Source organism: Podarcis vaucheri, assembly GCF_965113315.1.
Source record: "Podarcis vaucheri genome assembly, chromosome: 7".
Lineage (NCBI taxonomy): Eukaryota > Metazoa > Chordata > Lepidosauria > Squamata > Lacertidae > Podarcis > Podarcis vaucheri.
The window spans coordinates 7,060,063-7,204,241 of NC_138765.1; the positions used below are offsets into that span (position 1 = coordinate 7,060,063).

The 144,179-nt window shown below is 47.5% G+C and overlaps 1 protein-coding gene across 1 annotated transcript; it reads right to left on the bottom strand.

Moving 5' to 3' along the window:
* Window positions 1-22,734: 22,734 nt before the first annotated feature.
* MEIS3 (Meis homeobox 3) lies at window positions 22,735-104,283 on the bottom strand. The gene is made up of 13 exons (XM_082231272.1): window positions 102,873-104,283; window positions 99,495-99,697; window positions 88,748-88,895; window positions 83,240-83,290; window positions 77,730-77,780; window positions 70,428-70,577; window positions 58,414-58,525; window positions 42,790-42,935; window positions 34,077-34,153; window positions 30,928-30,986; window positions 28,833-28,919; window positions 26,793-26,876; window positions 22,735-23,713 (listed from the first exon to the last, which is right to left on the bottom strand). The coding sequence occupies exons 1-12, from the start codon at window positions 102,882-102,884 to the stop codon at window positions 26,827-26,829; spliced, it is 1,146 nt and encodes a 381-aa protein (XP_082087398.1). The 5' UTR covers window positions 102,885-104,283; the 3' UTR covers window positions 22,735-23,713; window positions 26,793-26,826.
* Window positions 104,284-144,179: the final 39,896 nt, after the last annotated feature.

Below are 144,179 nucleotides of genomic sequence, written 5' to 3' on the forward strand. Positions count from 1 at the left end.
TGGGGGAGAGAAGCTGTGCACTGCCAGCCATGGGGGGGTGCAACTCTCCCCAATGTTGCTGCAGGAGAGCTGTGGTGCCTTACCCAAGGGCCCTGATCCTTTAATAGCTAGATTCTCACGCCTTTGAACACTTCAACTAAGTGGGGTCGGTCTCTAACTAGAGGTAGTGGTATTGTGGATTAATTGAAGGGGTGTGTTCCATGGTGAAAGGTGCCCATTTGGACTGGTAATGCTGGAGGTCAACAGTAGGTGGCGACGCAGCCAATGGCAGGCAGAGCCATGTAGTGCTGGTTTTGTTGCCATCCTCCTCCCTGCTTCCCCCAAATAATCCTGATGGTTGCAGAAGCTGCAAGTTGCAAGGAGACAGACCCCCCCCCCCATATTCCCCTCACAGAGCTACTATTCCCAGAGTTGCCTTTGAAGAGGAATTGATTGCAAAATCACTCTAAGAACTCTAGCTCCAGGAAGGGAATAGGAGGTTTCCTAAAAAAACTCACCACAGCCTGGGGAAACTACAGTTCCCAGAATTCTCCGGGGGAAGACTTGACTGTTTAAAGTGGCATGATACTGCTTTAAACGTGTGGTGTGGATGGGGCCTAAGGAGGAGGAAGCTGACGAAGAGTGCCACCTTGTGGGCTGGCTGGTAAATGAGCAGGTCGGCAGGTGGGGGCTGGCTGAGGGGAGGTGGAGGTTGGTGGGGCAGGGGCCCCCTTCATTTTAATGGATCGTCACAGATGCGAAGGTTAGGGTGGCCAAAATTGTGGGAATGTTCAAGGATGCAGGAGAGGATATACTGTGCGATTATAGCCTTTCCAACTTGTGTAAACAAGTTCACAATTTAGCAGAGTAACATTCTCCCTTTTAAACTCACAGCCGATGCGTTAGCTCAGGCTCGCTAAAGCCTCTATAATAACTGTTCTGGTATTTTCCCCTTCTCCCCTCATAAAAGATAAGACATGACACAGTCTTCTATAAAAGTATAAAAAAGAGTTTACTCACATTCTGTTCACAATCGGATCCCAGAAGGCAGACTTAGCTTAGAAGAGGAACATACACCTGGAAACTATCTCATAAGGAGACAGTCCCTCTGTCCTCACTCGGCTGGAGGCCAAGAGAGCATCTTTGGCTAAGCAGATGTTGCTTCTTCGATGCATGTAGTCAAAGAGAGAGAGATGGCTGCCCTGCCCTGTGCTTTTGTCCTTACCTGCACAGGTGAGGCCACGCCCACCTCTAGCCACATGCAGAGGAAGTCTGTCCCAGCCCAGAAGGACACAGGAAGTTGACCTGCTGGCTGGACAAACATTCCTCCCCATGTGTAAACATGTTCACTCTAGGAATTTTATGCTTGACTGCTCTTGTGTTTCACATCCCACAAAAATGATCAAGAGGGGCAGAAATGACTGGCAGAATCCGAGACCAGGGAGAAGAGTTGGTGAAAGAAGACTGGAAGAAATTTAAAGACTATTTACAGAAATATTGTAAAATTAAAGAATGTTAGAAGGATGTTGGATAGAAACTAAGGGGTTTCCAGCTGTAATGCTTTAGGAGATACGAAAAAAAAGGTTTATAAATGGGTAAAAGCTTAATGGTAAGGATTTGCTGAACTAACAAACTGAAGTGGAATACAAAGAAGGGAGGTATGAGGAGGTCTGGGGAAATAAGCGTAAGGAAGATACGTTATGGAAAATTATTTGTTTTTTAACTGTTTTTATGTTGTATTTTGTATTTTGTTTCTTTTTATTTTATTTTTTTCATTGTTATATTTTAAAAAAACTTTAATAAATATCTTTTAAAAAAATGATCAAGAGGATGCTGTGTTTGGGACTTTTTAGATTAGAGAACAGGCGGGCGAGAGGCGACATGGTAGAAGTTTATAACTCACTTCCCCAGGAGGCAGGGAGGTCCGACTTGGGTGGCTTTAAAAGAGAATTGGACAAATTCATGGAGAAGGAGAGATGGCTCTGACTCCACAGCTGGGGGCAGCAAAAAACAACAACAAACTCGCTTTCCACAAGAGGGGAGAGTTGCTCTTGTGCTCAAAATCTTCTTGTGGGTTTCCTACAGACATCTGGTTGGCCACTGTGAGAACAGGATGCTGGACAAGACAAACCATTGGCCTGATCCACTGGGATCTTTTTCTGTTGTCCTTTATCTTCAGGCAGGTACAGTTTGCCCCGCAGTGGTGTAGCGGGTTGCCCACTTTTGACACCTCCCCTCCAATTTCTGCACATCGGATTTCTGTTAATGGCACAGGAACTGTCTAGGCAGGTTTTGTCTGACCCGTTGGCAATCTTAGGAGAGGAGGGAAAGGTAAAGGACCCCTGGACAGTTACATCCATTCAAAGGCGACTATGGGTTTGTGGCGCTCATCTCGCTTTCAGGCCGAGGGAGCCAGCGTTTGTCCACAGACAGCTTTCCGGGTCATGTGGCCAGCAGGACTAAACCGCTTCGGGCACAACGGAACACCGTGACGGAAACAAGAGCGCACATGGAAACGCCATTTACCTTCCCACCGCAGGGGTACCTATTTATCTGCTTGTACTGGTGTGCTTTCGAACTGCTAGGTTGGCAGGAGCTGGGACAGAGCAATGAGAGCACACTCCGTCGTGGGGATTCAAATTGCCGACCTTCCAATCGGCAAACCCAAGAGGTTCAGTGGTTTAAACCACAGCGCCACCCGCATCCCTACCTAGGAGAGGAAAGGATTTCCTGACACCATAATTGCTTCTTCTGCCCGACGTGATGAGTACAGGAACCGTGGTTTGCATATTCTGATAATTTCCATGTTTGATCTTCATGGAACGACCCCATTGAGATCTAGTATTATGAGAGAGGGGGGGAGAGAGAGAGAGAGGAGAGAGAGAGAGAGAGAGAGAGAGAGAGAGAGAGAGAGAGAGAACAATCTTCATTAGGCTTTCACTTATGATTGCCTTGACAAGGGACGCGGGTGGTGCTGTGGGTTAAACCACAGAGCCTAGGACTTGCTGATCAGAAGGTCGGCGGTTTGAATCCCCGCGACGGGGTGAGCTCCCGTTGCTCGGTCCCTGCTCCTGCCGACCTAGCAGTTCGAAAGCACGTCAAAGTGCAAGTAGATAAATAGGTACCACTCCTGCGGGAAGGTAAACGGCGTTTCTGTGTGCTGCTCTGGTTCGCCAGAAACGGCTTAGTCATGCTGGCCACATGACCCGGAAGCTGTATGCCAGCTCCCTTGGCCAATAAAGCGAGATGAGCGCCGCAACCCCAGAGTTGGCCGCGAATGGACCTAATGGTCAGGGGTCCCTTTACTTTTACCTTTGATTGCCTTGGTCTAAACAGCACCCTTGTATCATATGAAGTGCTATGCATATACTTCCACTCACCCCCTTTCCTTCTTTGCATTCATTGCAGGTTCCCTTCCACACACACCCCGGCCGTCCATGACACAAACGCACATTAATATCAAAGTCTATTCATCATGTTGTCTAAGAACTTCCTGTGTCTTTTTAATTTAATTTTGTGTTCTTGAAAAATGTGCCGCAATCAAGTTGGGTATTCCGTCTAATCGAGGTGGCATAACTATTTTGCCTTCCCTCCCGTCCAAGTTCTAGATAAAGAATGGATATGCGGCTTGATAGATTCGAAGAGAGGATATTTATGACTTCTCGGCGATGAGACATGATTTCAACCAAGGAGGGAGGAATGTTGTTGCAAAGGTGGACATCGCCTGGTTTTTCCTGTTTTGTGTTTTCATCCACAAGGCGATACAGCCGTAGGTCTGGTTGCCATGTTTTCCCCCTCCCGCCTCCTCTGCCCCCAATCCTCTGGCATTAAGAGATGCAGAAAGCAAAGCAGAATACTGTATTTTTCGCTCTATAAAATGCACCAAACCATAAGATGCACCTAGTTTTTGGAGGAAGAAAACAAGAAAAAAAAAATCTGAATCTCATAAGCCAGAACAGCAAGAGGGATTGCTGCGCAGTGAAAGCAGCAATCCCTCTCGCTGTTCTGGCTTCTGGGATAGCTATGCAGCCTGCATTCACTCCATAAGACGCACACACATTTCTCCTTACTTTTTAGGAGGAAAAAAGTGAGTCTTATAGAGCAAAAAATGTGGTATTTCCTGCTTGGCATAGAGATAAAGTGATCGTGGAGAAAACACTGCTTCTTTCATTCTTCTGTGTTCAGGTGCTGTCAAATTTGGCTCCTCTCAGTTCCTCACCTTCCTGGTCTTCAGTATTTCGATCATCACTTTGCAATATTTTTTTTGAAGTCCTCGTGAAAATTCACCAGCATTTTAGTTTGAATTCTCTCCCCCCCCCATTGCTCCCCTCTTTCTATAATATATATTTTCCTCTTCCCTCCTCTTCCCTTTTCCCTTGTGTGTTGTGTGCTTTTCAGACTGTAAGCCTGCCTTGTTTTGATTGCATGTAAGATGCTCCGGGAGCCTTTTTCGGCTGGAGAACTGGGTGCCAAATGCTCCAAATTAATAAACAAACATACATACGATTGTTTATGCAATTTTGCCTAACGTATGTGTCAGAGTTGCTCCCCGATCCTAGCTCACAGAGGATCACGCTAGCCAGCGATCATTTAGTAAAAGTCTTTATTGAGTTACAGTTCCCATTCTCAAGCTGCTGCGTGCAACTCTACTTCTTATGGTTAGATCGGCGAAGCTCTGTCTGGGTCCCCGCCTCCTGTACACCAACTTAATATCCTAGCCTTACTCCACCTTTTCCACCTGACTGTTCTTCTCTGGGTCCCTCTGCCCCCCGGGGTCTCTTCCTTCCGGGACTCTTCTGACGCTGACCCCCCGGACCCTTCTGTCTCCTTGCGCCGGGCTTTAGGACCTGGCTCCCTTTCCGGGCTGCTTACTGCGCCACCTTCCTGTGCATTTGAACTTGGCGCGCGCGCCCAACCTTCCACTTTCCGTCTGACCGTTTCTTCGCTCCCTGATGGAGGTGTGGCCACTCCTGACTCGTGCCCTCCCTCCTGTTGTGAGCTGCCAGCGCTTGATACCTGACTCCCTTCCTCTCCCCTGCTCTCTGTTGGTGACGCTGGTCCCGATTTCCAACTGCTCCCCTCTGAGCTCCCTCTGGCCCTTTCCTCCTGGGGTGTCCCCCTAGGCTCCCCCCTTGCCCTGGCCACTGGTGCTCCTTTCTGTGAATCTTCCGATTCACTGGAAAGACTCGGAGATCTCGGGTCGTCGTCATCACTCATCCTTTCTTCTGCCTCCTCCCCCTCGCTCTCTGTTTCCTCCCTTGCCCTTGCCTCTGCTCCTGAACCCCTGACAGTATGCATTTCCCTGCCAAAGCAATCTCTCTTAGTACAATGAAAATATGCTATTTTCATGAACAAATGCATTCATATGCACGCTTTATTTTATTTTATTCATACAAATATTTATTTACTGCTGTGTCGTGTATGTAAGTATCTAATTGGTTTATAGCAATAAAACATAAAACCATATGACAAAAAACATACTTTAACAGTTTAAAAAACAGACATCAATGCTCTAGTTATCTCCCGCTTGGACTACTGCAACGTGCTCTACGCGGGGCTACCTTTGAAGGTAACCTGGAAACTACATCTAATCCAGAATGTGGCATCTAGACTGGTGACTGGGAGCGGCCGCCGAGACCACATAACACTTGTCTTGAAAGACCTACATTGGCTCCCAGTACGTTTCCGAGCACAATTCAAAGTGTTGGTGCTGACCTTTAAAGCCCTCAAAGGCCTTGGCCCAGTATACCTGAAGGAGCATCTCCAGCCCCATCGTTCAGCCCGGACACTGAGATCCAGCGCTGAGGGCCTTCTGGAGGTTCCCTCCCTAAGAGAAGTGAGGTTGCAGGGAACCAGGCAGAGGGCCTTCTCGGTGGTGGCGCCCGCCCTGTGGAACGCCCTCCCATCAGATGTCAAAGAGATAAACAACTACCTGACGTTTAGAAGACATCTGAAGGCAGCCCTGTTTAGGGAAGCTTTTAATGACTAATGTTTTAATGTATTTTTAATCCCTGTTGGAAGCTGTCCAGACTGGCGAACAAATGGGTGGGGTACAAATAATAAATTTAGTAGTAGTAGTAGTAGTAGTAGTAGTAGTAGTAGTAGTATCATAACCATTGTGGAAGGCTGTGGTCTTTATTGCCTGCATAGATCGGGCAGAATAGAAAGGTTTTCAGCAGGTGTTTAGAAGTCAGCACAGAAGGGGCCTGCTGGGTTTTTCATGAGGCAGGGAGTTCCACAGCACTGGGCCGGTGACACTAAAAGCCTTGGTTTCTTATTGTGGCCAAATGAGCCTCACCTACTCAGGGAATGACCAGCGACACACCTGCAGGTGATCCGTTTGTCCAGCATATGCATTTCTTGTACACATGACTTTGCTGGAGAACTGCATTGTAAAATTCAGGGGGGAAGTGCACACTTTCAAGTGCACATGTGCAGCTCACAGACTTGTTTTGAAAGTGCAGGTTCGGTCTGTTAACCTTAGAATGTGGACGGAATTTGAATTTCACCCTCAACTATAAGTGAAATCTCAGGAACAGACCCTGGGGCAGAGGGGGGAGGTGGCAACCTTTTGATAACATGAGATCTACCTCCAAAACTGAAGAGGCAGTGTTGTCTAGTGGGTAGGGATTCCTTGTCTGTCCAGACTGAATGATTTCACAATTATTGGGGTTTTTGGGTGGGGCACTGAGACTCCCCAGTTTCCCCTTTGGTCCTGCTTCTCCTGGGCTTTAAATAGCAGCCTGCATGGACACATCATTTGGGAAGTTTAAAACACCCCAAACATTCCCCAGGGTTTGGGGGATGCCAGGAAAAATCTCATTTTGCTGCTCTTCTGCATATCAGCTTGCTGTTAAAGAGTGGGGGTAGTAAAAAAAAAGTGAGCAACCCAAACTCTAGGGATAAGGGTAGAAGTCCAATTTTGTTTGCAATTTGTGAGAAATGACGTAAAATTTGCACTTCCAAAACCAGTACAGAAACTAAAAAGAACCTTTGAACTTCTCCGAATATTTGCAATGCAGTTCTCAACCAAACCATGGTTACAAAACTGCGTACGTTCACCGAATGTGTACCTAGAGGTGGAAATCTTAGTGAGGACAACATGCAGAAATGCACCGTATTAAAGGAAACAGCTTGCAGAGATGGCTGCGTACAAAGCAATTAGCGTTTCTTAGGAGAAAGTCAGCATCTTAAAAAGCAGAGACATCACCTTGCCGACAAAGGTCCGTATAGTTAAAGCTATGGTTTTCTCAGTAGTGAGGTAGGGAAGTGAGAGCTGGACCATCAAGAAGGCTGATTGCTGAAGAATGGATGCTTTTGAATTATGGTGCTGGAGGAGACTCTTGAGAGTCCCATGGACTGCAAGAAGATCAAACCTATCCATTCTGAAGGAAATCAGCCCTGAGTGCTCACTGGAAGGACAGATCCTGAAGCTGAGGCTCCAATACTTTGGCCACCTCAAGGGAAGAGAAGACTCCCTGGAAAAGACCCTGATGTTGGGAAAGATGGAGGGCACAAGGAGAAGGGGATGACAGAGGACGAGATGGTTGGATAGTGTTCTCGAAGCTACCAAGATGAGTTTGACCAAACTGCGGGAGGCAGTGGAAGACGGAAGTGCCTGGCGTGCTCTGGTCTATGGGGTCACAAAGAATCGGACATGACTAAACGACTAAACAACAACAAATGAGAAAGTCACGCTAAGATGCTGGCGAATTTTCACGAGGATTTTCAAAGCACGTGCACGCGCTGCAAATGGTTGCAGAAACCCAGAGAACTAAAATTAAAGATTTGGGGGAAAAGAGAAACCAGCAGGACTGAAATGGGCTGAGCCATCCATCCATCCTCACCTAACACAAATTACTCCACTCGCATGTCCCAGTGACTTCCAGGGGCAACCCTGGTTTATTTCTGAAAGCCCAACTGCTCCTCTTTTTTTGCTTATTGTTGCTTCCGCCTGCCCTTGCTTACAGTTTGGTTAACTGCTAGGTGATGGGATGCTTCAGCAATTGGCAGAGACTTCTACGCCTGGAGGCCAGAGCAGGGAATTTGAGTCGGGTGCCCCCCTTTTTTATCTAGACACAAAACTCCCCGTGAGTTTAGCCCCTTTACACCCCCCCTGCCCAGTTCACCCCTCCCCCTCCTGATCCGGGGTCCTCTCTGTTTTGCTTCCTATTGTCTCCCTGGGATTTGTTTTTGCCTGGGGGGCCCCTCCGAGCTCCGATGCCTCCAGCCTCATTCAGCGCGCCCTGAGCCATTGTTCCCAGCCTGACAGGTGTATAATTGGATGATTAATGTGGCTTCATTAGCCTGTGATTGAACCAGAGATGGGCACGCATGGCGTTTAAGCCTTCCCAGGGACCACGGCGGGGAGAGCGGAGGCAGAGATCAGGGAGCGCAAGGAGTCGCGCTACACCCATCTGTTTAAACCTTTTGTCATCGCGGCAACGGAAACCTTCCCAAGCCGATGTTCCAAAGCGCTGGTCATCCTTGCCCAGGGTGCGAGGTCTGAGCAAGGATCAAATGGTCCTGGGATGTGGCTTTGGCCTCGAGGGGCATGGGAATTCACAAGGTTGCCAACTGCTCTGTGGGGGGAAACTAGCCCAACTCGCTCCTGTGCCTTTTCCAGCAGCTGAGAAGAAGAGCCCCGCATTGGGCCAAATCAGAGGGTCATTGAGTCCGTGGCTCGCCTGCTTTGCCTGCAGAAATTCGCAGGTTCGAATCCTGGGATCTCCAGGTACATCCGGGGGAGACCTTTGCCCGAAAGCCCAGAGAGCTACTGCTGGCCAGTGTTGGCAATGCTAAGCCAGACAGGCCAGTAGTGTGTACAAGGCAGCTTCCTGTTTCCCTGTATTGCACTGGGGCCAACCAGATGCCCTCAGGAGACCCACAAGCAGGGCATGGGGGCAACACCCCCTTCTTCCCCACAACTGGCATTCTGACTCTTGAGCCAGACTTGGCCAACTAGCTACCAACAGGTGAAAAGCGCTGTGCTCTGAAAAGCACAGGAGCCGATGAAAGAAGAAGTTGGCAGCCTCATCAGATGAGAAAGCATCAGGGCAACCCAGATCATGTTCAGCATATGCTCAGTGGGTCATATGCATGTCACTCAATGCACCAAACTGGCTCTCAGTGTTGGCTGGGGAAGCCATGAAAAGAATTTTTCAGCTTTATAAGTACAGTGGTGCCTCGCAAGACAAAAAGAATCTGTTCTGTGATTCTCTTCGTCTAGCGGTTTTTTCGTCTTGCGAAGCAAGCCCATTGACGGATTAGCGGATTAGCGCTATTAGCGGCTTTTAGCGGCTTATCTGCTGATCGGATCAGCTGATAAGCGGCTTAGCGGCTTAGAAAAAGGGGGGGAGGAAAAAAAAACAGCAGGAACTCGCAAGACATTGTCGTCTTGTGAAGCAAGCCCATAGGAAATTCGTTTTGCGAAGCACCTCCAAAACGGAAAACTCTTTCGTCTAGCGAGTTTTCCGTCTTGCGAGGCATTCGTCTTGCGGGGCACCACTGTAGCAATCTTCCTGGATCCAATGCATGTGTTCACACTTGTCTTCTTTCTCTCTGGCACTCCGTGGTTTTCCTCTCCTTCCTGACTCATTCAACACCCTGATTTCTCCCTTTGGTCATTCTTTCTCTCCCCCACCCATCTTTCAGCCTCCTCCCTTTCCCTTCCCCTCAGTCTCCCCACTGTCTGCTCAGCTGCTCCAAAGCCAATCTGAGCACTGGAAAAGCACATTGAGCGGTAAGAGGAAGTAGGAAAGAGTGTCTCTCTTCCAACTTCCTCCTTCAGCTCTATGTACTCTTCAGGGGAGGAAGGTAACTCATGATAAAGGGGATGTTCACAAGGCTGCCAAGACACCCACATGCCCTGTGTTGGCAACCCTACATCTAGCCCAACTGACTGGTTGTCTCCTCTAACTGGCAGCAGCTGTGACCAATAATAATAATAATAATAATAATAATAATAATAATAATAATAATTCATATTTCAAAGAAATGTGTAGTTTGCAAGACCCTAGAAATATCACAAATAAAAGTACAAACACAAAAAATGCAGTTTAAAACCCCACATTTTTAGTGGCATGGAGACGAAAATGTCCTCTTAAACTTCAATACAGTGAGTGGTACCTCGGGATGCGAACGGGATCCGTTCCGGAGCCCCGTTCGCATCCCGAACAGAATGTAAGACGTGACAGCGCATCTGCGTGTGCGCGGGTTGCGTTTCGCCGCTCCCGCTCCCGCGTGCGATGTCATTTTGACCATCTGTGCATGCACGAGCGGTGAAACCCGGAAGTAACCCGGCCCGTTACTTCCGGGTCGCCACGGAGCGCAACCCGAAAGTGCTCAACCTGAAGCGTATTTATCCTGGGATTGTTGTTGTTTAGTCGTTTAGTCGTGTCCTACTCTTTGTGACCCCATGGACCAGAGCACGCCAGGCACTCCTGTCTTCCCCTGCCTCCCGCAGTTTGGTCAAACTCATGCTGGTGGCTTCGAGAACACTGTCCAGCCATCTTGTCCTCTGCTGTCCCCTTCTCCTTGTGCCCTTCATCTTTCCCAACATCAGGGTCATTTCCAGGGAGTCTTCTCTTCTCATGAGGTGGCCAAAGTCTTGGAGCCTCAGCTTCAGGATCTGTCCTTTCAGTGAGCACTCAGGGCTGATTTCCTTGAGAATGGAGAGGTTTGATCTTCTTGCAGTCCATGGGATGTCTCTGCTTTTTAAGATGAATAACTCAGAGAAGCTATGAACTATGCCATGCAGGGCCACCCAAGATGGACAGGTCATAGTGGAGAGTTTTGACCAAACGTGATCCACCTGGAGGAGGAACCGGCAAGCCACTCCAGTATCCCTGCCAAGAAAACTCCATGGACAAAGACAACAGGCATTATTATTATTATTATTATTATTATTATTATTATTATGGAATAGGACATCCCTCTTTTCATCAGATAAATGCTGGAGGGTATGCTCCTGGGAGATAGTAGACCATAGCTGTCAACTTTTCCCTTTTCTTGCGAGGAATCCTATTCGGAATAAGGGAATTTTCCTTAAAAAAGGGGAAATGTTGACCGCTATGTAGTAGACTCCCCCAAAACCCAGGTACCTTGTGGCATACTGCAGGGAGGAGATGGACAGCCCCTGCCCCTGTTCCCACAATGAAGTAATTTCTCCTCTGTATAGGACCACAAACTCGGTGCTCTTTCGGGTGAGGCAAATGTAGGCCGGAGCACGTAGAAATGAGCTATGGGTCTCTTTCCCCAGCCCCCCTTTTATAAAAAGCTCTTATATGGAACCACTGATAGCATAACCCTTGGTCACATTTGGCAAGCCGAAAGAAGGGGGTTCCCCACTCCTTATTCCCCACCCGCGCCCGTTCCACTAGAGAGCGACAACAGTGCTTAAAAACCAGCAGCACAGAAACATGCGCTCAGTCCGACTCGCTCCCCCCCTTGCTGCCCCCCTCTCCTCCCCCCGCCCTGCTCCCCAGAGATCGGCAGCTTGACTGGCGAGCCTCGCCCGGTGATAAATGACTTTATTATGATTCTTATTTCCCCAGCTCCCACCCCTTCCTATTTTTTCTCCTGGAAAGCCAGGGTCCTCGACACCTAATTCTACCTCTTTGGCACGGCCCATCCATCATTCCTCCCCCCTCTCTCTCCCCCCCTCTTCTCTCCCCCCCCCACAACCGCGGTGGCATCAAACCTCTCAGTGACATTACCCACCAATTGCCGCGCCTGCTGGCATGAATCACGCTGCCAGAGACGGGATGCAGATACCCCGTAAATTAGCATGGCCTAGATCGGAACCCGGCCCCCTTGTTTGCTGTTAATCTGTCTGTGGCAAAGAACTGGAAATGGCTGGCTGTTTGTTGTGGGCCTTGTGTGTGTGTGTGTGTGTGTGTGTGTGAAAGAGGGTGTATATGTGCGAAAGAGGGTGTATATGCGCCTGTAATCTTCACGGAAACGAGAAAGGGGTAAGATTATGGCTTCCGAAAGCCTGGAGGATAGGCATGGGCCAAAAGAGGGGGAGACTTGTCCAGTTCGATTTCCCTTCAATTGAGCTCCTAATTCGCATTTCCGGAAATACGCAAACCAGCTCTCTTTTGAAATTCGCTTTTCACCGAACGCAGTTTGCAAGAATGTCTGTGTTCGGCTAAATTGCACGCAGAAACGTCTGCATCAGGAGAAAGCAGCATGGAGGCGCTGGCGAATTTTCGCCATGGCTTCTTCTTCTTTTTTAAATTGCACCCTGATGTGGAAATTTGATGAGCTGAAGTTGAGACTGGAGAAAAGGAGATAGGGAGGAGAGACAAAGCTGAAAGATTCATCCGTCCTGAATTTCTGGGTGCATCTCTGGGTGATTTGCCGTAGGTCAGGGCACGTTTCTGATTCCCCATTGTCTAGCAACAGCGACAACCGAAAAAGCTGTTTGCTCAGACACCCCTAAATTAAGTTATTGGGGGGGGATGCATTGAGGTGTGTTTGGGGAACAAAAGTGCGTTGGGTCTGGAGGAACTTGCACGCTTGGTTCTGATCCTGATCACAAACCCCCATGCATGGCAGACGCTCAAAAAGCACCCTGTTCCCTAATTGTTGGCGTACCGGTATGTCAGCCTGCCTGAGCCACTGAAAAGCAGATCACACAAACCTTGTGATAGGAATTTTATGGTCTTAAATATATGGTAATGTTCATAAGTGTACCAACCAAGCACGTACATAGATCAGCACAGGAAGGGCAACCTGGAACCATTTTGATTCCTAAACTGAGCAAATGTTTTCTCTGCAAGGTCAAACTGGAAAAGCCTCCCCACTGTCTTTTCCTTCACAAATCCTGTCTTAAGGGTATGTCTGTGTTTGAATAGACTGGAAAGAGAAGCTGCTGAATTGCAACTCATTACCAAACTTAAAACCATGGAGAGACCTGGTCTGAACAAAGACATTGGATTCTTATCTCATTATACATGACTAAGCCATCTTTCACCTCCTCACCCCTTGCCTTTTCCTGTAAGACCTATTTCAGTCGTTAAGAGTCATCAACAGGCTCATCTCAGCTATCTGCCAATCTCCCATTCCCACCACCCTCCTGAGTAATACCCCTCCCCACCTTCTCACTATATAGAAGGATCTGGCAACTTCTGTTTCAGTGTATCTGAAGAAGTGTGCATGCACACGAAAGCTCATACCAAGAACTAACTTAGTTGGTCTTTAAGGTGCTACTGGAAGGAATTTTTTTATTTTGAATAGGCTGTGAGCCTGTGATCTGGCCCAGGAACTAAGTATTTATCACTACAAAAGAATGGCCAGGCTCCCCAGGCAATCCAATCAAGTAACCTGCCAGACAGGAGATAAACAACAACAGGAGAAAAATAACATTCAAATTTCTGTTTTAGACCGCCTTTTCTGTGATGTAGGTATGATGTATCTGACAGGTGGTCTTAGGTGACACCCCTTCTGTGATGTATGTATGATGTTTCTGGTGGTGGTCTTGATCTACAGGGTGGCAATTTCAAAAGTCTTAAAAGGCCTTGCACGCCATTTTTCTGGGTCCCTCCTCTCTCCTGCAGGTGAGGGGAGCACCCTGTTGCAACAGATCAATAAAGGCCAAGCTGCTGTTTTGCTCCAAGTAATCCTGGTTGGTGTCTTTGTTTTTGTCCAAGGGAGCCCTCGGATTTTTCCATTAACAATCTGAAGCTGGCTCACTCTTAACGCAGGAAAACAACAGACGTTCCACATTGCACAGGTCTCGGCGCACATCTGTACAACACGCGGTGATCTCGATTTAAGAACGAAACGAAAGGTCGGTCCAGCTCAGCGTTCTGCTTTGTATCAGCTCTGATCCAGGTGCCTCTAGGAGGTGGCCTCACCCTGTTCTTTGTCTCCAGCGTGCAGGGTAGACTGCTTTGGTACATGGAAGCTCCACTCATGGCTGTTAACGGACTGGTCCTCTCCCGCCAATGTGTCTGCTATCCAAACCAGATATTTAAGGAGCTTAAATATTTTTCTCCTTTCCCCTCCTGTAATGGAACTCCTATTTGGGGACTTCCCTGGCTTTTTTCTGGCCCATGTAGGACCAGTCTGGATAGTTGGCCATGGTGAAGACTTGACGTTTTCATCCCCCCTAAAGTTTTTGATTTGAGTTTCCATTGAAATGAGGCTGTACAGTGGTGCCTCGCAAGACGAAATTAACCCGTTCCGCGAGTCTCTTCGTCTAGCGGTTTTTTAGTCTTGCGAAGCAACCCTATTAGCAGCTTAGCGGATTAGCGCTATTAGCGGTTTAGCGGCTATTAAAGGCTTAGCGGCTATTAAAGGCTTAGCGGATTAGCGGCTAAAAGGCTATTAGCTGCTTAGTGGCTTAGAAAAAGGGGGGGAGCAAAAAAAAAATCAGAACACTTGCAAGACGTTTTCGTCTTGCAAAGCAAGCCCATAGGGAAAATCGTCTTGCGAAGCAGCTCAAAAACGGAAAACCCTTTCGTCTTGCGGGTTTTCCGTCTTGCGAGGCATTCGTCTTGCGGGGCACCACTGTATTTTAATGTTTTAATGTTGTATTTTAATTTTGTTTTTAAGTTGTATTTCAATCAATTTGTTTTTGTATTGGGTGTTAGCCACCCTGAGCCTGGTCTTGGCTGGGGAGGGCAAGGTATAAATAAAATGTGTTGTTGTTATCATCATCATCAACAACAACAACATCATCATAGACCCAGGGTCACATACCTTCTTAGGGGCCCACATGACAGCAGTGGTGAGAGGCAAAGGGTGGCGGGGTGTGTGTGTGCAGAGCAAATGGTGCAACTCTTACCCCACTGCCTTGTGGGACATCTCTGGAAGAAGAAAAGGCTCATGGGTAAACTCTACACAAATCCAGAGCGGAGTCTCTAAGGTGGTTGGATGGCGCCTGGTACGCCTCCTTCCCGCAACTCCTGCAGCCAAACGTCTTGCTCTCCTTTCCTTTGGACCCCGTCAGTGAGACCAAGGGGACGGGGTCTTGTCATTTGGGCAGTCCAGGACCTCCAGAAGAAGAAGAAGAGGAGTTTGGATTTGATATCCCGCTTTATCACTACCCGAAGGAGTCTCAAAGCGGCTAACATTCTCCTTTCCCTTCCTGCCCCACAACAAACACTCTGTGAGGTGAGTGGGGCTGAGAGACTTCACAGAAGTGTGACTGGCCCAAGGTCACCCAGCAGCTGCATGTGGAGGAGCGGAGACGCGAACCCGGTTCACCAGATTACGAGTCTACCACTCTTAACCACTACACCACACTGGCTCTCCAGGCACACTGCACAGGACTGCGCCCCAGGGAGGTCACTTTTAGGCTGCTAACGCAGCAAAAACAATGCAGAAGAAGGCAGGAGCTAAGAGTTGCAATCTCAACCTGATGCTTGTAAGGCAGAGCATTCCAAACCGTGTGTCGGTCGTGACAGCTGCAGTGTGTAGGTGCGTTTTGCCACGTTCCTCCCGGGGCTGGAAAGGGGTTAGTTCAACCTCCGGTTTCCTAGTAAAACCGAATTACTGGGTTGCAAAATGTTGCATGTCTAAAAAGTGCATCACTGACGTGTAAAGTTTGAACAAAAATAAATAAAAATTCCTTCCAGTAGCACCTTAGAGACCAACTAAGTTTATTCTTGGTATGAGCTTTTGTGTGCATGCACTTCTAATAGGTGTGGTAAACCTGTTGATGACAATCATAGAATCCTAGAATCCTAGAGTTGGAAGAGACCACAAGGGCCATCGAGTCCAACCCCCTGCCAAGCAGGAAACACCATCAGAGCACTCCTGACATATGGTTGTCAAGCCTCTGCTTAAAGACCTCCAAAGAAGGAGACTCTGCCACACTGCTTGGCAGCAAATTCCACTGTCAAACAGCTCTTACTGTCAACTGCTGCCCTGCTAGCTCTGATAAGCTCCTCCCACAGCTAATCACCTGCCTCAACAGAAACCCTGCCCCCTCTGACCTTTGCACAGGGAGAACAGCTAATCAGCCACAAAGAAACACACACACACACAAGAAAACCCTTTTTGCTCCTTCTTCAACTGCTGCCCTGCTAGCTCTCAATCACGCATTCCCACCACCCTTCTGAGTAATACCCCTCCCCATCCTCTCACTATATGTAAGGGCCTGGTGACTTCTATTTCAGTGTATCTGAAGAAGCGTGCATGAACACGAAAGCTCATACCAAGAACAAACTTAGTTGGTCTCTAAGGTGCTACTGGAAGGAATTTTTATTTATTTTTTTGTTTCAACTATGGCAGACCAACACCTACCTGTAATGAAAATTTTGGAAAGCTCTGGTGTGAGGTATGGGTATTACAGGTTGCCTTAATTAGCCCCACCATGTGGGAATCTCTTGCAGATGACTGCAGCACTTAGAGACAGCCAGGTTGTGCATCCACAGCTGTGATCAGAGGAGGAATGACCTCAGGAAGGAGAGCAGAGAGAAGCAGCGCAACCGGACGCCTTCCTCTCCCCCAGCTGCAACAAAACATGTCTCTCTCGTATCGGTCTCTACAGCCACAGCAGGCGCTGTAACTCTTCACCCCCAGCAGCACACTCCGCCTTTGGCTCCTGAGACAGACAGATGCCAGCGACGACAACAACTTGTGTACAGAGGGACACATTCCAGCTCTGCAAATGCCACATCTAGGAACCCACATCTCTGCGTTCTGCATCCAGCATTGTCTCAGTTCAAAGACACGTTCCTGCTAAGCAAAAATGCTCAAGGCTGCTGAAGGGTGTAGTGTGGGGAGGGTCTCGAGGGCCAGATGGAAAGGTCTTGAGGGCCACATTTAACCCCTTGGCCAAGCCACCCCAGAACCCATGGCCTTTGGCCACATTGCTGCCGTCAATTCCGAAAGCGCACTTCCCTTTTTTCAGATTTGCACTTATTTAAGCAAACCCAAGGGATGTGGGTGGTGCTAGGGATGTGGGTGGTGCTGTGGGTTAAACCACAGAGCCTAGGGCTTGCCGATCAGAAGGTCGGCGGTTCGAATCCCCGCAACGGGGTGAGCACCCATTGCTCGGTCCTTGTTCCTGCCAACCTAGCAGTTCAAAAGCACGTCAACGTGCAAGTAGATAAATAGGTACCAATTCGGCGGGAAGGTAAATGGCATTTCCATGCGCTGCTCTGGTTCGCCAGAAGCGGCTTAGTCATGCTGGCCACATGACCCGGAAGCTGTACGCCGGCTCCCTCGGCCAATAAAGCGAGATGAGCGCCGCAACCCCAGAGTCAGCCACAACTGGACCTAATGGTCAGGGGTCCCTTTACCTTTACCTTTTAAGTTCTAGTATCCCGAGAGAAGGGACGCGGGTGGCGCTGTGAGTAAAACCTCAGTGCCTAGGACTTGCCGATCGCATGGTCGGCAGTTCGAATCCCCACGGCGGGGTGAGCTCCTGTCTTTCGGTCCCACCTCCTGCCCACCTAGCAGTTCGAAAGCACCCTTAAGTGCAAGTAGATAAATAGGTACCGCTTTATAGCGGGAAGGTAAACGGCATTCCCGTGTGCTGCGCTGGTGCTGGCTCACCAGAACAGCTTCGTCACGCTGGCCACGTGACCCGGAAGTGTCTCCGGACAGCGCTGGCCCCTGGCCTCTTAAGTGAGATGGGTGCACAACCCTAGAGTCGGACACGACTGGCCCGTACGGGCAGGGGTACCTTTACCTTTACCTTATCCCGAGAGAAGCAGGCGAGCTGAGTGTGAGGGGAGATTATAATCTCTCTCCGCACATTGCGCCATTTTGTAAACCTTTCTCTAAACAAAAGCACTGGGTCTTTTAGGTTTGGCCTTTCCACCCAGAAAAAGCGGGGAAACCGAGGCATTAATATCCCAGGACAAAGGTGGAGTGTGCAGCCCGAGTCGGCCAACGCTGATGGATCTTAGATCTGCTCTCCGTCTTCCAGCTTGCTTTAATCCCCCTCCAGACCACCGGGCCATCCATCAGGTTGTCCACCGCAGGCCCGGCGAGGCCCATTATCCCCTTTCCCTAATCAAGAGGTTGTCGCACAGTGAGATATTGCCGCCAGCTGCCTCCCCATCACCTCGGCCGCATCGATTCTCCTTGGCGCGCTGGCATCAGGTGAGGTGGTGCAGAGTTGCGTCGCTGTGCGGAAACGGGACTCGCACCTTTCAAATTTGGCACTGTCAGCGTTTGGGCTGCCACCGCCAAGTAGGTTTTCTCTAATAATAATAAATAAATAATAAATTTTTATTTATATCCCGTCTTCCACAGCCGAAGCCGGGCTCAGGGTGGCTAACAACAATAAAATAAGACAACATTTTAAAATCATTTCATTAAAAAATTGCTTCGAATCAAATTGATGGCAGCCATTGGGTAGAGTTCTGTGAAGATTGCCAAAGGAGGGAGGCAGGCTGTGCCCTGGCCAAAGGCCTGGTGGAACAGCTCTGTCTTGCAGGCCCTGCGGAAAGATGTCAAGTCCCGCAGGGCCCTAGTCTCTTGTGGCAGAGCGTTCCACCAGATCGGGGCCACAGCTGAAAAAACCCTGGCTCTGGTTGAGACCAGCCTAACCTCCCTGTGGCCCGGGACCTCCAAGATGTTTTTGTTTGAAGACCGTAAGTTCCTCTGTGGGACATACCAGGAGAGGCGGTCCCGTAGGTATGAGGGTCCTAGGCCGTATAGGGCTTTGAAGGTTAAAACCAGCACCTTGAACCTGATCCTGTACTCCACCGGGAGCCAGTGCAGCTGGTTTTGCACTGGGTGAATGTGATCCTGCGGCGAGGACCCCGTGAGGAGTCTTGCTGCAGCATTCTGCACCTGCTGGAGTTTCTGGGTCAGTCTCAAGGGCAGCCCCACGTAGAGCGAGTTACAATAATCCAGTCTGGAGGTGACCGTTGCGTGGATCACAGTTCTCTAGACCTTTTGCAACCCGGGGGGGGGCACATTCCCACCTGAACAGTCTTCCGGGGCCACATCAATGATGGATACAGCGAAGAGCCAAGTGGGAGGAGCAATTAATATCAGTTTTACCTTTGTGCACTAGGCTAGTTTCTTTAGGCACATGAATGAGAGATAAGGTTTCCTTCGACATGAAATTGAGATTGATCTGGCAAGAATCAATATTTTGAGCGTAATTGACCCTGTATAGGAAGGCACTGTTCAGCTCAGACAAATATTGGAGGTGTAAGACAGAAAATGCCTCGTTGAGTTGTACGAGGTGGGCTTTTCGGTCCGAAGTTGTTATTCACATCAGTTTTGTATTGGCAATATCCCTGATATTTCCAGGTGTTTGTGTACTTTCATATCATCTTCCTGCGGCACGGCGATTAACAGCAGGGCAGCAAAAGTGGATTTTGCAAGCACGTATGGTTGCTAAGAGACTTCGAGCCTGGAAGGATAAATGCCCACTGTCTACTACGCAACGGTCTGAGGACCTCTCTGCCCTGACAACATTGAAAAAAAATATTTTATATGGACATCAGTTCCATGTGGACATTTTGAACACCTGGAGGGCTTACATTAATTTTAAGATGCATATTCTGATGACTGTATCCATAATATGAACTGATGGTGTGTGTGTTTTTGTTAGCAACATTCATATATTATTCCTTTTGCTTTATTTTATCTTAGTGTCTCTTAAATTCCCCCTTCCTTTCCTTTGTTCAATTTCCAAATAAAACATTAATAAACACACACACACACACACACACACACACACCTTGTTGTCTGTCCAGACAAGCAGTAGAGATGGTCAGAATTCAAGGACAAATTTCAGCTGTGTTTGGGGTGCAAAGTGGGGCAATTGAGGGGGTGTGGCCTGTGAAGAAGGGGTGTGGCCAGCAGAGAGTTCATAGAAGGATGCACTCCTGGGCCTGAGAATACCCAACCTCACTATAGACATACCGTATTTTTCGCTCTATAAGACGCACCAGACCACAAGACGCAGCTAGTCGCACCTAGGAGGAAAACGGGGGGGGGGGGATTCTGAATCCCAGAAGCCAGAACAGCAAGAGGGATCGCTGCGCAGTGAAAGCAGCAATCCCTGTTGCTGTTCTGGCTTCTGGGATAGCTGCGCAGCCTGCATTCGCTCCATAAGACACACACACACATTTCTCCTTACTTTTTAGGAGGGAAAAAGTGAGTCTTATAGAGCAAAAAATACGGTATTTAGTAAACATAGTTCTGGGCTGTGCTTTCTTGGAATGGGAAGGGGATGAGGTGTCACACGACTGAATGCAAACCTTTTCCCCAAATCCTTGCACCTAGGTAGGTGAGGACAAGCCTAGGCTATAGAACCCTTCTCCCTGACAGGCTAGCATTCCAAGTGCGGGGATGTTTTTCAAAGTGGCCAATTGTGAATGAAGGCCACGTTCATTGATTTCTGTGTGGCGGGGTCTTCGCTTATTTCATACAAGGATGAACAAGGTGGCTATAAAGCTAACTATCAAATATAATCCATTCCAGGGGGAAAAAATATAGACTAATAAAAACTCGGGACGAAAACAACAGATAAAACAGACGCGTTAAATAAAGCAGATTGTCTGTCCAGTAAACCAGCTTTTGTTAACCAGGTGCCCTCTAGATGTTTTGAATATTTCCCATCTGCAGCTGAGGCTGATGGGAGTTATAGTTCAGAAGAACTGGAGGAAACCAGTTCTGTGACATGTTTTGTGGTTTCTTGTTTTTGGTTGTCATCATACGTACAAAAAATTATGGCTATTCATGAGGCTGTGTGCCTTGAATTTTTGTAGTGGGGTGTTACGGAAATTACGGGGGGGGCACATCTTTAAAGTTAAATATTACAAATATTATGCCTGAATGTATCCTTTCAACTTGACAGCTCAGGGAAGTTACCTAGCTTTAAAAATAATATTAAAATCATCTCCTTTCCCAGTTTCCTCCATTCCAAAGCTATTTTCCCCTTGAAAAAGGACTCCAGGAACTCCCCAGAGGTGACAATTGCTGGGCTCATTGTTAGCCAAAGGAAGCCAAATCTCATCACCTGGCTCGCCTCAGGCTCCAGACATGCAAAGGAACTTCTATTGTACTTTTGGGTGGTGGGTACTTAAGACATATTTGTCTATGCTAATCTTATATCTGAGTCTTGCCCTGCCATGTCTGCTTATGATAAACTTGTACCAAGGACTTGTCTGGACATGTTTGCCAAGGTTAACCCCTCCCCTTTTGTGACTTGTCAGTGATGTAGAAATGATGCTGTACAAACTGTATTCTGGGATATGGTGGGAAAGTTTTAAAAGTCTTTGTCACCTCATCCTTGAGGTTCAAATTTGCTCTTTGAACCTATTGCGCAATAAACTTTGGTCTACAGCTATTTACTCCGGTTGGCTGGACTCCTTCTTTTATTCCGCAGGGACCCGCGGGCTCTGCCCGACGAGCTGGGGGACTGAGCAGCCTTGCACCTAGATTTTTCCATAATGGGGCAACCACTGGATCTATTACTTTTGCTGTGCTTTTTACCACTGTAATCATAAACGGGATGGTGGTCGTGGGCGAGCCTGTAAAATCATGCAAATCCATGAGGATCCATTTCAGTTTTCCGCCCAACCCTGTGGAACGAAAGACAATGCGTGCTTTGTCTGTCTGTGATTGGGAGCGAACGGGGAAGAGACTGACCAGTGGAAGGTGGGGAGAAAAGCAACTCGTTGGTGGTGCCTATAACACCCCCTTAAAATTCCAGATGTGCCAGCAGTCGTCCAGCATAAGAATCAAAAGATCAGGTTGAGATATGAAATGACTGGGCTGGAACAAACTAATGGAACACAGCACATCTCGATTCTATTCGTTTTGGTCTGAAAACAGACAGCAGTTTCTGGTCTTATTTCCACCATGTCAAACTACAACTCCCAAGATCCTTTGGAGGAAGCCATGACAGTTAAATTTGTATAAAATTGGCATCTGTAAAGGTCCGTATAGTTAAAGCCATGGTTTTCCCAGTAGTGATGTATGGAAGTGAGAGCTGGACCGTAGAGAAGGCTGATCGTTGAAGAATTGATGCTTTTGAATTCTGGTGCTGGAGGAGACTCTTGAGAGTCCCATGAACTGCAAGAAGATCCAACCTCTCCATTCTGAAGGAAATCAGCCCTGAGTGCTCACTGGAAGGACAGATCCTGAAGCTGAGGCTCCAAGACTTTGGCCACCTCATGAGAAGAGAAGACTCCCTGGAAAAGACCCTGATGCTGGGAAAGATGGAGGGCACAAGGAGAAGGGGACGGCAGAGGACGAGATGGTGGGACAGTGTCACAGAAGCTACCAGCATGAGTTTGACCAAACTGCGGGAGGCAGTGGAAGACAGGAGTGCCTGGCGTGCTCTGGTCCAGGGGGTTACGAAGAGTCGGACACGACTAAACAACTAAACAACAACAACAACAAGGTTGGAGATGACACAAGACTCATCCAGACCTTTCAGAGAACTCTAATTTTCCATTTTCCTAGGAGGATAAAATCACAGAATTGTAGAGTTGGAAGGGACAAGGGGGGGGGGGTCACCTAGTCCAACTGCTTGCAATACAGGACTCTTTTGCCCAATGCCCTGAGATTCAGATGAGTCCAAACAGTTAATCTGGATTAAAAATGTTTTAGTGTAGACACACCCTTAGACATTAGCACATTCAGGATCCTTAAATTCAGCCCGGCCGGAAAAGGCAGCTTTAAGGATTATTCCTCCTCCCACCCCCATCCCACCAGCCATTTCTTATAAAGAAAGGAAGAGGCGAACGTCATTTTGTCTTGATAACTCAGAACAGCAACAAACCAACCCGGCGAGAACAAACGAGACCAAGGCCGCAGGCGTAGTTCGTTTTGGTTTTTTTTTCTTTTCTCTTTTTCTTGAATTATTTCTCAGTTTAAAAAACAAAACGAAACAAAAAAAAGCACGTTAAAAACAAGAACCCTGGGAAAATAAGATAAAAAGGAAAATAAAATGTACAATTTAATTTACTTCCCCGTTCTGAGCATCGACATCAATAATTAATTAATAATTAAAACATCCAGAAGGAAGGAAGGGGGGGAGGGGGAAAGAAAGAAAGAAAGAAGGAAGGAAAAAGGAAAGGTTTTTGGAAAATGAAACAAAACACAAGCCTGCTTGGAACATTCTCTCCTTTGGAAAAGATGTCCGTGAAGAGGCCGCCGTGTCTGGAGCGGTGGCGGGGGGCAGGCGGGCGTGAGGTATGCGCGTGGCGAGAAAAATGATGGATCAGAGCCCAAGCAATGAAAAAGTTAATACATCGGCCTTCCCCACTCTCCACATCTTTGTTGAAAGACGGATTGCGCTCTCCACCTCTCCCTTGTTCTTTCTTTTTCCTTTTTTAAACGCTGGGAAGGGGGATCTGTTTCCATCAAAGTCCAGCTTGGTCTGGCTCCTAAACCCCGGGAGACGCGACGCCCGCAGGATATTTCGGAGCCTTGTCGTTTTGGCTACAGGTTGTCGGGAACGGTCCTTCTTTATTTGGCAAAAAGGAGTGAGGGAGAGAAGGAACTGGCGGAAGGGCAGGGAGAAGGAGGGCAGGGAAGGGGCGCTGTCCGTGCTCGGCCCGTCCCAAGTGGGGGGTTTGGGTGTGCTGGGGGTGTTTCGCTTCCTCTGGTCGGGGGTTGCAGTGCGGACAGTGGCCGTGCGTCGTGGCTGGAGGGGGAGAGGGAGAATGGTCTGTGGCACATTCTCGCGGAGCGCTGGGGAAGTTGTGGGCGCAGGAGGCCCTGATGTGCCGGGAGTCTGGTGCCCGTAAAACCTGCTAGGGTTCGTGTTGCTCGGCACACAGCCTAGTCTGGAAACCTGAAAAAAACCAAGAAGGAGCAGACAGTGAAAGCCAGCCATGCTTTCCTGACTCAGCCTGCACTTCAAATCTTCTTTTTCAGTTTGTTGTCGTATTTCTAGCTGATGAGCTCCAGGTTACGTACACAGCTCTTCCCCTCTGCCTCTTACCCACACAACAACCAGTGTGTGGTAGGGGAGGCTAGGAGATAGGGTCAAATGGGGATTTGAACCCTGCTATAAAGCTAAAGGGACGCAGGTGACGCTGTGGGTTAAACCACAGAGCCTAGGACTTGCTGATCAGAAGGTCGGTGGTTCAAATCCCCGCAACAGGGTGAGCTCCCGTTGCTCGGTCCCTGCTCCTGCCAACCTAGCAGTTCAAAAGCACACTAGTGCAAGTAGATAAATAGGTACCGCTCTGGCGGGAAGGTAAACGGCATTTCCATGCACTGCTCTGGTTCGCCAGAAGCGGCTCAGTCATGCTGGCCACATGACCCAGAAGCTGTACGCCGGCTCCCTCGGCCAGTAAAGCGAGATGAGTGCCGCAACCCCAGTTGGCCACGATTGGATCTAATGGTCAGGGATTCCTTTACCTTTACCTTTATAAAGGTAAAGGACCCCTGGATGGTTACGTCCAGTCAAAGGCGGCTATGGGGTGTGGCGCTCATCTTGCTTTCAGGCTGACGGAGCCGGCGTTTGTCCACAAACAGCTTTCCAGGTCATGTGGCAAGTAGGACTAGACCGCTTCTGGCACAACAAAATGCTGTGACAGAAACCAGAGCGCACCAAAACGCTGTTTACCTTCCCGCCGCTGTGATACCTATTTAGGTACTTGCACTGGCGTGCTTTCGAACTGCTAGGTTGGCAGGAGCTGGGGCAGAGCAACGGGAGCTCACCCTGTCGAGGGGATTCGAACTGCCAACCTTCTGATCGGCAAGCCTAAGAGGCTTAGTGGTTTAGACCACAGCACCAGCCATGCCCCTTTTGAACCCCAGATTACCGAATTGGGAGACTAAACGTGTGTTTAGGGCAGCAGCAAAGCAGACACTTAATTCCCACCTAAACCGGGGGTTGTCCTATTAAGGTAGATCAAAATGATGCAAAGAAATCAGATCATTTCACGTGTTATAATCAATTTGTTTTCTCACTATTAAAACATGGTTCAGTATGGTTTTTATTTTTAATTACTTAGTGGGGAAGGGCACCATAGTTTTCCCAGTGCTTAGGGCATCTAAAGTAGAGCTGCCATATGTCCAGGATTTCCTGAACATATCAGAAATAGCGTCTCTGCAGAATTTCCGGAAATTGGGCAAACCTGGGTGTACGGCAATCAATGTCTGAAGTGTAGATTTTATGCCAAATTTCCTTTAAAATAGTTCCCAAACCTTTGTTTTTGTTGTTGTTGAGATTTTTTTTTTGGGGGGAGCTCAACAATTTCACCCCCCCAAAAAAAAACAACTTTTGTGTCCCGATTTTCACTTTTTGAAATATGGCTCTGAACCGCGGTCTCCCTCATTCTAGTCTGACACTCCGGCCAATATCCCATGTTGAATGAGTGACCCAGAATCTGCCCAGAGAACCAGTTCTACGCTCACAAGGAACTCCCAGAATCTTTCATGCCGCTTGCAGGCAGAGAAACTGGGGCAACAATTTCACAGGATTTCTCCAGGGAAAAGAGAACTTCTCCAACAGTTTCCTGGGTGGCTTGTTGCTCAGCATCAGCAGCGGTTGCAGCAGCCCAGATTTGTTTGTTTCTCCTAAAAGGTTTAGCTTTTGTTAGTTTCCTCCTTTTCGTTTCACAGCAGCTATGTTGGCCCCCTGGCCTGCATTTTGCACACATACACCCCGAATGCCCCTTTGCACCATTCCAGGGTATTGCGGGGAGCGGGAATTGCAGCCGCCACAACAACAACAAAAGAATAATTTAAAATGGTGGGTACTATTTAGAGAAATTTAGCAGAGAGGAGAGGAAAAGGGATCTCGGGGTGTGTGTATGGAATATCTCCTGCAAAATATTAGCTCAGCACTATCGGCTGAAGTCCCTTCTCCCCCGCCCCACAAATGAGCCAGCCAGATGCTTGAGGCGCATCTCCCAAAATGCCCCAATCACAAAGCCTCAGTGAGAAATTCCCAGCAGTGGTTTGAAACAGGGCCGGCCCACCCATGAGGCAAGGTGAGGTAACCGCCTGGGGTGGCAGGATCCACGGGGACAGCAGATCCCGATGTAGATCTTTATCCCCACCCCCTTGTTCCTGTTATAGATCTTCACTCACACCCTTCTAACCTGGTGGGGACTAGGCGCCTTTTTGTGGTTTGCCTCAGGTGCCAAAATGTCTTGGGCCACTGTTATGTACTGAGTTGAATAGGATCCAAAAGGCAGCAGTCTGATTGGTCCTAGAATAATAGGATCCAAAATGCAGCAGTCTGATTGGTCCTAGAACAATAGGATCCAGAATGCAGCAGTCTGATTGGTCCGCAGGAGCCACCCAATCCAGCTCCAGGTGGAAGTGAATCCGCAACCTGATTGGCCTACAGGAGAATCCCGGAATTAGCCAATCACGTGGGGCCCATTGTGTAAATAATGTATATAAAGCAGACATTCTGGGGGGAACTTCCATTCCTCCTCACCACTATGAGCTGAATAAGGAGCATGAAATCCACTCTCGACTCTGAGTATATTTCAGCCACTCAACGGGGGGGGTGGGACACCCAGAGCCAGCGCCTGTGTGAGTGGGTCCTGTCAGCTGCCCAAGGGTGCAGAGCACGGATGCCACGCTTGGCTTCAACGAGCACCCATCATGCTACCGTATTTTTTGCTCTATAAGACGCACCCGACCATAAGACGCACCTAGTTCTAGAGGAGGAGAACAAGAAAAAAAATGTTCTGTCCGTCTCTGCTCAGCGCCTCTCCGAAGAAGCGAAGCCAGGAGAGCAAGAGAGATCGGTGCGCACCGATCCCTCTTGCTCTCCTGGCTTCAGCGAAAGCTGCGCAGGAGGGGGAAAGTGCGTCTTATAGAGCGAAAAATACGGTACTTCTGTTTCCTGGAGAACGAGGCCAGATGAACCCACCAGCTACCGCAAACTCCCATGAGATACTCACTTCCCCATCTTGTGTTGCCAGCGGGTTCAGGGCTTTACATGTAGTGCCATTGCCCCTCCATGCCCATTGCCATTCCCATTGGTCCTGGAAACAGAGGACAAAACAGAGTTTGTAAGTGTCCCAGCACCCCACTTCTATTTCACACAGGGTTGTAGCCAACTGAGTTTGTAGCCAACTAAGTAGACCCATTGAAATAACCGACTTAAATTAGGCTGCATTCACACAGCGGTTTAGGACGTTTCCCTAACTGTTGATTGCCAAGTTGTATTTGAGCTTTTCACACAACGTCAAAGCCGCTGCCGGAAATGGCGCTGTGGGCTAAAGCCTCAACACCTAGGGCTTGCCGATCGAAAGGTCGGCGGTTCGAATCCCGCGGCGGGGTGCGCTCCCGCTGCTCGGTCCCAGCGCCTGCCCACCTAGCAGTTCGAAAGCACCCCCGGGGGGCAAGTAGATAAATAGGTACCGCTTACCAGCGGGAAGGTAAACGGCGTTCCGTGTGCGGCTCTGGCTCGCCAGAGCAGCGATGTCACGCTGGCCACGTGACCCGGAAGTGTCCCCGGACAGCGCTGGCCCCCGGCCAATAGATGTGAGATGGGCGCACAAACCCCACAGTCTGTCAAGACTGGCCCGTTCGGGCAGGGGTACCTTTACCTTTACCTTTATACTGCAAATTTAGCTCCTCTTTTTCTTGTTGTTTGCAAACAGAAACGAGTGCGAAACTTGGGCTACATTCCGCTGTGTTTCCGGAAGTGTCGTTTATGTCATGTCAACACTCAAATATAATGCAGAAATTCACAGTTAGGGAAACATCGGGGGAAACAGAATAAACTACTGTGTGAATGCATTACTTAAAATGCATTACTTTCAAGGACTATACTTTGAGTAGAACTTGCACTGGAACTTGCACCCATTTATCAGGGCTAGGGGTGAATGAATCTGTCCCTTTCGGTTTCCCTCAGATTCTCATTTTCCAGCCTTAAGCTCAGTTCTCCAAATTTCTGTTAATGGTTTGTAAACCATTATTATTTCTAAAGTCCTCACAAAAAATTGTCAGCATTTTAGCGCAAATGTCTCTAAATGTGCACGTTTGTAGGCAATTTTGCCTGGAATGCACACTTTTGCAAGCAATATAAGACCCTTCATATGTCGTCTTTATCCGATGCAACGAATTTTTCTGCACACTTTCCCTGAATGCACGCATTCTCTGGTTGGAGAAGTGTGTCACAATATTCAGAGAAGTGCGAATTTCGAAGAATGCCTGCAATTCGGTTTCCCATATTGATTCAGAAAGTGTGGCTGACATAAAAAGGTAAAGGTAAAGGGACCCCTGGCCATTAGGTCCAGTCGTGGCCGACTCTGGGGTTGCGGCACTCATCTCACTTAATTGGCCGAGGGAGCCGGTGTACAGCTTCTGGGTCATATGGTCAGCATGACTAAGCCGCTTTTGGCGAACCAGAGCAGTGCACGGAAACACCGTTTACTTTTCCGCTGGAGTAGTACCTATTTATCTACTTGCACTGTGACGTGCTTTTGAACTGCTAGGTGGGCATGAGCAGGGACCGAGCAACGGGAGCTCACCCCGTCACGGGGATTCGAACTGCCGATCTTCTGATCGGCAAGTCCTAGGCTCTGTGGTTTAACCCACAGCGCCACCCGTGTCCCGTGACTGACATAGGCCCACGTTAAAAATCTGAACTGAAGCGGACTGAAGCCCTGGAAGCTCAGGTGTTGGAATCAGAGCCTGCTATAGTACTGAGAGGTCCCTCGGCTAAGTCTGGTGGCAGAGGTAAGCGATGGGCAGATCTGTCAATTTCAGTTTCTCCAGCCTTCGGTTAAGCTCTACCCTTTTCCACATCCGTTTGTGAGATTTTTAAAGTCCTCTCCTCTTGGAAACTTGCCAGCCTTTTAGCGCTGAGAAACTGAGCACATAGATGTGAAGCTGAGGAACCAAAATTGACAGATCTGCCAATCCCTCTGATCTCATAATCCCACTGTGCCCTCTCTGCTTCCCTTGTTGCCTTGAGTTCAGTCGCCACTTACCTGGGGGGCGAATCGTCATATGCTGCTGCCCATCCATGACGTAGCCTCCCATTGGCTGCCCATCAGGGCTGTACGGTGCCCCTTGACCTGATTGGACGAAAGGAACATCATCTCAAAAACGCACTCGCTTTCATGACCCATCAAGGATTTGTGCGAAAATCCGTTGGGAACTTTCTTAAAAGCCCTCATAGATTCTGCACCTGCTGACGCAAGGGACTGCGCATTCTAAATGCCATCAATAAATTCCATACCAACTGCAAAGTCCTCCCTATTTCATCTTTTAGGTAATATAACAGGGCTTTTAGTTTAGGGTTTCTAAGTATCTGATAATCCTGTCAACTGCTGATTCATTGCTATAATAATAATAATAATAATAATAATAATAATAATAATAATAATAATTTATTATTTATACCCCGCCCATCTGGCTGGGCTTCTCCAGCCAATCTCGGCGGCTTCCAACAAAATATTAAAATACAGTAATGCATCAAACATTAAAAGCTTCCCTAAACAGGGCTGCCTTCAGATGTCTTCTAAAAGTCTGGTAGTTGTTCTTTTTGACATCTGATGGGAGGGCGTTCCACAGGGCGGGCGCCACCACTGAGAAGGCCCTCTGCCTGGTTCCCTGTAACTTGGCTTCTCGCAGTGAGTAATATCATACCCATTGGGTAGAAGATCAGGTTGATAAAGGCTTACATCTTAGTCCCAGTTAGAGCAGAGAGGGTGTCATGGGACTGGTTTGAAGCGGTGGGAGGAACCAGCTGGGGAACCCCCATGGGAAGAAGGCTCAGAGCCAGGGGATTGGTGGTGGGACATTGATGAGTGGTTGGAGGGAGAAGACTAGGAAGAGGAGGTGTCCGAAGCTGAAGAGGCAACAGGGCTTAATGAGCAGGGAGAGTCTGTGGCAGAGAGCAGTCCAGAATCAGAGACAGAAGCTGAATCAAGCGAGTGGGAGGCGGGAGGCAGAGAGGCAGAGATGAGTCTGGTTGGTAAAGAGTCACTGGGGACCCCCGCTCCTGGAATCAGAAGAGGCATGAAAGGGGTGGAAGAGAGGTTGGCTGCAAGCAGGCAGCGTCTCAGATTGCTTGGGAAAAGCCCTGGAGAGGAGGTGATTTAGACAGCTGTGGGCGTTGGGATACTGCCGGGGAGGCAGGGGCATCAGGCAGGCCCCCAGCTGACTCCAGCCACCGGCCAGCAGCCGGTCTCCCTTGGAATAGCATCAATCAGCAACATGAGCCGCAGATATGTTTAGAGCCCCATGCACGCCCAATCAGCAGAGTGTGTAAATCTTCTCACAGCAGAAGAGGCGGACAGAGAAATGTGTAAGCATAATGTACAGCATAGTTCAGGAACAGAGGAAAACATGTCTGCTTCCCTTCGTCTCCAGCAAAAACAGCAGTAACACAAAAGCTATATACAAAAGGAAGTTCCCAGCAGACTGCTGGAAGTAAACAGGCATGTGACGCACAGCAGTCATGCCTGTACCCTTTTAAGGTGGAACGAAACTACAGTATTTTTCGCTCTATAAGACACACCAGACCACAAGACGCACCTAGTTTTTGGAGGAGGAAAACAAGAAAAAAAATATTCTGAATCCCAGAAGCCAGAACAGCAAGAGGGATCCCTGCGCAGTGAAAGCAGCAATCCCTCTTGCTGTTCTGGCTACAGCGATAGCTGCGCAGTCTGCATTCGCTCCATAAGACGCACACACATTTCCCCTTACTTTTTAGGAGGGAAAAAGTGAGCCTTATAGAGCAAAAAATACGGTATATCCTAACAGTAGGGAGATGGGGACTTTCAGCCTCAGCAACTGATTTCCACGGAATAAGACCACTGGGAATGAACTGCAACTTTGAACGGTGTGGTTACTGACTGGCATGCTCCTGTGACAGAGGGGGAACCTGCAGCTGCCCAGATGTTGCTGCACCACCCCTAGCCTTTGGCGTTGCTAGCTGGGACTGGTGGGAACAGTCGTTCGAAACATCTGGAGGGCCCCACATTGGAGGAGTTAAGCAAGTGCAGCCCCAGCATCCTGGATCACACAACCCAACAACCAAAAAACCCCACTTGCCCTCTCCCAGACGGAACCCCATACCTGTGCGATTTGATTGATCGATCATCGGTTGAACTATGCGCCGCCTGGCATTAATAAACCTGCAAGAGACAGAAGAAGCAGTGGAGGAGTCAGGCACCGACTGATAATAGGGTCAGAGTTTGGTCTGGGATTATGCTGCCTCTCTCCAAAACGCCGCTTGCTTATTGGCAGCCCAACTCTGGGTCACAGAGCCACACTGAGAGCTTAGGAAGTTGCATTGCACAGTGTCAGACCCTTGGTCCTTCTGGCACAGTACTGGAGGCGGTTGGAGGATGGATGGCGGCTAATGGATTGAGGTTGAATCCTGACAAGACAGAAGTACTGTTCTTGGGGGACAGGGGGCGGGCTGGTGTGGAGGACTCCCTGGTCCTGAATAGGGTAACTGTGCCCCTGAAGGACCAGGTGCGCAGCCTGGGAGTCATTCTGGACTCACAGCTCTCCATGGAGGCACAGGTCAATTCTGTGTCCCGGGCAGCTGTCTACCAGCTCCATCTGGTACGCAGGATGAGACCCTCCCTGCCCGCAGACTGTCTCACCAGAGTGGTGCATGCTCTAGTTATCTCCCGCTTGGACTACTGCAACGTGCTCTACGCGGGGCTACCTTTGAAGGTGACTCGGAAACTACAACTAATCCAGAATGCGGCAGCTAGACTGGTGACTGGGAGCAGCCGCTGAGACCATATAACACCGGTCTTGAAAGACCTGCATTGGCTCCCAGTACGTTTCCGAGCACAATTCAAAGTGCTGGTGTTGACCTTTAAAGCCCTAAACGGCCTCTGTCCAGTATATCAGAAGGAGCGTCTCCACCCCCATCGTTCTTCCCGGACGCTGAGGTCCAGCTCCGAGGGCCTTCTGGCGGTTGCATCACTGCGAGAAGCAAAGCTACAGGGAACCAGGCAGAGGGCCTTTTCGGTAGTGGTGCCCGCCCTGTGGAACGCCCTCCCATCAGATGTCAAAGCGGTAAACAACTACCTGACATTCAGAAGACATCTTAAGGCAGCCTCGGTCAGGGAATTTTTTTATGTGTGACATTTTAATGTATATTTAATCTTCGTTGGAAGCCATCCAGAGTGGCTGGGGAAACCCAGCCAGATGGGCAGGGTACAAATAAAAATTATTATTATTATTGTTATTATTATTATTATTATATGTGCTGGTCTTCAGCTGGTGAGTCAGGACCTTCTAGTAGGTCACGGCCTGCTCCAAGGCGGGCTGCAGCAGGAGCGTTACCACCGTGCAAATGGAAGGCACCTGTTTGGGGAAGTCTGACCAACACCAATTGGAAATGTTTCTCTGGGGTTTCGGATAAGGGAACCCTAGCTGGCGGTGTCAAAAATTGAACTAGAAGCCTTCTGTATTCAAAGCAGGTGCTCTCCCTCCGAGCCACAGTCCTGCTGCAATAATACCAGCACTCTGCCTCCAGCAGGGGACAGTCGGAGAGCTTTGGCTACACGTTTGCAAAGCATGGAGGCAATGGCAACCCCTGATGCCTGGTTCCCAAAATCAGGCACCCCTAGTAGACAGAAGTTCTATTTAGCCAAATGATGCTCTGGAACAGCAGTTTCCCCAAACAAATTGGGAGTTACCTTGGGAGAAAATGTTAAAAAAAATAATCTTTATAGCCAATTACATGTCATCGATTTTAAATTCAGACCGAAAAACAACCTGTTTCTAAGCAGGGTGAGCATGAGTGCAAGACTGTCTTCCTTCCTGGCCAAAGGTCCACCTTGCCCAACGTTCTGGTCCGGCCACATGACTCAGGAAAGTTCACATGCAAGGGATGAAACGATGGGCTCTCTCCCCCTGTTATCTGGCCCTGGCGCCTGAGATTCAAGCTGATATAGAGGATATATCTTCTATGGGTATATCTAACTGAGTTGCTGAGGCCAGCTCCCCTTTTTGTGGCACTGAGTTCCATGTGCTAAATTAATCATCGTATTAAAAAACACTTGACCCTCCTGTCGTTGGGTGAGCCTAAGTTTGAGTTGCTGGAATCACAAGTGGAGAGAGATCACTGTAACACTTCGGTCCTTTTTGATGGATTCCCATTGCAGCATCTGAGCGGCCACAGTAAGAAGAGGATAATGAACTAGAAGGGCCATTGGCCTGATCCAGGAAGCCCTCCTTCTGTCCTTAAAATGGCTTAACAACATATTTTCAAACATATTATTAATTAGTTTAAAGCCTTTATCATGTGCACCCACTACATCAGGGGTGTCCAAACTTTTTCCAAAGAGGGCCAGATTTGATGAAGTGAACATGCATAAGGGCTGACCAAAGGGCCGGACGACCAAGGTTGTTGAGCTTTTTTTCGGATTGAAGTTGTTGAGCTTTTTTTAAAACTGCCAAAGGGCTGAATGCATCCAGGGTCCTACTCAAATTACAGCCATTGAAATGACTGATCATTACAGTGGTACCTCTGGTTGTGAACAGGATCCATTCCAGAGGCCTGTTTGCAACATGAAAAGAGCGCAACCCGCAGCAGCATTGCGGGTTGCGATTCGCCGCTTCTGCGCATGCGCGTGACATCATTTTGCGCATCTGCGCATGCGCAAGTGGCGAAACCCGGAAGTACTTCCGGGTTGCTGCGGGATGTATCCTGAAAAAACATAACATGAGGTATGACTGTACTCACTTAGGTTCATAATTTTTAAATATGTCTACCACAAGCAGAAGAGGGACACTGGTGGCACTGTGGGTTAAACCACAGAGCCTAGGAATTGCCGAATCAGAAGGTCGGCAGTTCGAATCCCTGCGACGGGGTGAGCTCCCGTTGCTTGGTCCCAGCTCCTGCCAACCTAGCAGGAAAGCACGTCAAAGTGCAAGTAGATAAATAGGTACTGCTCTGGCAGGAAGGTAAACAGTGTTTCCGTGCGCTACTCTGGTTCGCCAGAAGCGGCTTAGTAATGCTGGCCACATGACCCAGAAGCTGTACGCCAGCTCCCTCGGCCAATAAAGCGAGATGAGCGCTGCAACCCCAGAGTCGGCCACGACTGGACCTAATGGTCAGGGGTCCCTTTACCTTTACCTTACCGCGAACAGAACCTAGTTGGCTGCAACCCACATCAGTGAAGAGAACCTCTGGACTGGGTGAAGAAATGGATCTAAAGGAGCTAAATTCCCCTCTGCCCCAGCGTTGAGATCCTTACCAGTTATTGACTTGCAAGATGGTCAGTCCCGTATCCTGAGCTAGCTGCTTCTTCTGTTCTTCCGAGGGATAGGGGTGCTGTTCAGGGGAAGAGAAGAGAAGAGAAGTTGGGGAGGGTGTTAGCGAAGCTGGCCCGATATTATCTGAAGGGTTTCGCGGAAGGCTTCTTAAACCACATTTGAGCTTGGCCCCCGTTCATAGCGATTACCCCATGTTAGCATCACAACCTTAGCCCCCAGCATAATTCAAGCACTGAACTATCCAGAGTGCTTTATAGACTTTGATGTGGACCAGAGCCTTATGGCCAAAGATTTAGCTAGGGTTGACATACGACTGGAATTCCCTGAATGTAGCTGGTATTCAGCCCTTGTAAACAGCGTCTGGGCAGAAATCTCTGAAATATCCGGGGAAATCCGGACTTATGGCAGCCCATGACGGAAGTGTCGATTTTGGCAAACTTCATTAAAAATAACTCAAAAGCTCGGGGGTTTTTTTTGAAGAAGAAACTCCTGGCCACATGCATTCCCTTCTCTCTGCTAAACCGTGGCCCAGTTTACTGTATTTTTTGCTCTGTAAGACTCACTTTTTCCCTCCTAAAAAGTAAGGGGAAATGTTCGCACATCTTATGGAGCGAATGCAGGCTGTGCAGCTATCCCAGAAGCCAGAACAGCAAGAGGGATTGCTGCTTTCACTGCACAGCGATCCCTCTTGCTGTTCTGGCTTCTGAGATTCAGAATATTTTTTTTCTTGTTTTCCTCCTCCAAAAACTAGGTGCGTCTCGTGGTCTGTTGCGTCTTATAGAGCGAAAAATACGGTATATGATGAGCAGAAATCTAGTGGCAAAGCTTTTTCGTGGACTGCACCACCTGAGGCTACAGGGGTGAGGGGTGGTCTGGAGTATTTGAATACTGGACCACAGGTAAAATTCCACGCAGGACCGGGATGTTTACCAAGTGGCTACGCACAGCAGTGGGCCTCAACGAGGACAACAGGGGCGCCCTGAGCATCCCCTACTGGGCCTGGCCCAGGCTTCCCCAACCGGTGCCCTTTAGGTGTCATTGAACCTCCACTTCCACCATCCTTGGCCTTGCTGTCTGAGGCTGACGGGAAAGCAGAGTTCCACAGAAGCTGGGTTGAAAAAGCCTGGTCTATTTTAACTTCCTGAAAAGGATATATCAAGAAGTCTGTATTAGACTTCTCTCTGGAGAAAACGCCAGAGAAACGCAAGAAAACTTGGATGCAATTATCTAAGACGCATGTCGAAAAAGAAACATAAAAGAACTAAATAATACAGACTTCTAACAGATTTACAGTCGTCAAAAAACTGAGCTGAAGAAGGCGTGTACTCCGAAACAGGGCCCTGTCGTACTTACACGTTGTGTTTAAATTTACTATTAGCTTCAAACTGTTATTCTTAGCAGAATACACACGTTTTTCATTTCTACTCTTGAGTAGGAATTATTCCTTATATTGAAACTTTTGGCCAGAGTTCTTGATATATCCTTTTCAGTGCTATTTTAACTTCCGACAGAGCCCTGGCATGATACTGAAATGGAGGCATTTTGTGGGAAATAGACCCAGCTCAAATAATTTTTTAAATTTTATTTTAAAGAGGACCCACCGTAGGCATCAGCAGTAAGCCCTGCCAGGACACAGGGGCCCTAGCAACTGATTAATGCTCCCATGTGCTAACGCCAGCCCCACCCGCAGAAGTGTTTTGTTGTTTTTTAAGTGGGGGGAGTGTACCAGGGGAATGTGAGACTGAGTCCTTCTTGAAGACCTGGTTTTCTACATGCGGGGAGATATGCTGGACCCTAAAGAAGGCTGATCGCCGAAGAATGGATGCTTTTGAATTCTGGTGCTGGAGGAGACTCTTGAGAGTCCCATGGGCTGCAAGAAGATCAAACCTCTCCATTCTGAAGGAAACCAGCCCTGAGTGCTCACTGGAAGGACAGATCCTGAAGCTGAGGCTCCAAGACTTTGGCCACCTGAGGAGAAGAGAAGACTCCCTGGAAAAGTCCCTGATGTTGGGAAAGATGGAGGGCACAAGGAGAAGGGGACGACAGAGGGCGAGATGGTGGGACAGTGTTCTCGAAGCTACTGCGGGAGGCAGTGGAAGACAGGAGTGCCTGGCGTGCTCTGGTCCAGGGGGTCACGAAGAGTCGGACATGACTAAACGATTAAACAACAACAACATGCTGCGTCTCTTCCCACCCCCAAGTGTGGAGTATCCAAACAAGCATGCAACCCCACCAGCACCCTCAAGAAGAGGTCTAGGGAAAAAGCTTCGCTGCTCAATTTTGCCAGCCCCGCAATGTCACAATCTTTGCTTTCTTTTCAGGCTCCTTTCTTTGGCCCCTGACTCTTTGCCTTATGTTCCCAACAAATATGGGAACAGATTCCGGTCCCCCGCTTTGGGGATCGCCTTCCTTTTCCATGCCCGTCAGAAAACCACGTCCCTTTCTTTTCCCCAATTCCCAGGCAGATGTTCCAAGACATGAAAGTTCCCCTGTACCCGGTATCGGGGGACTTGGCAACTGTCCACCCCCTCCCCCCTCCTGCCCTCCGCCTGCTCCAGCCTTTTAGCTGTCACTCCAAATGATGGATGAGTTGGGTCTTTGCCCACGAGTCGCAACCGGGCCTCCGTAGGGGCCCCGGCTCTGACAGCCAGGTGACAGATGACCGAAGGTCACCCAGGTCACACCCAGAATGGGGCAATGGCTATGGAGGCAACTGTGAAGGCTCTCTCAGGTTTTGAAACACAAGGTCACTACTTTGGGGCTTTCTTCTGGAGCATCGTGGAGATCAGAACTTCCACAGATGCTCCCAGTTTCCCTATTTACCAGGAGAGGATGGACTGTCTGATAATTCACGGTTCCTCCTTTCCTGTTTTTGGGACGCGGGTGGTGCTGTGGGTTAAACCACTGAGCCTAGGACTTGCTGATCAGAAGGTCGGCGGTTCGAATCCCCACAACGGGGTGAACTCGCAACGGGGACATCCCATTCTTTTTCCCCACGAGAGAATGGCAGACATTTTGGGTGCCATGATCTCGTGAGATTTCGCACCACATTTTTCCTTGGGAGAGGGGAGATAGATAGATAGATAATTTATTATGGTCGGAGAGCAGCTTATAAAACACACTTGGGGGTACAATCCCAGAGTGAAAACAAACATTTAAAACAATGTACAACAATAAATTTAAAATTTATAAATGCAATAAGCGTATAGACACTTAAACTTTAAGATAGGCTTCTGGTACCCATAAGGCTATTTCCCCCTTAACCTCACAAATTCCCCCTAACCTTTGGGTCTCATTCTTTCAATCTTTGTACGTGGACGCTGAACCTCTGTTACGGAATTATAATATAGAACAACTCGCTAAATGGCCGCCAGTTTCAGTAACTGAAGTGAAATCATATCACAATCTCACATAGCACCAGAAAATGCACATTTTAGGCCACCATGCCCCAAAGAAACACTTTTTTAAAAATTTCAGGGGGAAATCACAGCACAAAATTGTGTGAGATCACAGCGCCCAACATGGCCGCCGTTCTCTCGCAGGAAAAAACAGGAAGATGGCGGCCAAGAAGATGACGCCACGGTTTTCACCTTGGCGTTGGAGGGCATGTAAAGATCAGCAGTTAAGAACTGCCCTGAGATCTTTTAATGAAGGGCAGTATATAAATCTAATTAATAAAAATAAAGTAAATGAAAGAACTTGGTAGGACCACCACTATCAGAAGCTCTGTGTGTGAGAGACGCAGGAGAGGGCATTCTCTGGCGCAACTCCTAGGTTGTGCACTGTTATAGTGTATTTCTCTACTCTGGGCCTTGGTGTGTGTGTATGTGTGTGTGTGTGTGTGTGTGTGTATATATATATATATATATATATATATATATATATATATATATGCAGGTTTTGGTGTCTTCGGGTGACACCCGAAGACACCAAAACCTGCATTCCTGTACCCGTGAAAATCTACGAAAGCATATATATATATATATATATATATATATATATATATATATATATGCAGGTTTTGGTGTCTTCGGGTGTCTTCCCGTGTAAGAGTCGGGGTGTCTGGGCGACGTTTCGACGAGGTCTCACTCGTCATCTTCAGGCTGGTGCTTTCGGCTTCTTGTTCCAGTAACAAGAAGCCGAAAGCACCAGCCTGAGCTCTGTTCCAGTAACAAGAAGCCGAAAGCACCAGCCTGAAGATGACGAGTGAGACCTCGTCGAAACATCGCCCAGACACCCCGACTCTTACACGGGAAGACACCCGAAGACACCAAAACCTGCATTCCTGTACCCGTGAAAATCTACGAAAGCATATATATATATATATATATATATATGCAGGTTTTGGTGTCTTCGGGGTGTCTGGGCGACGTTTCGACGAGGTCTCACTCGTCATCTTCAGGCTGGTGCTTTCGGCTTCTTGTTCCAGTAACAAGAAGCCGAAAGCACCAGCCTGAGCTCTGTTCCAGTAACAAGAAGCCGAAAGCACCAGCCTGAAGATGACGAGTGAGACCTCGTCGAAACGTCGCACAGACACCCCGACTCTTACACGGGAAGACACCCGAAGACACCAAAACCTGCATTCCTATACCCGTGAAAATCTACGAAAGCATATATATATATATATATATAAGGATCCGTACTATTATATTGACTGTAAGCTGGTTCAACTACAGTGCTATCTCTGGTTGCAAATGGGATCCATTCCGGAGGCCCGTTGACAACCTAAAAGGATCGCAACTCGCGTCTACACATGCGTGGATCGCGATTCGCCACTTCTGCGCATGCACGTGATGTCGTTTTGTGCGTCTGCGCATGTGCGAATGGCGAAACCCAAAAGTAACCCTTTCCGGTACTTCCGGGTCACTGCGGGACGCGGGTCGCCTGAAAATGCTCAACCTTAAAAGCAAACGTAACATGAGGTATGGCTGTATTTTTAAATAGTACTTTAAACAATTGTAACCTGTTTGGGACTTTATGGTGAAGATGAGGCAAAATCATCATCATCCCATAACCTCCAACATTTCTCTGACAAAAATAGGGACGTCCCATTCCATAATGATAATTTTACTATGTCTACCCCACACATCTTAATGGGTTTTTCCCAGTCGCTGTGGGCAGCTTCCAACATATATAAAAACAGAATAAAACGTTAAACGTTTTAAAAATGTACAAGACTGGCTTCAGACGGCTTGGGGGGGGGGTCGGATAACCCCATACCCTCCAACATTTTTCCAATGAAAATAGGGGCATCCTAAGGAAAAATGGGATCAAATCAGAAACCAGGATGGCTTCTCTAAATCAGAGACGTCCCTGGAAAACAGGGACACTTGAAGGGTCCATCGTTCCTCTTTTACATTTGGACCCACTCTGATTTGGTCCTGACCCTGCCCAGCCCTGGTGTCCTCAAGCTGAAAAAGGCTCCCTGACCCAGGTGTAGTGGTTACAGCGTCAGATTAGGAGTTTGGAGGTCAGGCTTCAAGCCCGTACAGTGGTACCTCAGGTTACATACACTTCAGGTTACATACGCTTCAGGTTACAGACTCCGCTAACCCAGAAATAGTGCTTCAGGTTAAAAACTTTGCTTCAGGATGAGAACAGAAATCGCATGGCAGCAGCAGGAGGCCCCATTAGCTAAAGTGGTGCTTCAGGTTAAGAACAGTTTCAGGTTAAGTACGGACCTCCGGAACGAATTAAGTACTTAACCCGAGGTACCATTGTATTCTGTTCAGAGGGTCACCTTGGGCCAGTCACTATCTCACAGGTTGTGAGGATAAAGTGTGTGTTTGTGAGCCACATATGCTTCCACTCCTTGGGGCAAGGTTGGGCTTAAAATCTAAGCAGCAAATACGAAAACGAACTAGATAGCGCATGGTGAGGAAGACAAGGCGTCCCCCTGCCCCAATTCCAATTTGCTTGCTCCCTAGCCCACTAGAGCCAGGCTGGGCCCAGCTTAGCCATAGCCGCTTAGCCTTGGAAGCCCCCCCTCCCACCTCGCTCCCTGCCAATGCGTTCAGGGTAATTGGCTAGAATTGATTACCCTTCACCAGCCTCTAATAGCTTTATAGCTCCTTCAATTAGCCACTAATTGGCCAGCGCTCATTAACTCGCCTTTGTTTAACTAACCAGGGAGAGGCCCTGCCTAATTGCCTGGCAGCTTGGTGGCGAGCGAGGAGGAGAAGGGAAGGGAAGGGAGCATGGGTGGCGGGCATGGAAAGATGCCCACTGTTAGCTAGCAAGCCGCTCGCTTGCCAGTTCAAAAGGGGTCGCAAGCCGGGAGCCAGCAATTCCCCCAACTCAGCCTGCGTTGGCAGAAAATGGCACCGTGGGCAGAAATGATCAGCGGCATGGCTGAAACATCGTCCTTTATTAAGGCCAGCTTTGGGCCCATTCTAATAACGGGTGGTCCGCATGCCTTGTTGTTGAAGAAAACCCCTGGGTAAAGCACGTTGGCATGAGGGATGGGCTCTCACTGCAGGGCTGTCCCCAGAATTAATAGAGCTGCCTTTGCTCTTCCATACCCTCCAACATTTCTCCAACAAAAATAGGGATATCCTAAGGAAAAAGTCCCATGGACTGCAAGAAGATCAAACCTCTCCATTCTGAAGGAAATCAGCCCTGAGTGCTCACTGGAAGGACAGATCCTGAAGCTGAGGCTCCAAGACTTTGGCCACCTCCTGAGAAGAGAAGACTCCCAGGAAAAGACCCTGATGTTGGGAAAGATGGAGGGCACAAGGAGAAGGGGACGACGGAGGACGAGATGGTGGGACAGTGTTCTCGAAGCTACCAGCATGAGTCTGACCAAACTGCGGGAGGCAGTGGAAGACAGGAGTGCCTGGCGTGCTCTGGTCCAGGGGGTCACGAAGAGGCGGACACGACTAAACAACAACAACAAGGAAAAATGGGACGCGGGTGGCGCTGTTGGTAAACCACAGAGCCTAGGACATGCCAATTAGAAGGTCGGTGGTTCGAATCCCCGCGACGGGGTGAGCTTCCGTTGCTCGGTCCCTGCTCCTGCCAACCTAGCAAATGCCGTTTACCTTCCCACTGGAGCGGTACCTATTTATCTACTTGCACTTTGATGTGCTTTCGAACTGCTAGGTGGGCAGGAGCTGGGACCGAACAACGGGAGCTCACCCTGTCGTGGGGATTTGAACTGCCGACCTTCTGATCAGCAAGTCCTAGGCTCTGTGGTTTAACCCACAGCGCCACCCGTATTGCTATGTATGTATAAATAAATTTATTATTACTATTATTATTGCTATTATTATGACTATGACTATTACTATTGTTACTATTACTATTATATACCAGGCCGCCCTACTTGCAAACTGCCCTGTGGAAAGCATCCTGATGATATTGATATTGATCCTGATGATATACAATATTGTTTGTACCTTGATAATGCATATTGTGGTGTCTATGTGTGTGTGTGTGTTTGTTTAAATGTACTGTAGTTCAATCTCACTTGTGTAAGCCAACTTGGAAGGGTTTGTATCCTGAGGGGCAGGATATGAATAACTGCAATAAATAAATAAATGCTCTCGTGATAAAACCATTTAAAATACAAGCTCAACCCAGCTCTGGGAGGTGGGGGAGAGAAACAGCTAACCGCTGGGGAGACAGAGGTAGCGACAACAACCACACAGCCTCTGCTTCTCGTCCACTTCGAAGTCCTGCGTAAAGATCACCTGGGTCTTTGCTGCTGCTCACCAAAAAGACAAGGTCCTCTCTGAAGAGGGTGCTGCGAAAAATAGAAGCCTTGTGCTAGGACCTTTCTGTTAAACACTCCTTGCGGCTTCAGAAAACAAGTGTCCGTGATCCCTTGAGCCAACGGAAGGGTTTGAAACTGGGTTAATTTGGGAGAGGGGAAACTGGCCCTCCACATACTTGTTGGACTACGACTCCCATCATTTGTGACTGTTGGCCATGCTGGCTGATGGGATTTGGAGTCCATTTGGAGGGTCATGGGTTCCCCAGTCCTAGAGACAGAATACAGTGGTACCTCGGGTTAAGTACTTAATTCATTCTGGAAGTCCGTTCTTAACCTGAAACTGTTCTTAACCTGAAGCACCACTTTAGCTAATGGGGCCTCCCACTGCCGCTGCACGATTTCTGTTCTCATCCTGAAGCAAAGTTCTTAACCGAGGTAATATTTCTGGGTTAGCGGAGTCTGTAACCTGTACAGTGGTACCTCGGGTTACAGACGCTTCAGGTTACAGACTCCGCTAACACAGAAATGGTGCTTCAGGTTAAGAACTTTGCTTCAGGATGAGAACAGAAATTGTGCTCCGGCGGCACAGCGGCAGCAGGAGGCCCCATTAGCTAAAGTGGTGCTTAACCAGAGGTACCACTGTATGCTGTTTTTGCATATCTGACCTGTTCCTTACTCCAGGAAGCTTCAGGAAACTCCCATCAACCCTTGTTCAAATTGTCCGGCCCCCCATTCCCAATTCTTCCTTGCGTAGCTGAGAATGGGACGCAGAAACCCTTGTTTTTGAGGTTCCAGCCCCAGCTTTTCCAGGTAAAACTGGGAATATCCCCCTTGCACAAAATGCTGGAGAGACTCGGCCAGTAGGGGCACTGTTGAGCCAGATGGACTAATGGTTTGATTCCGCATAAGGCAGTTCTCTATGATCCTGGCGACTTCCCTTCTCTCCTACCCTTTCCCCCCACAAAGATCCAGGTCCTTACCGACAAGTGTTGGAATAGCCACGCACGCATAATGTTTGTGGCCACTTTGGGGAAGATCCCTCTTTTCTTGTTCCGTTTTTTGTCTCGGTCTAAGTCGTCGTCATCTCCCGTGCTGGGGGAGGCCACGCTGTTGTCTAGACAGTCCCCTGCGAGGAAAAAAGAAGCAGAAATGGAGAGAGAAAACCCTTTGAGAAAGATGGTCGGAGAAAGAGGCCCAGAAAGTTTGTACCTGGTGTGGGGACTAAATCTGCTGTGGTTCAGTTAGAAAGAGGTTTTGGAGTCATACCACATGTGGCCACTAGAGGGAGACATGGTATCAAGCGTCGAATGCTAGAGGCCCTCTAGAGGCTAGTGGTGGAATTTCACCCTTGGGAGGACTGTTGTAAACTGAAATCTGTGATGAAATCAGGGTCTTTAAGAATAGTGAGCCTCTAGATAGTTTCCCCTTCTCCCCCTACTCACTTTGACCCGCTCACGCGCATAGCTGGCTGAACATTACAGACCCAGCTGCTACATTGCAGCTGTAAGAGCAGGAAGGAGGTTATGGATATGAATTGCTTTGATGGATCCATATGGTTTAGAATACTGCTACACACAGCAACCAGACAGACACGATCAGGCATTCATGAACAGAATATAAAGGTAATATATGTCCTATATTTGTCCCTGCATCTGGAATGGAGGTCTTTTTAAATATCTTGGCATACAGTCTTTGATTTCTAAACCAGAAGCTAAAAGCAAATTGTGCCGGGAACACATCTGAACTAGCCCTGTGGGGACTGAGTGTGTTATTTGGGGGCAGGAACAGCCATCGTAAATTGATCATTTATCCTCCGTGAATTTGTCTAATCCCCTTTTGAAACTATTCACGTTGGTGGCCACCCTGGCTCTTGTGGGAGTGAGTTCCATAGTAGTTTAACTGTGAAAAGGACTACTCTCTTTTGTTTCCTGGTTAGCAGGTGTTCCTCGGATCTGGCCACCATAGATGACCGGCTAACCCTGTCCATTAGGCAGGCATTAGCAGTCATGGTGGAGGGACACAGGTGGCACTGTGGGTTAAACCACAGAGGCTAAGACTTGCCAATCAGAAGGTCGGCAGTTTGAATCCCCACGACAGGGTGAGCTCCCGTTGCTTGGTCCCTGCTCCTGCCAACCTAGCAGTTCAAAAGCACGCTAGTGCAAGTAGATAAATAGGTACCGCTCTGGCGGGAAGGTAAACGGCGTTTCCGTGCGCTGCTCTGGTTCGCCAGAAGTGGCTTAGTCATGCTGGCCACATGACCCGGAAGCTGCACGCCGGCTCCCTCGGCCAATAAAGCGAGATGAGCGCCGCAACCCCAGAGTTGGCCACGAATGGACCTAATGGTCAGGGGTCCCTTTACCTTTACCTTTGATTGCCTTGGTCTAAACAGCACCCTTGTATCATATGAAGTGCTATGCATATACTTCCACTCACCCCCTTTCCTTCTTTGCATTCATCGCAGGTTCCCTTCCACACACACCCCGGCCGTCCATGACACAAACACACATTAATATCAAAGTCTATTCATCATTTTGTCTAAGAACTTCCTGTGTCTTTTTAATTTAATTTTGTGTTCTTGAAAAATGTGCCGCTCCCTCGGCCAATAAAGCGAGATGAGCGTCGCAACCCCAGAGTCGGCCACGACTGGACCTAATGGTCCGGGGTCCCTTTACCCTTTACTTAGCAGTCATGGTAGAGAATGTGTCTTGCATGCAAAAAGTGGCTGGTTCAAGCTGTAGCCTCTCTAGATGTCAGCACTGGTCTGGTGAGCCCTCATCAGTCAGAGCAAACAGCAGCGAGTTAAGAGGGATAAAGCAGACAGACGATCCGTCAATTTAAGACGGGCTGCCTCCGTCCTTGAGGCAGAGCCGACTGTCACAGGGTGATCAGTCAGGGCCCGTAACACGTCCACTGGATCAACACAAAAGGAGAGAGAAATGGCGTACACGATCAAGGGTCTAGAAGCCTAGCCTTATGAGGAATGGTTGAAGCTGGGTATGTTTAGCCTCAAAAAGAGGAGATATGATGGCCATCTTCCAATAGCTAAAGGCTATCACATGGATGTATGGAAGTGAGAGCTGGACCATGAAGAAGGCTGATCGCCGAAGAATGGATGCTTTTGAATTCTGGTGCTGGAGGAGACTCTTGAGAGTCCCATGGACTGCAAGAAGATCAGGCCTATCCATTCTTCAGGAAACCAGCCCTGAGTGCTCACTGGAAGGACAGATCCTGAAGCTGAGGCTCCAATACTTTGGCCACCTCATGAGAACAGAAGACTCGCTGGAAAAGACCCTGATGTTGGGAAAGATGGAGGGCACAAGGAGAAGGGGACGACGGAGGATGAGATGGTTGGACAGTGTTCTCGAAGCTGACCAAACTGTGGGAGGCAGTGGAAGACAGGAGTGCCTGGCGTGCTCTGGTCCATGGGGTCACAAAGAGTCGGACACCACTAAACGACTAAATAACAACAAATCACATGGAAGATTCCAACTAAACACTAGGAAGTACTTTCTGACAGTAGGAGCTGTTGGACAGTGGGACGGACTATCTTGGAAGGTTGTGGACCCTCCTTCCTTAGAGGTTTTTAAGGTTTGGACAGACATCTGTCATGGATGCTTTAGCCAAGATTCCTGCATTGGAGGGGGCTGGACTGAATGACCCCCAGGGTCCCTACAACTCTACGATTCTATACTTGGCCACAGACATCTCCTCCGCTCGCAAGTAGACAAGACAGGGAACAGGCTCCTCCAGACATGGTTGGACTCCCAACCGCTCTAGCCAGCAAGGCTAGTGGTTAGCGATATTGGGAGCCTGTGGTCCAGCAATAACTGGGAGGCCAAAGATTAGCCATCAGATTCCACAGGGAGGCACCAGATAATGACCCATTCCAGATATCAGATAATTAACCAGCCTCAGAGGTGGTGAGAACCTATGGCACTTTGCTGATGCCGTTTTTTTATATATATATAAAATATTTATTAAAGTTTCAGAAAAAGGAATTACATAAAAAAAGGAATTACATAAAAAAGGAATTACATAAAAACAAAAAATACAAGAATAAAAGACAAAAATAAAAATACAAGAAAAATACAGAATAGGTACACTTACAGAAAAAAGAAAAAAAGGGAAAAAGGAAAAATCAACCTATCCATATCTTACATTCATATCCTTGTTTCCCTGACCTCCTCATACCTCCCTTTTTTGTATTCCAATTCAATTAAGTAATCCAGCAGTTTCTTTCCCTCCTTATTATCCTGATCTTTGATCTTAATATATTATAACATTAAATTTTTACCTATTTAGAAATCCAATTTTTCCATATTCTTTTATATCATGCTGTTGTATTTCTCATCACCCCTGACCATTAGGCATGCTGGCTGGTGCTGCTGGGAGATGGAGTCCAGCAACGCCACTCTTGCAGTGCTGGGGTGGGATGTTTGAGTTGGTTACTCTGGTGGTTGGATTCCGCACCCCTGATTGTTTCGTTTTATTCCATACTTTTTATGCTGTAACCCTGCTCTGGGATTTATCTTAGTGGAAAGAAAATTATGACGAATCGCCCTAAATCAACAGCAAACATCTTGGGGGAGGCACCTTTATTTGGGGCCGGGTGTGTGTGTGTGTGTGCCTTGTGTATTTCTTTCTTATGAACTGCGTGCGTTTCTCTGTACATCTGTTTGTTTGTTTGATTGATTCATAGAATTCATATCCCGTTGGACTGAAAAGTCCCAAAACTCTCAAAACAGTTTACAAGAAGAATAAATCAATGAAATTATCAATAAAAAACCAACATTTTAAAGCCTTTAAACAACAACAATAAGAAGAAGCTAAAATCCAGATTAAAACACATGCCAACGTCCTACATAGTTGCTTTATAATGTATGCTGTAATGTATGTTATAACTTATGCTTAAGTTTTTAAATAGGCTTGGAGACCTTTCTGTATAACATATACAGTGGTACCTCGGGTTAAGAACTTAATTCGCTCTGGAGGCCCGTTCTTAACCTGAAGCTGTTCTTAACTTGAGGTACCACTTTAGCTAATGGGGCCTCCTGCTGCTGCTGCCACTGCCGCGCAATTTCGGTTCTCATCCTGAAGCAAATTTCTTAACCCGAGGTACTATTTCTGGGTTAGCGGAGTCTGTAACCTGAAGCGTCTGTAACCCGAGGTACCATTGTACAGTCATACCTCATGTTATGTTTGCTTCATGTTACGTTCTTTCAGGATACATCCCACAGTGACCCGGAAGTACCGGAAAGGGTTACTTCCGGGTTTCACTGCTTGCGCATGCGCAGACGTGCATAATGACATCATGCGCATGCGCAGAAGCAACAAATCACAACCCACACATGTGCAGACGCGCCGCAGAACGGATCCCGTTCGCAACCAGAGGCACCACTGTAACAAGTTTTAATATCATGAGGAGGCAAAGGACTTGGAAGACCCACCCATTTTAAAGCCAATGCAATTCTGGGCTGCATCAGTAGGAGTATAGCATCTAGATCAAGGGAAGTAATAGTGCCACTGTATTCTGCTCTGGTCAGACCTCACCTGGAGTACTGTGTCCAGTTCTGGGCACCACAGTTCAAGAAGGACACTGACAAACTGGAACGTGTCCAGAGGAGGGCAACCAAAATGGTCAAAGGCCTGGAAACGATGCCTTATAAGGAACGGCTAAGGGAGCTGGGCATGTTTAGCCTGGAGAAGAGGAGGTTAAGGGGTGATATGATAGCCATGTTCAAATATATAAAAGGATGTCACATAGAGGAGGGAGAAAGGTGGTTTTCTGCTGCCCCAGAGAAGCGGACACGGAGCAATGGATCCAAACTACAAGAAAGAAGATTCCACCTAAACATTAGGAAGAACTTCCTGACAGTAAGAGCTGTTCAACAGTGGAATTTGCTGCCAAGGAGTGTGGTGGAGTCTCCTCCTTCTTTGGAGGTCTTTAAGCAGAGGCTTGGCAACCATATGTCAGGAGTGCTCTGATGGTGTTTCCTGCTTGGCAGGGGGTTGGACTCGATGGCCCTTGTGATCTCTTCCAACTCTATGATTCTCTGATTCTATGAAATCTCACCTCACTGAATGGGCTTAGGGAAGGCACTCTCAGTCTCTCTCTCTCTCTCTCAGGGATGGCGGATTACTAAGGAAGAACATGCTGTGCTGAGTTTATTTGAAATACATCCCATAATTCAGTGGCAGACTTTGGGCTCTGAAATTTCAGTGACGTAAAAATTCGGTGCCCCCTGCCTCTCACACTCCGTTCTACAGTATTGTTTCGGCGCTCCCTGCAGGGCGGCACCCGGTCGCACTTCCCTCAAACCACCTCTGCATAACCATGAAAGGTTCTGAAGATGAGGCAGTGTGGTTCAGTGGTTGGACTGTTGCTTTAGGACCAGGAAGAACCAGGCAGAGAGCCCTGCTCAGCCCTGATGCTCACTGAGTGACCGTAGGCCAGTGGTTCTCAAGGGTGTGGTACGCCACACTGGTGTGGCAGGGGAGCAGAGCACGTGTGGCAGGAAGGTTCAAGGATCATTGAAGAAACACTTAAACATTTCAGTGTAGTATAGAGGGGGAAAATTATTTGATATCCCGCTTTATCACTCCCCTTCAGGAGTCTCAAAGCGGCTCACAATCTCCTTTTCCCTTCCTCCCCCACAACAAACACTCTGTGAGGTGAGTGGGGCTGAGAGACTTCACAGAAGTGTGACTGGCCCAAGGTCACCCAGCAGCTGCATGTGGAAGAGCGAGGAATCGAACCCGGTTCACCAGATTACGAGTCCACCGCTCTTAACCACTACACCACACTGGCTCCCACATAGTTGTGTTCTGTGTTATAAATCAAGCACGACCAGGAGCCGTTCCATTTCATTTTCCAATGTATTTCTCAATAATAAGAAATTCTGTGTGGAGCGAGCCTTCCTTCTTCTTCTGAAAACATGGCCCAGATAAAGAAGTTTCAGAACCACTGCCTTAGGCCCATCAATCACGTTCTCAGCCTAGCCTTACAAGGTTGTCGTCGTCGGGATGATTAAAAAAGGAAGGGCAACACCTTGAGCTCTTGGGGGCGAAAGGCGAGATTTAAAAGCTATTAAAATAAGGTTTCTTATGCCACACAGAAGCAGAATTAACAAGGAAAAACCCCATTGACTTCTGGCCGTTTTGAGTCAACCTCCTTTCCTAGGCTCTCAGAAAATTGAAGATAGAACTTCCTTCCTCCTGTCAATGCCCAAGGAAAGGAGAGGGGGACCTGCAGTGTGGAACCCCCTGCTATCACACGCTCCCCGCCTCCCTTTGCACACAAGCCTCGCCTAACAAACATAAAATCCCGTCTCTTCCCCCCCCCCACCCGCCCAATCCTAGCCCAATGGAACAGCTGTCATGCTTTTATATCCTCCGGCTAAAAGGCAGCTTAAAAGCCCTGCCTGGAGGGGGAAGTAAATTATGCATCAGAGAAAGCGCTGCTGTCGGGGGCTTCCAGCAGACATCACCCGTGTCCCCACTTGATCACTGGCCCCACCCTGCTTTCCTCCCCTCTCCCGCTCTCCTCCCCCCCCAAATGCAAAAAGTAAAACCCATTGCCCTCTGTTTCCAGAACTCTGCTTGCGGAGGGGTGCGCAAGGACAGTTCTTTGCAAAAACTGCAGCAGCTCTTTGCAAAAAGAACAAAACCAGGAGGGCGATGCAGTCGGGAGGTCAAGCTTTTCCAGGCAAGCCCCAAAGCCAAAATTCTAAAATAAAAAGGCTGCAGCAACGTCACTGCAGTGAGATTTGCACAACGGCAACAGAGCCTCACCAAAAGAAATTTGGGCAAATTGAGCACTGTCATCATTTTATTTTTATATTTTTTTGCAGATCACAGGATTAGGGACTTTGATAAGGTCAGGCAGCGCCCTTCTACACCTTTCTTGTCTGCTTACCACATTATACGTGGATTTATGGTTTATGATTAGACTAGGCAGAGCAGGGGTTGGGGAAACAAGAGTGCTTCAATGAGGCTCTCACTTCTGTATTCTGCCACAGAACAGACAGTGCGCACTCTTCCTAAATGAAGAAACACAATATCTGAACCTAGAAAAAAACAAGCTTTTGTATTCCGGGTGCTTATTTGATTAATTGTCTGTCTTTTATCTAATTAAGTTGTAATAAATGTGCACATTACCAAAAATAGATCCCATTTTGAAATGATTTGCAATTTAATAAATGAAAGCTGCTGCTCCTTATTTCAGGAAAGAGAAGGCTTTGATTTTTCTACTTTCCCATTCCCCGTTGTTGGTCACATACAAGAACTAGTCTCAAAACATAAACAAGCAGGAGTCTTAACGTCCTAACCCAGAATTAAAATGTGCCTTTGATTCTTTTGCTTAGCCAGCACTAATCAAATTACAAAAAGATTTTGTTGACTAACCTATTAGTGAAAGGTTGCAGTCCTAAGATAAAAATGCAGCTCTCTCATGTGTCCTCACTGCAGTATTCCCCCATTTCACAGATAGGGGAAACCGAGGCTTAGAAATGGTGACTTTCCAGTGGAACCGGATGTGGAAAGAGGTAGGACTTTAGCCCAGGCCTTCCCAGATCATCCAGAGTTTCCTTATCCAAAGTACAGTGGTGCCCCGCAAGACGAATGCCTCGCAAGACGGAAAACTTGCTAGACGAAAGAGTTTTCCGTTTTGGAGGTGCTTCGCAAAACGAATCTCCTATGGGCTTGCTTCGCAAGACGACAATGTCTTGCTAGTTCCTGCTGGTTTTTTTTCCTCCCCCCTTTTTTCTAAGCCGCTAAGCCGCTTATCAGCTGATCCGATCAGCAGATAAGCCGCTAAAAGCTGCTAATAGCGCTAATAGCGCTAATACGCTAATCCGTCAATGGGCTTGCTTCACGAGACAAAAAAACCGCTAGACGAAGAGAATCACAGAACAGATTCTTTTCGTCTTGCGAGGCACCACTGTACCTTTAGCACCACAGGGGCACAGATCCCAGCCTAACCTAGTTGTGTGAACACATTGCTATAATTATTATTTATAATGGGATAAAAGAGCCTGATCACAGAGGAAAATCCCTCTAATGTCTCACCTCACCCCTAATTTACACACCCTCCAACATTTCTTTGATGAAAATAGGGACGTCCCATTCCATAATGATAATTTTACTATTTATACCCCACACATCTGATTGGGTTGCCCCAGCCATTCTGGGCAGCTTTCAACAGACATAAAAACATATTTTTTAAAAAAATAATAAAACATAAAAAACCCTTCCCTGTACAGGATAAATCCATACCCTCCAACATTTCTCCAATGAAAATAGGGACATGCAAAGGAAAAGCAGGACATTCCGGGATTGAGTCAGAAACCAGGATGGCTTCTCTAAATCAGGGGCATCCCTGGAAAATAGGGACACTTGTAGGGTCTGAATATATTCCCCTACTCTAAGAGTTGGCACCTGGAAGCCACCAGACCATGGGGTGGCAAACTAAGGCCTGGGGGCCGGATCCAGCCCAATCGCCTTCTCAATCCGGCCCGTGGACGGTCCAGGAATCAGCATGTTTTTACATGAGTAGAACTGCTAGGTGGGCAGGAGCAGGGACCGAGCAACGGGAGCTCACCCCGTCGCGGGGATTAGAACCACCGACCTTCTGATCGGCAAGCCCTAGGCTCTGTGGTTTAACCCACAGTGCCACCCGCGTCCCTTTCCTAAATTTACCAAGCCCTTTATTCAGTACTCAGTAGCACAGTGTGCTTCAAATGTGCTTTAGAGGTGTACACAGTAAAGAGTTGGGTTAATGCACAGGAACTTTTAAGTGCTAAGTGCCCTGAGAGAGAGGCAGAGAAGCAAAGCTCACCTAGGGTGAGAGACTAGGAGAGGGAAGGAAAGCCCTCAGGTGAGAGCTGGGAGACTCTGTTGTTTTCTATAGGGAGCTAGGATCCAGAGCTACCTTTGACAAAAGTTTCTGTATCTGTGGGCTGTCTTTGTATTTTAGATACCCTGCTGCTGATTTTCTCGTCTATTTATGCTGTTGCTTTTATGAGAATTTGCGTTTCATTGTGCATTCCTTGGGACGCAGGTGGCCACAGAGCCTTGGACTTGCCGATCAGAAGGTTGGCGGTTCGAATCCCCGCGACGGGGTGAGCTCCTGTGGCTCAGTCCCAGCTCCTGCCAACCCAGCAGTTCGAAAGCTCATCAAAGTGCAAGTAGATGAATAGGTACCACTCCGGAGGGAAAGTAAACAGCGTTTCCGTGCGCTGCTCTGGTTCGCCAGAAGCGGCTTAGTCATGCTAGCCACATGACCCGGAAGCTGTACGCCGGCTCCCTCGGCCAATAAAGCGAGATGAGCGCCGCAACCCCAGAGTCGGCCACGACTGGACCTAATGGTCAGGGGTCCCTTTACCTTTTTATGCATTCCTTAAAATAATTGCATTTGTATAATTATTTTGAGTTGGATGTTACATAGATGTTACGTTGTGAAATTGGTCTTGCATGCTGCAGTTTTCTGGCGAAAGGTGGCATATTATTATTATTATTATTAAACCCATTGCTACTTAAGCTGGGGCTGGTGTGTGTTTGTGTGAGGCTTTTGTTGCATGCATCTGTCCCCCTGCAACTTCCCATGCGCAGCCACAGAAGCTGACTGAACCAGAGAAGGAATGGAATGTCGGGCAAAAATGTCGGCTGATCAAGTCGCTGGTGGGCAGGAAGAAACACCCCCCTTCCCCCTGCATTTTGCTTTGCAAAAAGCAAGCTGCCCCTCCTCTTCCCATTTAGGCGCCGACCCCTTGACCCTCGGAACGTCACCATTCAGCTTGGAATGAGAGGAGAGGGCACACACACACACGCACACACACACACACACACACGGGGCCGGCTATTTTCTGTCCCTGCCATGAGTAACCAGGCCTGTCTCTGGAGGCCTGCAGACAGGTTTATGGATGTCCGGTCAGACAAAGAGAATACAGGGCTGTCTCCAACCAAGCCGTGCTCAAAGTAGACCCATTGCAATGAATGGCCCAAGCTCAGACTTGTTCATTTCAGTGGATCTGCTCTGGGCAGGACTAGCATGGGGTCAGGCCAATGCTTAGTGGTTAGAAGAGCAGGGTGGGGAACTGGGTCAAAAAATGGGTGGGCTTCAGCTGGTGATGGTCTCTCAATGGGTGGTGCCTTCAAAGCTCTGGGCGAACCCCCACTCACACTTTGGAACTCCTTGCCAATTGATCTCAAGCAGGAACCTTCACCGAAACCTTTCCAGCACCTGCTGAAAACATTTTTTTCTTTTGGCAAGCCTATCTAGGTACGATGAATGCGGATGGGTGTTTTAATCTGGTTTAAAAAAATTAAAATTAAATGGTTGTTTTGAACTTTTCCTGCCTGGAAGAACTGATGTAGCCGGCTTGTGCCACAGAAGGAGAGAGGTTGGGTAGAGCAGGGGTCAGCAAACTTTTTCAGCAGGGGGCCAGTCCACTGTCCCTCAGACTTTGTGGGGGGGCGGACTATTTTTTTTTTGGGGGGGTGAACAAATTCCTATGTCCCACAAATAACCCAGAGATGCATTTGAAATAAAAGCATACATTCTGCTCATGTAAAAACACCAGGCAGGCCCCACAAATAACCCATAGATGCATTTGAAATCAAAGGACACATTCCACTCATGTAAAAACACGCTGATTCCCGGACTGTCCGCAGGCCGGATTTAGAAGGCAATTGGGCCGAATCTGGCCCCGGGGCCTTAGTTTGCCTACCCATGGGGCAGAGCTTAATTCACACTCACCAGCACCATATTTGCTTCCAAGCTCTCCAAGCAGTCAAAGGAAGCCACACTCTCCAGGCCGGAAGCATCTCAAAAACCAGTCCATCCAATTTCACCACTCCTTGCTGGTTTGCAAGGGATTAGCAACTGGGCTGATGACTAACTTTCCTAAAGGGCACTGTGCGAAAGGGAGTGAAGGGGTAGTGAACGAAAATGTTAAGTCGTCGTCCCTGCACACCAGGTCTCCTAACACTCCTCTTTTACCAGCAGGCAAGGACCAGGATGGAGGCAGTGTCCGTTCTGCCCGGACACTGAGGTCCATCTCCGAGGGTCTTCTGGTGGTTCCCTCGCTGAGAGAAGCCAAGTTACAGGGAACCAGGCAGAGGGCCTTCTCGGTGGTGGCGCCCACCCTGTGGAACGCCCTCCCACCAGATGTCAAAGAGAAAAATAACTACCAAGTTTTTAGAAGACATCTGAAGGCAGCCCTGTTTAGGGAAGCTTTTCATGTTTAATAGGTTATTGTATTTTAGTGTTTTGTTGGAAGCCGCCCAGAGTGGCTGGGGAAACCCAGCCAGATGGGCGGGGTATAAATAATAAATTATTATTATTATTATAAGACAGGCCATTTTGTGGGGAGGGGGGTGGGAAGTCAGCAGGCTAAATCTCCTTCCTTCTCCTAGGAGGCCTCGCTCACCCCATCGCTTCTAAAACCTGGATGCTGTTTCTCGATTTTCCCAGGGCCATCTACCCCTCCTCCCACTCTGGTCCTCCTCGTCTCCCCCTCGCCCGCTCCCCCCTTGCAAACCCTCCCATTGGAGGCTGACTTCTGCGCTCTGCAAGGTCTGGGGAGGAGGAGGTTCCACGGGGCGGCTTGCAGCTCCGCCGCAGTGACTCCCAGGGCGACCCCCCAGCTTCGAGGGCTGACAGCACCCCCCTCCTTTTGCCTTTGCTTTCCCTTTCTTCAGTTGGATGCCCCCATTCTCAGGGTATTTGCTCAACAGATGGCGACTGCTGGAATGCAGAGGCCCGTGTGTGTGTGTGTGTGTGTGTGTGTGTGTGTGTGTGTGTGTAAACGCTCACACTCTAATTAGCATAACTGCGATCCCCGGCTTTCTGCGGAACATGCTCGCAGGTGTTGTAGGCGGGCTCACGCCCTTTCTGCACATGCGCAGAGATTGCAAAACGCAGATGGGAGGCCAGGATGAATCTCCTTCCTGGCTTAGGGCACGGGGAGGGAAAGCCTAACGTTGGTACACAGGGGTGCCTCCCTTGCAACGCTCCAGAATCTGGATGAGAGAGCACAACACAAGCCAGTTTGTATCGTCCCCCCAATAAAACACCCCACCTTAGCACGGGTTTGACCATAATTTCTTGCGATGGAGAGATCTGGTTTCGCACATTTTTGCTCATAGGCCTGTTCTGTTCTTACAGTTGCCTGTGGGATGGTTTGTTTTTTTTAAAAAAATCAGCGTGAAAATTCATCCTTAAATACTTGTTTTCATTTACCTTGGGTTGAATGTGCTTCAGGTTGAGCGCTTTTGGATTGCGCTCTACGGCAACCCGGAAATAATGGAGTGTATTACTTCCGGGTTTTGCCGCTCGTGCATGCACAGATGCTCAAAATGACGTCACGCGCATGCGCAGAAGTGACGAATCGCAACCCACACACGCGCCATTGCGTCTTACGTTCCATTCAGGATGTGGATGGGGCTCCGGAACGGATCCCGTTCGCATCCCGAGGTACCACTGTACTTATTACAATACTTGCTCTCTCGCAAAACGAGCGTTTCGGAACACACCTCATCTGAAGGCATGCCCGTCGAAATCCGTTTTATTCTAAATGAGACATTTCTTTCGTCCGAGAATCGTACACCGCAAAATTCAAAGGACTGTCGAATCCAAAGAATAATTGCGTCCCAATCAAATACATTGGCCGATAAGATACAGATTACATCGTTCAGTTCGTAGAGCTCAAATTCCTGAAGCACTGCTGATAATTTCTGCGCTAGGTTTGGGTGGCCTTGGCTCCAGGAGCAAACTTTGGGAGTCTGGCACCCTGAGCGAGGCCAACATTTGCTGCTCGCAAATGGATCTTCTCAATCATGGATCTTCTCAATTTTGAACCCCCGTTGGCTCAGTGCCCTGTGCAGGGGAACCAACCACAGTGCTCTAAATCCAGCACTCCTTGGCACAGTTTAAGGGTATGCAGGTAAGCTGGGGTATGTTAGGAATCCAAAGGTATACCCCCCCCCACCTTGTCTCTGGTCGAGACCACTATGCAAAGCGTAGTTTCTCTGATGTGCCCTATCTTCTTATTTTCTGAGAGCCTTTGGTCCTACAACTGGGGTCCCAAAAGAAGTGCAAGTAACTGGATGTGCTCACATTCCCCTCTGCTCAGCCTTCCCTCTGCCCTCCTCTCCAACTTTTACTGACTTTCCCACATAATACACTGCTTAAATTTAGATGGAAAACTCTGTAAGGCCCTCTTTGCTCTGCAAGCAGCTGCATATGTTTTAGAAAAACAAGACAAGTGCCGTATTTTTCGCTCTATAAGACGCACCAGACCATAAGACGCACCTAGTTTTTGGAGGAGGAAAACAAGAAAAAAAATATTCTGAATCTCAGAAGCCAGAGCAGCAAGAGGGATCGCTGCACAGTGAAAGCAGCAATCCTTCTTGCTGTTCTAGCTTCTGGGATAGCTGCGCAGCCTGCATTCGCTCCATAAGACGCAAACATATTTCCCCTTACTTTTTAGGAGGGGAAAAGTGAGTCTTATAGAGCGAAAAATACGGTACGTCCCTCTATTCCAGACTCGACTGGCCCCCCTCGCTTCATCATAACCGGCATCTTAGTCCCAGAAGCATCTCATCGCTGGGTGAAAGTTTGCAGTTGCAACGTACAAATTACTCCAGTGTGCCATTGTTCTTCTGCTAAGGGGCCGCGATTTTACAGAGGGACTCCCCCCCCCCATAGCCAGCTCGATGCAACTCTCCTGTACAAATCCTGACTCAGTTATAATCTTATGAGGGGGGCTCAGCCGAGCCACCATTTTCTTTGCCTCAGCCTCCATCCTTCATTATTATTATTTTGCAAGACCAGTCTCATAAATAATGGCCTGACACACAGGGCTGTGGCGTAGATCATAGAATCATAGAATCATAGAGTTGGAAGAGACCACAAGGGCCATCGAGTCCAACCCCCTGCCAAGCAGGAAACACCATCAGAGCACTCCTGACATATGGTTGTCAAGCCTCTGCTTAAAGACCTCCAAAGGAGGAGACTCCACCACACTCCTTGGCAGCAAATTCCACTGTCAAACAGCTCTTACTGTCAGGAAGTTCTTCCTAATGTTTAGGTGGAATCTTCTTTCTTGTAGTTTGGATCCATTGCTCCGTGTCCGCTTCTCTGGAGCAGCAGAAAACAACCTTTCTCCCTCCTCTATGTGACATCCTTTTATATATTTGAACATGGCTATCATATCACCCCTTAACCTCCTCTTCTCCAGGCTAAACATGCCCAGCTCCCTTAGCCGTTCCTCATAAGGCATCGTTTCCAGACCTCTGACCATTTTGGTTGCCCTCCTCTGGACATGTTCCAGTTTGTCAGTGTCCTTCTTGAACTGTGGTGCCCAGAACTGGACACAGTATTCCAGGTGAGGTCTGACCAGAGCAGAATACAGTGGCACTATTACTTCCCTTGATCTAGATGTTATACTCCTATTGATGCAGCCCAGAATTGCATTGGCTTTTTTAGCTGCCGCGTCACACTGTTGGCTCATGTCAAGTTTGTGGTCAACCAAGACTCCTAGATCCTTTTCAGATGTACTGCTCTCAAGCCAGGTGTCCCCCATCTTGTATTTGTGCCTCTCATTTTTTTTGCCCAAGTGCAATACTTATTTTTTTTGCCCAAGTGCAATACAGATGGCTGAGTTAATACGAAAGCAGAAATGAGGAAGAGGAGCACTGTCTGCAAACAAGTCTGCTGCGAAAAGCATTGCTGGCTACAGAGATTTTGGAGAGATTTGGAGATTCAGGAAGCCTTGCTCTTACTCAGGACTGACTTTGCCTGCCTTCGGTTAAGTCCTTCTACAGTACCACTCTTCCCAGACTGAAGGCAAATGAATTAAGCTGGATCTGATGGGAGTTATAGTTCAAAACATCTGGAAGGCCCCAGGCTGAGCAAGGCTGCAGTGTTTAAATGCTAAGAACAACTATCATGATTATGGTAATCGTAACTGACTTTTTCAACTCAGTTTCTGAACTTTCGTTGCCATGTAACAATAGTTTATTGTCAGGTTACCTGGTTCATTGTTGGTACAGTGGTGCCTCGGTTTTCGAACACCTCTGTTGACGAACATTTCGGTTTCCGAATGCTGTAAACCCAGAAGTAAACCCAGAAGTTTTTGAACTCGCCTCGGAAGTCAAACATGCCACACACCTTCCGTGTTGAGTTTTCCATATTCAGTTTCCGTATTGAAGCTTCCATACTGAGTTTTTGGTTTTTGAACGTTTCAGAACTTGAATGGTCTTCCAGAACGGATTATGTTTGAAAAACGAGGCACCACTGTATTTTGTTATACAGTATTATACAGTTATTTTTCTCGAGCTTCCCTATTTTGTTGGCCCGTGTCAAATATTTTTATTTGAGGTGGATGTCTTTTCTTTTTCTACAATTGTTCCCTTAAATTAAATTCTTTCTTTGCTGTATTAGCGCTGTTGGTCAAAGACATCACCTTTCGGACCTTCTTTAGATCCTTAATTCCACCTAAAAGGCTCTCTCTGCAATGCTCTCCTTACCTTGAGCCCACACAGAAAATCCAGGACCACGGAAGCAGAGCCTTTCTCCTCCCTCCAGCATCCACTAAACCTACCTTGTTCGCTGGAGTTATCGCCGCTCTGTGACGCAATCCCACCGCTGGAAGGTCCCGGCGTTCCCGAGTGCGTGGATCCCGTCTCATCGTGGTCCCGGATCCAAGAGTTGTTCTACAGGAGAAAGGAGCACATATGGCAAGGTTAACTGTGTGAGTGGACACCAGGAGGTTACCCAGATCCATGTTTTCCTTTCATTCCCAACCCAGGAAGAATGGTTATCAGCAGAAGGGTAGATTAGATAGATAGATAGATAGATAGATAGATAGATAGATAGATAGAGTGAGTTATGGAAAAAATCTAGGTGTGAGGCTGCTCAGTCACCCAGCTCGTCGGGCAGAGCCCGTGGGTCCCTGCGGAATAAAGGAAGGATTCCAGCCAACCGGAGCAAATTGCTGTAGACCAAGGTTTATTGCGCAATAGGTTCAAAGAGCAAATCTGAAAGAGCGAACTTTTGAAACTTTCCCACCATATCCCAGAATACAGTTCATACAGCACCATTGCTACATCACTGACATGTCACAAAAGGGGAGGGGTTAACCTTGGCAAACATGTCCAGACAAGTCCTTGGTACAAGTTTATCATAAGCAGACATGGCAGGGCAAGACTCAGGTATAAGATTAGCATAGGCAAATATGTCTTAAGTACCCACCACCCAAAAGTACAATAGAAGTTCCTTTGCATGTCTGGAGCCTGAGGCGAGCCAGGTGATGAGATTTGGCTTCCTTTGGCTAACAAGGAGCCCAGCAATTGTCACCTCTGAGAACTTCCTGAAGTCCTTTCTCAAAGGGAAAAGCTTTGGAATGGAGGAAACTGGGAAAGGAGATGATTTTATATTATTTTTAAAGCTAGGTAACTTCCCTGAGCTGTCAAGTTGAAAGGATACATTCAGGCATAATATTTGTAATATTTAACTTTAAAGATGTGCCCCCCCCCGGTATTTCCGTAACAATAGATAGATAGATAGATAGATAGATAGATAGATAGATAGATAGATAGATAGAACCCTTCATCTGTCATCTGCAAGGCAATTCTTATTCCTTGTGTGTTCCGTGAATGGCTTGGAAGAGAAGCTTTGCAAGAACTGAGCCGATCCTTGAATGTCCTCAGTTGTCCCAAAGGCCATGCAATCAGAGTCAAATCTATATTGTATTCTTTATTAAACTAATTAGCTAAGTATTTCGCCTCCCCCACCCATACCTCAAGGCAAGGTACAAAATGCAATGAGCGTGGCGTGGAAAACCAGTTAAGCACAACACAGAAAATAAGAGCAGATGAATGTAAAGGCCATACAAAATAGATGCCCGTGGCAGAGACCCAGCTAGGAAAACTTAAGACGGTACATGTAAACCAATTAGAACACCTTGCAATTGATTCTTTATTGACCTTGAAGCATCCCTCATCCCTGAGCGTATGACAAGGAGGAGAAAAATAGTTCTCTGGGAAAGTTTCTCTCTCTCTACCCCCACCCCGTTCCCCAGTCACTTTGGGTACTCAGTGGGTGGAAAGTTAGCCATGTGGCCCCTGTTATGGGAACTGTAGTCCAACAATGATTTGGAAGGCACCAAACTGCCTGCCCCCAATCTGCACCCCCTCAAAAGTCCCCCCAATATCCCTGCAAGGTAAAGGTAATGGACTCTGACCATTAGGTCCAGTCATGGCCGACTCTGGGGTTGCGGTGCTCATCTCGCTTTATTGGCCGAGGGAGCCGGCGTACAGCTTCTGGGTCATGTGGCCAGCATGACTAAGCCGCTTCTGGCAAACCAGAGCAGCACATGGAAACGCCGTTTACCTTCCCGCCGGAGTGGTACCTATCTATCTACTTGCACTTTGATGTGCTTTTGAGCTGCTAGGTTGGCAGGAGCAGGGACCGAGCAACGGGAGCTCACCCCATCGCGGGGATTCGAACCGCCAACTTTCTGATCGGCAAGCCCTAGGCTCAGTGGTTTAACCCACAGCTCCACCCGCGTCCCGTCCCTGCAAAGGAGGCTGGTATTATTAGTATCCCTAGTTTGTTTGTAAACAGGGACAATCAGAAAGCAAATTCTTTCCTACCCTGACCCTGTGCAGACAGGAAGAAACGAACGGACAAAATATAGCTCAGTTGGTTAGAGTCTGGTGCTGATAACGCCAAGGTTGCAAGTTCGATCCTCGTAAGGGACAGCTGCGTGTTCCTGATTGCAGCAGGTTAGACTAGATGATCCTCAGGGTCCCTTCCAACGCCACGATTCTACGAAATTTGTTTTTCCTGGCAAGGGTGGCAACTTCACCGGTTCGACTTTCGCCTGTCCAGAGGCTGCTGCCGGCTCAGGGAATCCCGACCATGGGGCAACTCCCTTATCCGCAGCTCCCAGTTCCTTCTCCCATGCAAGCCTTTCCCCCCCTCCCCATAAATCCTTTAAGGAGGAGGCCAGGATTTAGCAGGGATTTCCACAACGCCTCCGCTGGGGCTGTAATTATTTTGACCCCCCCTCCCTCCCCTTCCCTTGCCCAATTGAAGAGAGTTCAAAGGGGGACACCGGGCCTCTGGCGCAGCTACCGAAGGGGCTCGGATTGCAGCCCCCCGACTTGCCGGGGGACTAAAACAAAGCCCCGGGGGCCCCGCGCCCCCGCCCCGCCCTCTCATACCCTCCCTGATTAACCTGGCAGAGCTGATCACAGGAGCCCCACAAGCGAGAGGGCTAAGGGGTTCAAGGGGTTAAGGAGCTGCGGATTTCGAAAGCGAACCTAACACTTGTAGACCACAATAAACGGGAAGGGAGGGGTCAGGGGGTCGCTGTTTCAAACTCTAGGAAGCGAAGGTAGCAACACTAGCGGTTAATTAAGTGCAGGCCCAGCAGCTTCTGCCCAAAGCGGATTTCGCGAGAGCCGCTTAAGAGTCAAGTCCAGGGCTGAGATTTGTCTCCCCATCTTAAGGACGGAGGCTTAAGCATGTTAACGGGGGTGGGATTTGAATTTCCAACAATTATTATTTGGGATATGAACATTCCCCACCTGCCCAGCCCGCGCCCAATCGTGGAACTGACGGCCGCAGCAAAAGCCACTACCTTTATTTTTTTTTAATTTACAGTGGTACCTCAGGTTACATACGCTTCAGGTTACAGACTCCGCTAACCCAGGAATCGTGCTTCAGGTTAAGAACTTTGCTACAGGATAGGAATAGAAATCGTGCTCCGGCGGCACAGCAGCAGCGGGAGGCCCCATTAGCTAAAGTGGTGCTTCAGGTTGAGAACAGTTCCAAGTTAAGAACAGACCTCCAGAACAAATTAAGTACCGTACTTAACCCGAAGTACCATGGTAATAATAATAATAAATTTTATTTATACCCCACCCTCCCCAGCCAGAGCCGGGCTCAGGGCGGCTAACACCAATAAAATCACAGTAAAAACATAATAGGGAAAAAGGGGGGGGGGGACAATTTAAAATACAGGTTAAAATGCAATTTAAAATGCATTAGCTATTGCATCCGAGGGCTTTCAATATGTGCCTAACCTCCCCCTCATTTTATTTTTTTTAAAAAGAAGTCATCTGAATTTCCCATTTTTACCCTTTGACACTGAAGGTGTCTATACTTAGACCTGCCCTGTTCTCCCAATTATAAATTGCTAGGGCTAATTTTAACACTGCATTTTTATTATTTTTACACCTGCTGTGGGACCTTCTAGTGAAGGGCAGGTAAGAAGTGCGCTTTGGGTGGGCCTCCATGGCGTGTAACGTTTGCCTGGCTTTTACCCAGGGCCAAGCCTTGACTGGGGCAGGCCATGCCCTGTGGAACTCCTTGCCAATAGAAGTTTGGCAGGAGCCATCCCTATCCTTTTTTTTAATGCCTTCTAAAAATGGTATTATTTAGACGTGCCTTTCAAAACCTGAGATTCTCACTGCAGCACTGTGTGTTATCTTCTTGTATCAAAGTGTGATTTTTAATACAGTGGTACCTTGGGTTAAGTACTTAATTCGTTCCGGAAGTCTGTTCTTAACCTGGAACTGTTCTTAACCTGAAGCACCACTTTAGCTAATGGGGCCTCCTGTTGCTGCTGCACCGCCAGAGCACAATTTCTGTTCTCATCCTGAAGCAAAGTTCTTAATCTGAAGCACTATTTCTGGGTTAGTGGAGTTCGTAACCTGAAGCGTATGTAACCTGAGGTACCACTGTAAATAAAAAAAAATAAAGGTAGTGGCTTTTGCTGCGGCCGTCAGTTCCACGATTGGGCGTGGGTTGGGCAGGTGGGGAATGCTAATATCCCAAATAATAATTCAAATTCTCAATTCTTAACCCAGAGTACTATTTCTGGGTTAGCGGAGTGTGTAACCTGAAGCGTATGTAACCTGAAGCGTAGGTAACCCGAGGTACCACTGTATTATTATTATTATTATTATTATTATTATTATTATTAATCAGAACCTCCATGTAGAGGCGCAGTGTACCTGCGATAAAGCGGGGTGTGGGGTGGAAAAACAGGGTCAGGCCACCAGGCCTCGCTTACAGGCCCCCTTATGCAGTCGCTGGAGATGGGAGAACGCTGATCTCCATCCAACACGGACTTTCTTTCCCCTTCATGTTCAGTGTGGAAGAGGAGATGAACGGCTAAGAAAGGAGTCGGTCCTCAGATGCTGGGCTGCGGATGTTGCTAGAATTAGCCTCCTCCCCCCCCCCGTCTGCTTGCGCCAACCCCCCCCAAAAAAAACCCCTCCACTCTGCGAAGCTTCCAGCCTGATAGCCCCGGGGCACATTAAAAATGCAAGGAAGTTGCTATAGGCAAATGAATGTGTTGACTGCATTAGCGGGGCTTGGGAAAAAATGAAAAAGTTGGCGGGGCGGGGAGGGGAAGGGAGAGATCAGGGGCATTGCAAGAGGCGACCACGTCTCCTTCATTACCAGCTAACTGTCAGGGGTAATTATTTTCCAAATGTACGACCCTTTTCTTTCAAACTCATGAATGTTGCAAGGAGAGATGGGTTCCCCCTTCCCCCACTTCCCTTACAGGGGAAGGGGCGAGAGTAGCCATACGGGCTGGGAGAGGAGGGGTTATATTTATTTTACACCATTATTAAGCACTCCCCCCCCCCAAATTAAGGTAGACCAAAAAGAGTGGAGGTATGGAAGTGAGAGCTGGACCATAAAGAAGGCTGATCGCCGAAGAATGGATGCTTTTGAATTCTGGTGCTGGAGGAGACTCTGGAGAGTCCCATGGACTGCAAGAAGATCAAACCTCTCCATTCTGAAGGAAATCAGCCCTGAGTGCTCACTGGAAGGACAAATCCTGACGCTGAGGCTCCAATACTTTGGTCACCTCATGAGAAGAGAAGACTCCCTGGAAAAGACCCTGATGTTGGGAAAGATGGAGGGCACAAGGAGAAGGGGACGACAGAGAATGAGATGGTTGGATGGTGTTCTCGAAGCTACCAGCTTGAGTTTGACCAAACTGCGGGAGGCAGTGGAAGACAGGAGTGCCTGGCGCGCTCTGGTCCAGGGGGTCACGAAGAGTCGGACACGACTAAATGACTAAACAACAACAAAAAGAGCGGGAAGCGGCTTGAGAGATAAGCTCGATTTTGTAGGATGCAAACACACCATTCCTTTCTCACCGCCCATCAGATGGCTTTTTGAAGCAAGCAGAAGCTGGCTAAACCTGTTAGGAGACAGGACAGGGTGTGGGCGGTGCGTGGAGGGATCCCAAAGTCAGCTATATTTCAAAATGCTTTATGTGAGACGTCAGGTAGCCTGAGGATATCCAAGTGTGATTTCTGCGCCTCCGTCAGCCTCGGCAAAAATTAGCGCCGCGCGGCAAAACACGCACTTGCAGGTGAAAGGTTCGCACCCTCGAAACTCCAGCTAGGGCTGCGAACAGCCTCTGTCCTAAACATTGGGGAGTCGTCGGTGGTCTGTGGGCAAGATGGAGACCCTTGGCCTAATTCTGTATGGCCTGGTTTCAAGGGCCGCCTCTCTGCAAGTGGTCACTTCAGATCTGTGGCAAAAGCGAGCTCTTCCCTTGTCTGACAGCCAGTTGGGCGGAGAGGAAAACAGGGAGGGCGTCGGCACCCCCCACATTTGCTTTGGCCCCACCTATAGGAATAAGAATTTTATTATTTATTTGCCTCTCTACTGACTAGGTTGCCCCAGCCACTCTAGGCAGCTTCCAGCAAAATATAAAAAACACAACAGAACATCAAACTTTAAAAACATCCCTAAAGAGGGCTGCCTTCAGATGTCTTCTAAAAGTCAGATAGTTGTTTATTTCCTTGACATCTGGTGGGAGGACATTCCACAGGGCGGGTGACACCACAGAGAAGGCCCTCTGTCTGGTTCCCTGTAACCTCACTTCTTGAAGGAAGGGAATCACCAGAAGGCCCTCGGAGCTGGACCTCAGCGTCCGGGCTGAATGATGAGGATGGAGACACTCCTTCAGGTTAGACAGTCAAATCTCAGTTGTCGAATGTAATCCGTTCCGGAAGACCGTTCGACAACCAAGGCATGGCTTCTGATTGGTTGCAAGAGCTTTGGAACGTTCAGGTTCCAAAAAACATTCAAAAACTGGAGCATTTACTTCTGGGTTTCCGGCGTTGGGGAGCTGAAATGTTCAAAAACGGAGCCATTAGAGAACCAACGTTTGACTGTACTGGGCCAAAGCCATTTAGGGCTTTAAAGATCAGCACCAACCCTTCGAGTTGTGCTCAGAAACGTACTGGGAGTCAATGTAGATCATTAAGGATGGGTGTTATATGGTCCCGGCAGCTGCTCCCAGTCACCAGTCTGGCTACTATATTCTGGATTAGTTGTAGTTTCTTACAAAAGCAGAATGAGTATCACTTCCGGGTTAGCGCCATCGCCGAATGGCGGACTCCCTCCAAGCTCCGGAGGGAGTCGGCTCGGCAGGGGCTGGGTCCTACCGCGCCGGCGACGCGGGGACCCTTAAAAACCACGGGCACGGAGCCCGTGGACATGGTGACTCGGCTGGCACCGTTAGCGCCCTCCCGACTTGTGAAGGAGCCTTTTTAAAGGCTACGGATCGGGTGCCAGGGAGCGGCGTGGTGCTGTGAGTCCTCTGCTTCCCCTGCCGAGCGCAGCCGCATGCCATTCGATGGAGAGCGCTGGCTTCTTCCTTTGGAAATTTGGACAATTGGCGACAACCCGTGAGTAATTGGGTAACCGGGTACAAAAGGAGAAAAAAAAAGGATTTTTTTCCGGATTCGGCACGAGCGGGGGGGATTCAAAAAAGGAAGTCAGTCCCCCCCTGATTGTAAACATGCTAAAACAAGGACTGGGAAACCAAGATCGATCCAGAAGTTTATTGATGACAAAACTATTAACTCCACAATGGGAAACTACAAGAATTGTGCTGGAGGAGAAGAGGGTGAGAGGAAAGGGCAACCCCCCCCCCCTGGGAACCGGGGCGATTCGGAGAGCCTGGTGAAGAGAAACGGAGAATTTGACAGCTGTCAAAAGAGCTGTCAAAGCTAGAGAATATAAAGAGGACTTTGTTACAAGTATTTTGTTGGTCAATTTTGTTATAATTTGATACAAATATGGATATAAACTGTCGAGGGAAAAAGAAATAACAATTTGACTTTTGGATTAGAGGATACAAAGTTATTGCAATCCCCCTAGAGGGGTTTCGGGACATTACAATGTGTCGTATGTGGAAAACTACTCTGGGATGTGTACAGGTCTTATCTCCTGGGAAAGCTGTAAAACTGAAATATTATTTTGTCTACAGAGGTGACCATAATACAATAGAATTTTCTATTGAAGCAAGGAAGGAACTGGACGTAAGTCTTTGTCCCTGAATAACAAACCTCTGTAGAGACACTAAACTTTGGAACAAGAATGGTTGAACAGCTGAACAAGATGGAAACCTGAGAAAGTAAGAAATAAAAGAGCAAAGAACTAACTACGACACGGAAAGAACAACAGGAGGAGCAACAAACGATTAAGGAAAATTAAAGGCCTCTAACCAGACTGGATTTTTGAAGTTAAATATTATTAAAACAACTAAATCTAAAGAAATCGGCAAGATGGACTGAGAAAAATTTGGCTGTGGACTTAAGATCTCCAGGCCGACAACATACAGACAGATGGACATGGGGAATCTAAACCGGGGGAAGGGAGGGGGAATCTTAGAACCCAAAGGCTATGTAACCAACTTTTTGAACTTTTCTATATTTTCTATCTTATACTCTTTACAACTTTGATCTTATATGTCTTTGTTTTTTTTCTTTTTCTAAGAAAGGGGGAACTCGTGGAAGGAAATGAGAGCTGATCTTGGGGGGAAAAGCTTGTTCTATAATAAGATGAGGAGTGATGTTAAGATTGTGTAAATTTAAATTGGTTTATGAGTAAAATATACTAGGTTTAAATTGGGAATGAGAGCTTGTGGAACCAACTTAGGGAAAGGGGAATACAATCGGGTGGGGAAGGAGGGAGTCCTAGAAAGAAGGTTACGAAAATAAGGGTTTAAATTTGTCTTTCTTTTTCTTTCTTTCTTTATCTTTTCTATTTTCTTATTCTGTTATTATTGGAAATTTTAATAAATATGATTATATAAAAAAAACAAAAGCAGAATGAGTATTAGGTAGCACTTGTAACAGACTGAAGCAGTAGATTGGGCATATTTGCCAGGTCTCCCAGCAGAGAAATCAAGTTAGGTGAGGATCGCCACACTTTCACGCACAAAATAGCAGGCCCTGGATAAGAGCAGGATTTAAGACTAGAAGGGACTCTTCTGAACTCAATATGTTTGGAAGAAACAGCTGCACAAGAAATATCTGCGGATATCATTTCCTAAACTGAAGAGGGTGGGATCACATCATTGCAGCAGCAAATTTTATGTCCCCAATACAACTGGGTTATGAAAAGTTGCCATTAACTCTCAGAAAGGGGAGCGCAGTGAGGCCAGACAAGATTTCTTATAACTCTTGCCCAGCATAAAGAAAGCTGACCCAAGCAAGTCGGTCAGAAATGGTAAGAAAACACTAGGTCGCATGATGGATTACTTATTTATTAAAGTGATTGTTTCAACCTGCCCTTTTCAGGGATGGGAAGAACAGAATTCCAGCATGTCGAGAGAGCAGAGAAAACGACGAACACGGACTTAAAATTTCATCACAAAAGGCGGTGCAGCTAATGGTAATAAATAACTAATTATAAAGGGTTGTTTCCACAGGAGAGAAAGAGCTATGTGCCATTGTAAAATAAAAAAAATGAAATAAATGAAGCATTAAGCCAGATCACTATCCTCTTTAACTAGCACTAGAACTCTATCATCCCAAATTGCAATGTGAAATAACGATCTGGAAAATCCTGCTGTTACCCCAATTGCACATTGGCTATAGGGAAAATAGGAATTTGCTGTATTGCGAGTCCGAACATTGGTCCATGTAGCACATTATTGTCTACACTGGCGGTGTAGCTTTCCATGGTTCTAGATAAGGGTCCATCTTGTGGGATGTAATCCACTGGGAGCAGTCAAATACAACATTCCTTGTCTTCCTAGAGTGGACATGCAAGGGGATGTTTGGTCCAGCCAGTTGAAACTTCCTGTTCCTCCTGGGCTGGAGCATCCTTCCTTTTGCATGTGATAGAAGGTGGGCGTGACCTAACCTGTCCAGGTAACAAAAGGATGAGTCACACAGCACACCTCTCTCTTTTTCACTTCCTTCTTCGTTTGACCAGCTTCTAGCTAGGACTGCTCTGCTAGCTCTCAGCTAGCAGAAGTTCTGGGATTATCCTCCAATATGGGGTAGATCCACATGTACATATTTGTAACTAAGTCTGCCTTCAGGGATCCAGCTGTGAACTGATGTAAGTAAACTTCTTTTATTGACTTTGAATAAGATTGTGGCGTCTTTATTCTTTTAAGAGGGATTCAAGGAAACTTACCAGGAACGTACAATTCAATCTGGTAATGTGAGAGGTAATGTAAGAGGCTTACATGAGCCTGCAACCAGCTATCTGCTGTGTGTGTAAAAAGGGGGATGTAAACTCTGCTAAGTAAAGGAACTTGCTAGCGTGTGCTGATCCCGTGGGCTAACCATGAGGCAAGGTCTGAGTCCAGTCCGAGGTCGAAGTTGCAGTATGGAGGCAGTCCGTCAAAGCTGAACCTGGATCCAAGGCAGGGAGTCGGGTGCTGTCAGGAGCTCCAGCAGGCAGGAACTGGCTACTAACAATGTTGCTCCCACAACTTGGGACTGGGCTGGCCAGCTTTTATCTGCCCCGAGACATAGGGCAGCCCCGATCCTCTGGTGACTTGCCTCTCCTGGCCTGGAGGCGAGCACTCCTCCTGCGGGAACTTAGTTCCCTCCGCCTCTCTGCCCTGAGCCTCTGCAGCTCAGGAGAGGCTGGAGGGTTCCCGGACCCAGAGGTGACCTCAGCTTCCCCTGACGGGGCTGAGAGTGGAGCACCTGCAGGCAATGGGTCCTCCATCACCTCAGGAGCCAGAGCAGACTCAGCTGATGCCTGCACCTGAGGATCCAGCACAGGTGAGGACCCTTCAGGCTCAAGCCCCAGCCCCGGCTCAGCTGGTTCTGGAGGCGGGGACTCCTGTGCAGGCTGGGATCCCTCAGGTTCAGCCTCCGAGTCCGGAACCCAGGCCATGACATAGCGCAAGTTAGAAGGATATTAATAATCAATATACAGTGGTGCCTCGCAAGACGAAATTAATTCGTTCCGTGAGTTTTTTCGTCTAGTGAATTTTTCGTCTTGCGAAGCACGGTGTCGGAAAAGTTTTGGAAAAGCTTCAAAAACCACCAAAGTCTTCAAAAACCTCAAAAAAGGCTACCACACCGCATGCTATGAGTTGCTCCTCGAAGTCAAGTCGCAACTGTATTAACGGTGTTAAGAAAAAGGAAACAAACTTGCAAAAAACGCAAGACGTTTTCGTCTTGCGAGGCAAGCCCATAGGGAAATTCGTCTTGCGAAGCAGCTCAAAAACCGCAAAACCCTTTCGTCTAGCGAGTTTTTCGTCTTGCGAGGCATTCGTCTTGCGGGGCACCACTGTATCCTCTCTTGCCACCCTGAACATTCCCACACCTCTCAGTCCTACCTGAAGACGCTAAAGATTGAACCTTCAGCCCTTTTAACCCCTGAGCTATTGCAGGTAAGCATCCCAAACTCACAAATGATGCTTCGCATCAAGGTAGAGTTGTGCATGGAAATGGCACTGGGAGATCTTCACACCACTCCACCTTTCCTATAAAACATTTTGCAATTTACTTGGCTTTGCAATATAGCTGATGCCGCTGATCACAAGCACAACATTCAGACACACATCTGAGAATCTACATTTGCAAATTTCCAGGTCGGCAGAAAACTCCTTGAAAATGTGCCTCCTTTTTCTTAAAGTCAAATTATGATTGCAGCAGGCAAACGGTTTGTGGGATGTAAACACAGGAGCAGTCAGTGACAACATTCCTAGAGTGTACATGTTAGAACATGGGGAGGGATGTCTGTCCAGCAAGCAGGTAAACTTCCTGGGGACGGACTTCCTCCGCATGTGACCAGAGGTGGGTGTGGCCGCACCTGTGCAGGTAATGACAAAAGCACAGGGCAGGCAGCCACTCTCTCTCTGCCATTTTCCTTCGATGAGGAAGCATCTAAAGATGCTCTCTTGGCTCTCAGCCAAGAGATGAGGAAAGGACTATCTTGCTATAAGATAGATTCTAAATGTATGTAACCTTTTTAAGCTGTCTGCCTTCTGGGATCATATTGTGAACAGAACGTGAGTAAACTCTTTTATGCTTTTATAAAGACTGTGTTGTGTCTTGTATTTTAAGAGGGAACAAAGGGGAAATTACCAGAGTAATTATTATAGAGGTTCTAGCAAACCTGTGCACACGTTACCGTTGCGAACTTAAAGGGGAATGTCTATAAACTCTGCTGATATTTTGGGAACTTGTTAGCACAAGTTGGATAAGGATATAATTAGTCAATATATCCTCTCCTGCACCCCAGAACATTCCCACACGGTTCGGCTGCAGCCAGGGCTTGCTGTCCAAAGCTCATGCCCCGCAGGTGTCCTACCTGATCGGAGAGGCTGGCGCAGGAGCCGCCAAAATCTTCCAGGTCGGATTTCGAGCCCCCGTCTCTGTCGTCAATGACCAAGTCGATGGGCATCTTCCCCTTGAGGCAAGTGATGTAGCGGTGGCAGAAATTGTCACAGAGGTCATGTACCTGCCAAAAAGAAAGAAAAAAAGTGAAAATGAAAGAGTAGCCAGGAGTGGCTGGTTTAAAAGCCACGAATTTCCAGCTGGTAAGTATTCTGCCTGAACATTCAGGAGTTCTGGAAGCAGCCAAGAACTCAGGGAAGGGGGGCAAGATATGGACTTTCCCCTTCCTAATCATGGCATAACAGATAAGATCCTTTCCTGCATCAGTAACTGGTTCAAGAGCAGGAAGCAGAGGGTATATTTATATGCCCAGGATTTCCCTGCACCATAAGACAAGCCCCCATTTTACATGTTTTTGAGTCCTCTGATTTTCTGTTTTGTTCGCTTTTCTGTGTTTTTATATTGCTGTTTTATCAGGCTCCATTTTTGTTCCTGTTTATATATGTGTGGGTTTTGTAAAGTTCAGTCTTATTATTTCATTATCATTTCATTTGCTTTAACAGTACAGTGGTACCTCAGGTTTCAGACGCTTCAGGTTACAGACGCTTCAGGTTACAGACTCCACTAACCCAGAAATAGTGCTTCAGGTTAACAACTTTGCTTCAGGATAAGAACAGAAATCATGCTCCGGTGGTGCAGCAGCAGCAGGAGGCCCCATTAGCTAAAGTGGTGCTTCAGGTTAAGAACAGTTTCAGGTTAAGAACGGACCTCCGGAACGAATTAAGTACTTAACCCGAGGTACCACTGTATATTTGTTCGTTTTTTAGACTGGGAGATTCTTGAAATGCTGTGCGGTTTAGGAATGCATTGACATGAATAAATAAATGCCCCATTGCCCTTTTCAAAGCTCCTCTTGAAGCGCCAGGGTCTAGAAACTTGGCAGGGCTTTTGTTTTTAACAAACAGGCCGCCGGCCAGGGCTTATTCTGAAGGTACATGAAGCCAGCACCTTGCTGAAACTAAGCAGGTCTGAATCTGGTAACTGCCTAGTGAATTTTGGGACCCCCTTAATGTTAGCATGTCAGATACCTAAGAGACTTCAGTGGTGGCTGTATGGGGCTCTGACCCAGCAAAGCACCACCGACTCCCTTCTCCCTCTTCTGAACTCAGAAACACCCCTTTCCCCAGGACAAAGAATTAAACCCCAGCTTCTAGAGTCCGCTGCTCCCAGCAGGTGCCCTCTGCGTGAATCAAAGGGTTAATTACATTAACAAGGGATTTATCAGGTTACAAACACTGAGTTTTACTGCGTGGCTAACGAGCTCATTACCCTAGCAAAGAGCGTGCCTTTATTTCCACACACACACACAACCACATGCCCCACCTGTAGAGGCAAGCAGTGGGGTTTTCACATGTGGGTTTGGGCTGGTTAAAGGGGGGTAGACTTGACACCCACTCTTTTCCAGGGCCCACCAAAGAACTCAAAGAGGCGAGCAGCCTGTGTCTCGAAAGCTAGAGTGTCAGGGAGGAGACATGTCCCTGATGTGTTAGATTTCTAGGTGAAAGGATTGTTCTGTTTTCGTAAAGATAAATATTCAGGTTTCACATGGAAGTTGGTCACGTCAGGGAGAAAGGTTGTAGTCCAGTCCGTCTGTCCCCCTGACTTGCTAGCTTTCTGGGGCCACATTTATTTATTATCTATTGGTTTTGTTCATGAAATTCCTATCCTGAGCTTCCTCCCACAGGAGCCCAGAGCAGCGAGCATCAAAACGTTAAAATGGTGCAATAAAAATAAAACATTTAGAACATACAGTGGTGCCCCGCAAGACGAATGCCTCGCAAGACGGAAAACTCGCTAGACGAAAGGGTTTTCCGTTTTTGAGCTGCTTCGTAAGACGAAAACGTCTTGCAAGTTTGTTTCCTTTTTCTTAACACCGTTAATACAGTTGCGACTTGACTTCGAGGAGCAACTCATAGAACGCAGTGTACATAGTAGCCTTTTTTGAGGTTTTTAAAGACTTTGGTGATTTTTGAAGCTTTTCCAAAACTTCTTTTGCAGCCATTTGGTAAGTTAAGCTTTTAAAACTTTTTTGGGGGGTTTTGGATTTTGGGTCAGGGTGTTTGGAATTCAAGGACTTGGTGTTGGGAAGGGGTTTGCAAGAATCTGGAAGCTTGTGGGTTTTTTTCTGCATTTTTATGATTTTCTGTGACCATTTGGCCACTTTGCTGTTTTTTTTAAAAAATTCTGGATTTGAATTTCTGTGTGCTGGGTGGCTGGGGGAACAGTTGGGGAGGGGTTTGCAAGAATCTGGAAGCTTGTGGTTTTTCCCCTGCATTTTTATGATTTTCTGTGACCATTGGGCCACTCTGCTGTTTTTTTAAAAAAATTCTGGGTTTAAATTTTGAAATGCTCTTTACAGTATGTGTGACTTTAAAGAGCACTTAATAAACTCTTGTTGTACCAAATTTGGCTTTGTTTGGACTTTTTTTGACCATAGGAACGCATTAATTGATTTTCAATGCATTCCTATGGGAAACCGTGCTTTGCAAGATGAAAAATTCGCTAGATGAAAAAATTCGCGGAACAAATTAATTTTGTCTTGTGAGGCACCACTGTAATAAAAAATAAAGCAACGACACACCCTCAGGTATTGATTTCCTGGTTGCTACGGCCAGTGTCTATCAGCCATCAGCTGCTTGGGTAAACAGGAATATTTTTAACTTTCTCAACAGTGAGGGAGACAGGTGTACCTTGCCAGGAAAGGTGTTCCACACCCGGAAACCATCACAGAAAAGGCCCTGTCAAGTCACAGTAAGCTTACCAATCACAATCCGGTTGTGTTTTTTCTGCCCGCCCTTCCGCTAGCGCTGGAGAGACACAAGCCACAATCCCTATCTTAGCATTACATCCAAATCAGGGATTGTGGTTTGTTTCCCTTCCAAGGAACTCTGATCTGTAGCCAAGGTTTGTCCTTGGCTCACTGGCCGCGGTTTGTTAGAGCAAAACAAACAGCGGTCCCCAGTTTGGACGTGACCCTAAGCCAAGGAGCATGGCCTGTCTCTTGCAGGGAAGACCCAAAAGGTTGCATCCAGTGTTAGTCCTGCTCAGAGTAGACCCACTGAAATTAATAGACACGGCTAACTTCAGTCAAATAATCTCACTGGCTTACACTTGCCCGTGATCCAAAGGATGAAATTCTAACTGGGCTGACACACAGCATGTGATTTTAAGTACTGTGGCATCAACCACCCATATCCAAATTTCTGAACGCAGGAGGCCCAAGACACTGGTCCAAGGTATCGCTCAAATGGAGCGGTTGCTAGGCAACAACCTCCGATGAACCCAGCTTCTTCTGAAGTTAAACGCATAAGCAACATGGACCCCATACACTTATTTCTGGGCCAGACCTCGCCAGGATATATAGAAGAAGAAAAAGAAGAAGAGTTTGGATTTGATATCCCGCTTTATCACTCCCCTTCAGGAGTCTCAAAGCGGCTAACATTCTCCTTTCCCTTCCTCCCCCACAACAAACACTCTGTGAGGTGAGAGGGGCTGAGAGACTTCACAGAAGTGTGACTGGCCCAAGGTCACCCAGCAGCTGCATGTGGAGGAGCGGAGACGCAAACCCCATTCACCAGATTACGAGACTACCACTCTTAACCACTACACCACACTGGCAGGCAATATGATAAGATAAGATAAGATAAGATAAGATAAGATAAGATAAGATAAGATAAGATAGATAAGATGATAAGATAAGATAAGATAAGATAAGATAAGATAAGATAAGATAAGATAAGATAATATTAATAAAATTTATTATTTATACCCCGCCCATCTGGCTGAGTTTCCCCAGCCACTCTGGGCAGCTTCTAATCGAGTGTTAAAAACAATACAACATTAAATATTAAAAACTTCCCAAAACAGGGCAGCCTTCAGATGTCTTTTAAAGATAAGATAGCTACTTATTTCCTTCACATCTGAAGGGAGGGCGTTCCACAGTGCGGGCGCCACTACCAAGAAGGCCCTCTACCTGGTTCTCTGTAACTTCACTTCTCGCAATGAGGGAACCGCCTGAAGGCTCTCGGTGCTGGATCTCAGTGTCTGGGCTGAACAATGGGGGTGGAGACACTCCTTTAGGTATGGTATATAGGAACGAGGCCATTTAGGGCTTTCAAGGTCAGCACCAACACTTTGAATTGTGATCAGAAACGTACTGGGAGCCAATGCAGATCTCTCAGGACCGGTGTTATGTTGTCCCGGTGGCCATTCCCAGTCACCAGTCTAGCTGCCGCATTCTGAATTAATTGCAGTTTCCGGGTCACATTCAAAGGTAGCCCCATGTAGAGCGCATTGCAGTAGTCCAAGCAGGAGATAACTAGAGCATGCACCACTGTGGCGAGACAGTCTGTGGGCAGATAGGGTCTTAGCCTGCGTACCAGATGGAGCTGGTAGACAGCCGCCCTGGACACAGAATTGACCTGCGCCTCCATGGACAGCTGTGAGTCCAGAATGACTCCTAGGCTGCGCACCTGGTCCTTCAGGGGCACAGTTACCCCATTCAGGATCAGGGAGTCCCCCACACCCGTCCGCCCCCTGTCCCCCCAAAACAGTACTTCTGTCTTGTCAGGCTATGCCAACCTGGCACACTCTAGCTGTAGCCCAAAATATTTACAGGGCACCATGTTGGCCGGGCCAAAGGTGATGGGCAGCAGCGGGCAGAAAGATGGCTTTGCCAACACCCTCCTTCCTTCAGCTCCCAGTGTGATCTCGCTGGATGCCTTTCTGCAGCTTCGCCTTCAGTTACGTTTGCCTAGAACAATTGAAGCTGTCAACGTGGAGCTGGAAGCCGTGAGATCAAAGCAAAAGGGGAGCTGCGAAGGAGCTGAGCTGCATGGCAAAGTGTCTCGTGGCGACCCAGCCAGCCAGCCAGCAGGCCAGCTCCTCTCAGCTCAGCTGCAGCACCGGGGCCCTGGGATGAGGTTTGCGAAACCAGAGCCACTAAACTGAAGTGGCTTCCATTGACAAGGCCAGAGTGGCTTTGCTAAATATAGTGGCTCCATAGCTCAGATCTGAAGTCTCGCAACCTGTCCTGGGCATATACTGTATTTTTCGTCCTATAGGGCGCACCGGCCCATAGGATGCACCTCGTTTTTTGGGGGGGGAAATGAATAAAAAAAATTTATCCCCCCCCACCACGGCTGCCACCCCAAGCCTTGCGCACACCTGCCCGAAGCACAGGGCACCCTCCGGAGGGCTCCCCGTGCTTCGGGCGACAGGCTGCCGCCCCAAGCCTGGCGCGCAAGGCTTGCTGACACTCGCTGGGGCTGCAGGCTGCTGCCCGCAAGCCTTGTGAGCCTGCGGGAACTCCCGACGGGCTTGCAAGGCTTGCGGATAGCTTCCTGAAGCCTGAAGAGCAAGAGGGGTCGGTGCACACCGACCCCTCTCCCTCTCCAGGCTTCAGCGAAAGCCTGCATTCGCCCCATAGGACGCACACATTTTTGGAGGGGGGAAAGTGCGTCCTATGGGGCAAAAATACGGTATGCCTAACTCAGAAATGGGCAGCTGTGGGATGAAAACCTGAGCGTTGTGGTGGCCAGGAGATTTGTGGATCGAGCCACAAAACCTACAAGATACACAGAGAGAGGCGTTGTTTCTGTATTCTTTAGCCATCAGTATGAATGGGTGGGGGGCATCGCTAGATTAGCATTTATCTGAAAACCTATGAGTTCTGGTGCCGTAAAAACATAATGGAGAACTGGACTCTGAGTCTATTTTTAAAACTTCTCCCCCTCTCACTCCCATATGAGGAAATACTTCAAAATTGGAGACAGCTGTTGCTGCCGCTTGTGAGAAAGGGAAATTATTTGCAAACTTTTTTCTTTTTGCTGGAGGATAACTTGGATTTTGATTTGGGTTTTTGCTTTTTTTAAAAAAAGAATCTTATACTTTGAGATAGTGGGATTTTTCACCCTTTCATTTTTCCCAGGGACCACCTCAGGCTTTACTTCGAGCTATGTGAAAACTAGTTTTGCAGAAGCACAGAAGAAATATGTGAGATATTGCACTATGAGGCTGAGAATTCTGCTGTGGGGGACCTCAACTCCCCCTCCCCACCATCAACTTTCCTTTTATAAAGACAAGTTTCTGTCCCTCATGATGAGCCTGGAGGTGTGTGGGCAATGCCTGAAGTCTCAGGTAGCGGGAGGTGGGACTCAGTTAACGTTTTCTAAAGGGTTGGGGCAGGATATCAGCAGAACCAAAACAAGCCATGTGAAATGGCAAACATGTCAGAATAATAATAATAATAATAATAATAATAATAATAATAATAATAATTTATTTATACCCCGCCCATCTGTCTGAGTCTCCCCCGCCACTCTGGGCGGCTCCCAATCAAATGTTAAAAACAATACAGCATTAAATATTAAAAACTTCCCTGAACAGGGCAGCCTTCAGATGTCTTTTAAAGATAGGATAGCTGCTTATTTCCTTCACATCTGCTGGGAGGGTGTTCCACAGGGCGGGCACCACCACCGAGAAGGCCCTCTGTCTGGTTCCCTGTAACCTCACTTCTCGCAATGAGGGAACCGCCAGAAGGCCCTCGGCGCTGGACCTCAGTGTCCGGGCAGAACGATGGAGGTGGAGACGTTCCTTCAAGTATACAGGACCAAGGCCGTTTAGGGCTTTAAAGGTCAGCACCAACACTTTGAATTGTGCTCGGAAACGTACTGGGAGCCAATGCAGATCACCCAGGACTGGTGTTATATGGTCCCAGCGGCCACTCCCAGTCACCAGTCTAGCTGTCGCATTTTGGATTAATTGCAATTTCCGGGTCACCTTCAAAGGTAGCCCCACGTAGAGTGCATTGCAGTAGTCCAAGCGGGAGATAACTAGAGCATGCACCACATGATTTATACAGAAGTCAGAGAACGCATGTAAAAAATAATAATGGTTCAATCTACCTAATTCATGCAGGTTTCAAAATCCAACTTTCTTCAGTGCAGGATTCTAAACTAGCTGCAGCAGGGAAGACATACTGACCACAACTTGTCTTCTCAGTAAACTTGATTTGGCCCAACATTTGGTTTCAGCAGTTATTGTAGGAAACCACAGCTCTTTCCCAATCAGGGATGCCTCTAATAAAGCAGGGATCAATCATGCCCTTCTGCCTAACTTCCAAATTGCTAAGACTGGGGGTGTTTTTTGAGGGGGGGTAGGGTTTGCGGGTGGGAAAAGGATAAAAGAAATTGCAAAGCAAAGCAAACATCTGTACCTTTTCTAATTCCAGAAGGTGGAATCTCAGAACCTGAATAGCTTGGATCATCTGCAATTATAAAGAGAGAGAAAAATAAGTTGTTGCTAAAGATTGGTGACTGTTTTACTTTTCTTAGACTGTGATATTGTTGTTGTTTCAGCCTGCCGTTTTCCCTGACAGGAGTCAAGGCGGCTTACAGATAAAATCAAGAACTGCTGAAAACATAGAATAATCCACCATTAAAAAGCAATTAAACATTGATAGGATTAAAACTATATGCATATATAAAATATGTTTATAAATACACCAATAATTACAATGAAAAAAGCATGCCACCAGCCCGTTAACTAAAAGCAGTCAATTCCCAAAAGCTTGTTGGAGCAAAAAGCTCTTCACCTGCCAGCGGAATGACAACAAGGAGGGAGCCAGGCGAACTTATTTAGGGAGATAACTCCAAAGTCTGGGAGCAGCCACTGAGGAGGCCCTGTCCCATGTGTCCCCCAAGCCTTCCTGTGAGGATGGCAGGGTGGAGAGAAGGGCTTCCCCTGAAGATCTCAAAACCCAGGCACGTTCGTATGAGAGAATACGGTCTTTCAGAGAGCTTGGGCCTACATGGTGTAGGGCTTTATAGATCATAACCAGCACTTTGAACTGTGCCTGGAAACAGACCGGTAGCTGGTGGAGCTGTTCCACCAAAGGAGTCCTCTGTTCCCTGGTCAACAATCTGGCTGCAGTTCTTTGAGCCGGTTGAGGTTTCTGGGCATATTTTTTTAAAAAATGATATTTATTAAAATTTCAGAGAAAAGAATTACATAAAAACAAGAAATAAAAAAATAAAAAACAAAAGTAAAAATACAAGAAAAATATAAAAACACTTAAAAGGAAAAAGAAAAAAAGAACAAATCAATCAATCACTCCATGCCTTACATTCATATCCTTGTTTCCTTGACCTCCTCACCTCCCTTTTTTGTATTCCAATTCAATTAGTTAATTCAGCAATTTCTTTCCCTCTTTATTTTCTCCTAATCCTTTAACTTAATATAGTATAACTTTAAATTTTCACCTTTAAATTTTCATCAATCCATTTTTCCATACACCTTTATAGCATTACTGCTTAAAACACTTAACTTCATTCTAACATCATTCTAACATTCATTAATTTTACAATATCTCTGTAGATAATCTTTAAATTTCTTCCAATCTTCTTTCACCAACTCTTCTCCCTGGTCTCGGATTTTGCCAGTCATTTCCGCCAATTCCATGTAGTCTGAGGTTTCTTAGCATTTTTCAAAGGCAGCCCCATATGGAGCATGATGTTACAGTCACCCACCGTTGAACCCAATGTGCTCTGACCATGCACAATTTTGACTTTAGGCATGATCCCCGGAACATAACGCTCGTGTAAGTTGTGGGATTACTGTATCTCAAGCAAGGGGTGCCGCTGGTACCCTAGTTTATTATGTACATAAAGTACACAGAGTAAGTCTCACTGAAGATCGTGGCTTCCTTCTGCAGAAAACATGCATGGACTGAGGCAAATGACTTCTTAAATCCATGTTCAGAGTTAACCCATTTAAAGGCAGTACAGTGGTACCTCGGGTTACATACGCTTCAGGTTACAGACTCCACTAGCCCAGAAAAATTACCTCGGGTTAAGAACTTTGCTTCAGGATGAGAACAGAAATCGTGCTCCGGCGGTGCAGCAGCAGCAGGAGGCCCCATTAGCTAAAGTGGTGCTTCAGGTTAAGAACAGTTTGAGGTTAAGTACGGACCTCCAGAACGAATTAAGTACTTAACCCGAGGTACCACTGTACAGTCAATCCTTGGGAAAGCGTCACCCGTCTCATTTGCTGTGGCAAACACATCCTTCTGGGAACCCGGGTGCAGATATCAGGACGGCCACGTTTGTGTCGCCAGAAAGGAGGAGATGCGCCACAAAAAAGGGGAAGGCGGAAATGAATTCCGCAACTGTCAATTGATATGGAGATGCCTATTTTATGAGCAATAACTATAATGTTGTGGTTAGAATAGTAGGTGAGGACCTAGAAGACCAGCGTTCAAATCCCTGCTCAGACGTGAAATTCACCGGGTGGCCTTGGGACAGTCACTGTCTCTCATCCTCAGTGGCGTAGCGTGGGTTCTCAGCACCCGGGGCAAGGCAAGTAATTTGCGCCCCCTAACACGTGGATTTTAGCACTCGAGTCTCTTCCGCGGCCCCCCCAGATGTTGCGCCAGGTGCGGCAGGCCCCCCCTGCACCCCCCACGCTACGCCACTGCTCCCACCACAAGTCTTCAGGACAGCCTTCCGAAGGCTGGCGGTGGGGCGGAGAGACCTCCTCCCGCCGCCAGGCTTTGGAGCATCCTTCCGAAGGCTGGCGGCGGGAGGAGGTCTCTCTGCCCCACCGCCAGGCTTCGGAAGAGGTCCGAGGACAGTGGGGAAGATGCGCTGCGCTTCCCCGCTGTCCCGGAGATTTCCCTATGGACTTTTGTCTTGCGAAGGGCCGGCCAAACGCGCCCCCCCCCCAATGTTGCGCCCGGTGCGGCCGGCACCCCTGGCACCCCCCACGCTACGCCACTGCTCATCCTAGCCTACCTCACAAGGTTGTTGAGAGGATAAAACGAGGAGGAAGAGAACCACGTATGCCACCTTGAGCTCTTTGGTGGAAACCTGGGCTAGAAATGAAATGAAAGCATCTCACCAGAGTGAGGAAGACTGTGACCAGGTGAGCTGTGGGCCTGCTCAGTCTGCTGGCCAGGTGTTGCTAACTGCTGACAGGCAGCTACAAGGCCTCTTCCTTCTTAGAATTATTTATCTCTAAACTGGGCTTGGACCAGACAGCCTTTCAAATAGAGATTCTCCTTTGTAAAGGAGGATAAAGCCAGAAAGCTATAAAGTGGTACCACGGGTTAAGTACTTAATTTGTTCCGGAGGTCCGTTCTTAACCTGAAACTGTTCTTAACCTGAAGCACCACTTTAGCTAATGGGGCCGCCGTGCCGCAGCAGCACGGTTTCTGTTCTCATCCTGAACCAAAGTTCTTAACCCAAGGTAATATTTCTGAGTTAATGGGATGTGGGCGGCGCTGTGGGTTAAACCACTGAGCCTAGGACTTGCCAATCAGAAGGTCGGCGGTTCAAATCCCCACGACGGGGTGAGCTCCCATTGCTCGGTCCCTGCTCCTGCCAACCTAGCAGTTCGAAAGCACATCAAAGTGCAAGTAGATAAATAGGTACCGCTCCGGCGGGAAGGTAAACGGCGTTTCCGTGCGCTGCTCTGGTTTGCCAGAAGCGGCTTAGTCATGCTGGCCACATGACCCGGAAGCTGTATGCCGCCTCCCTTGGCCAATAAAGTGAGATGAGCACCGCAACCCCAGAGTTGGCCACGACTGGACCTAATGATCAGGGGTACCTTTACCTTTAATATTTCTGGGTTAGCGGTGTCGGATTCTTAAGCCTTATCAGAGGAAAACTGGCCACTCTGCAGGCACTCGGCTTAAGATCCTTGTTGACCTCGCCGTCTGCGTCTCCCGGCAGGATACAGGCTAGGTCACTATCGGCGATCCTCCTCAAGCGTGAGAAGGACACACCACTCTCCCCTCCTCCCTGCCTCCCCAGGGAGGGGAAAGAGTCAGACAGAAATGTATTTACATCACTTTATTTCTGTCCTTGCAGCAGTACAGAGAAATGCGTCTGCACAGTTCGAACTCCAACAGCAGAGAGAAAAACTCCACCCCTGTACTTCCAGTACAGGTCAGATGACACTCTGAGCTAACATCCGGTGCTCAGTACAGTGAATAGACTGTCCCTTTGTTCCCATGGTACAGTCCCAAACATCAACATCCTGTTTTGCTTTGCAGCCACCTGCAGCTCGCTCTCGCATTGCTGCTTTTCCATAACAAGCGGAGTCTGTAACCTGAAGCATATGTAACCTGAAGCGTATGTAACCTGAGGTACCAGTGTACTTCTGAATACCAGTTGCTGGGTAGACGGCTCTTGTGCCTTGCACAGGCATCTGGGTGACCACAGCAAGAACAAGACACCGCACTGGATGGGTTCCCTTTGGCCTGATCCTGTAGGACACATGGCTACGCTAGTTAAGGCTGAGAGGCGGCGGCTTGCCTAAGACTTCCTAGCAGACCGACGGCTGCAGCAAGTGTAGAGCCAGGGATTTTATTTGCTTGGTTTTGCTGAGCAGCTGGTCTCTGCATCACCCTCAACGGGAAGGACCCAAGTTGTGTCCAGTTGGCTAGCAGGCAGTGAGGATCACTGGTGGAATCATTGGCAGGCCAGTTATTCAGAATCCAGATTTGTCTCTGCTGGCTGCCACTTGTGTAAAGCTGTGAAGGAATGATGGTGTGGGTCTAAGATGGGCGGACACCCTTCATGTGTACAGTGGTGCCCCGCAAGATGAATGCCTCGCAAGACGGAAAACTCGCTAGACGAAAGAGTTTTCCGTTTTGGAGGTGCTTCGCAAAACGAATCTCCTATGGGCTTGCTTCGCAAGACGACAATGTCTTGCGAGTTCCTGCAGGGGTTTTTTTCCTCCCCCCCTTTTTCTAAGCCACTAAGCTGCTTATCAGCTGATCCGATAAGCTGATAAGCCGCTAAAAGCCGCTAATAGCGGTAATCTGCTAATCCGTCAATGGGCTTGCTTCGCAAGACCCAAAAACCGCTAGACGAAGAGAATCACAGAACGGATTCTTTTCGTCTTGCGAGGCACCCCTGTACTCCCATCATCCTTCATGGGTTGCGGGACTACAACTCCCATCATCCCTGACCATGGTGGGGGCATAGCTGTCAACTTTTCCCTTTTCTTGCGAGGAATCCTATTCGGAATACAGTGGTGCCTCAGGTTACATACACGTCAAGTTACAGACTCCGCTAACCCAGAAACAGTGCTTCAGGTTAAGAACTTTGCTTCAGGATGAGAACAGAAATCGTGCTCCGGCGGTGCAGCAGCAGCAGGAGGCCCCATTAGCTAAAGTGGTGCTTCAGGTTAAGAACAGTTTCAGGTTAAGTACGGACCTCCAGAACGAATTAAGTACTTAACCTGAGGTACCACTGTAAGGGAATTTCCCTTAAAAAAAGGGAAACGTTGACAGCTATGGGTGGGTGAGGCTGCTGGGAGCTGGAGTGCAACAACATCTGGATGGTGCACACATATTAATTGATTTATTAATTGATTCATCGGCTTTCCATAACAGCTTTTCCTCCAAGGCGCTTGAGGGGTTTACCTGTTTCTTCCCCTCCTCGTTTAATCCCCACAACAATCTTGTGAAGTAGGATATGGCTGAGGGGCCATGACTCCCCCAAGGACCTTGAACCTTGGTCTCCCGGATCGTGGACCAATACTCTAGCCACTACACTACACTTTCTCTGAATGGAAATGTGTGTGTGTGGAGAAGTGATTGCTAAAAGTGAATGTGAGAAAATACCTCGTTGCTCCTATGCGCAGTAGGCAAGGCTGGCAGACGGACAGAGGAAATGCAGTTTAAAAACTTAAAACGAGAAAAGTAAGAAGCGTCCTTACCAAGTTATCCAGCTCAGGATTGGAAGAAAATAAAGGTTTTTCTGTCCTAACCTAAAAAATGGGCATTTCGGGATGGGAAGGGGGGGGAGAGAAGAAAACAGAAGGAGCGTTAGTACAGGGGGAGAAAACATGATAGAGAGAAATGTAAGGAATCGATGCGCATCACTGAAAAATCTGTTTCTCTCATTTCCCAGAAACTGTAAAGAAAAGGCAAAAAAATGTGACTCTCGTCCCCCGAGAGCAGCAGCTGGCAGGAGAACATATATTTCACTTTCAAGAGTTTGCAACCTCCCTCTCTCTACCCCACCCCCACCACAGGAGCCCCCTGTGCTTTTAAAATTCCTCAACATTTCCCCTCCCCGTATCAAAATGCAAAAGTGTAGTTCCCACCCCCTCCACATGTCTCATTTAAGAAACGAGAGAGACACGAGAGAGAAATCGCGGCAGTAAATAGTTTCAGAGCACTAAACAGACCCAGGAGTCTGGCCTCATCCTCTCTGTTCTGGGACAGGGCTCCGCCAACTTGGAAAATCCAAAATTCTGGTACCCGGGTGGGACCTTTAAGAGGAGATCCAGAGGCAGCTGCGAAAGGGTGTGTGTGTGTGTGTGTGTGTGTGTGTGTGTGTGTGAAGTCCAGTTTGGGCAGGTCTGGGGTTGGAGCAAAAGTTGTTTACTCACCTAAGGCGAAGTTTGCCTTGCTAGTGCCTTCCAGATGTGTTTGGACTACAAATCCCATCATTCCCAGTCATTCCCAGTCATCTGGAGGGCACCAGCTTGGCAAAGGCTGACCTTGGGGGTACCGTTTTATTATTTTATTTTATTTTATGACGGCGAGTGTGGAGGACTCCTCCATTTCCCCTTTTGTTGTTCTGGCAACTGGCTGAAAAGATACAAGGGTGGGGGGGGGGAGCAGCTAAAATCCCAGTAAAAGGAATTTCCTAATTCCCAGCTGTGTCTCAAGGACAAACAGCACATTGCTAACACATATAACAATGCCTTATGCCTTTTAAAAAAAGAAGAGGGGGGGGTTTAGAACTGAGAAAGACCAGTTTCTTAACCATTTCTTGGCTCGCCATTTCTCTGCATCAGTTTGCTTGCCTGCACTGCCCCCACCATTTTCCCCAAAGGTTTTTCTCCCCACTGGGGGCACTGCCAGACTGGGATTCCATCACACAGTGGCAAATTCAGGTTGCACAGTTTATTTTACTTCAACTGGCTCTATATGCCTCTTAAGAGAGCCAGTGTGGTGTAGTGGTTAAGAGCGGTGGACTCGTAATCTGGTGAACCGGGTTCGCATCTCCGCTCCTCCACCTGCAGCTGCTGGGTGACCTTGGGCTAGTCACACTTCTCTGAAGTCTCTCAGCCCCACTCACCTCACAGAGTGTTTGTTGTGGAGGAGGAAGGGAAAGGAGATTGTGAGCCGCTTTGAGATTCCTGAAGGGGAGTGATAAAGCGGGATATCAAATCCAAACTCTTCTTCTTCTTCTTCTTAACATCATAAAACTCAGGTCACACAGCTAAAGTTCATTAGGACCACTCGTGCGATAAACTCGCTTGTTTTTAAGAGCTTCTGGACACCCTGTTTGTCAAGCATTTGTTCCGATTTGCTTGCAGGGGAGGTTAGGTGACGTTAACATAGAATAATAGAGTTGGAAGGGACCTCAAGAATCATCTAGTCCAAACCCCTTCAATGCAGGAATATCAACCATAGCATTCTTGACAGATGGCCCTCCAACTTCTGCTTAAAAACATCGAAGGAAGGAGAGTCAACTACCTTCCATCCCTTGGTCAAACAGTTCTTACTGTCAGAAAGTACCGTATTTTTCGCTCTATAAGACGCACCAGACCACAAGACGCACCTAGTTTTTGGAGGAGGAAAACAAGAAGAAAAATATTCTGAATCTCAGAAGCCAGAACAGCAAGAGGGATCGCTGCGCAGTGAAAGCAGCGATCTCTCTTGCTGTTCTGGCTTCTGGGATAGCTGCGCAGCCTACATTCGCTCCATAAGACGCACACACATTTCCCCTTACTTTTTAGGAGAGAAAAGGGAAGTCTTATAGAGCAAAAAATACGGTACTTCCTGATGTTTGTTGAGCCAGAATCTCCCTTTCTTGCAACTTGAATCCCATTTCCAGTGCCTGCTGCCTAAGCTTATTCCTTGCGCTAGAAAGTCTGATTTGGGAGGGGGCAAGTGGGTTTGTGCCAAATCAAGGGTGCCAAATCAGCGCTGATTGTGCCTCCTGAACTTGCCACCGTGTGGTGGAAGCCCACCTATAATGAAAGCAGCACTACAGACGTACCCTTGGCAAGGAGATGTACTGGAAAGGGTGGGATAACATGTGCTGGACGCAACCAGTGCTGGATTTACATATAAGCTAAGCAAGCTATAGCTTAGCGCCCCACTCTCTTGGGGTCCCCCTAAAAAATTTAAAGGGGGAAAAAAACTGGATGCACATTTCCAAAATATAAGATAAACATAAAATAAAATAAAACCTAAAATACAGCAACAGTGTTTTGTAGGCTCCTATGATGTAAGTAGAGGGACGTGGGTGGTGCTGTGGGTTAAACCACAGAGCCTAGGACTTGCCGATCAGAAGGCCGGCGGTTCGAATCCCCGCGACGGGGTGAACTCCCGTTGTTTGGTCCCTGCTCCTGCCAACCTAGCAGTTCGAAAGCACGTCAAAGTGCAAGTAGATAAATAGGTACCATTCCAGCGGGAAGGTAAACGGCATTTCTGCGCGCTGGTCTGGTTCGCCAGAAGCGGCTTAGTCATGCTGGCCACATGACCCGGAAGCTGTATGCCGGCTCCCTCGGCCAGTAAAGCGAGATGAGCGCCGCAACCCCAGAGTTGGTCACGACTAGACCTAATGGTCAGGGGTCCCTTTACCTTTACCTTTAATTGCAATAAAGGAGGAAAGGGGTTAAGCTCCTCTTTCCTCCTCCCCAAGCTGCTTTTCCACTCTGTATTCTCTACTCCTGAGAGAGCTTTTTCTTTTAAAGTGTGGAGACCTCGTTACAGACTTTACAACCTGCTTTGCTCCCCCCACCCCCCAAAAAACACACACTTTTTTTGTCCCATCCTAGGCTATTCATTTGATACATCTTGGCTTTTGAGTTCACTTTCCAATGAAATGAGGAGGAAATTGACCTCCATTGATTCATCACATTGGTTAACTGAGCAATCATCCCAACAGTGGGCTTTTAATCAAAGAGGTCCCCGTCGCAAAACCTTGCGGGAACCTACCAACACTGCTACGAGCTTTGCCAGACCTTCACCCTCTTCTGCCCGGTTGCCAGAACGGAAAAGATATAAAGGCAGTAGGACGATAAAAACGTGGGATTAAAAGAACATAAATGTCCCTAATTTCCATACAATTAAAAGACTACAGAGGATTTTTTTTTAAGCCAGACTACATGTATGGCACTATGCATGTCCCTTGAGGCTGGGCAATTCCTTTTCATGGAGAAACAGCAGGCAAGGGAACTCCACCAGCCAGGATCAGGACGGTCACATGGGTTTGGGTGGGTGTAACCCTTTTCTCCTGCATCCTGGTCCTAATGAAAATCACCTCTTACCTTAAGCCATGGAGCTAAGCAAAAAACCAGCATGACTTTCTGCACTGCACAGAAAATCTGCCTTCAGGGGAAGGTGCTCTGCTCTGTCTACCTGAAGAAGCGTCTCCACCCCCATCGTTCTGCCCGGACACTGAGATCCAGCGCTGAGGGCCTTCTGGCGGTTCCCTCCCTGCGAGAAGTCAAGTTACAGGGAACCAGACAGAAGGCCTTCTCGGTAGTGGCACCAGCCCTGTGGAACGCCCTCCCTTCAGGTGTGAAGGAAATAAGCAGCTATCCTATCTTTAAAAGACATCTGAAGGCAGCCCTGTTTAGGGACGTTTTTAATGTTTGATGGCTTCTCAGCGGTGTAAACCAACCTTGAAGGTTGAACCTTTCTCAACCTTCCTCTCCCTCTAGCAGTGGGACTACAACTCCCATCAAATGTGACCACTGGCCATGCTGGCCTGCTAAAAATAAAAACCTCCTCCTTGTTTAGGCAAGTCTACCCAGACATGTGATTTGATTGTGCATATGTATTTATTTTTAAACCACTGGTTTTCTCTGCAATTTGGTCATTTTATCCTGCTTCCTGTTTTGAAAGCTTGTTTTTCTTAATGAACATTATACACCGTTTCGTGCAAACAGCTTTGAGCCAAGTACAGTATATAACTCTTTGTTAAATGAAATAAAAATAAGAAATGGCTAACCAATTTATGGCGGCCTGAGCTTTCACGGGCCAGAATCCAGTTTGTTGGATGCATGAAGTCTCGAAATTTTGCCTCGATAAAGAAGTCGTTTTGAAGGAGCCAGAGGACTCTCCACTGCCTCTGGCGAGCTAAGAGCTGCCTTTGGACAGCCAAGTCAGGAATCTTTTTCTAGAACCTGGTCCTGAATTATTATTTTTTTAAAAGACTACAAATACAGAGTAAAGGTAAAGGGACCCCTGACCATTAGGTCCAGTCGTGGCCGACTCTGGGGTTGCAGCGCTCATCTCGCTTTACTGGCCGAGGGAGCCAGTGTCCAGCTTCCAGTTCATGTGGCCAGCAAGACTAAGCCGCTTCTGGCAAACCAGAGCAGTGCACAGAAATGCCATTTACCTTCCCGCCGGAGTGGTACCTATTTATCTACTTGCGCTTTGGCATGCTTTCGAACTGCTAGGTTGGCAGGAGCAGGGACCGAGCAACGGGAGCTCACCCCGTTGCGGGGATTCGAACCACCAACCATCTGATTAGCAAGCTCTAGGCTCTGTGGTTTAGACTACAGTGCCATCCGCGTCCCTCTACAAAAACATACAAGTAGGCAATTTGGCTAAGGAACATTTTTAAGGAGTGGTAACTTAGAGATCACTGCACATGTTGACAGCAGTCACAAAATTAAAAGACGCCTGCTTCTTGGGAGAAAAGCAATGACAAACCTAGACAGCATCTTAAAAAGCAGAGACATCACCTTGCCAACCAAGGTCCGTATAGTTAAAGCTATGGTTTTCCCAGTAGTGATGTATGGAAGTGAGAGCTGGAGCATAAAGAAGGCTGATCACCGAACAATGGATGCTTTTGCATTATGGTGCTGGAGGAGACTCTTGAGAGTCCCATGGACTGCAAGAAGATCAAACCTATCCATTCTCAGGGAAATCAGTCCTGAGTGCTCACTGGAAGGACAGATCATGAAGCTGAGGCTCCAATACTTTGGCCACCTCAGGAGAAGAGAAGGGGATGACAGAGGACGTGATGGTTGGACAGTGTTCTCGAAGCTACCAGCTTGAGTTTGACCAAACTGCGGGAGGCAGGGGAAGACAGGAGTGCCTGGCGTGCTCTGGTCCAGGGAGTCACAAAGAGTGGGACATGACTAAACGACTAAACAACAACTTAGAGAAGATTTATTTGCACGTTCCTACTGCCAAGCATTCCCCAGCTCTGCCCTCCCTCCATCACCTCTCGTTCTCCAGAAACCAACCTGTTTGGCAAAGACGGCAATGTCTTCGTTGAAGGAATCCGACGAGCAGACGTCTCCTCCCGGGTAGGAGCCAGAAGTGTCCCTCGGAGAACAGGTTGCCAGCTCACATTTTTCAAAGACCAGGGCCAGCAGCGGGAATAAGGGATGCCTGTTACACAAGAGGAGATGTTTAGGGCCTACCAGAGTGGGAGATCCAAAGAGACCAGCCAACGTTTCAGCTCGGAACAGAAACTGGGACACAGCAGGTTTGGAAAGGAGTTGGAGGCTCGGAGTATAAGCTCTTCTTACAAAGCCTGGTGCTTTCCCCTCATTTCCTGACTAGCCACGCTGCCAGCATAAAGTGAGGCAAAAGGGCCCTTGGTGTTCGAGGCCATTTGAAAGGGAAAAACAAATTACTGTACATTAAAATTCATGGAAAATTGGGGGGGGGGAGTTGCATTGGTTCTCATTATTTACTTTCCTCGGCCAGACAGCGGTGGGAATGCTGCCTGGGGGTCATAGGGTTGTCTCCACCCAAGGTCTACTCAGAGTAGACTTATTGAAAATAATGGGCCTTAGTCATGCTGCCCAATTTCAGTGGATTATTCTGAATAAGACTTGACATTGGATACAACCCATAACCTGAAAACCCATATTGCTGCTCTCTTAATGCCATCGTCACTGGTTTATTAACTGCCTTCTAAACCACCATCTCCAGGCATATAAGACAAAAACAGAAAAACAACAATAATAACAGCAACAATTTTATTTTTTACACTCTGCCCATATATTTAACGCAAGACTAAAATCTTAACAAGTGGACATTTGTGGTAAAGACCCATTTGCCCATTCGGGAAAGCCTGTTGAAACAAAAAATTATTGGAGAGACGGTTGGAAACAATAAAAAATAAAAAAATCATCTTCATATGCCCTGAGACCTACTTTCCCCCCATCTCAACTTCACATATGGGCCCCAGGACCCAGCCTTGGCTGTGAGAGGCTCTGTAGGCAAGCTCTCGTTCAGTAGAAGACACATGGGAACCCAGAAAACTATAATCACGAATCGTGTCTGTCCATATTATGCCACTGTTTGTCGTCTCTTACATCCCCTGACCCTGCCTTGGCCCACCAGCGCTGGAGATCTGTAAGCCGAGTTTGTAAACTGACAGACTCCATCAAACAGTGTGTGTGTGTGTGTGTGTGTGTGTGTGTGTATCAAGCAGTGCGAAGGCTGCAGAAGTCCTGTCTGGGATGCGGCGTATGACACGGCATGTTCACACCTCAAAGTCACCACAGTGTGACATCCTCAAGATATCAACCTTGCATGTGTGAAGGGAACTCCCCACCCAGTGAATAAAAACAACATTGGGTTTTGTTTCTTGTGTGTGTGCAAGAAACAAAACCCAATTCCACAATACTTAAAATCCATGCAAAAAATGTGATTTGGAATCTTGGTCTACGTGCCAAGTAATGTTCTAGAAGAAGAGCAAATTCTGAAAAAACGAGAGAGAAGTCGTTCAAAGGAGGGGGGGAGGCAGTATGTGGCTATAAGAAACCGTTTCTGCTAGGATCACAGTTATTTCAAAGAGCTCATTTGGGGGTTCGGAGGGGAGCTCACTTCCATCCTGTTCTGTGATTTATGTCTTATGAGCAATGTCAACTGCAAACCAGTAAAGGCCATCCTTTGGCTGCTTCCCCCCCCCCAGCACACACATTTCCCCCCTAGATTTGGACGGATAGCTAGCACGAGTGTTCCCAGCCATACATTATACAAGTTCACGCACCATATGTTACACAAATATTTGTAGCTGAGGCCCAGCACGGTGTAGCTGTTAAGTGAGCGTCTCCACGGAACTTTTAGATCTCGTACGCAAAGCAAAACAAATCCCCCGCTGCCCCCCAAAGAAAGATGGGAAGGCAAAATCCTGCAACATTTCATCTTCTCTCTCTGCCCCGCTGCAAATTCCAAGAGGGAGGGGGAAAATTGCAAATTAAAACCATTGCCAGCTGTAAGTAGGGATCTGGGGGTGGGGTGTTGCAGGGCTGGGCATGGCGGCGGGAGGGGGGCAAATAACTTTTATGTCTCGCAGGGTGGAAAAAATATATACTTGCTCTAAGACGACTGGAAAGCTTCAAACCGCACAGCGCAAGTCGAAGACGAAAGGAAGGGAAATCCATCACATTCCTCTTAGGCCAGTTGCTCCCCCCACCCCCAGTGACGCTTTTAAACCAGTTTCTGCATTTCCCAGCCTTGCTGGGGAGGGGGCAGAGGACTTTTGATTTAGGAACCAGATTCTACAGTGGTTTCTGTCCTGGGCTAGAACTGGCAAGGGAGCAGAACGTACGCCAAAGGGCAGTTTTTCGTGAAAATGAGGACCAGTCGCTAGGAATCACAAGTGCTGTGAGTGCTCTTGTGTTCAGATTGTGGGGCTTCCCATTGGGACATCTCGTTGCCCCCCCCCCATGTGAACAGGATACTGGCCTAGCCAGACCTCAGGCCTACAAGGTTCTTCTGACGTTCTTGTGCCGTCTTCAGAATCCGATTCCCAAATACTCTGGCTGATAACCCACAGCTAGGAAGAGAATTTTGAATTATTAGTTTTGAATTCTGGTGCTGGAGGAGACTCTTGAGAGTCCCATGGACTGCAATAAGATCAAACCTCTCCATTCTGAAGGAAACCAGCCCTGAGTGCTCACCGGAAGGACAGATCCTGAAGCTGAGGCTCCAATACTTTGGCCACCTCATGAGAAGAGGAGACTCCCTGGAAAAGACCCTGGTGTCGGGAAAGATGGAGGGCACAAGGAGAAGGGGACGACAGAGGACGAGATGGTGGGACAGTGTTCTCGAAGCTATCAGCTTGAGTTTGACCAAACTGTGGGAGGCAGTGGAAGACAGGAGTGCCTGGCGTGCTCTGGTCCAGGGGGTCACGAAGAGTCGGACACGACTAAACGACTAAACAGCAACAGGAAGAGAAACACTGGTTTTATTTGGGGTTGTATGGATCGATCTGAGCTTTCCATACAAAAGTGCAAGAATTCGGTTCTCAGTATCCTTCCCCTTAAGCTTGTCTTCTTAAAATGTAATTTCCTTTACACTTGAAAAGAGATATTTATATAATTATTCAACACAGCAAATATTTAACCATTCGCTCTATATAAAAAAACCCCAACCATGCAGAAATATTACATTTCCCAATAATCGGGTTGCTGAGAAGCTGAAGAGGGTGGGGGGTCTGAATTGCTTTTTTTTGATGGGCAAAGGGAGGGGGGTTTAGAAAGGGGTAATTCTTCTCTTCCACACCAGCCTTTCCCCCTCAAAAACAAACCTTTCCCCTCCTAATGACAGAGCTGTCAATTGGCTGGGGTGTGGGAGCGAGAAGACACAGCCCTGATATGCCAGCCCATAAGTCTCCCCACAGGGGCAAAGATGTTAGCTGTGAGAAATTTGTTCATGAGAAGAAATCTTCTGACACTCCCCCCACCCCAAATCCTAAACCCAGACAAGGTCCCATCGAAATCAGTGGGACTTACATCTATATAAACATGCATGGGACGAGAATGCTCCATGGACGACGTTGTGTGTTGTATTTTAAGCACAAACTTTTTTTAAAAAATGCAGTGTGTTTACAATAAAGTTATGCCCTATACAGGGAGCTGAGATTGGCTGCAGATCTGCAATAGCTTTCGCCCCAGCCTGGAGGAACACTCTATCACAGGAGACCAAGGCCCTGCAGGACTTGACATCTTTCCGCAGGGCCTACCAAGACAGAGCTGTTCCTCCTGGCCTTCGGTCCGGGCCCAGTTTGACCCGCCCTTGCCCCCCATCTATGGGACCCTGTAAGTTACCTCTTTGGCCGTTTTATTGGCTCATGTGGGACCAACATGGATAGCTGGCCCTGGTGAATATTTGAGGTTCCCGTACCCTATGGTTGTAATTCGTGGGCAATCGTTTAATTTTACCCTGATTCTAATTTTTAAGCTGTATTTTAATCAACTGTTCGATTGTGTTTTAATGTATTTGATATTTGATGTTAGGTCTTGGCCAGGGAGGGCGGGGTATAAATAAAAATTTATTTACTACTTATATTTGGTAAAAGGTAAAGGTAAAGGGACCCCTGACCATTAGGTCCAGTCATGGCCGACTCTGGGATTGCGGTTCTCATCTCGCTTTATTGGCTGAGGGAGCCGGCGTACAGCTTCCAGGTCATGTGGCCAGCATGACTGAGCCGCTTCTGGCGAACCAGAGCAGCGCACGGAAATGCCGTTTACCTTCCCACCGGAGTGGTACCTATTTATCTACTTGCACTTTGACATGCTTTCGAACTGCTAGGTTGGCGGGAGCAGGGACCGAGCAACGGGAGCTCACCCTGTCGTGGGGATTCGAACTGCCAACCTTCTGATCGGCAAGTCCTAGGCTCTGTGGTTTAACCCACAGTGCCACCCGCATCCCCTTACATTTGGTAGCAAGCCCCAAATTTACATCTGTGCGGTTTGAGCAAAACAATTGTTCATTAATGAGTCAGCACCAAGTTCAGTCCTGTGCCTTTTAAAGAAATCCTAGTCCTAACCCACGTTGACAGGGGATTTACTCAAGTCCCATAGAACTCTTCAAGACTTACTTCTGAGTAAATGTACTGAAGATGCTGTCATTGCCATTAGTCACAACTAAAGCTGAAGTCGTGGTTTAGGGCTGCAACCCAGTAGTATAGCATTTGCCTTCCATGCAGAAAGTTCCAGGTTTGATCCCAGGACAAATCTCCAGGTAAGGCTAGGAGGGATCTCTGCTTGAAACCCCAGACCCAGAGAGCAGCTGCCAATCCGTGAAGACAATACCAGGTGAGACAGGCCAGTTGAGAAGGCAGCTTCGTAAGACAGACCAGTGGTCTTACCCAATGGAAGACAGCTTCCTAAGCCCTACACACCGTAACTGGGAAGTCCGTTCCACTGAAATGAGCTGGACATTGATTGCACTGCACATTTTGATGGATTGTGTCCATTATATGGAAGTTAAGTGGCACTGGGTTGTCCGCAACTGAGTCTTACGAAGTCCCATTGAAACCAATGGACCAAACTTAGTTTCAACAAGTCTGCTGTGAGTGGGACTAACATGAGATGCCACCCATGGAAGCAAATGGGACTTCCTTCCAAGTAAGGCAGAGACATCACCTTGCCGACAAAGGTCCGTATAGTTAAAGCTCTGGTTTTCCCAGTGGTGATGTATGGAAGTGAGAGCTGGACCATAAAGAAGGGTGATCGCTGAAGGATTTATCCTTTTGAATTCTGGTGCTGGAGGAGACTCTTGAGAGTCCCATGGACTGCAAGAAGGTCAAACCTCTCCATTCTGAAGGAAATCAGCCCTGAGTGCTCACTGGAAGGACAGATCCTGAAGCTGAGGCTCCAAGACTTTGGCCACCTCATGAGAAGAGAAGACTCCCTGGAAAAGACCCTGATGTTGGGAAAGATGGAGGGCACGAGGAGAAGGGGACGACGGAGGACGAGATGGTGGGACAGTGTTCTCGAAGCTACCAGCATGAGTTTGACCAAACTGCGGGAGGCAGTGGAAGACAGGAGTGCCTGGCGTGCTCTGGACCAGGGGGTCGCGAAGAGTTGGACACGACTAAACGACTAAACAACAACAAGGCAGGTGAGGTCCCTAGGGTGCAGTCCAAAGCCACGTGATGCCACAACCTTGCTGGAGCTTAAGCAGGCCAATATCTGGTCAACACCTAGGTAGCAGATCACCTGAGAACTGTACAGACTTCCACCATGGGGGGGGGGGACACTCAACACGATCTCACAAATCACCACCTTGCAGCTCCATCTTGTCCCCAGGTTCAGAAACAGACTGCACCTTCCCACTGTCACCTACCTTCTTCCCGTTTTCTCTCTTGGGACACTCATTTGAGATTTCCCTCCTCCCTCCCAGTCCCAAGTGATCAAAGCATGGGACAATACATCCAAGCTGTAGTCCTCCAGACGTTCTGGACTCCAGCTCCCATCACTGATAGGACTGGGAGTCTGAAACATCTGAAGGGCCCCAGCTTGGACAAGGCTGACCCACTCTTTTTACTCACAGAAGAGCTTGTGGAAGAGAGATTCCAGGTGAGCAACGATTAAGTGTAGCTCACAATGAGGAGCAGAAAGAACACCTTTGCAACTGGAAGCTGGCATAAAAAAGTACCGTATTTTTCGCTCTATAAGACTCACTTTTTCCCTCCTAAAAAGTAAGGGGGAATGTGTGTGCGTCTTATGGAGCGAATGCAGGCTGCGCAGCTATCCCAGAAGCCAGAATAGCAAGAGGGATCACTGCTTTCGCTGCGCAGCAATCCCTCTTGCTGTTCTGGCTTCTGGGATTCAGAATATTTTTTTCTTGTTTTCCTCCTCCGAAAACTAGGTGCGTCTTGTGGTCTGGTGCGTCTTATAGAGCGAAAAATACGGTACTTGGAGAAGGCTTATCTAGCCACCCAACCCATCTAAGCGGCTCCTCGGGCCAGCAATGTTGCTATGGGCTCTGAAGTTGCGTTCATAACCAGCATGCCAGCTTCCCAAAGGAATCTGGCCACTGTGCAACAGGAAGCTGGACTAGCTGGGCCATTGGCCTCATCCAGCAAGCTGATCTGATATTCTTATGTTCTTACAAGGACCCTGTTCGCAATCCAGATATATAGGCACCTCTGCAGGATCACAGGGACCTGACTGGGGTGTGCTCTGCCAATCACACAGTGTTTCCTGCATGAGGTGGAGGCAGGGGGTTTGTGGTGGCGTGGGAAAAGCCTACCGAAGTGGCTTCTCCCACATGGCCACTGCGCATGGGAAACTGAGAAGCACACTGAAGCATCTACCTCAGCCTATCTCTGTCGGGCGGCCATGATGGTTGCACTGACAACCTAGAAGAGTGGTTTATGGTCACCCATGCTCCTTGTGGGACATAGCCTGAGAACCCAAGAGGAAGCAGCCAGCAAAAAGCCAGAGGTTAATGGAGCTTCCTTCTTCAGTGGCAGTGTATCCCAGAAAACACTGCTGGCAAACAGACAATTGGGGAGGACAATTAATTTCATTAATTAATTGTTGGTCTTAAAGGTTCTCAGACCTGGGTAACCACCTTGAGCCAAGCATACATTTGGGGACCCATTTCTCTATTATTATTATTATTATTATTATTATTATTATTATTATATCTCTTCGGTGGCAGTGCTGCCGTTGCAACCCATCTTAGATCAGGCCTTGACCAGTTCAGCAGTGAAAACATATATGAAATGGATGGAAATGAAATACAAAATAGATTTAGATTGGGATATGCAGGAAAATAGAGTAAATATAAAGAACAGCAGAAAGAGGGGGAGTCAAAATATGATATGTAAAGATGGTTCTGTTTGAAATGTTTATTTGTCATAAATGTAAATAAATAAATAAATAAATAAGTGACCAGGGGTGCAGGGGGGGCCGGCCGCACCGGGCGCAACATGGGGGGCGCGCGCTCGTACTTGCAGCTCTCTGCCCCCTGCTAAAATCCATGGGTTAGGGGGCGCAAATTACTTGCCTTGCCCCGTGTGCTGACAACCCACGCTACGCCACTGAGGCCTTGACCAAATAGTGAGCCCTGACCAACCAGCCGAATGCCATTGAACTAGACCTGCCACTGTCGGAAACAGGACACTGGGCAAAGCGGACCTTTTGTCCGATTGAGCCAGGTTTGTGTTCTAATGCCAAACTAGCTCTACTCGCAGTCAAAGTGCTCCAAGAAGCACATCCCAGAATCGGGTTTTGAGTCAACTTGCTTCAAAAAACGTAACAAGGGAAAAAACCCCAAAACGCCTACTAAACTTTTCAAAACTGTCATTTGGATTTTTTCTTCTTGGGTGCTCAAATAAATCCAAATCCATGAGGGTGTGGATCTGGGTGTGCCGCATCCATGCCCACTCGCAAAATCATGCGTTCACCTACACACACACTTCACCTCTGTGATGAAAAAAAAACTGCAGCACAAAGCCCGATCTGGAGATCCCCACCTGTTCGCTGGAACCGATCCAGCGCAAAGAGCAACAAAAGGCACTTTGTAAAACGCTGCATGCTCACACACACACACACACACCGCGGTGAAAAATAATTTTAATGCCCGTATTAATAAATGCCTTTTTCAACTGGGGTGGTGGTGGTGATGGTCTGTAGGAACCCCTTGTGGGGATTCTACAAGGATCGTCATGTGGGATGAAACGAAAAGACCCTTTAACACTCAAAGTCCCCTTTTCCGGAGTGCCCAGTCTTGCGCCCCTGGGAAGCTCACAGCTTATAACGAAGCTGGCGACTCCGTCTTTGGATCCAGTTCACACGGGATCCAGGAATTCGTCACACATCCCGAAACAGATTCCTCCTCCTTCCGTTCAAAAGCTCCTGCCGCAAATCCTCTCACCCCTCGCAAACCTGCTCTGAGAAGTCCGCTGTTGGTCCCGTTTTACAGACGGGGGAACTGAGGTTTTAGCTGGTGGGGGGGGCGAGGAAAGAGAAGAGAGTGGCTGGACTGTTTTCCCCTAGGACACAGCTGCCTCGCCGCCTCGCCATTCCTTCGTTGATGCCCCAAATCTGAGTCAGCTGCCTCTTCTCAAACCCGGGAGGGGCCACGTCTGCAAGGCACACCGGGGAGGGTCTGATCCTTGTCTGATTCACACGGAAGCGCTCTTATTTTCAATCACTCTATTATTTTTTAAAACCTCTCCACCACCCTTTCAGCTGAGCTGCGCACTTTGGAGTCCCTTTCTGCTGGGATCTCAACCACAGGAGGATAATAGCAGCAATGATGATGATGATGATGTGGAGGAAGAGGAGAAGCTGAGGCTCAGTGGCAAAGCACCCGCTTTTCACGCACCCCGGCATCTCCTCTTGGGGTCCGGGTTCGAATCCTCCCCTGCCTGAAACCCTGAGAATCATTGCCGCTGCCAGCCCGAGCGGGCAAGACACAGCCAAATGGATGGGGCCTGACTCAGGATAAAGCAGGTCTCGGTGTCCCTGTGCCCTCCCATCCCTCCTCCCCGGCGTCCTCCGCTTTTGCCAACCTGCCGCCCTCCGGGCTCTCCACAGCTAGCCGTGGTTCAGTAGATGCGCATCTGTTGCGCATCGAAGAAGGTTCTTGTTTCGATTATCCATGGCATCGCCAGGTAGGGCTGCGGGGAAACCCCGTCTGAAACCCCGGAGAGCCAGGTTTCCGAGCTAGCTGGACCCGGTGGACTTGGAATAAGGCATCTTCCTCGTGTTCTGTCATCTGCCTTTCCGAGGTCTTAGTGAAATCCGGAGATTTCAAGAGTATAAACCTCCGTCGCTTGCCCGCTTCTTATTTCTTGCGGTCGTCGGACGGTTCGCCCCTATTCCTCTGAGTCTAGCAGGAAACAAAACGCTTTTCAGAAGCGGGGGGGGGGGAATCTATACTGTAGGATTGGTGGAAACTAAAAAAAGAGGCCGGGAAATCTCGAGAGCATTTCATCTGCTATGGAAATCCTGAGACGCGCAGCCCAAAAGAGGAGCGGACCTTTTGGAAAGGAGGAGGAAAGACCCACCTGAGACTGGGAATCGTAAACGCACAGCAGGAAGGAAAATCTAGCTAGCCAGCAACAGGAGACGCGAATCCTATCATTCCTTGGCATGAAGAAACATGCGGAATGGAGAGCGCGCGAGAGAAAGATCTACAGCGCAACCCATCCTTTTCGCCCCACGGAGAAAAGCGCGAGGATAAAGTGAAGTCTTAGAAACCGCAGACGCCCAAATAAATCTCGAGGCGCGCGGATGTTCTAGAAATCCCACGCACCTTGAGCGGATTTCTAAACAAAAAGAGCCTGCGGAACCCAGGCAGAAAATGCCCGCTGTAAATCAAAGTCTGTCTGGTTGGAGTCACCAAGCAAACCAATTACGACCTTAGAGGGAGAGGACAGTTAATTCAGGCTGCGGTCCTCGGCAGACTTACTCGGGAGCACATAGGGAAAATACTAACGAATAAACACCCAGAGGATCCGGCTGCAAAAAAAAAAAAAAAAAGGATAAAGTGTGCGCGAGACTGGGGGGTGGTGGGGTGCGGGACCCCACTATTTACACTCCCTGGGAAAAGCAAGACGGGGAGAACCGCAGGGAAGCCACGTCCCACCGAATCGATCAATTAAGCAAACACGGTAATAAGCCTCTTTCACGGGGGAAGGGGGGGGGAGCCTGAGGACAGATCTACCGGAAGGGAACATCTTCGATCCGCTAAGAGTTTGTGTGTGAGAGCGAGATCCAGCTGAATTTAGAGAAATATCCCGGTTGGAATATATCAGATTTGCGGTCGGGTCGTCTGCACGTCTAACTGGGAAGCAGCCCCTGTGGCTTCAGAGAGGCTTCCTTCCAAGTGAGCGCAGCACGATTCCTCGGGAGTAAGTCCTCCGTGCAAGCAGGAGCAGGATCCGCCTGGTTCACCCCGAAGTAAGCGAGCAAGCGGCGGGGGTGCAAGTTTTGAGTCTTCCTGCGGCCCGTTTCCTTGGGTGGAAAGCCCCCTGGAGCACAGAGGCATTTACTCCCGAGGAGGCAGGCTTCGGATCGAGGCGCACATGTTGCTACCCTTCTCCTCCCTTTCTCCAATAACCAAAGAGGGTTTGGGGAAGAGGAGGGGGGCCGATCCCCGATGCCAAAGAGTTGCGCGCACAAGTTTTCAAGGCGAGTTGGGCTCATCATCCGAACCCCTGCCAAACCCCATCCTTCCCCCCCCCTCCCGTCCTTCCTCGAGGGACTGAGCGGGATCCGGACTCACCCATAAATCTCATCCTTCTCTCTCTTCAAGGCGTCGTTGGTGCCCAGCCCCGGGGGCAAGCCGGGCCGGTGGTTCACTCCGGCGGATCCGTAAGGGCCCCCCTGGTTCAGAGCGTGGTGTTGGAGACCCCGGCCCGTGTGTGGGTCTCCAAAGCCCGGCAGAGAGACCCCGTCCATTCCGGCGTAATGTACCAAGTCATCGTACTGGAGGTAAAGAAGACCCAGGTGCGAAAACGGGGCAAGGTGGGGGGCAAAGAGAGACAGACACAGAGAGAGAAAGTTTAGACATCCGATCTAGGCGCATTTAGCCAATTTCGCATCACCAAAGGACGAATAAATGCCACAGCCAAACACCAGCGAAACCCATATCTGAGCACGCCTAAAAAGTCACATTCGTGTGTGTGATACAAAGAAAGATGCCTTTTAAATGACCGACTTTTAAAAAGCAAATTTTTGGAAGGTTTTCATCTCAGAGAGGAACTTGGGGCGAAGTATTGAGGGGGAAGCACAAATATACAGACACAAGCCTTGGTTATTATCTAAATCTCCCCGCATTTTGATCTTTTCCCACCGACTTCCCCGAGTTTTCCACTTGGGTCGAGCATTTGCTAGTTTTGTTTGTCGTTCTTCTGCACCCCCTCAAAATAAATTAAAATTAAAATAAAGCTTAGCAGCAGCGCCCATACACGAACGGCCAGTTTTGCCCTTAATCCTCCACTCAGGAGACCCCCGGCCATTTCTTCCCAGCCGCCCCTCACAACAGCCCCCAAACTTTCGCCATCCCTCGCCACAAATGTGTCCTCTTTTGTGCCTTCGGCCACTTAAGTCAATTTCACGCCAGCGCTCGTCAATTTCACGAAGCCGGCCTTGTTAATTCCAGCCTCCGTCTCCAAGGCCTGCGCGCAGCGTCGCGCTCCCAAGTACTGGGCGCCGTAGTCTCTACCCCCCCGCCAGCCCCCTACAAAACACAGCAGCTAGAAGAAGACCCCCACCAGTTCTCCCCCTCCCTAAAAAAAAGTTACTTGCAAATCAGGTGGGGGAAGCTGCTAATTTCGCTTGCAGTTTGATGCACCCTCAAACTGCAAAACACCTTCCGCACATACAAGGGAAAAATAATCTAGCTTCCTTAAACCTCAGTCGCTTTTCTTTTTGCTAGTGGCTGCATCGCTTCTCTGCAAACTTTAAAAGAAGTGAGAAAGCCTTTCTCCTAGCCGGGGAGGCACTGAACTTTGGAGAGATCAAACTCACGCACGCACACAGTCATACTCCTGTCCTGGGACTGGACTGTCCAAGAAGGAATTTTTAATTTTATCATCATCATCATTTTAACACTGGGAATCTGCCTGATTTCCACGCTTCCTGCAAGCGGGCTTTTAAATAAGCTTGTATTTAATTCCTGAATGAACTGTCCCGTCCCCCCCGGTTACTCGCAGGCTATCTTCATCTTTTCCCCGACTGGTTGTCCCCCTTAAGAAGAAATCAACACCTACATCTTTTTGCCCCAATCTCTCTCTCGCTCGCTTTTTTTTTTTCCTCCTTAAAGGGAGCACAGTCAACCCCTTTATAACTCCTTAAACCCCGCCAGCTACTTTTCGAAACTTCAGTGTTCTTTTTAAATAGAACAAAAACATTCTCTTCTTCTCCCATCTCCCGCCCCCCTTTCGTGGGGAAAGGGAGGGGGCAAAAAAAGAGAAAGTGTGAAATTTTTTCACCCTGCCAACTATTCTTATTTAAATCATGCCGTATCTCATGCTCTTATGAGCCGCTTGACGTTATTTTTCTCTCTCTCGTTTCGCAAAACCTCGCTTGAAACTCCACAGACCTCTCTTTCAACGGGTGCAAAATACACAATTTCAAATAAATAAATGAACGGATGCCTTTTAAATGCCCCACATAAGCTCTGTGCATGGGACTCTTGAATGAACAACAACAGCAACAGTAATTTAAATTGTTCAGGTGTAGGTGATGGTAACAAATGCTGGCTGCAAAACTATTGAGCACACTCATATTTTGAATTATCTTAGAGTTTCTCCTAGGTGCAAGTATGTGAAGGATTTCCAACACACTCACACCCTTCCGCTTTTGCCTAGAGAAACAGTTGATTTCTAAAGTTTGAAAACTTAGTCAGAATGGACAGGATTTTTTTAAATAAAGCGGCAGAGATTCTCTTTGAATTAAAAAATGTTGGTGCAGGCTTGCTATAGAGAAGTTGGGTGGGTGGGGAAAAAAATCGAGAGACTTTTTTGCAGAAGGAAGTAGCTCGTTCTGTCTCTGTTGCAAGGAATTGTAGTTCCTCCAGCCCCCAACGCAATGGATGAATTTCAAAATAGTGGGGAGGGGGTGGGTACTGAAGCGTTCCCCCATACAAAATAAATGGTGGCGGTTTGGGAATTAGAGTCCCATGAAAAGTTTCCTGAATTTCTTACAACCGGCCACATTGAAGACACATTAACCTCAGCCTTTCAGACCGGCCAGATCTTTTCTGCCGCTCCACGGAGGGGGGTCAGAGGAGAAAAAAAGGAGTCGAAAAACTTCAGAAAGGCATCGCAAAATGCCACAAAGCAGCCCCATTGAGGCTTTCAAATGAGCAACGTGGAATCAAAGCCAAAAGGCTAGACTGAGAAAGTCAAGAAATAGTTTGCCCTGCTTGAGAGAGGTTTTGTCCCCGGCTGCTTTTTCGGTTTTGTTCTTAAGTATACCCAATGCATCTATTTTGCTCAAATTTGCTATAGGGACGCTTCAAAACACCGATCAATATTTAGTTTATTTAGTTGTTTTTTAAGCCATCTCTCTTAAACCACAAAGTTAACCCGAGAACGAGGCGTGCCTCTATTTATACCGACTAGGGGTGACAGCTAATATACTGGAAATGAAAATGTTTTTAAATATATATATATTTCCAAAGTGGCATTCCTCTCTCTTTTCTTTTTCCCCATCCAAAAAAAATTTCATTTGACACTTGCCAATCAAACCCCGGGGTGGGCGGAGGAAGGGAAGAGATAAATATTTACAAATAAGAAGTTGAGATGGGAAGTGTTGAAGGAAGGAGGGATGAAGGCTGTTTTAAAGGCAGCAGACAGGTTCAAGCCCTGTCTGAGTTTATCGCTGTGAGTTCTAGAGTTACTAACTTCACAAGCCACAAAGTTATTTTTTTCTTTTCCGAAAGAGCAGGCAATAAGAAAACTATATATCTATAAACACACACACACAAACACGCAGACCTATCATTCCTTTTTTTTACTTGTTGAGTTTTTGTCGTGTGCTTCTAAGAGTCTAGGCCAGAAGATAAGACATCTTTCAGAACAGATTTCGCAAACAACACCGAGTTCTATCCCAAAAACACATTATTATCACCGTCCTGCTCCTCGCCATCACTTACCCTTTGTGCCATCAGACGCTGGGAAGTTTGTTCTCTCGGGCTTTCTTTCCTTCTTCCTTCTCCCCCTTGGGGGGAGGCGGCTCTGGGGGGCCAGAGAAACTTCAGTCCTTTCCAAAGAGGAGATCTTTCATTTTGGGTTCCTCTCTGACCCCATCGCTCCAAGAAGACCAGCCAAGTGAGAGATGGAAACTGTTTCAAACAGTTTGGCTTTTGTTGGGTTTTTTTTTGTTTTGGTGGGTTTAGGAAACAACCTATTTTCCTTTCAGGGACGGCCGGTTTCTCTGTGGATCGCTCAGCAGCAAGAAGAATATTTTTTTTAAAAAAATAGCCCCCCCCAAAAAAAAAGAGAGAGGAAAAAAAATCTAACCTTTTACACTCTCACACACATACAGATATAGAAAACAAACCTAAATCAGCTTGCTAGTGAGGTTGCCGGGATGACAGATCTGCGTGGATGTGTTTGCATGTGTGTGTGTGTGGGGGAGGCTAGAGTTCCTTATTTCCTTCCTTGCGGGTATCTTCTTCCTCCCAAGTAGACCCTTTCTTCTGCCTTTTGGCTGTCGTAGCTGCCCATCAAGTGCTGCGAGGTGTCAGACTTCAAGTGACTGATGGTCCTCGTAGGGGAAAAAAAATATCAACAACCCGGTGGTAGTTTGAAATTGGAAGGGGGGGGGAGGAGAGAGAGAGAGGGAGAGAGAGAGAGAGAGAGAAGGGGTGTGTGTATGATGATCAAACACCACCACCCCCTTCTCCAGAACACTCCTTTCTCTCTCCCCCCCTTTCTTTTCTTTTCTTCCCCCCTTCTCCTTCTCCTCTCCTTTTAAAAGATGGACATCGACTCTCTCTTCTTCTTCTTCTTCTCTCTCTCTCCCCCCCCCCGCTCCTTTCTCCTCCCTCTCCCCTTTTAAATGGTCGTGGCTTCAATCCTATCAAAGCAAGGAGACAGGAATGAAAAGGAAAACCGGGTTGGGGGGGAGGATGGAGAGAGAGAGAGAGAGAAGAAGAAGAGGAGGAGGAGGTGGAGAGTAGGTGCAAGAAGGGAGGTGTGGGGGGGCTCAGAGGTTCCAAAAAGCCCCCCCACCCAGCATCTCCACCAAGGAGGATTCAGCTCCCACAACACACCCCAGCCCCCTCTGCTCAGCAAACAGAGGAGCTGGGGCGGGGAATTGGGGCGGGGGGGGGGACGCACACAGAGAGAATATGGGCTTGTCAGTTTCCCCTCCTCTTAAAGCAGCAGCGGACCTGGCGAGGAGGATGAAATTGACGAGGCGCCCTCTCTCCTGGCTGGGAGTTTGGATTCTAAAAAAAAAAACCACGATGGCTATTTTTATCTATCTATAGATATATCTCTTTTTTATAAAGAAAATAATCAATCAAATCGGTTGCCTGCGGTTTCCCTTCGTTGCCTGTCTCTGTTTTGCCTTCTGTATATGTGGAAGGAAGAAGAGGAGGGGAGAGAGAGGGAGAAAGAAAGATGCTCTCTCTTGTGCGCTCTGGTTCTCTCCCTCTCTCTCTCTCAGCTTCACAGCCCTGAGCTATGAACACATCCGGAAGTAGAAGGGTTTTTTCTTTAACTCGTTCTCTGCCTGCCTGCCTCCTCCTCCTCCGATGGGAAAGAACGGAGGTTATCAGCTGAGCGAGGGGTCCTTCTGGCGGACGAGAAAGGCGGCAGGGAGACTCTCCCTTCTCGCCCCAGCAGCGTCAGGAGCCGGCCTGCCTCCTTCCCCTGGGCTGGCCCCAGTTGCTCCCCGACATCTCCCTCTCTTGGACTTTAGGGGCAGCCGCTCCCCAGAGTTTTTTTTAGCCCCGGCACCTATTTCTGAGGTTGCTGCTAAAAAAATAAAATAAAATAAAATAAAATAAAATCCAGCCCTGGTAGGTCAGGGTTGTCACCTTGTTGTGGGGTGCTCCCCCCCCCCAAAAAAAACTGGCATTCAGGATTTTAGCAGGTAAAGGCTTTCCCTAGCAAGGAGACGCGCCGATCTTGTTATGCTCTGCAGTGCCACTCAAAACACCTGGCAACCCGAGCCCTAGACAAGTGAGCAGGTCTTGCCGGGTCAACGCTGAGCCACAGCCAACAGAAGCAGGCAGGTGCCTGTCAGGGGAGCCACAGAAGTTAAACTACTTTCTCTTGGGAGTGTAGACACACCCAAGACACCAAGGAGCAACCAGGAGGGGGAGAGATCTGGATTAACACCCAGCAGGGAGAGAGGTCTAGCTCCTGATCCTAACTGCTGGACCCAAGTCCTGTCGGCCTGGTGATGTTGTTCCCTAAAACCATGGACTATGTACTTCCCGCAGCTTAACTGTGGTTAGTTAATTAGTATGGCTTGATCATTGTGCATGCCCCTTTGCAGATGGGCCAGGGTATAAATTGTTGTTGTTGTTGTTGTTGTTGTTGTTGTTGTTGTTGTTGTTGTTGTTGTTATTATTATTATTATTATTATTAAAGCCAAATCACCAACAGCGTCATCTAGGGGAGTAACTGTCACAGCAAGTACAACCGTTTTGTATTTTTATGTGGTGAGCCACACAGTAATCTCCGGATGAAGGGTGGGTATACAAATTTAAATCATCATCACCATCAAGTTAACAATTTTATTGTAGGAAGAGTTTTCTCTGGTTAATCCAACTTAATCAGATGTATAAAGTGGACAGTGAAGAAGTTGGGGCATCCAGATGAGCTGACTAGGAAGGGTTTTCAAAGTGAAATTAGGATATGCACAAACACTTTCTGAAATCAAAGATACTGAGCACAGGAAGCAAACAAGATTGGAACATGAAGGATCTCCAAGTCTTGCCAGAGAATCAGGCACATTAAACTATGTGGAGGGAAGTGAAGTGTGGCCCTTTGAAGCTTAATTCTCGACACTGTGTTTGAGGTGTGTGTAAGATGGAAAGAGAGGATCAGTGTGCGTACAAAATGTAACAAAAGAGGCCTCTGCCCCAGGAGTTTAGAATCTAAAATTTGACATGGGGCAGCAACGGAGGAGTAGGCAGAAAACGGAAGCGAGACCTGTAGATGGGACCCTATGAACTGAAAACACAAACATTAAAAGTACCTTTGTTATCCACAATAATCTTCCGATAAAAAACAAAGAAATTGTAAGCAAGAGTAAACAGGGGGGGAATAATTACACATGTTTACAATGTAACACGGGGACTAAAGTTAATGAATCTGCACAACATATTATGTATTTTATTGACTCGTTTTTAAATACATAAAAACAATAAATATGAACACTTCTTTTCTTTTAGATTTATTAAGTTATCTCAGAATAGCAGTCAATTATATGAATTTGGAGGAGAGGATGGAGCCAGTTTACTAATTTTCTTCGCAGAAAGCAGTACCAGGAAACATCCGCCAGTCACTTCTCTGAGAAATTGCCACCTAGGTTTGCTTTGAATTAAAACAGGTTTTTGCTTTTTGCTTTTTCCCTCCCCCTGTTCCTTTTGGCCCCTGTTCCCTGCCACGGATGAGGGAGAGATAAGCGTCTGTCAAGGCAAAATTGGCCTTGGCTTGACGCGCTGATTACCCAAGATTGTTAGTTTCAGATTTGAGGAGTACCCATGATGGATAACAGTAATCACTGCTTGGGTCTTTAGCAGGGATGGACAAATTTGCCAGTTTTGGTTTCTCTCAGATTCTCATTGTTCCAATCTTAAATTCAGTTCTCCACATTGCAGCGTTGGTTTGCAATTTTAAAAAAGAATCCTCATGAAAATATGCAAGCATTTTAGTGTGTTTTTCTCTCAATTATGTATTTTTCTCTCAATTATTTTCTCTCTTGGTATTTGCAGTTTTGCCGGACACACATTTCTCCTAGTGATTTCCTTCAATATAATGCATTGTTCCATGCTATCACTGACACACGCTCTTCGACACGCACTTCCTCGTATCTGAAGTAGTGTGCATGCACACTAAAGCTTATACCAAGAACAAACTTAGTTGGTCTCTAAGGTGCTACTGGACAATTTATTTTATTTTATTTTATTTTATTTTATTATATTAGATATTTTGACTTCCCCTTAAATTTTGCACATTTTGCACGATTTCTTTCAGGCAGGATTCAGTTGGAGAACTGCATCGCAAAATTCAGAGAAGCGCAAATTTCAAAAGGATGGTTTTGGTTTGCATATTGCATTTTTCAGGAAGTATGAACATAAGAACACTGGAAGACTGCTGGATCAAGCCAGTGGCACAACTAGTCTAACATTACTCCATCCCAGAAGCTAACCAGATGCCTTAGTCTGCAGACAGCTTCCGGGTCATGTGGCCAGCATGACTAAGCCGCTTCTGGCGAACCAGAGCAGCGCACGGAAACGCCGTTTACCTTCCCTCCGGAGCGGTACCTATTTACCTACTTGCATTTTGACATGCTTTCGAACTGCTAGGGTGGCAGGAGCAGGGACCGAGCAACGGGAGCTCACCCTGTCGTGGGGATTCGAACTGCCAACCTTCTGATCGGCAAGTCCTAGGCTCTGTGGTTTAACCCACAGCGCCACCCGCGTCCACATGTGCACTGAACCAAATTCCTCCTCTAACCCTTCTATTTAGAAAGTCTTGATGGATAGTAGCATTGGGCCCCGGAGTTTTGTTCTACAAGGGTTAATTCACTCGCGCATAACTTGGTCACTCCACACACGTGAGCAAATGGGTGGACTGCGGTGCACTGAAAAGCATGGAGCTTGAAATTAGATGATGAGAGTAAAAACCCACATCATTTGTGTGACAAAGCCCTTTCCGCCCCTGCAGCGGAGAGGGTGTTGCGGGCAGGATCCTCCTCCCACTTCCGCGGGGGCTTCCCTTGCCCCCGCGAGACTTGGGGGAATCCCCGGGCGTGTCTGCCACCCAGCCCGCCAATCGGTGGGTGGGGGAGGCGTGGCCCGGGCTATTTAGGGCCAGGCACGCCCGGGGACCGCCCTCTTTTCCCCTTGCACCCAGAGCTACAGCAGATTGTATACTCAAGAGTTGACCCATTAAAATTAGTTGGCACAGCTATCTGAATTTCGTCTGTTTCAATGGGTCTGTTCCGATACAACTTGTACATCCTGTTCTACATGTCTACACAAATCTCATTTGCACAATCTAACAGTTGGCTAATATTTATTCCCCCCCGGCTTTCCTTATTGAATCCTTCCACGAGCTCTTCTGCTCCTAGGAATTTTGCAACAGCTTGTTCTTTTCTTTCCATTTTTTTAAGTAAACAAAAACTCCTGAGCAATTGGAATGTTCGTGGACATTCCGTCACCCATCAGCAGCTAAAACCAGATATCTATACAGCACGTATATATGTTGACAAAGTGTATTGCACTCTCGCAGCCAATAACTATGGGGATTTTAAAGGCCGCAGCTTATATTTACTTCATGTGTTGGTCATGTTTGTCTGATTTGGAGAGGGATTCCCCCACCCCCTGCAAATCTTCACATTCTGAGATTTCAAAATCTCAGCTGTCTCTCTACCTAAAAGATGCAGCCTAGGACCCACATACCTATGGGACCACATCTCCTGGTATGCCCCGCGGAGGACCTTAAGGTCCACAAATGGCAACACTTTGGAGGCCCCAAGTCACAAGGTGGTTAGGTTGGTCTCAAGTAGGGCCCAGGGCCTTTTCAGTATTGGCCCCGACCTGGTGGAACGCTCTGTCACAAGAGACCAGGGCCCTGCAGGACTTGACATCTTTCCGCAGGGCCTGCAAGACGGAGCTGTTCCGCCTGGCCTTTGGACTCAGTCTGACCCTTATGTTTCCCTCCCCTTATGGTTTTGATCTATGGGCTACTTTTAAAATGAGGCTGCATTTTAAATTGCATTTTAACCTGTATTTTAAATTGGTCCCCCCCCATTATGATTTTACTGTAATTTTACTGGTGTTAGCAGCCCTGAGCCCAGCTCTGGCTGGGGAGGGCAGGGTTTAAATAATTTATTATTATTATTATTATTATTATTATTATTATTATTATTATGCGTATGCAAATAACTATAGAATTTTGAATAAGTTCTTGTTGTGTGGAATGGCAAACTGTATGTAGTTCGTTAAGCATGGGCATAGCCAGGAATTTTGTTGCGGGGGGGGTAGAATCTCAGTTGGCTATGTATTTTTATTGATATAGGCAGCCCCCTTGGCTACGCCCATGTTTTTAAGGGTGTTAAAAAGGGTTTAAAGTTTGCCTTCTCAGGAACCATAGCTCCCTGAGAAGGCAAACTTCCATTCCCATGATTCCTTGAGGGCAGCCTTGTGCTCCAAATGTGTGGTGTTGATGGTTCCCTCCAAACTCTACAGTTCCTCATGCTTTCAGGCGTGGTGGTTGCCCACAATTGGGCATTCTCTGTGCCAGGCCCAAAGCCGTGGAACTCCCTCCCCACTGAGGTGTGTCCAGAAGGGGTGGACTTTCGTTTTTCAAATTTCAGGAGTGCCTTGTGCGAGGTCAATATTTGGTGCCCCCTACCTCTTTTCTGGGGACACGGGTGGCGCTGGTGCTGTGGGTTAAACCACAGAGCCTAGGATTTGCCGATCAGAAGGTTGGCGGTTCGTATCCCCGTGACGGGGTGAGCTCCCGTTGCTCTGTCCCTGCTCCTGCCAACCTAGCAGTTCGAAAGCATGTCAACGGGGTGAGCTTTTGTTGCTCGGTCCCTGCTCCTGCCAAGCTAGCAATTCGAAAGCATGTCAAAGTGCAAGTAGATAAATAGGTACCGCTCCGGCAGGAAGGTAAACACCGTTTCCGTGCGCTGCTCTGGTTCGCCAGAAGCGGCTTAGTCATGCTGGCCACACGACCCGGAAGCTGTACACCGGCTCCCTCGGCCAATAAAGTGAGATGAGCGCCGCAACCCCAGAGTCGGTCACGACTGGACCTAATGGTCAGGGGTCCCTTTACCTTTACCTCTTTTCTGCTACATCATAGTGGTGACGCCCTGTGGCATCCCTTAGGCCTGGCACAACAAGGGTGGCAGAACTGGTTGTGCTGTCCTCAGTCGACCTCTGTGTCCAGCGCCTTCACTGTGCGGCTTTCAGGGCTATGGTGAACACCCACCACTTCACTCCAGCCTTTGACACTTGAGGTGTATATTCTTAAGCCCCACCATATTCCCAAGATGGTTATTTGTTTTAAATTGTTTTTAACGTTGCGCTTTAGTTTGTTGTAACCTGTCCTGGGACTTAAGGGTTAAGGATGGATCATGCATTTTATTTTATTTTATTTTATTTTAAATTGCTTGTGCAGGTTCTTTGCTGTTCACTTGTGTTCCTTTGGTGGTGAGAGAGGTTGGGGTTGGCCTAGGATGTGGTTATTCACTTGTGGTTGGCTGTGGTGGTCTTTGTTTTCGTGTGTGAGTGGGGTGGGTGGGTGTTTTGGGTCAGGTTAGCCATATTGATTTGTATGCTGTTGGTGGTTTTTTGTCATTGTCTTGTCGGGCTGTGTATGTGATAAAGGGGAGCCATACCAGGGTGAAGGCGTCTTCTTCTATTTGTCCCCGTGTCAGTTTCAGTTTATTGGTTAATTTTTCTAGTAAGGCTGTTTCCCATACTATTTGGTACCATTGGTCCATGCTTACTCCTGACAGGTCTCTCCAGTGTCTGGTTATGGCGTTTCTGGCTGCTTAGAGTAGGTGGGTTATGAATTCTTTGTGGTGTAAGTGGGCATTGTTGTCTTGGAAGATGTTTAGTAGGGCCATTTGTGGGGTGAATTCTAATACTTGCTTGGTTATTTTACATAGTGGGTCATGCATTTAAAGAAGAGGCAGTTGGAAGGAGATACCTGTTTCTACGGCTTCTCTATACTGTCTTCGAAAGTGGAGGTTGCTCTTCTGAAGATCACAGGTCGATGAGAACTAGGTCATACTCAGAGTAAAAGGTAAAGGTAAAGGGACCCCTGACCATTAGGTCCAGTCGTGGCCAACTCTGGGATTGCGGCGCTCATCTCACTTTATTGGCCGAGGGAGCCAGCGTACAGCTTCTGGGTCATGTGGCCAGCATGACTAAGCCGCTTCTGGCGAACCAGAGCAGCGCACGGAAACGCCGTTTACCTTCCCGCCGGAGCGGTACCTGTTTATCTACTTGCACTTTGACATGCTTTCGAATTGCTAGGTTGGCAGGAGCTGGGACCGAGCAACGAAAGCTCACCCCGTTGCAGGGATTCGAACCGCCGACCTTCTGATCAGCAGGTCCTAGGCTCTGTGGTTTAACCCACAGCGCCACCCTCATACTCAGAGTAGACCCACTGAAATCAATGCACCTAAGTAAATAATGTTTAATAAGTTTTCTCTGAGGACTAGCACTGGATACAGCCCCCATGACTAGTAAACGCTGACAAGTGAGAGCTGCAACAAAGTGTTGTGGTATATAGTGCTCCTGCTCAGGGTTCCACCCATTCACTACTTCTTCAAGCATACCCTTTCTTTCTACTCCCTAGTTTTCCAACTTTTATTTCTCTCCCAGTCAAAATGCCAGCCTTCTGCGACCACTGAGCACACTCACTCCTCAGTGGGTTATGCTTTTGCCTCCTTCTCACATTTCTCCCCCAAATATTTTTATCCTGATGTCTCCAATCCTTAGGTGACTCCCATGAGCATGCTTATATTTAGCTTTTATACTTAGCGCTGTTTCACCTACAACGAGGATCCCTGCTTGGAGAAACGAGTTTGCTATTAATATATACGATCAATGTCTCCACACTTACGTATTTTGCTAATCCTTTTTACAAAAAATAAAAAGGAGTCATTGATGCCTCACGGCACCCTAAGGCCATGCAATCAATCAATCAATCAATCAATCAATCAAAATGTTTATAAGATTTACAGCCTACCATTCCATTGGATGAATGGCAAGATGGCTTACACTTAAAGACTGGATACAAAGGTGGCTTTTTGGTTAGGGAAAGCCTTTTATATATAACCTTTAGGAGATATCTGAAGGCAGCCCTGTAGAGGGAAGCTTTTTAAGGTTTAATGCTTTACAGTGGTACCTTGGGTTAAGAACTTAATTCGTTCTGGAGGTCCATTCTTAACCTGAAACCGTTCTTAACCTGAGGTACCACTTTAGCTAATGGTGCCTCCCACTACCACCGCGCGATTTCTGTTCTCATCCTGAAGCAAAGTTCTTAACCCAAGGTACTATTTCTGGGTTAGCAGAGTCTGTAATCTGAAGCGTTTGTAACCCGAGGTACCACTGTACTATGCTTTTATACATGCTGGAAGCCGCACAGAGTGGCTGGGACTGTCCCCGGGAAACGGGAACATCTGGTAACCATAGTCAAAACAACAATTCAGGTTTTGCTAGATAGGTACAGAACAGGGGTGATATGATAGCCATGTTCAAATATATAAAAGGATGTCACATAGAGGAGGGAGAAAGGTTGTTTTCTGCTGCTCCAGAGAAGCGGACACGGAGCAATGGATCCAAACTACAAGAAAGAAGATTCCACCTAAACATTAGGAAGAACTTCCTGACAGTAAGAGCTGTTCAACAGTGGAATTTGCTGCCAAGGAGTGTGGTGGAGTCTCCTTCTTTGGAGATCTTTAAGCAGAGGCTTGACAACCATATGCCAGGAGTGCTCTGATGGTGTTTCCTGCTTGGCAGGGGGTTGGACTCGATGGCCCTTGTGGTCTCTTCCAACTCTAGGATTCTATGATTCTATGATTCTAGGATCTGAAACTCACTAGAGTTTTCCTGTAAACTTGCTAGAGGAACTCTGTGAGAAACACTCCCACCGTGCCCTGACAGGGGGAGCACATAGCTAAATATTGTCCTACCTGCCTGGGCAAACTCTCTTCCTCTTTCCATCTGAGGACATCTGCTAAGCTTGAAGTCCATGCTCAGTCTACATCTTAAGCTAGACTTAAGTATGTCTTTGTAATTCAATGATCATTTTAAGCCTGTCTGAACAAAGCTGCTGTATCTGTTACTCTTCAACAAGTATTCCTAGTGAGTAAATGTCATTTTCATGTTTTGCCAGACTGTGTGATTATTGTTTTAAGGGGAAGAAAGGGAGGAAATACCAGGAGAATGCAGTCTGCCTTAAAGCATTCAGGATTAGTTAAATGGCTAGAACTAGCCTAAGATTCCCTTTAAGCTGCAAAGGGATGGCACTCTGTTGAATTCACAAATGTGAGGAAGGAAGGAAAATTTGTAATAAATACAGTGTTATCTTTCAGGAAAAAGAGGTACCAGAACTCACAAAAAACACCTCCCTTGTTCTCAGCCAGAGCCAGGGCTTTTTCATCTGTGGCCCCGATCTGGTGGAACGCTCTGTCCCAAGAGACTAGGGCCCTGCGGGACTTGACATCTTTCCGCAGGGCCTGCAAGACAGAGCTGTTCCACCAGGCCTTTGGCCAAGGCACAGTCTGACCCCCTCCTTTGATAATCCTCTCAGAACTCTAGCCCGATGGTTGCCATTAATTTGATTCTGAACTGATTTTAGAATGAATTGATTTTAGAATGTTGTGTTACTTTTATTGCTGTTAGCCGCTCTGAGCCCGGCTTTGGCTGGGGAGGGCGGGATATAAATAAAAAAATATTATTATTATTATTATTATTATTATTATTATTATTATTCACATATAAAGGCAATGGACTTGCTGATCGCATGGTCGGCGGTTCGAATCCCCATGGCGGGGTGAGCTCCCGTCGTTCGGTCCCAGCTCCTGCCCACCTAGCAGATCGAAAGCACACCAGTGCAAGTAGATAAATAGGTACCGCTTTATAGCGGGAAGGTAAACGGCGGTTCCATGTGCTGCAAATTCCACCTGAAAAAAAAGCCCTGAATAAATATATCCTCTCCTAGGATCTATTCACATCCCAACATACACAAGGAAAGGAGGAGAGTGCCACCTTGTTTTTCTGGGAGCAAAATGTTCAGTCAGTTGAGCACGAGACTCTTAATCTCAGGGTTGTGAGTTCGAGCCCCACATTGTGCAAAAAAAATCCTGCATTGCAGGGGGTTGAACTAGATGAGGCTTGTGGTCCCAACTCTTTGTTGTTGTTGTTTAGTCATTTAGTCGTGTCCGCTTCTTCGTGACCCCCTGGACCAGAGCACGCCAGGCACTCCTGTCTTCCACTGCCTCCCGCAGTTTGGTCAGACTCATGCTGGTAGCTTCAAGAACACTGTCCCACCATCTCGTCCTCTGTCGTCCCCTTCTCCTTGTGCCTCCCATCTTTCCCAACATCAGGGTCTTTTCCAGGGAGTTTTCTCTTCTCCTGAGGTGGCCAAAGTATTGGAGCCTCAGCTTCAGGATCTGTCCTTCCAGTGAGCACTCAGGGCTGATTTCCTTCAGAATGGATCAGTTTGATCTTCTTGCAGTCCACGGGACTCTCAAGAGTCTCCTCCAGCACAGAATTCAAAAGCATCAATTCATCGGTGATCAGCCTACTGGGATCAGCCTACATCACTACTGGGAAAACCATAGCTTTAACTACACAGACCTTCGTTGGCAATGTGATGTCTCTGCTTTTTAAGATGCTGTCTAGGTTTGTCATTGCTTTTCTCCCAGGTAGCAGGCATCTTTTAATTTTGTGACTGCTGTCACCATCTGCAGTGATCATGGAGCCCAAGAAAGTAAAATCTCTCACTTCCTCCATTTCTTCCCCTTCTACTTGCCAGGAGGTGATGGGACCAGTGGCCATGATTGTGTATACAGAGAGCTTAACCACACCTCTGCTTGCTCCACCGTTTCAGAGTGGGTTTTCCAGGGGAAGTGGCAGGGAAAGGGAAAAGCCGCAGTGGCTCTCCGGGCTTTCAGACAGGAGACATTTCCATCTCTACCTGGAGACACTGGAGGAGCCCTGAAACGCCTTGGCCCAGATTACCTGAAGGAGCGTCTCCACCCCCATCATTCTGCCCGGACACTGAGGTCCAGCGCCGACGGCCTTCTGGCAGTTCCCTCATTGCGAGAAGCAAAGCCACAGGGAACCAGGCAGAGGGCCTTCTCGGTAGTGGCGCCCGCCCTGTGGAACGCCCTCCCACCAGTTGTCAAAGAGATAAACAACTACCTGACATTCAGATGACATCTTAAGGCAGTCCTGTTCAGGGAAGTTTTTAATGTATGACATATTAGTGTATTTTTGGTCTTTGTGGTAGCCGCCCAGAGTGGCTGGGGAAACCCAGCCAGATGGGCGGGGTACAAATAATTTATTATTATTATTATTATTATTATTATTATTATTATTATTATTAAAGCTGAGACCTTTTGCACGCAAGACCACTGAGCTACAGTCTTGTCCTCACCAGGCAAAAGGAAGCCTCCTATATTACTCCTGAGTCAAGTCCTGGAAAGAGGAAGGAAATGAAGTGGGGGCGAGAAAGGAGACGTTTGAAAGTCATTGGAAGAATTTATAATACAGAGAGCCCAGGTAAAACGGAATAGCAGCGTTAACAGGATCATAATGACAAGCTGCTGAGATCATGTGAGCTGAAGGAAAGAGATCTGAGGGACACAAGACGAAGAACGGACAATAGTAGCGAGAGAAGGAGGCGAGGGGGATGTAATAAGCAAGAGCTTTAGTTGCATCCAAAGAGAGAAAAGGGCAAATTTTATAGACATGACAAAGGTAAGTTCATCTTGGAATGCCAGCAAAAAGAGCCTGGAGGTAATATGGTGGACAAGCTTTGTGTCTGTTTTAGGCCAGTTTACCAGCCAAGGCTTCCCTCTCAAAGCATTCTGGGAACTGCAGTTTGCCACGGGCTCTGAGCATCCTCTGAAAGAGACCTTGAGTCTCCCATCACAGAGAATTGAAAAGGACGGCAAAGGATTCGCCAGGAATGACTGTCAACCCATATTCTATTCTATTCTATTCTATTCTATTCTATTCTATTCTATTCTATTCTATTCTATTCTATTCTATTGTGGTACCTCGGGTTACAGATGCTTCAGGTTACAGATTCCGCTAATCCAGAAATAGTACTTCGGGTTAAGAACTTTGCTTCAGGATGAGAACAGAAATTGTGCTCTGGTAGCGCGGCGGCAGCAGGAGGCCCCATTAGCTAAAGTGGTGCTTCAGGTTAAGAACAGTTTCAGGTTAAGAACGGACTTCCGGAACAAATTAAGTACTTAACCCGAGGTACCACTCTATTCTATTCTATTCTATTCTATTCTATTCTATTCTATTCTATTCTATTCTATATGCATCATTGAATATTACTTTATTTGATCTAGGTTGTTTATTTTATAGCCATATTTTGATAATGACTTATTTGCATTGCATCAGATTGCTATAGGGTGATCTTGGATGTACTGTATATTTTGTCGCCTCCCTGGCTTGTAAACTGCCTTGTGTATAGCAATATAGAAAGGCAGTATACAAATGAAAAGTGAAATGAAATCTGAAGGCTAGGGATGGTCTAATCCAAGCATGTCCAAAGTCTGTTTTGGGGGCCTAATTCGGCCCACCAGCCAGTTTAATCTGGCCACTGTGGCAGTTTATTTCCTGGGGTAAAATCCTAAAAAACCCTCAACAACTTCAATCCTAAAAAAAAGTTCAACAACTTGGCCCTTTGGTCGGCTCTCACAGCCCTTCACTTCATCAAATCTGGCCCTCTTTGAAAAAAGTTTGGACACCGCCATCTGTCCATTTTTGGTTTCTCTCCCTTTAATTTTTCAAAGTTTATGTTCATTTCTTCTTGTTTCCTCAGCAATTTGCAATCATTACTATTTTTTTTTTTAAATCCTCATGAAAATCTGTCAGCTTTTCAGTCCGAATTTCTCTGCCGGTTTGACTACTTTACATGCTGCTTTGACTCACACAACAAATGTCTGAATTCTATTTTCACCAGCGCATGCACCCCCTAATACATGCATTTCTGTACGTGACGGCTAAACAACCGCAACGCAAAATTTGGAGACGTGCACAATTCAAAAGACAGGTTATGTTTCTGTTTGTGAATTGTTCCGGGAAATGTGTGCTGGGGAGCTTCTCATTAAAAGGCAAACAAAAACCAAAGTTTTCCCTTGCCCCAGTCTAAGGCTGTCATGAAAACAGACCCTTTAGAGAAAATGGACTGCAGCTTAACCCAGGCTGGAGCAAAGTCAATAGGGGAACAGGCTCCGTAGCAGGAAGAACAGGGAAAACTCTTAAACTGCACATTCTCTCTCGTCAGGAGTGGCTTTTAATTGGCACTTTGTTACATAAGGCTTCATTAGGGGGGAAAGCCACTGAAGGTAATTTGTCACTAATTGCTCAATTATCTTCTCTGAGAGGAGGCTTAAGAAGAAAGCACTCGAAGAAGTGCTCTCTGTCTTTTTTGGTGCAAACTTTAAGGTGAAAATATTATTAGTTGGGGAGCGGGCTGGGGGGGAACCAGGCAACCCAAGTCAAATATCCATGTCTCTTTGTTCGACAAGAATTTGAAAAATCTTGTGTGATGGAGCTCAAGCCCTCTTGTGGGTTGGCAGCAATCAAGAGCTGAGAAACAGAGGTGCTGGGTTTGAGTCCAGATTTTCCTAGACATTACTGGGATTTCAAAGGTGGAACTGGCATCTGGGGGGAATTTCTGAAAGCTCAACAACTTTGGGGTTTTCCTTAAAAAAACTCAATTCTGGGATTTTTTGGGGTGCCTTGATTTTTACTTTTTGAAATAAAGCAACCCTAGTTTTGAGGGTTACCAGGCTATTTTTTTTGCCAGCCTTTAGCTGCAGCCCACTGTGCAGAAAGGTAGCAGGCAAATCTTTGGCCTCGCTTTAGCTGCCTGCCAGGAAAAGCTCTTTTGGACTGCTTTTAAGTTTATTTCCTCCGTGGTGGAACTCAAGGCTGCATTCCCACTTCTCATCCATTCCCAGCACTGGTCAGATCCAGGCTTGCTTACAAGGCGGCTGCATCCTGGGTTCAAATTCTGCATCCAGGTTCAAATCAGCATATACATTTATGCCTAGAGGCTCTGCTGGCGGCATACAACTAAAGGCAGCTGCTGCCTGGGCCTTCTTTCAGGATCCTTGAACATGACCACAGTGTTTGCAGTGCGGGTGGCGCTGTGGGTAAAAGCCTCAGCGCCTAGGGCTTGCCGATCGAAAGGTCGGCGGTTCGAATCCCCGCGGCGGGGTGCGCTCCCGCTGCTCGGTCCCAGCGCCTGCCAACCTAGCAGTTCGAAAAGCACCCCCGGGTGCAAGTAGATAAATAGGTACCGCTTACCAGCGGGAAGGTAAACGGCGTTCCGTGTGCTGCGCTGGCTCGCCAGATGCAGCTTTGTCACGCTGGCCACGTGACCCGGAAGTGTCTCCGGACAGCGCTGGCCCCCGGCCTCTTGAGTGAGATGGGCGCACAAACCCCAGAGTCTGTCAAGACTGGCCCGTTCGGGCAGGGGTACCTTTACCTTTACCTTTACCTTTAAGAACCTCTGTGGGTTAAACCACAGAGCCTAGGACTTGCCAATCAGAAGGTTGGCAGTTCGAATCCCCGCAACGGGGTGAGCTCCCGTTGCTTGGTCCCTGCTCCTGCCAACCTAGCAGTTCGAAAGCACACCAGTGCAAGTAGATAAATAGGTACCGCTCCGGCAGGAAGGTAAACGGTGTTTCCGTGTGCTGCTCTGGTTTGCCAGAAGCGGCTTAGTCATGCTGGCCACATGACCCGGAAGCTGTACACCGGCTCCCTCGGCCAGTAAAGCAAGATGAGCACCGCAACCCCAGGGTCGGCCACGACTGGACCTAATGGTCAGGGGTCCCTTTACCTTTACTAAGAACCTACTGCCTAACTGTTAAAATTCAGTTAAGAGGCTGGAAGTCAGGTCTTTTCTTTCTGTCCCTGCAATCCAGGGTTCAGGCTGGCAGGTAACTTGGAACTCTGCATTGCCTGAATTTGAATCTCAAGGCTGGTTACAGGTCAAGACAGGAAGGGCTGGGCCTTCACATCACACACACACTTAAAAACAACAACTCCAAGATTTTAGCACAATGACAAAGCATAGAGTAGAATCCAGGAGTCTTGCACCCTGGTCTACCTTATGTGATCCCAGTTTCAGAGAGCAAGGAACAGAACTTAGAAACGAATTTCTAAAGGGGGAGGGATGTCGTAAGACTTTTTAACTCCCCAAAAGCCTTGTGTTCTTGTGCTCCAGTGAGACTCCAGATTCAGACCCAGTCTTTGCCACGTCACCGAAAACAAGCCTCCATCCCTCCCCCCTCCCCTCTCCGCCCCCCATCCCGTGCCAGGCTCTGAGCAGACGGCTGTTAGGTTCTCTCTACAAAAAATGATTAATGATCGTCCCTTGCACCCCTCACCCCTGTTGCTATGTAAGAGCGTTTGAATCTTCCCCTCTCCCCTGCTGCAGCCGTGCCAGCTGTTGGGATCACATCTGGACTGAAGAAGGAAAGGGGAGGGATGGTGATTGGAGGGGAGACTAAGAAAACATCCAGGAGAACAGTGATGGGATCAGAGAAAGTCACCGATTCCCATATACAGTATATATGTAATATTCTAGTAGTGGTGGCGGGAGCTTAAGAAATGCCCAGCGTGAAGATCATCCAGTCTTTTGCTTCCAAGAGTCTGATCCTCTCTCCAGCCCTAGAACATCTTTGCATTTAAGCACCAGCCTGGAAGCCACAGGTGCCCTGGAATTGCACACAGGTGGGTGAGAGTGGGCTGACAAAGGAAGGGCAGAGGGCTCCATCCTGCCTCTGCGCTCAGCAGGGAAATCCAAGTACAGGGCACGGGAGGGAGGGAAACCCCCCTACTCTGTGCTCAGCGAAGAAAAGCTTCAGGCTGCAAAGGGGCTGCTACAGGAGCCATAAAGCAATTCCCCCCCCTTTGACCAGACCCCAGCATTTTTGTGGACCTATTTGCCAGGTTGTTCCAGCACCTGGCCTTCAAGGGTAGATTGCCCTTTCACCTGGAGGTTCTATTTATCATGATGGCTTCTGATAGGTCTGTCCTTTCCTACAAATTTACCATCACGATTAAAGCTAAACGTCTGTCACCATCATGATTAAAGCTAAAAGTGGTAGACCAGGCTTCCTCAGCCTCGGCCCTCCAGATGTTTTTGGCCTACAACTCGCATGATCCCTAGCTAGCAGGACCAGTGGTCAGGGATGCTGGGAATTGTAGTCTCAAAACATCTGGAGGGCCGAGGTTGAGGAAGCCTGTAGTAGACACTGCCTCACCTTGTGGCACTGAGTTCCACAAGTTACATTAAATTGGCTGTGAGTAAGGATTTCATAGATTTCTAGAGTTGGGAGGGTCATCTAGTCCAATCTAGGAATAAATGCAGGATTTCTATTATCATCATCGTTACTATTATTAAGCTTGACCTTCCAATCCCTTCCAGTAGTATGAAAGAATAATTTACCTCTTTCGATATCTTCCACAGGGACGCGGGTGGCACTGTGGGTTAAAGCACAGAGCCTAGGACTTGCCGATCAGAAGGTGGGCGGTTCGAATCCCCGCGATGGGGTGAGCTCCCGTTGCTCGGTCCCTGCTCCTGCCAACCTAGCAGTTTGAAAGCACGTCAAAGTGCTAGTAGATTAAATAGGTACCGCTCCAGCAGGAAGGTAAATGGCGTTTGCATGTGCTGCTCTGGTTCACCAGAAGTGGCTTAGTCATACTGGCCACATGATCCGGAAGCTGTACGCCGGCTCCCTCGGCCAATAAAGCGAGATGAGCGCCACAACCCCAGAGTCCGCCACGACTGGACCTAATGGTCAGGGGTCCCTTTACCTTATACCTTCCATAGCATTACAAAACTCCATCAAAGCCTTCACCAACTTGGTGTGCCCTCCAGAAATTTGGGCTAAAAGCCCCATCAGTCCCAACTAGCATGGCTGATGGGCCAGGGCTGCTGGGAGTTGTAGTCCAAAGCATCTGGAGGGTACATGGGCAGTTTGTGAGTGAGTATGGAGCCAACTGGGGAAGTGCTGTAGCTCAGTGGAGGAGCATCTAATCTACTTTGCTAGGACTGGGAGACAACTCTGTCTGAAATCAGGGAGTGCTGCCCATTAGTGTAAACCAGGGGTCAGCAAACTTACCGCACCTTGGGCCAGTGTCTCCAGCACCGATCGCAAGGCGGGCCAGAGGGCAGGGCAGCGCATGCCCATCTGTGTACGCACATGCTATTTCTGGCACACTTCCAGGTCGGAGGAGCACCAGAAATAGCTTGTGCGCATGTGCACAGGCCTCCTCCGACCCGGATGTGCACTGGAAATAATGCTTGTGCATGTGCAAATAACGCTTGTGCATGCACAAAGGACACTTGTGCGTGCACAAATAATGCTTGTGCATGCGCAAAGGACACTTGTGCGTGCACAAAGGACACTTGTGCGTGCACAAAGGACACTTGTGCATGCGCAAAGGACACTTGTGCATGCGCAAAGGACACTTGTGCATGCACAAATAACGCTTGTGCATGCACAAAGAACACTTGTGCATGTGCAAATAATGCTTGTGCATGCACACAAGCTATTTCTGGTGCTCCTTCGACCCGGAAGTGGGCAGCTGCGCAACGCATCGCCAGTAAAGGCAGATGGCGGGGGTCGCTGTGGGCCGGATAAATGAGTCCCTTGGGCCTTATCCGGCCCACGGACCTTAGTTTGGGGACCCCTGGTGTAAACAGTGCTGGACCAATGGTCTCTCTTCACACCAGGCAGCTTCTGAAGCACCTTTGAAATTCCTTGGGTGTCCTTTGGCGCCAATCCCGCTCTCCTTCAGCCTGAGCTACCCAGCTGGCTTCTTCAGCAGACATTTTATACCATTTAAAGTGTTGCATATTTTGGCTAAGTTACCGTTAGTGAAAGGAAGGGCAAGGAGTAGATTTGAAAAATAGGGTTAGATAATAATAATAATAATAATAATAATAATAATAATAATAATAATAATAATAATTTATTTATACCCCGCCCATCTGGCTGGGCTTCCCCAGCCACTCTGGGCGGCTTCCAAAAGAATATTAAAATACCATAATACATCAAACATTAAAAGCTTCCCGAAACAGGGCTGCCTTCAGATGTCTTCTAAAAGCCTGGTAGTTGTTGTTCTCTTTGACATCTGGTGGGAGGGTGTTCCACAGGGAAGGCGCCACCACCGAGAAGGCCCTCTGCCTGGTTCCCTGTAACTTGGCTTCTCGCAGTGAGGGAACCGCCAGAAGGCCCTCGGAGCTGGACCTCAGTGTCCGGGTAGAACGATGGGGGTGGAGACGCTTCAAAACAAAAAGAGAAACTTGGTGATTCAAGTTATCACCAACGCCATTACACCCCCTAATCTGCCGCCTTTCATCCTGGGAACCCTGTCTTCCAATCTCCCCGTCTTCCCCCTCCAAGCTATCCTCCCCTACTCCCAGCCAGCTTTGCCCTCGCTGGGGAGCTTCTGTCTGAAGTTCCCACCTACGGCATTTTCCCACTTCTCCCTTAGGCTCTCCACTTAACATTAACTAATAATCGAGTTTATTTATAGGCATGAAGAAGCTTAGGGCTTCAGTTAATTTTTCTTAGCAGTTTCTTAATCTTAGTTCCTAAACTGCCCTATGCGTTCCTAACACTACCAGGAGAAAACAGGAGATAGGGAGCTCTGCAGGTTGCTCTGAGCTTCTCGGAGCAAGCAGGCCAGTGGCTCTTTACAAGTCCAGAGCACAGTTTCACCAGCACGCCGGCAGGCCAGAACAGCCTGCACCTTGGACGTCTTAAAGCCTCCGGGATCGTGGCCTAATTTAATCCGCCACCGCCATTCTTTTTAAGCCTTTCATATTGTTTCAGATTTCAAGTAATGCATGCTTGTAATTCCGCCCCCCTTTTATCTTCCCCCTTTCTTTCTCTCCCCCTCTAACGCCCCCCTCCCCAAAGCCATCCAGAGCTGCCCGGTGCTCGGATACTTTATCATAAATTACAGGCGTGCTAGTCCATAAAATCAACAGGACCCAGAGTGTTTATGTTGCTGCGTTAAACCAGCCCCTCCATTATAGACAAGAAAACACGCCAGGAATGCCGCCTTTGAAATGCCCCACCACGTAAAATATATTTATTGCATGGCAGCTGTGAATTTAAAGGTGCAGTACTCACATTTATGACCTCTCGTTACATACAATTTTCAGTTAAAAGAAATCTTTTCTCTGCTCCCCCCACCCTCTCTTTCTGCCCATCCAATAATTCATTCTCAGGCTGAAAGCAAGGGGGCAAAGGCATCTCTCTCCCCCCCACCCCACCCCCGGTCCTTTTCCTGCCTTGGGAATCACTTTTTTGTCCAGATAAATTAATAAAAGGGAGAACACTGTGGTGTGGCTGTAGTCGTTTTTAAAGGGGTGTGTGTGGATGGTTCCTCGTCCCCTTGCAACTTTTTACAGGGCTACCTAATTGGGACAACAAGATTAAAAATACTAAAAAAGGTGCTTAAAAAATGAGCGAGCAAGCATTGTACATTAATAAGTTAAATGGTTGGAAAATTAGCAAGCGGGAGAGAAAAGATAAATAGGGCTTGTCAAGCCTTTTTAACTGGCTTAGCTCCTGTATTCTGAACAACCATCTAATAATATGCAGAGATTTAAGAGGCAAACATTTAAAGGCTTGGGGATGATGACTGGGTTCGGACATCATGATAAACCATAGTTTACTGTGATAGGAACAAGCCCCGTCAAGCAGCCTCTGCTGTGGCTGTGGGACACGGGTGGCGCTGTGGGTTAAACCACAGAGGCTAGGACTTGCCGATCAGAAGGTCGGCGGTTCGAATCCCCGTGACAGGGTGAGCTCCCGTTGCTCGGTCCAGCTCCTGCCAACCTAGCAGTTCGAAAGCACGTCAAAGTGCAAGTAGATAAATAGGTACCGCTCCGGCGGGAAGGTAAACGGCGTTTCCGTGTACTGCTCCAGTTCGCCAGAAGCGGCTTAGTCATGCTGGCCACATGATCCGGAAGCTGTACGCCGGCTCCCTCGGCCAATAAAGCGAGATGAGCGCCGCAACCCCAGAGTCGGCCACGACTGGACCTATTCGTCAGGGGTCCCTTTACCTTTACCTGCTGCGGCTGCAAGGAGGTGTTTGGAAGGTTTTGTTTCCATTTTAATAAACCTTGCTGTGTTATCCAGATCCAAGAAACTGTGATTACTGTTAACTATGGTTTGCTGAAACAAGTCAAACCATAGGTTATGAAACAGGCTTGTTTCAACAAACTAAAGTAAGGGTTCACCAGAGGTGGCCCAAGACATTTTTCTGCCAGAAGCAAAGGGCAAGATGGTGTCCTCTTCCATTTCCACTGTCTTAACTGGCACTTGAATTTTCCTTCAACGCTGACCATGGGATAATTTTTTTTGCACTGCCCTTGTGGGTAGATATTAGGCCACATGGCATGCTCTCCATCACCTCCTTCCCCAACTCTGCCGCCTAAGGCAGCCACCTCATTCTGCCTAATGATAGGACCGGCCTAGAGATTCACCAAAGTTTAGGATCTGGATATAATACTGAAGTTAGGGAAGGAGCCCTGCTGGAGGTTCAAATTTGCAGATGACACCAAACTGGGAGGGGTGGCTAACACCCCAGAGGACAGGATCACACTTCAAAACGACCTTGACAGATTAGAGAACTGGGCAAAAACAAACAAGATGAATTTTAACAGGGAGAAATGTAAAGTATTGCACTTGGGCAAAAAAAATGAGAGGCACAAATACAAGATGGGTGACACCTGGCTTGAGAGCAGTACATGTGAAAAGGATCTAGGAGTCTTGGTTGACCACAAACTTGACATGAGCCAGCAGTGTGACGCGGCAGCTAAAAAAGCCAATGCAATTCTGGACTGCATCAATAGGAGTATAGCATCTAGATCAAGGGAAGTAATAGTGCCACTGTATTCTGCTCTGGTCAGACCTCACCTGGAGTACTGTGTCCAGTTCTGGGCACCACAGTTCAAGAAGGACACTGACAAACTGGAACGTGTCCAGAGGAGGGCAACCAAAATGGTCAAAGGCCTGGAAACGATGCCTTATGCGGAACGGCTAAGGGAGCTGGGCATGTTTAGCCTGGAGAAGAGGAGGTTAAGGGGTGATATGATAGCCATGTTCAAAATATAAAAGGATGTCACATAGAGTAGGGAGAATGGTTGTTTTCTGCTGCTCCAGAGAAGCGGACACGGAGCAATGGATCCAAACTACAAGAAAGAAGATTCCACCTAAACATTAGGAAGAACTTCCTGACAGTAAGAGCTGTTTGACAGTGGAATTTGCTGCCAAGGAGTGTGGTGGAGTCTCCTACTTTGGAGGTCTTTAAGCAGAGGCTTGACATCCATATGTCAGGAGTACTCTGATGGTGTTTCCTGCTTGGCAGGGGGTTGGACTCGATGGCCCTTGTGGTCTCTTCCAACTCTATGATTCTATGATTCTATGGTTAAGTTCCTTTCTGTCCAAATCTAGGTGAAGGGAGAAGCTTCACTCAATTTCTGTGAGTCAGGCTGATGATGATCATGTGAAAAAGGTGACACCACAATGAAGACATGATACATTATATTTGATTAAGGCTGGAGCATTTCTTCAATTAGTCAGTTAGTTAGATTGATAGTTTTGAAACTGCTCGATGGATTGAAAAGGTGCCACAAGTAATCGGGCAGCCAGTTTTACAAAAGATTAAGGGATTCAGATTGCGGATGCAATTCTATGGGTGCATCTCCACCTCAGTTCCATAAAGCTGATGAAAAGCTTCTTGCGAGGAACAGCTCGGGATGAGGCACGTGGGACCTTGTGTCTGGCGTAAGGGGAGCTGGTGGAAAGTGGAGATCCCACTCCTGTGAACGGAATCCCCTTTCTCTCGTGTAAGGACCTCTGTAGGTGCAAACCATTGTTTACAGTGCAAGCCCTTACAATATCCATGTGTAGCTGGGGCCGCCTAACAAGATGTATGCCTAACAAGATGTACGTTTCCGAGCACAATTCAAAGTGTTGGTGCAGATCTTTAAAGCCCTAAATGGCCTTGGTCCAGTATACCTGAAGGAGCGTCTCCACCCCCATCGTTCTGCCCGGACACTGAGGTCCAGCGCCGAGGGCCTTCTGGCGGTTCCCTCACTGCGAGAACCCAAGTTACAGGGAACCAGGCAGAGGGCCTTCTTGGTAGTGGCGCCCGCCCTGTGGGACGCCCTCCCACCAGATGTCAAAGAGAACAACAACTACCAGGCTTTTAGAAGACATCTGAAGGCAGCCCTGTTTCGGGAAGCTTTTAATGTTTGATGTATTATAGTATTTTAATATTCTTTTGGAAGCCGCCCAGAGTGGCTGGGGAAGCCCAGCCAGATGGGCGGGGTATAAATAATAAATTATTATTATTATTATTATTATTATTATTATTATTATTATTATGCTCATTTTGTATTTTTCTGTTATGAACCGCCCTGCAATCTTCAGAGGAAGGGCAGTAGACAAATAATAATAATAATAATAATAATAATAATAATAATAATAATAATTCCTTCTCATCCTCTCCCACGCAGGAGTGAAAGCCTCTTCTAAAAGGGCAGCTTCTACCACAAATAATTCTGTAGCCCACTGTATATGCCGGTATGGCTGAGATATCTTTGATCAGGCAATAGACTTATCTATATAGGAAAAGGAACTTCTGGAGACAGGACCGGTTTAGAGACTCTAAAGTCTATATTGTTGTTTAGTCATTTAGTTGTGTCCGACTCTTCGTGACCCCATGGACCAGAGCACGGCAGGCACTCCTGTCTTCCACTGCCTCCCGCAGTTTGGTCAAACTCACACTGGTAGCTTCGAGAACACTGTCCAACCATCTCGTCCTCTGTCGTCCCCTTCTTCTTGTGCCCTCCATCTTTCCCAGCATCAGGGTCTTTTCCAGGGAGTCTTCTCTTCTCCTGAGGTGGCCAAAGTATTGGAGTCTCAGCTTCAGGATCTGTCCTTCCAGTGAGCACTCAGGGCTGATTTCCTTAAGAATGGATACGTTTGATCTTCTTGCAGTCCATGGGCCTCTCAAGAGTCTCCTCCAGCACCAGAATTCAAAAGCATCCATTCTTCGGCGATCAGCCTTCTTTATGGTCCAGCTCTCACTTCCATACATCACTACTGGGAAAACCATAGCTTTAACTATACGGACCTTTGTTGGCAAGGTGATGTCTCCGCTTTTTAAGATGCAACGTCTATATTACATTCCAGGAATTATCTTTATTAAGTCAACAGGATTTGTGTGTGTGTGTGTGTGTGTGTGTGTGTGTGTGTGTGTGTGTGTTTTAAAATAAATAGGAGAAAAGGGAAAGATAATACACAATTCTGCATGGTGTTTCTTCTGTAGTTTAGCCCATCGCCCCCCATTTCCAGTTATACCTGGAAATGTCTAACATTCCCCCCATATCATAAACTTTACAAAAAATGGAAATTGCAGTAATAAACCTTTGCCAAAGCAGCTCTGTAAGGCTGTTAGCGATTAAAGGTTTCTGTAGCTGAACAACCTCCGCACTTTTAACTGATTCATCAACTAATTTGCCAGTTCAAATAAATGTTACATTATCTTCATACAGGTAATCATTTAGTAATAATTTATATTTCAGCAGGTTTGGCTTCTTTTTTCATTGGTAGATTTAAGTCATGGGTAGGCAAACTAAGGCCCAAGGGCTGGATGCAGCCCAATTGCCTTTTCAATCCAACCCAATCCTTCTCAATCCAGCGTGTTTTTACATGAGTAGAATGTGTCCTTTTATTTAAAAAGCATCTCTGGGTTATTTGTGGGGCATAGGAATTCGTTCATTTTTCCCCCCCAAAATATAGTCTAGCCCACCACAAGGTCTGAGGGACAGTGGACCGGCCCACGGCTGAAAAAGTTTGCTGACTCCTGATTTAAGGAGGCATCTTTGGTTTGTTTGGGGAAATGGTCTTGAAGGGAGAAAAAATAATATCCCCCTGAGAGAAGGCAGGCCATTCAAATCCTTATGGAAATCTCTTTGCAAGGAAAACACCAATTACCGTATTTTTTGCACCATAACACTCACTTTTTTCCTCCTAGAAAGTAAGGGGAAATGTCTGTGCGTGTTATGGAGCGAATGCCTGCGGGTGGCGGGGGGGGGGGATCTGCTGCAGTCGTGAGCAGAGGATCCATGGTTCCCCTTCCTTCCCTCCTCCGTGGTTACAAAGCATGGATCCACATGGATCCTCAGGATTTTTGCATTGGGCTACTCCAAACTCACTGTCAGATCACATGTCTGTGGCCACAGCATGAACCACAAAAATCATATATCCACTATTTCGTTTAGAATGTTTTTTTCTTGTTTTCCTCCTCTAAAAACTACGTGCGTGTTATGGTCTGGTGCGTGTTATAGAGCGAAAAATACGGTAGGTGCTGACACCTTGAACCTCTGTTTTTATGCAAGCAAAAACCAATGTAACCTAGGAAGCCATAAGTTGTTTGTTTGTTTTCAGGGTGGCAACATCATGCCAGCTGATTGCTTCTGAGACCTGTGCTGCCCACTCATTAACTAGCTTTAGCCAATTAATTATCAACCTAAATGAATTGATCTTAGATTATGCTGAAAATAAATATGCGTATTCCAACTCAGTATAGGCACCTGACAATATTGTCAGCAGTGTGAAATTCTAACCTGTCTTCTCGGAGGCAAAACCTACCCATTCCGCTCCGAGAGGAAAAGCTACCGTTCAAATATTTGTTTTCATTCCCTACTGTGGCAATGCACCAGAACGAAATAAATAAAAATAAGCATGTTTTGTGGACAAGTTTTGTGGACAAACTCCTTCAGCTTGTTTCGTTCTTTGAAACGGATACATTTGTTAGGGCTGCCATACGTCTGGATCAGGGGTCAGCAAACTTTTCCAGCAGGGGCAGGTCCACTGTCCCTCAGACCTTGTGGGGGGCCGGACTATATTTTGAAAAGAAAAAAAATGAACAAATTCCTATGCCCCACAAATAACCCAGAGATGCATTTTAAATAAAAGCATACTTTCTACTCATGTGTTAAAGCTATGGTTTTCCCAGTAGTGATGTATGGAAGTGAGAGCTGGACCATAAAGAAGGCTGATTGCCAAATAATTGATGCTTTTGAATTCTGGTGCTGGAGGAGACTCTTGAGAGTCCCATGGACTGCAAGAAGATCAAACCTCTCCATTCTGAAGGAAATCAGCCCTGAGTGCTCACTGGAAGGACAGATCCTGAAGCTGAGGCTCCAAGACTTTGGCCACCTCATGAGAAGAGAAGACTCCCTGGAAAAGACCCTGATGTTGGGAAAGATGGAGGGCACAAGGAGAAGCGGACGGCAGAGGACGAGATGGTGGGACAGTGTTCTCGAAGCTGCAATCATGAGTTTGACCAAACTGCGGGAGGCAGTGGAAGACAGGAGTGCCTGGCGTGCTCTGGTCCATGGGGTCACGAAGAGGATTGAGAAGGCCATCGGGCCGGATCCGGCCTCCGGGCCTTAGTTTGCCTACCCATGGTCTGGATTTTCCCGGACATTAAGGCGGAATTGATGTCTGGAGAGAAATTCCAAAGTCCGGTGCAAGTGAGGAAAGTTGGAATCGCAACTGGGGAAACTGCTTTAGGGAAACCCCACAGATTAAATGATATATAATGAGTTTTAAAAATGTTTAAAATAACCTTTTCTTTTAATCCCCCCCAAAGTATTCCTTTTAGGAATACTAGGTGCCAAAATCCCAAGGGAGCAGAAAAGCGACCACAGCTGCACGGATGTTACTGGAAAGAAGATAAAGTCCCTTACAAAGAAAAATAGCAGATCAAGTTGATGGATTATGCCGAAATGACTAAAATGACCAGAAGAATCAGAAATCAGGAAGACCAAAATTTGAATAAGGAATGGGGAAAATTTTAAATTTATCTTCAAGACCATTGTAAACCATTAAAATCGTTAGTAGGGACTTCCGGGTTGGCGCCTCTGGCAATGGCGGATTTCCTTCGATCGGGAGGAATCCGCTCCGTGGAAAACAGGGTCTGAACCGCCACGGCAAGGTGGAGACCCATCAAAAACCACAGGCGGGAGAAGCCTGTGGACGTGGGATTCGGCTGGCACCTTTGCGCCCCCCTACTCGCAGGGAAACCCTGTTTTGGGGATCCGGAGCGACGTGGGGTGAGTGGCGCGGTGCTTTGAATCGACTGCTTCTTTCACGGAGCGAAGCCGCATTGCTGTTGCCGGAGAGCGCTGACTTTTTCCTGTGGACAATTGGATTTTAAACAACTGCCCGTGAGTACAACGGAAAATTGGACTATGGAATTTCTTAATTAGGCACCGAAAGCGGGAAGGTCTAAACAGGAAGTCCGCCTTCCGCTTTTGTAGATAGATTGAAGCAAAGACACGGCAAGCTAGAGTTTAGAAAGTCGTGTGTAAAGGATTAAATTTTCATCATTTAAAATTACTGAACCCCCCTTGGAAGCAGGAGAAGAGGGGGGAACCTTTTTTAGACTGTTTAAACCTGCAGAAGAGAGAGTAAAGAAAGGCAATTTTCCACCGTCTTGAACCTGGGAGCAGGGTGTCAGGACAGACATTTTGGGGAAGTTCATTGACTGTGGACAAACGTTTTTGACAGATAGTTAAAAGAAGAGAAACATATTGACTCCATTGTTACCTTTCGCATTTAAAAGGAACAAAATATTGACAAAATATCCGAAAAAGGAAAACTTTGTTGTTAGATCTGCTTTTAATATATAAAAAAGATGGATACAAATAGAAATTGTTTCCCCTAGAGGGAGCTTGTGAAACTGTTATTAAAGTCAAACTGGGGAGCTTTGCAGCTGTAAAGATTAAAGATTGTGGGACCAGACTTCGACCTTGAACAAGAATGTGCTCAGAGGCTCTGGTGCTTGCCTTTTGCAAGACAAGTGCTTTATTGGAACAGTTACATGAGAAGATGGATTTGATGACTGTTGCGATCGAAAATTTTGGACAGGCAATGGGTACCTATATAGAACCCACTCAGGAATTAATCCAGGAATGTGCTTTGACAGATGAGATGAGGGAGGAGGTTGTTGCTGGACCTCGGGTGGCAGAGATGGAGGGAGCTGTGGCCCAGCAGGAACATGAGTTGGTGGATTTGACGAATGAACCTGGAAAAAGTCAGATTTGGAGAGATGGAGTTCTGCTTGGCTTGGAGATGGGGGGCTGGATTGACCCCCCTATGCAGGGATGTTTTGACCTTTCAAGTCTGGCTTTGGGCTGGGGGGAGTTCGGAGTTGTCGGGGCTCTTAACTTTGGAGGGACCTTGAAACATGCCTTTAAATACCACATGGATTTCAGTGTTGACTATGGAAAAGGGGCTGACTTGTCGAGAAGGGTCAAAAACACTGTCAAGTTGGAGTTCCCACGAGTGAAAGGAGCAGGAGACAAAGTAAAGTACAGGTATAAACATGAAGAAGACCTGTGGAAGGGACATGGAAAAGACTTAAGAGCCTTGGATACAAGGTCACCAGGTTGATGGACTAGATGGATGGGATAGAAAGGACTGACAAAACCCAAGACCAGGAAGAAGAGACGATGGATGAAGATTGGAAGAAAGTTTTAAAAATTTATTTAGAAAAGTATTGTAAAATTAATGAGTATTAAAAAAATGTTGGAATGAAATTATTTGGCTTTAGCAGAAATGTTAAAAAGAATTACCGTATTTTTTGCTCTATATGACTCACTTTTTCTCTCCTAAAAAGTAAGGGGAAATGTGTGTGCGTCTTATGGAGCGAATGCAGGCTGCGCAGCTATCCCAGAAGCCAGGAACAGCAAAAGGGATCGCTGCTTTCGCTGCGCAGTAATCCCTCTTGCTGTTATGGCTTCTGGGATTCAGAATAATTTTTTTCTTATTTTCCTCCCGCAAAAACTAGGTGCGTCTTATGGTCTGGTGTGTCTTATAGAGCGAAAAATACAGTATGTAAGAATATGTTATGGTTAAAAGAATTTGGTATAAATAAGATTTAAGTTTTAAGTTTTAGGGTTTTTTATGGTAAGATAAGGTTAAAATAGATTAAGGTAATTTAATGACAGAATATTGTGAAAGATGCAAAGGATTTGTTGAGATAATTAATAACTAGAATACAAAAAAGGGAGGTGTGAGGAGGTCGAGGAAATAAGTTAATGAAAGTTAAGGATTTGGGAATATTGGATTTGTTTTTAAATTTTTTGTTTATTTTTGGCTTTTTGATTTTGATGCATTGTGCGTTTTGTTTTTTCTTTTTGACTTTGGTTTTTATTGATTTGTAATTGTTACTTTTTGGCGTTCCGTGTGCTGCGCTGGCTCGCCAGATGCAGCTTTGTCACGCTGGCCACGTGACCCGGAAGTGTCTCCGGACAGCGCTGGCCCCCGGCTTCTTGAGTGAGATGGGCGCACAAACCCCAGAGTCTGTCAAGACTGGCCCGTTCGGGCAGGGGTACCTTTACCTTTACCTTAATTGTTACTTTTATCTACTTTTTTCTCTTTCTTTTGTTTTTTTCCTTCTTTTTTCTTTGTAATTTTAAAATTCTCAATAAATATCATTTAAAAAATAAAAATAAAATCGTTAGTAGGGTTGGAATAACACTTGTAGTTTAATGGTGGATTTTGGACACAATGGAGAGGTAAAAGTTTTGGATTGTTATAAAAGATGCAGGAGGAAATAATTAACAATAGGACCCACAAAAGGGAGGGGGGAAATCCAGGAGATTCTTTGGAATCTTGTTTCTATGTTGTATGTTGGATATATGATTGAAAAACGAAATAAATAGATTTATATAAAAAAGGGAAAAACCCAAAAATTGTTGAGCTTTCTTTAGACAAACCTGTTGGGATACTGCCAGGGAGATAAAGTCCATCATGGCCCCCAAGCCAGCTGCCGGACGATCCATCGACCTCCCGTAGACACGCAGTGTCAGCAATTAGCGACATGAGCTCCAGAACATTCTAGAGCCAATGCACACTCTTTATCAGCAGATAATGCACAGCCAAAAGTTGCACTCAGGAGAGCATAATTTACAAGTTTTATTCAGCGTTGATCAGAACAAAGAAAGACACGACTGCCTGCGTCAGTGTCTCCAGACAGAGAGAAACGAAAGCAAAGACACAACAGAAACATCCTGTGAAAACAGGAAATACGCAGGCTGTGACACAAACATCCTGCTCCCTTTAAAGGTGGAACAGAAATATCCTAACAAACCCAAAGTTTTTGAGCTTTTTTTTTTTTTACAAAAACACCAAAAAAGGGGAAATTCCGGGTGTACGGCAACCCTAGGACCAGATGACATCAGCACTTTTCCCACTTGCGATTGCCAGCAACTGGTATTCAGAGGGAGGAGTTTGCTCATTTGGGTATTTATTTTGCTCTATACCAGGGGTCTCAAAGAGACTCTTGAGAGTCCCATGGATTGCAAGAAGATCAAACCTCTCCATTCTGAAGGAAACCAGCCCTGAGTGCTCACTGGAAGGACAGATCCTGAAGCTGAGGCTCCAAGACTTTGGCCACCTCCTGAGAAGAGAAGACTCCTTGGAAAAGACCCTGATGCTGGGAAAGATGGAGGGCACAAGGAGAAGGGGACGACAGAGGACGAGATGGTGGGACAGTGTTCTCGAAGCTACCAGCATGAGTTTGACCAAACTGCGGGAGGCAGTGGAAGACAGGAGTGCCTGGCGTGCTCTGGTCCAGGGGGTCACGAAGAGTCGGACATGACTAAACAACAACAACCACATGGTCTGAGGGACGATGGACTGGCCCCCGGCTGAAAAAGGTTGCTGACCCCTGCTCTATACTATATCCTCATAGTCTACACAGATGTGTCTGCCTGTGGCCTTGTAATTGCAACTCTCCCACACTGCAAATGAGGACAATGTCCCACCTAAACCAAATCTGCTACAGCGAACTTGATGGAGACTGCCGCTCTTTCGGAAGGTGGGGAGAGGGTATAATATTGCTGAAATCAATTTTCCCCTTTGAGTGCCATGAAAGGGAAGAAACTCAAGAGTCCTGGAAATTAAGCCCCCCCTCCCCCCTCCCCTTGTCCCAGCTCAACATCTTTCTTAAAGTAAATCTCTAGAGGAAAGTCTTTTGAGTATTTTAAGGATTGGATTCCAAAAAAGAGAGAAGAAGACGAAGAAGAAAAGTCAGCCTTGGTATTGGATAATAAAAGTTCAAAGGCTCCTGTCTTTAGTATGGTAAATAGATCATGCAGAAGAGAGCAGGGTGATAATCACCCTTCCTTGGAGAACAAGGCAGTTTGGGAGAGAAAAGGGGGCGGGGAAGACTGCTGGGGTGGAATTTCATGATCAAACATGTTCCCATCGTGATATCTCTCTGACCCCAGCTCCTCTTTCTTCCTCTTCCTGTTCGTAAGCGCATTTCCTTTGAAGTAAGCCCCATTGATTTTCAATTATCATTTAATTACTTAGATAGTGCCAGCGCCCGCCCTCCCTGGACTGACATTGGCAGAGAAAGGGCAGGTCTCTGCTCCAAGGAGCCTACAATATTAATCTTGGCAAGTTTAAGGAAAAAGGGGATGGGAAGGAGGGAAAGGAGAGGAGAGGCAAACTAAGGATTGATAGGGGCAGATGGAGTCACTGGCTGGGTCACCCTCACACCGTACATTCAAAGCCTGTTTAAAAAGCATGGCTTCCCTGCAAAGACTCCTGGGAAGTGTAGTTTGTGAGGGGTGCTGGGAATGCTCTGTGAGGGGAAAACTACATTTCCCAGGATTCTTTGGGGGGGAGCTATGTGTTTTTAAATGTAGGGTGTGGATATAGTTGTGGCCAAAGGCTGAGGGGTTAAGCCAGGCATAGTCAAACTCGGGCCTCCAGGTGTTTTGGGACTACAACTCCCATCATCCCTGACCACTGGTCCTGTGAGATAGGGATGATGGGAGTTGTAGTCCCAAAACATCTGGAGGGCTGAGTTTGCCTACACCTGGGTTAAGCCAAGGATGGGGAGCTTGCAGTCCTTTGGATATTATTGAGCTACAATAGGCCATGTTCTCTGGGGCAGATGGGAGATTCTAGCAGCATCTAGACCCCACAGATTTCCCCATCCCTGGCTTTATCCCGAGGCAGAATGCCGCGGCGAGACTCCTTACGGGGTCCTCGCCGCAGGATCACATTCACCCGGTGCTATACCAGCTGCACCGGCTCCCGGTGGAGTACAGGATCAGGTTTAAGGTGCTGGTTTTAACCTTTAAAGCCCTATACAGCCTAGGACCCTCGTACCTACGGGACCGCCTCTCCTGGTATGTCCCACAGAGGAACTTATGGTCTTCAGATATAAATCAATTCATTCTAAAATCAAGAGTCAAATTACTCCGGTTAAGTACTTAATTCATTCCGGAGGTCCGTACTTAACCTGAAACTGTTCTTAACCTGAAGCACCACTTTAGCTAATGGGGCCTCCCACTGCTGCCGCGCCACTGCTGTGCGATTTCTGTTCTCATCCTGAAGCAAAGTTCTTAACCTGAAGCACTATTTCTGGGTTAGCGGAGTCTGTAACCTGAAGCGTATGTAACCTGAAGCATCTGTAGCCTGAGGTACCACTGTAATGGCAACCATTGGGCTAGAGTTCTGTGAAGATTGCCAAAGGAGGGGGTCAGGCTGTGCCTTGGCCAAAGGCCTGGTGGAACAGCTCTGTCTTGCAGCCCTGCGGAAAGATGTCAAGTCCCGCAGGGCCCTAGTCTCTTGTGACAGAGCGTTCTACCAGATCGGGGCCATGGCCGGAAAAGCCCTGGCTCTGGTTGAGGCCAGCCTAACCTCCCTGTGGCCCGGGACCTCCATGATGTTTTTGTTTGAAGACCGTAAGGTCCTCCGTGGGGCATACCAGGAGAGGCGGTCCTGTAGGTACAAGGGTCCTAGGCCGTATAGGGCTTTAAAGGTTAAAACCAGCACCTTAAATGACGATAAAAATAACAATGATGCCACATGTTGAAGGAAGTGATGCACATTTAAAGTAAGCCACCCTCCCCACCTCTGCAAAAAAAACTCCAAACCATTAAGCCCAGAGTCTAAAATTATTTAACCAAACCACCAACAGCTGGGCATCATCCATTGCCCCAAACCCAGGACACACAACACCTGGACAGCTCAGCTGGCTTGACATGGTGCTGAAAATGCCATGGTTGCAGGACTAGATGATCCTCAGGGTTGGACTAGATGATCCTCAGGGTCCCTTCCAACTCTACAATTCTATGATTCCAAGCTCCTGCATCTGTAAGGCAATTGGGTGGGGGTTAATCAGCAGGCTGTGCAAGATTGTCCTTCCATCTTAGAATCATAGAATCATAGAGTTGGAAGAGACCACAAGGGCCATCGAGTCCAACCCCCTGCCAAGCAGGAAACACCATCAGAGCACTCCTGACATATGGTTGTCAAGCCTCTGCTTAAAGACCTCCAAAGTAGGAGACTCCACCACACTCCTTGGCAGCAAATTCCACTGTCAAACAGCTCTTACTGTCAGGAAGTTCTTCCTAATGTTTAGGTGGAATCTTCTTTCTTGTAGTTTGGATCCATTGCTCTGTGTCCGCTTCTCTGGAGCAGCAGGAAACAACCTTTCTCCCTCCTCTATGTGACATCCTTTTATATATTTGAACATGGCTATCATATCACCCCTTAACCTCCTCTTCTCCAGGCTAAACATGCCCAGCTCCCTTAGCCGTTCCTCATAAGGCATCGTTTCCAGGCCTTTGACCATTTTGGTTGCCCTCCTCTGGACACGTTCCAGTTTGTCTTCTCACTGAACTATTCCACAGAAGCTTCCTAGGAATCCTTGAAAACCACCACCTTGCTCAAAGATTTCAGCATCAGATTTGGAGTCAAATCTCACTCTCTAACTTTAGTAGGAGAAAAAAGAAAGAAAGAATGAAATACGGGGCAGGGGAATGTGTTTTATATTCTTTTTGAAAACAGTTATTTAATTCTCCAACGCGCTGAGGTTTTAAACCACAAGGAACATGAAAATGGAGAACAGGCCTATCTCCCCCATTCTTGTTTTATTTTTTAAATCTTTTTTTTTTAGATGCAATTTTCTCTCGCTTACAATGGTGTGAGCAGTTGGGAGGGAATGTTACAGAATTCTTAAGGAAAGGGCCTGGGATACCGGCAGTATTTCATGTAGACTCTTTGGGGGGAAAGGAGGGGAACCTATACGCAGCGGGAAAGGAGTTTTTAATTTTCAAACACCGGGGGTGGCACACAGAGATATTTCCCCCATTCTATTATTTCCTCGGGATTCTGATGTGCTCACATTTCTGTCATTCGAGACCCTGAGAGCTTAAAAAATTCATCTTTCTCTCAACAAGTTTGCACTCTTAAACTAAACTTGCCGGGGGGAAACTCTAATCAAGAGTTTACAGTTGCTTTGTGGGACTCAGCTGAGCTGAAGCGACGATGGCCACAGCGATAATGGTGGCAGCATCCTCAGTGCCATAGCAGCCAAAATACCGTATTTTTCACTCTATAAGACGCACCAGACCACAAGGCGCACCTAGTTTTTGGAGGAGGAAAACAAGAAAAAAAAATATTCTGAATCTCAGAAGCCAGAACAGCAAGAGGGATCCCTCTTGCTGTTCTGGCTTCTGGGATAGCTGCGCAGCCTGCATTCGCTCCATAAGATGCACACACATTTCCTCTTACTTTTTAGGAGGGAAAAAGTGACTCATAGAGCAAAAAATACGGTACTTCCAATGGTACAATGGACTGCTCTCCGCCCCAAGGAGCATCCAGTAGCTGTGCGCTACCTACAGTCTATGGACCAAAGCCAAACGCAAGGGGTACAAGTTGGCCTGCAAGGCCATTTCCCCCAAACCACATTAACCCACCCATCAGCTGATCTCACTCATGAGTACTCTAGGCTACTACTAGATCAGAATGTCCTTTTCCACATTCACAGGATCTGGGCAGGCTGAAATTTCCCTTGTTCTTGGGACTACACCCCACAGCCTCTTTATCTTCCCCACCCCCCAGAGTAGATCCATCCAACTCCATTGGATTTATCCAGAGTAAACAGGTTGAGGATAGTTTTGTTGTTGTTGTTTAGTCATGTCTGAGTCCCCCTGGACCAGAGCACGCCAGGCACTTCTGTCTTCCACTGCCTCCCGCAGTTTGGTCAAACTCATGCTGGTCGCTTCGAGAACACTGTCCAACCATCTCGTCCTCTGCCGCCCCCTTCTCCTTGTACCTTCAATCTTTCCCAACATCAGGGTCTTTTCCAGGGAGTCTTCTCTTCTCATGAGGTGGCCAAAGTATTGGAGCCTCAGCTTCAGGATCTGTCCTTCCAGTGAGCACTCAGGGCTGATTTCCTTCTGAATGGATAGGTTTGATCTTCCTGCAGTCCATGGGACTCTCAAGAGTCTCCTCCAGCACCAGAATTCAAAAGCATCCATCCTTCGGCGATCAGCCTTCTTTATGGTCCAGCTCTCACTTCCATACATCACTACTGGAAAAACCATAGCTTTAACAATACGGACCTTTGTTGGCAAGGTGATGTCTCTGCTTTTTAAGATGCTCTCTAGGTTTGTCATTGCTTTCCTCCCAAGAAGCAGGCGTCTTTTAATTTCCTGACTGCTGTCACCCTCTGCAGTGATCATGGAGCCCAAGAAAGTAAAACCTCTCACTTCCTCCATTTCTTCTCCTTCTATTTGCCAGGAGGTGATGGGACCAGTGGCCATGATCAGTTTGATCTTCTTGCAGTCCATGGGACAGTAACGTCACCCAAAAGCATTTAATTTGGATCAGCCCCTTCATCGGTTGTGATCAGGCGAGCTGCCACTTAGGTTCAAGGGAAGACATTTCCCTTGAAGGTCAAGCTTTCAGAAGAACCCACACAAAAGAAAAGACCGTTAGCTCAGCTGCTTGGGAGAGTGAGCAAGATCTCCCTCTCCGTCTTTCTCCCTCTCTCTCACACACACTTTCAGGTCCTCTCCATTTCACAATCCCTTTGGCAAGCCCACCCCCGCCCGGCTCCCTCCCTTTGTGTTTATTGTTGGGGAAGCTTAGCCAAGTGGCTTTGTTGTCCGAAGAAAGGGACAGATGGAGGGTGACTTCTGTTTTCTTAACTTTGTTTTTCTGTTTACGGGACATGCACTTTTTTCTTTCCAGGTTGGGGTGGGGTGGGGTGGGGTAGGGGTCAGACGGCAGCCAGATCTTATCAGAGCCCTCTTGAAAAATCTTACAAAGACCTCGAACTATATTAAAAAAATAAAAAAATTGCCCAGTAGCACCTTAGAGACCAACTAAGTTTGTTCTTGGTATATAATAATATAATAATAATTTATTATTTATACCCCACCCATCTGGCTAGGTTTCCCCAGTCACTCTGGGTGGCTTCCAACACAATATTAAAATAAAGTACTGCATCAAACATTAAAAGCTTCCCTAAACAGGACTGCCTTCAGATGTCGTCTAAAAGTCTGGTAGTTGTTCTCTTTGACATCTGCTGGGAGGGCGTTCCACAGGGTGGGTGCCACTACCGAGAAGGCCCTCTGCCTGGTTCCCTGTAACCTCACTTCTCGCAGTGAGGGAACCGCCAGAAGGCCCTCGGAGCTGGACCTCAGTGTCCGGGTAGAACGATGGGGATGGAGACGCTCCTTCAGGTATACTGGACTGAGGCCGTTTAGGTATAAGCTTTCGTGTGCACGCACACTTCTTCAGATGCACAAAGACCTGTCTGAATACCTCCCTACAAAGAAGACCACGGCCTGTGAGCCGAAAACACATCAGAACAGCTTTCACCAAGCTGGTGCCCTCCATATTTTTGGGACTACAACTCCCATCAGCCGCAGCCCGCCCCAAACATCTGGAGGACAGCAGGCTAGCTGAGGCTGCTCTTTGGTAATGAAGGTAATTCAGTGAGTTCTTGGTGGTTCAAGACCACCCAGTAAGATGGACTCCTTACGGTCTCATCCTGGACACAATATCTCTGTGGCTGCCCTTTGCCACAAGTAGTAAAGTTTAAATGTCCTGCAGCCGGAAGTTTGGCACACTTCTCTCTCCTCTCAGTATCCCAAACTAATGTGTAATACAATATCTCTCTCCTGAACACAGAGATATTGGAATGAAATTCGGTATTATTATTATTATTATTATTTTCTACCCTGCTCATCTGGCTGGGTTTCCCCAGCCACTCTGGGCAGCTTCCAACAAAACACTAAAATACAGTAACCTATTAAACATTAAAAGCTTCCCTAAACAGGGCTGCCTTCAGATGTCTTCTAAAAGTCTGGTAGTTGTTGTTCTCTTTGACATCTGGTGGCAAGGTGTTCCACAGGGCAGGTGCCACTACCGAGAAGGCCCTCATCCTGGTTCCCTGTAACTTGGCTTCTCGCAGGGAGGGAACCGCCAGAAGGTGCTCATGTTCAGGACATTATTCTAGGTTTGAAGTACAAACACTGACACAATCTCTCCACCTTTTTCCTTTTTTTAAGGTCTAGGGCTAGGCACCAAGTTTGGGAAGGGTGTTAATGCATTTAAGGTCTATGTTTCTATGACCTTTGCTCCTTCATCCAGACTCACATCCAGACTCCAGACAGATCTGTTTTAGAATCTTCAACAGGCCCCTGATGCGATGGAAGATGAGGCTATCAGTAATAACTAGTCATGATGGCTACATTCTACTTCCACTGCTGGAGACAGGATGTCTATGAATGGGAGTAACTGGGAATCCCAAATGGGAAGAGCGCAGTTGCTCTCAGGTCCTGCCCGTGGGGTAGGTCACTATCAGAACAGGATGGTGGACTAGGTCTTCTTAGAATCATAGAAGAATCATAGAATCCTAGAATCCTAGAGTTGGAAGAGACCACAAGGGCCATCGAGTCCAACCCCCTGCCAAGCAGGAAACACCATCAGAGCACTCCTGACATATGGTTGTCAAGCCTCTGCTTAAAGACCTCCAAAGTAGGAGACTCCACCACACTCCTTTCTCCCTTCTCTATGTGACATCCTTTTATATATTTGAACATGGGCACCACAATTCAAGAAGGACACTGACAAACTGGAACGTGTCCAGAGGAGGGCAACCAAAATGGTCAAAGGCCTGGAAACGATGCCTTATGAGGAACGGCTAAGGGAGCTGGGCATGTTTAGCCTGGAGAAGAGGAGGTTAAGGGGTGATATGATAGCCATGTTCAAATATATAAAAGGATGTCACATAGAGGAGGGAGAAAGGTTGTTTTCTGCTGCTCCAGAGAAGCGGACACGGAGCAATGGATCCAAACTACAAGAAAGAAGATTCCACCTAAACATTAGGAAGAACTTCCTGACAGTAAGAGCTGTTTGACAGTGGAATTTGCTGCCAAGGAGTGTGGTGGAGTCTCCTTCTGTGGAGGTCTTTAAGCAGAGGCTTGACAACCATTTGTCAGGAGTGCTCTGATGGTGTTTCCTGCTTGGCAGGGGGTTGGACTCGATGGCCCTTGTGGTCTCTTCCAACTCTATGATTCTATGATTCTATGATTCTATGATCACCCCTTAACTTCCTCTTCTCCAGGCTAAACATGCCCAGCTTCCTTAGCCGTTCCTCATAAGGCATCGTTTCCAGGCCTTTGACCATTTTGGTTGCCCTCCTCTGGACACGTTCCAGTTTGTCAGTGTCCTTCTTGAACTGTGGTGCCCAGAACTGGACACAGTACTCCAGGTGAGGTCTGACCAGAGCAGAATACAGTGGCACTATTACTTCCCTTCTTCTTCTTTGGCGATCACTTGTAGCCATGTAAGATTGTCTCCCATAAACACGGTTTTAACAATGAGTCTGTAAGTGACTGTGGAGGCCAATTCTGGATCCACACGTCCTTCCACAGTGGGGACATTGGTTTCTGGGTGGGAGTTGATCACAGTGTGGATTTGCCAAGCGTGCCTTCCTCTTAGCACGTTTCTCCCTTGCGTCCTGAGTTCTAGCGTCTTCAAAGCCCATGACACACCTTTGGTAAAGGCTGTTCTCCAACTGGAGCGCTCGCAGGCCAGTGTTTCCCAGTTGTCAGTGTTTATACAGTGGTACCTCGGGTTACAGATGCTTCAGGTTACAGACGCTTCAGGTTACAGACTCTGCTATCCCGGAAATAGTACCCCGGGTTAAGAACTTTGCTTCAGGATGAGAACAGAAATCGTGGGGTGGCAGCAGGAGTCCCCATTAGCTAAAGTGGTACCTCAGGTTAAGAACAGATTCAGGTTAAGAACGGATCTCCAGAACGAATTAAGTTCTTAACCCGAGGTACCACTGTACTACTTTTTTTTAGATTTGCCTTGAGACTAGGAGGGCTTTGGCCGGATCCAGCAAACAGGCTGTTTTGTTCTTAAAGCAATAGACTGTCTAAGGGAAATAAAATATAGAAACTGTGCAACGTGCGTGGTTTTAAAAATAATAATAATAGAGTTCACCAATAAAGCTATCACTTTAAATATCACCTTGGGGTATAGTGAAGTTTCTCTAAACCCAGATAAAAAGAACATGCAACACTGACTCCACCTTTACATTTCATATTCATATTTCATTAAATAGTTTTCAGTGGGGGGGGTGTGTGCTGGAAACGACAGGAGGGGAGAGGTCTCTTGTGCTCAGGTGGGTTTCCCACAGGGATCTGGGGGGCCACTTAGAGAACAGGAGTGCTGGACTCATTGGAGAACTGGCCAGATCCAATAGGCCCTTCTCATGTTTTTATGTTCATCTCTTCAAGCCTGGAAGGCCAATCCCATCTACTCCTCCCCACAGTCCCAAGAGGCATATCTCAAGGGGTGCACTGACTAGTAGACTGCTGGTTCAAGTCTCTGTCCTGGGTCTCCAAAGACAGCTTGCAACCTTATGTTTGCTGACTGGGAACAGTTGTGGACCACCGGTATGAAATTTACGGCATGTAATGCCTTAAAGGAAAATATTATGAAAATGATTTATAGGTGGTACATGACTCCAGTCAAGCTTGCAAAAATTTACCACTTGTCTGATAATAAATGTTGGAAATGCAAAGAAACTGAAGGTACTTTCTTTCACCTTTGGTGGACGTGCCCAAAGATTAAGGCTTTCTGGGAAATGATATATAATGAAATGAAAAAGGTATATAAATATACCTTCCCGAAGAAACCAGAGGCCTTTCTCCTGGGCATTGCCGGCCATTTGGTGCCAAAGAAAGACAGAGCTTTTTTTATGTATGCTACAACAGCAGCAAGAATACTCATCGCAAAGTATTGGAAGACACAAGATTTACCCACCTTGGAAAAATGGCAGATGAAGGTGATAGACTATATGGGATTGGCAGAAATGACTGGCAGAATCCGAGACCAGGGAAAAGAGACGGTGGAAGAAGATTGGAAGAAGTTTAAGAACTATCTTAAGAAACACTGTAAAATTAATGAGTGTTAAATGATGCGGCTTTAGAAAGTAAGAGGATTACAGCTGTAAAGTTTAAGTTAAAAGAAAAGAAAGGTTGACAATTAGATAAAAATAAGGGTGAGGATTTGCTGAATTAAATATTTAAAATTGGTACGCAGAAAGGGGAGGTATGAGGAGGTCGGTGAAATAAGTTTTAAGAAAATAAGGATTTGAAATTATACTTGTTCTTTTTTTTTGTTTGTGTTTGCTTGGTTTGTTGTGTTTGATTGTATAATTTGTGAAAATTTAGTAAATATTTTTTTTAAAAAAACAAAAACAAACAAGCACAGCTTGCAACCTCACCCCCATTTCACAGCCATCGTTTCTGCCCCAGCCGCTAAGGGCTTGGGCTCAGGTGGGAACTGTCTCCCCCAGAAGACAGATGGAGCACTGCCACACCTCTACGTTCTCAAGCGCACCTTTGCTCCAGAAGAGAAAAGCTCGTTTATTTAGCAGATCCTCCATACGCAGAGTGTAAGTCACATCACATGGTTTCATTGCAAAATGTGTTCGGGAGTTGCGGGCAGAAAGGGAGAAGCTGGGTTGTGTGTCTCTCTCTGTGTGTGTTTATAAATCACCAGTGGAAAAACTAACAGGCATGCAGAATAAGAAATACATACAGTGGTGCCCCGCAAGACGAATGCCTCGCAAGACGAAAAACTCGCTAGACGAAAGGGTTTTCCGGTTTTGCGTTGCTTCGCTAGACGAATTTCCCTATGGGCTTGCTTTGCAAGACGAAAACGTCTTGCGCCTTTTTTTTAAAGCCGCTCGAAGAGGCGCAGTTGCGACGGACCGTGCTTCGCACAACGAAAAACATCGCAAGACGAAAAGACTCGCGGAACGAATTCTTTTCGTCTTGCGAGGCACCACTATATCTGAAAAATGCTGGACCACAGGAACATGAGTAAAATCCAGTCCGTGTTTTATGGATTGCCAGCTCAACGGTGTGATCCTTGCCAATGATTGATGGCCCAGTTCTGAGACGCCTGTAACTCATAGCCTCTGGCCTGTGGAACCTAGTTCCTGCTTGTCAGGGCAAACTCTGCACATGCTCAGAGCCCCTCTGTCCCTTGTTATTACTTGGGCTGTGAGCCTTAATCGGTTTAATGGGCAGACGAATCAGCTCAGGCT

What these genes read in the sequence shown, in the direction of transcription:
- MEIS3 (XM_082231272.1), bottom strand. An exon ending in GAGAAGGATGAGATTTATGG is followed by an intron (nt 88,896 to 99,494) that starts GTGAGTCCGGAT and finishes CTTGTGTAACAG; the next exon opens with GCATCCCTTATTCCCGCTGC. An exon ending in CGATAACTCCAGCGAACAAG is followed by an intron (nt 42,936 to 58,413) that starts GTAGGTTTAGTG and finishes TTTTCCTCGCAG; the next exon opens with GGGACTGTCTAGACAACAGC.